This window comes from Dermacentor andersoni, chromosome 2 (assembly GCF_023375885.2).
Source record: "Dermacentor andersoni chromosome 2, qqDerAnde1_hic_scaffold, whole genome shotgun sequence".
In the NCBI taxonomy this organism is placed as follows: Eukaryota; Metazoa; Arthropoda; class Arachnida; order Ixodida; family Ixodidae; genus Dermacentor; species Dermacentor andersoni.
In genome coordinates this window covers 83,111,938-83,233,833 of record NC_092815.1, presented here as the reverse complement: position 1 = coordinate 83,233,833, position 121,896 = coordinate 83,111,938, and the positions used below count along the sequence as shown (strand labels likewise).

General features: G+C 47.8%; 2 protein-coding genes across 2 annotated transcripts; one reads left to right on the top strand and one right to left on the bottom strand.

Annotated features, from left to right (window-relative positions):
* Positions 1-641: 641 nt before the first annotated feature.
* On the bottom strand, positions 642-23,260 carry LOC126541762 (acetylcholinesterase-1-like). Its single transcript, XM_055076891.1, has 2 exons — positions 21,688-23,260; positions 642-1,129 (listed from the first exon to the last, which is right to left on the bottom strand). Exons 1-2 carry the CDS (start codon positions 23,214-23,216, stop codon positions 961-963), a joined length of 1,698 nt encoding a protein of 565 aa, XP_054932866.1. The 5' UTR covers positions 23,217-23,260; the 3' UTR covers positions 642-960.
* Positions 23,261-34,553: 11,293 nt separating this feature from the next.
* Positions 34,554-73,699, top strand: LOC126541765 (cathepsin B-like). The gene is made up of 7 exons (XM_050188697.3): positions 34,554-34,864; positions 36,548-36,757; positions 54,058-54,182; positions 67,623-67,855; positions 69,745-69,861; positions 70,625-70,753; positions 73,395-73,699. The coding sequence occupies exons 1-7, from the start codon at positions 34,712-34,714 to the stop codon at positions 73,469-73,471; spliced, it is 1,044 nt and encodes a 347-aa protein (XP_050044654.1). The 5' UTR covers positions 34,554-34,711; the 3' UTR covers positions 73,472-73,699.
* The last annotated feature ends 48,197 nt before the right edge of the window (positions 73,700-121,896 follow it).

Here is a 121,896-nt window from a genome sequence, read left to right as displayed (position 1 = left end):
ATCAGTGTGACGTCACGTATATAATTGCTCCCATTTTCTTCAAATTTGGGTCATTGTGACTCAACAAACGTCATTGAAACTTGCCAAGTTCAGCCTCTGGCTCCTGTAGAACACAATGTAGTCCATCTTTGGTGATAAAGAGTTAACTAGGCCCTATCTGATGGCGTGAAAATCCATGACGTCACATTGCGCTTTGGAGCGGGATGCCTTTTTTAAAACTCTATTCAGTAAGTGCTTGAACAAGTATCTCTATTCTGGGAATAAAATTAACTTCCCGTATCCTATAGCTATGTATCGCTCTAAACCGAATACACTAAGCAGCCTTTGGAGCTACCGTTACCGACTAACCTTGATTGCAATGAGTAGCGATACTGTGACATGAGGATCTGAGCTCAAAGTCGCCTTCGCGACCATTTGAGCAGAGCTCGGAATAATGACGGAAAGTTACTCCCCGTGTAAAAGTGTCATAAAAAAAGTCTGCTCTTTCTTTGTTGACTTTGCGTTGACTTCAATACGCATTCTGTTGAGTTACAGTAGAAAACAGCAGCATGCATGATTTTTGCAAGGGTCGCGTGGCGCAATAGTGTTACTGCATCTGAACCCCCACTGCCCGATTTCCAACACACAGTACACAGGTCAGCGACGGGCAGTGTTTGCAGCTTTATTCGAATAAATCAACATACAAAGGTGAGCCAGCTATGTGTACAGGCTGCTTTGACCGGAAAACGATCTCCCTGGAACTTAAGAAATTATGGCTGCAAAAGGGCCATTGAACCTTCCTAACAATGTTCATCCGGGAGGGAACAGCGCATCGCCACTGCAACGGAACGACCACACAGTTTCGATCGTCTGCAGAAAAAGGAAGGTGCAGACGGACCCGTGTGGCGTCCAATCTGCTCCGGGGGAATATTTTTTCAAGCCGCATCTGGTCACGACAGCAACCCCGAGGTCGTGTGGCTGTCAGGGAGTGCTGATGTTGAACAGCTCGTAGATTTTCCTGTACAGGTTGCAGCCGTCCTCATGGAATCCCCATTCGATGGTGCTGTTGCCCGCGCGCAGCATGACATGCGTCGGCTGCTCCTTGGTGAACACGGGCCAATCGATGTCGCCCTCGGGCAGCTGAGGCTTCCTGCGTCACACAATTCGAAAGGATAAGGAAAAAAAAAAAAGAGCGGAGATTGTGGGATAGAACGGGGAAATAACTGGGAGGCCCTCGTTTACGCAACTGTCTACCGCGGTTTCATGAACCCCGCAATGCTCAAACACGGTTACACATCAAAGAAAATTAGAACGAAATGTTCCTCTTTATTTCTGGCCACGGAGAGTACCTTTGTACAAAAAGAAAATAATAAATGTAACTTTAATCATAGCCTAATTAGTACAGCAACTAATTATTTCGTAACTGGCTTGCTGAACCACCCACAACTGCCAACTCTAATCTCCAGCGTATCAAAACGCGATATACCATATATAGGCCACGTGTTAGGTTTCCCGCGCTGAAATAAGCATACAGATATACATCAAAACAGCGCAGCGCACATGATACCCTGGGCATTACAGGGCTCAAGAAACACGACACGACATTTATGGATTGTCATTTTTCGGGAGGTAACTTGAAGAGCCCAACAGTGTGTGTATATATATATACATATATATATATACAATGTATCATCACGTCACGACGCATCCATGGCTCCTGAATACCGAAAGCGAAAGTGATTCGTAGAAACAACTTTTCCGGCAAATTATTTAGGGCTAATCACTTTCGGTATCGGTATCCAGGAGCCATGGATCCGTCGTGACGTGATGATACATATTGCCTCGTTCCGTTTCTGCTATCGCTGCAGCTGGCATGCGGGAGCGCAGCCAGGAGAAACCAGCGCAGCCCTCGTTATTTTTTAACGAGCACTTTCGTGATACGAAGCTCCAAAACCCCACGAGCTCCGCTAATTTCAATCCCCCGTGGAAAAAAAGCAACGACAACAACAACAACAACTCGGAGGGAGCACCATTCGACAAAGTTAGAGACTGGAGAAAGTTGGCCCAACAAGAAACGCCCGTGGTCGTGCCACGGTAAATTTTAATGTCTTCCACCGCCGCGCTCAGCGCTGTCGAAAAGACGACGGGTGCAGCAACGACGCGAAGCATTCCGCACTCGCACGCTGCAAGATGATTGAGCCATTTGAACAAATGATTGAACACACGACTGAGCATGCGATCGAACAGGTGGCTGAACAGATGATTAACAGATGACTGAGCAGTTGGAAGCGGCAAGATGAAATAACAAATCGACGTGTTGACCAGGAGTGGCGCTTTTACGCATGGTATATAAAATTAAGCAGAGACTTCTAGAGTATTGGAGGGAAAAGGAAAGCAGGGAAGAGATAGATACGGTCGGATCCGTTACAGGCATAAGTAGCGGTGCAAGGTAGATAGAGAAGTTTTGAGGACGAGAGAAAGGATTAAGAATATATATATATATATATATATATATATAATTCTAGAACGAAAAGCCTGTACGTCATACCTGAATGACTCAAGCAGGCTAGGTGACTACTTGTCATTGCCTCGTTTCAAAGGGCGTGCTAAGAAATCATCATCAGGAGAAAAATGTTTAAAAGAAAGTTTGGGAAAGCCCCCGAATAAGTACAGTCTTGGTCAAAAAACTTGAACCCGCTGTGAACGGCCGGGGAGCGGCTGCGCTCCGCTATCGCGGCGCTGCCGCCGCCGGCGCGCGCGGCTGCTCGCTTGCGCCGAGGATAAAGAGAACGAGGGCAGCATGTCTCTTACTCTCAAGCATCCTTTGATAACAGCGCTCGTGAAAAACTAGTGCATCGTTCGTTCTGCAGCTGCGAGGTCGTCTTGTGGTACGGCGCTCCGTGTGAGTAAATGCTAGTAAATGCTGAGGTGCCTAAGGTGCCTCGATGTCAGCGCCGTCTCCCGCCGCGCATCGAGGCACCCTAGTAAATGCGCTCGCCTGGGCAAAATTGACCGGCTTCCATGCAGCGCATTATACTATAAAAATGGTCCTAATCATCGAAATTACCCATTACAATTTTATTTTACACATTCAAAGGCGAGAGCCTTCGTATTATGCTTTTAGATAAACATTTCTAATGTGTTTCGGATTGCGATGAAAACAAAAGATAAAATATAAAATGACATCCCTCAGTGCTGTCTAGCGTTGTTCCAGGTTTTATTGTAATATGCGGGCCATTCAATAATCGTTCATTTAGAAAAGACCAGAAGCAGTAATTTCGACTACAAAGGCTCTCTACGGAAAGGGCCTGTAACCACCGTTACAATATTTCAAATACGTTGACCGCACTTCCCCACTAAGGAACGACCACAGAAGTGCGTTTGGCGTTGAAGTTCTTTAATTAAACCTACAATGAAATTATGAAAACTTCTCGGGACTAGAAGACGTTTGCCCTGCCTGAGTAGCCGATTGAGTTAGACCCAGTCCCTCGGCATTTTGGAAAATGCGCACTACCTCGCCTTTTTTTATATCTTCGTGCACAATGCCTCATTGTCATTAGGGTCCATTTTATGCACACATGAGTCCACTGTAAGTTCATCCAGTTTGCATTGGTCACTACGCGTTTGAATATTAGGATTATATATTATAGGCTATAGGATTCTCGCATAGTAAAAGCGTCACACCGGCGGTGCTGTCGCTGTCACGGGTTCACTGGAAGAAGTATCGTTCGTCTCTACGAGAAAGGGATTCACAGGCAGTTAAAAAAAATGGGTTGCACGTAGCGTCCTTTCAACCAGAGACCTTGGCTAGTTTACAGTCAAGCACATGGGCAGGCTGTAATTGTTCGGGGCAACCACAGACCAAGCCACACTCGATGCCTTGAAGGCATGCTCCTCCTGTGATTTCGTCGAGGGATGCAAGTGACACCCTGAAGCGTACGCTTTCTTGATTAATTTGCCACTTGTGACTTTCGTGATTAAAAATACGAGATGCTATTGTGGTGCATTAATATATCATTCAGCTGCGGAAGTCAGATCTTAGCTACGATCCTCGCAAAGTGCCCGTGTTCGAGCATGCGCAGGACTATTCATAGCGTTGTTCCTTTAATTTGGTCCAGAACAACATTAACTGATGATTACGATACTCGGAATTGCGAAATTTGAGCGTATCGCGTTTGACAGCGGCCGCCAGAGACCCCCGCCCGCTCATCCAGCACACGCTGCAAACGGCATGCTAGCCGGTACCGTCGCGTTCGCGCCGCGCTTGCCACACTAGTTTTTCACGAGCGCTGTTATCCAACGACGCTTATAAGAGTAAGAGACATGCTTCCCTCACCCTCTTTATCCTCGGCGCAAGCGAGCAGCGGCGCGCGCAGGCGGTGGCAGCGCCGCGATAGCGGAGCGCAGCTGCTCCCCGACCGTTCACAGCGGGTTCAAGTTTTTTGACCAAGACTGTACGTGTCTATTGAAACCAACAGGCTCCACTAAGCACGCTGAACCGAGTCCACCGAGCGCAGGGATACTTGTGTCGCACCTTCTTTTCGAGAAAGAAGAAGTCAACGGGATGGCTTCGCGCCTTGAGGAAGGGTTGTTACTGTTGTTGTTGCTTCAAAACATGGCTCGTACCCACTAGGGAAAGGAGGTTGCGAGACATAGTGTTCCGTTGTTGTTCCTTTTGTTCCTCCATATTTGGCTGTGTGTCACGACGGCACGATACTGTCCATTAGTCTATTTGCAGCTTCTAAAGGGATTCCACAGAAAAATTGAAGACGTTATCTTGGAGTGTTAAATATAAATTCAAAATTATTTCTGTTGACGCTCTCTCTCTCTAATTTTGAAGGAAACTCAAAGCAGAATTTGATAACTCCTATTTACGGTCTTTTCAGAGTCTATAAAGTAACTCACTATAATGATTTTAACCCGCCGCGGTTGCTCAGTGGCTATGGTGTTGGGCTGCTGAGCACGAGGTCGCGGGATCGAATCCCGGCCACGGCGGCCACATTTCGATGGGGGCGAAATGCGAAAACACCCGTGTACTTAGATTTAGGTGCACGTTAAAGAACCCCAGGTGGTCGAAATTTCCGGAGTCCTCCACTACGGCGTGCCTCATAATCAGAAAGTGGTTTTGGCACGTAAAACCCCATAATTTTTTTATAATGACTTTATGTAATTTGGAATTTCAGGCTCCCACAGTTGCCTGGTGGCCAAATAACTTCTGAAGATCAGTAGGAAATTTTGACAGACAGTAAAAGTAAGCACTACGTATAGTTCTTAAGAAAGAAGTTCAATATATTTTCAAAAGTACCACAACAATTTCTTTTTGTAAGGCGCGCATTCTGGGTTGTCTTTTTGGAGAAAGGAATTGTTGCAGAAATCACCCAAGGATGACTGTCAAAGTACGCGAATAGCTCCCCCATGCGGACAACAGGAATCAAATGCACATGCTAGTAATGCTTCCGATGTATACTGCTGACGTCGGTGAAGGTGTCTGATGGGCAGCACATGTTTTCATCGACGTGTTTTCATCATCGACATGTTTTAGCAGACGGCATGCGTGACAGCGGGATGAGGACGGTGTGACGGCGATGGAGACGATGACGGCGCCAGGACAGCCGCATGGCGGTCACGCAATGGCGACAGCGCGACGACGACGGCATGACAGCGGCTCTGTGTGATGACGTCACGATAACGGCCCTGCCGCCGCGTCTGGCATGTCGACGCCAACTTTGGCAGCAACGCATTGAAATATACACGTGTTTCCCAAACGTCACACTTTCCATGTGTCATTCCTTTAGTGCGATAAGCGTATGATAAGCGGCTTCTATACTAGTCGGATAAGATGTGCCACCACTACTTAAGTAATGAAGCAATTATAGGCAAAAAGAAGAAGACATGACTAGAAGATATATATATATATATATATATATATATATATATATATATTGTGTGTGTCAAGCAATATTTCGCATTTTAAACAAAAACCGAGTCCCTTTAGCCAGGAAAGCGCATGCACCTACACGTCTGGTTTTCTATGCAGCTATACATAGGAACATCGTAAGGCTGATCACGGGGATGCTAATCATACGAGTAGGAATCAACTTGCGATACTTCAGCAGCGGCTCCTTGCACGTATACGTGCCGCGCCATGCCGCAGTGGTGCGCCTTTGCGTTGCGCGATTCTTGAGGGAAGCGCTGAAAGGGGAACAAGGCGCAGGAAACAGTACTGCTAGCTCACTCAGAACCATGTGTATATGACTTTAGAGCAGCATAGACGATATATATACCTGCGGGGCGTATCCGCCCTGTGAGCCAATCAGAGACGACAAGATGGCAAATTTGACAATATGGCAGAATATTACAGCGTGAGGAATAGCGGGCAACTGCGCACGACAGCTGTGCACATTGCCGCTTCTGCGCAGCACACGCTACATGCTTTTCTTTTTCTTTTCTGCTTTTTCTTCTTTCTCTCTTTTTTCTTTTCTCTTTCTTTCTGGCCAGCGCACAGCATGACACGCCCACACCTCTTCTTCGCCGTTTCTCATTTCGACCTGTTTTCTGGTTCGTGCAACGACGTACCTAGCTCACTGCTTCAAAAGAAAAAAAAAGAAGAAGGCGGTACCAGGCGGTACGCTTGTCGAATGCTGACGCCGAGTTGGTAACGATTGACGCCCGTCTGCTCGTTCCGGCTCCACGATGACCCTTGAGGCTGACAAGTCAACAAGGGACGCGCTGCACTCCTGCACTCACAGCACTGGGCGAGGATGGTCGTAGTGGGTCTTCCTTGCAAGCTATCGCTGGGAGGGCACGCCGTATGCTGCTGCTCCTCCTCCTCTTCCTCATCGCAATATTAAACTGGCCACCACGCTAAGCCCACTCTGAGTAATTTAGCGAATGAATAAGTGGCCGCCAAAGCCATGCGCGCCTCGCGTAATTACCTAGTCCGGTCCGGTTATCGGTAAGTCCGAGAGGATTCGCGGGAAATTTCCGGGTCGGGCGATCGAGGTGCAGGGAATCCGAATGTTGTTCGGGGGAGCCGACTCTCTTCCGCGTTTCGGTGCGCGTGTCACTGTTTCGTTCGAATGGGCGTGGGACTCCTTGAATGCGTCGAGTTTGCCAGTCGCGGCTTGTGCACAGATGCGCCGGTGTATACCTGAGGCGTACACGAAATGCGTTGGTCGGACTTCCCTCCAACTTCGAAGATCCGAGGGTCTTCCTCCCTGTACGGTGGCTCAAATATTTCATGACGTTCGCCTCGACGCGCAGCGCTGTAGAGCGAGGGCTGCGCAAAGTCGGCGACGTTCAATTTTTGAAGATGCGAAGAAAGCGCCGCGGGTCCACGAGAGGCACGAATGTCAAGTGACGAATTCGTAACCAGCTCTTATGTTTTAAGGGCAATGAGAACCGTCACTGGTGAGTCGAGTTTCGGACGGCTATACTGGCCTGTGTTTTGCATCGGGCGTGTGAATAGCTGTGCGTTAAACTACACATGGGAGGGACGAGAGCTGTTGCCCTCGTATCCGTAGTAAAGCACCGCGTCGTAGCGCAATTCAAGCTGGCACGAGCCACTCAGATTTGTCCATGTATTATCTATACGCCCAACCTATAATACGCATGAACAGAAATTTGATCAAAAGATTAAGGTCTTAAGTACATAGATCGTGATACACAGCCTCTAGACTTACAAACTTTATGAACTTACAAACGTAACTCTCTACAATAATCTGCGGATTATAAACATTATAGAATTTTCGTATACACTGCCATAGGACCATATATATCCGTGTATTACATTATAAACTATATAGCGTGGTGAAATAAGTTTTTATAGGGATAAGTGTTCGCGATTGGGTGACATCTCGGCTTTAGATTGCTTGCCAGTGTGGCTGCCGCCATAGAAATGGATCGACAGTCGATATGTGCAGCCAGTCAACGGACTGCCTACGCGCATCTTATAGACATACTGTTTACGACATTTCGTCTAAAAGTTTACGGGAGTAGGTCCATCAAAATACAGGTATAGTCTACGTATTTGGATGCATAGTCTACGCGAGTGCCTACGCAACAAATTATGATCTATATTCGCAGCCAATAAAAATGGTGTATAGACTTTTCCGAACAAATGTCCATCGAATTTCAATGGACTGGGCAGAGTGCACGTGAGCTGACCAGTGATAAACACCGTTACGAACCGGGCAGTTTTGTATGTATATCCCGCTTGTGATTCGCTTACGCCCGCCTTCACCAAAGCTGGGCGGGTTTAGTGACAAAGAACGGGTTTGAGAAGTCTGCGAGAATACAGATCAAGAGAGAGAGTAAGAGAGAGAGAGAGAGAGAGTGAGAGAGAGAGAGATTGCGGATAGGAAGAGGGGCTATTTTTTGGAACACTTTAGGGAGCACGGTTCAGGGCCTTGGGAAAGGGGAAGGGGTCATAAAAAGGAAAGAATACAGAGAAGATCGTCGCGGTCACAACACCCATAGCTGACGGCGGCCGGCAGGAGGCGCATTTACATATTAGGCACTTTTATTAGACACCAGCCCCATGCCTTCCGAAAACCTAAGGAGGTGCTTGAAGGCCGAGCTGTGATATCGGCCGGGGAACAGATGTAGCGGCGCCGAGACCTGGCCCAGGCGTCGAGACAATGTGGAGAGAGAAGCCAGAAGCAAAGTAGGTGCTCACTCGTGTAGCCGCGCCGCATGCTGATCATGCCGGAAATTGGAGTCAGGTCCTTGCTGTATAGGAAGCTTTCGACACCGCGGCTTTCCTCCCCCTCCCCTCCCTCTCTCTATCTTACATTTCTATTACTTCTTTCCCGTCCCCAATAGTAGGGTAGCCAACCAGGTGCATTTCTGGTTAACATCCCTGCCTTCTCTCTTCATTTCCTCCTCCTCCTCTTCCTCCTCCTACAGCATTCTAATTTATACCTCTCTCTCTCGCAGCTGCATCAAACATGTCCCCCATAATCTGCCCACATACAACAAGAAATTAACTCGCTATGAAACTATCTCCATCGCATTACTTGGTTATTCAACTTATTCATACGCTCAGACGCTTTTAGCACATGCGTCACTTCTTGATCGGTTCATCGACTAAGTTAATGCGGTTCGTAGATTTTTTGGGCTTTTACGTCCCAAGGAAACACTTCGCAACGTAAGAGAGACGCCCTACTGGAGGGGCCTAGCTATTACTATCTCGAGACTTTCATTTCCCTTTTTTTTTTTACTCTGCCTCAGTATCTTAGTATACCAGTGTGTTTGCGTTGCCCATCCAACGGAACACGTCGCCATGGCGGAGAGTTGAATCATGCTCAGCAACCTAGCGCCGTATAGTCACTGAGTCATCACGGTCACGCTTTCCCCGCTACAATGTCACCGTTTACTCGCTGTAGCAAGATATATTAATTTCTTTGTACTGGTTTGTGAAACCCCTTTTCTGAAGTTTCCTGTGTGTCATATATGTGCCTCCAAGATGTGTAATCCTCCAAAATATTACTTGCGATATCAAGTTATACTCGGTGTTTCCAGTGGGTCGTATCATATCTGAAACTGAAACACCTCGAGTGTCATATGTCTAATCAAGCAAAAAAAAAAAAGAAAGAAACAGGAAAGAACCGGCGATTACGATACTGCCTAATGAGAATTTTGAGCGCAGCTGTGTAGGTATTTTGATTTAGCGATATATTGCGACAAGGTATTTCGATTCTGAACGACAGGGTCCTCTCGGCGGCGGCGCTGAGCTTCTGCTCGAGCAGCTCGTTTAGTATCCGCGGCAGACAAAACACTTCCACCGGTTGCGTCGCTCGTTGTTCGAAAGAAAGCGTAAACACGGAAACGCGTGGCTCGCGCGGAGGTGCGTAGTATCGGCGCCTTGCTCGCGCAAGCTGGAGTCCACTCGGAGCTACCATCGTGCGCGGACGTGAGGTTTGGAGCTCCTGCGTCTGCAGCAGACGCTACAGCGTCTCACGCGCTCTTCCTCGCCCTATTCCGAGCACGACAACGGACGCTTCCTGCGACCTTCCACGGCGACGTCAAGATCACCGATGCGGCAGGGACGCTCGCGGCGTCTCTGAGCCGTAGCGCTCGAGCTTAGCCTCAGCGTGGTCAGGATCGGCGTCCAGGGACTGCCGACCTTGTCCAACACCGCGAAAGCCCGTTGACCACGATCATGGATGTGGAAGCTACCAACGGCGACGATCCAGCAACAGAAGGATATCCAGAAGACCCGGCGGATGGATCATGGCTCACTGCTCGCGGCCGGCGGAGACGCCGCGCCGACGCTGTCTGACCCAGCAGCCCGCCGCCAAGAGACGCAGCATTCGAACCAAAGTGTACCACGACGACCACAGAGGCCCCCACCTCTGCCCATTGACGATCTTAAAGTCATCCTGCGCCCGAGAAACGGTCTCACATTCGGTGAGTGGCCTCGCCACACTCTGACTCGCGCCGTCGGCATCGAGGCGCGCCTCAAGGAACAAGAGGTCGACGAACTTCACCTACGTGTTCAACGTGCCCAAAACATCGCCCTCATCAGCACGCCAAGTGAAAGAATAGCGATCAGCCTTAACAAGATGACATCGCTTGCACTTGGCCCGCATCGCTACCCCATCTCAACATACATCGCCTCCCCCGATAATTCCTGCAAAGGAGTCATCACGGGTCCCGACACAGGGACTACATCAACTGAACATCAACTGAGCCACAGGAGATGAAAGCCCCCAAAATTATGCCAGTTGGCTCAGTGATTTACGCAATGATCTAAACAAAACGACTAGCCGCATAACCACGACGACAGAGACCCCCGAGGTTGACCCGCATCTCCTACATCTGTGGGACGCGCGCCGAGGTCTCACGAAGCGATGGAAGCGGCAAAAGTTCAATCGAAAATTGCGCTACAGAATATCCCAAATTACGAGAGCAGCCCAGGAATACGTAGACCAGCTAACCAGTGCTAACTGACAAACGTTTTGTGGTAAGCTAAGTGGTACACTGGGCACCGCGAGAACTTGGGCAATCCTTCGGTCGCTAATAAATCCGACAAACACGAAATCCCATAAAAGCCGGCGGCTTCAAATTTTCCTCCGCCAGTACGGAGGAGACGGAGACCAGCTCCTGAAGGACCTTGAACAAAGGTATTTCTCCCTTGGCTCTAAGCCAAGCTATCCGGTCTATAGAAAGTGACCTGCTAGGCACTGACATAATTGTCCAAGGAATCAAAGCCGCACTCGCAGACATTCATAGGAACACCGCACCCGGAGAGGACGGGATACGTTATACTCTACTGCGAAATCTCCCGGATGAGGACCTGGAAACGCTCTGTGCTATGTACAATCAGCACTGGCACGCCGGCACTCGTCCTCTAGAATGGCGACGTGCCGAGATCACTTTCTTGCTCAAGCCCGGAAAACCCCTGTCGATACAAAATTTACCGCCGATTTCCCTCACATCGTGCATCGGGAAGCTGCTTGAGTATGCAATCCTAAAACGGCTTCAACCTTTCTTGGAGATGCAAAATTTCTTCTCCCACACACAGTTTGGATTTCGCCCCCATTTGTCCGCTCACGATGTTCTTCTTCGGATAAAAGAGGAAGCGCTCGGAATTCCTGTATATGCCTCCACGGAACGACTACTTGCTCTCGGGGTACACAATACCATCGAGGAACACATCGAAGCACACAGAATGGCACAACTCGAGCGATTGAGACTGACCGCTACAGGCAGGCATTTGCTCTCACGGCTGGGCTACCCACAGCATTCACCCTCTACGCGAGAGCATGTCCCAGTCCCATCAAACATCCGAACCTTACTCACCATAGCGCCCATACCGCGCAATATGCATCCAGAGCATCATAATGGTCGCCGGGATGTACGTGTTAGATACCTTCGGAAACTCCTCAACGCCCAGCCGGAGGGCACCGTCTATTATACCGACGCTGCCCACTGTGCTCTTGCGACCAGAAACAAAGAAAGACAAGTGTCGGTGGTGGCGGACGATCAGGGTAATATCGTCACCTCGTGTAGCGTCCAAACCGAGGCTACGCTCACAGGGGAGACGTTGGCCATAGCACTCGCCTTCAACCACATCGTCGGTCACACGAAAAGATCAACAAAACACGACCACATCATCATTACAGACTCACAAGACGCATGTCGAGCCTACCTCAGGGGTCATATACCTCAGGAAGGCAATCGCGCTCTCACCAGCACACGTAAGCTCCCCTCCATTCCAGATCCCTCAATACCACGCATCAGGCTGATTTGGACAGCTGCTCATGCCTCACTGTCGGGCAATGATCGCGCTCATGCGGCTGCCCAAGAGCTAACCTGCCGGGCACCTGGCAGTGAGGCGAGCAACCCATATCAAGCCTCCCAGAATTTGCCGAACACGTACCGGGACACTCTAGACCTTTACAGACTAGGGCGCTTGCAATATCACCCTCCTCCCAAATCCTTCTCCCGGAATGAAGCCGTATCCCTGAGACGGCTTCAAACCAACTCATATCCGAACCTCCTCCTTCTCAACAAGCTCTCCCCAATCTTATATCCCACCACCTGCCCAGGGTGCGGTGCACCACCGACGACGTTCCACGTCACGATTGAGTGCCAAAAACCACCTAAGGATATCCCTGTTCTACAATCCCCCCAACCAACATATGCGCAGTGGGAGGCGATCCTGCGTTGCTCCGAGCCTCAGGTCTGGCTGGCCCTGATACGACGAGCACGAGCGGTAGCGACAGCCATTGGGGCCCTGGACTGAGGGCCCCAACCACATAAATCCTTTCACTTTATAATAACGTTTCTTCTCTCTCTCGCGCGCGCAAGCTCATCGATGTGCACATAAAGCGTCGTTTGATGAGCAAAAGCCCGCACGTCAACGGCCCCGTACGCAAGAAAGACCAGAAATTTCTATAGCAAGTCAAGCTCTCATTTGCAGATTTACGCGAAGGGCTTTTAGTATTCTTTTTTAACGAAGCGTAGAATTATTTGTAAATATTGGAAGAAGTAGTTTCGATCGTCATCTCACTATACAATTGCACTTCAAGTCCAGTTAACATAGGCCAGCTGAAAAACGCGACCCAGCTCGCAACGCTATCGAAGAATCTTAAAGAAAAAAAAGGCGACTGAAGAGTGCCTACTTGTCGAACGAATTCTCTCCTTGTCGAACGCACGCACGCACGCACGCACGCACGCACGCACGCACGCACGCACGCACGCACGCACGCACGCACGCACGCACGCACGCATTCTTGCTGTCGCTCACTTGCTCAACGGCATGTACAAACGCGAATGCGTTTACGCACGTACGCGCGCATAAGGACATGGACGTCAACGCTTTGTCTCTCGCACTAACGAGAAAACTTTGGCCCTGTTCCACGGGTTCCTGTTCGGCATCGCCAGCGTCGCCAGCAGCGTCAATAACATCAAACAGCGAGAACACGGGGATGAGGTGCTTCTGCGGCAGTCTGGGCTATACATCAGTGTCACCGGCCGCATTAAAGGCGGGGCCACCGCTTGATTCCCAAATAACGAGGATGAATAACGCATGCATTCGGCTCGTGCGGATCTCCGGAGCGCGGGGCACGACGATATGCTAAAACTGCCGCTGTCGGTCGTTAAAAACTCCGCTTTGGCGAACGAGCGAGTCCCGGATATTTCATGTTGATGGCGGTGGCCGGGCGATCAATCACACGCAGCCAGCACGACGGGGCACTGTGACTCGCCGTGGCAAAGTTTTGCATGCATTACTCTCTGTTCTTTTCGTTTCGGTATAGCCCGTCCGCACTTTTGCCGCACCGCGTTTAAATCCTTAGCCGCAGTCCGAACAACGGCCTAAGCCACATGGAACGAACCCTTCAACGCTGTACTGTGGAACCTTACGTTACGAGCATGTCCAAGCTGAATAAGGGGAAAGGGTGGCACTATCTGCCAGTGAAAACATTTGGATACACTGAGGCAGTTCGTTAAAGAGAAAGAGCACTTGACGTACAAAGCGTGACAAAGAGTAAGAGCTGCTGCCAAAGCAGATGACCTTGCGGCAGGGCTTTACGCGTGCTCTGTGTTTAACAGTAAAACTTCATTTGAACAAAATTTGAAGGTTAAGAGAATTCAAGAAATGCCATCAGAATAACTCATTCAAATGACCGCTCGAGGCATATTTTGGGATGTGGGTAATGAGTATGGCGATAAGGCTAAGTATATGACTATTATTGATTACCGGGATTGTGGCGGAGCAAAAGACGAGGGACGACAGAAGCGAGATAGGTTCTTCCGTCTACATGGCTTCTGTCGTCGCTCGTCTTTCGCTGCGCCACAATTTTGGTAATTAATCAGCAACTTGTTCTATTGCGATAGCAATCATATGGACAGTCCAGGCGCATTTTTGCCGTCGGCGTCGCCGTGATGTTTCCTATAAAATCCAAGGGCAATAACACCTTAGCCGTGCGTCATATGCTGTATGTGCGAGTGAAAGCGTGCTAGGGTAAGCCAACGATCGTGGCTTAAGCTCACGCGCGCAAGGGAGGAAAGCGGGGAGGAAGTGCGCCATCAAGGGAGTTAGGGTTGCTTTGTACTACAGAAGCAAGTGCGTACATGGCGTGGTCGTGCGCGGTCGCGCGGGCTTTATCTTGAAAGCGATCTGCTTTGGGAGCAGAGTCTAGGTGCGCCGACGGCTCATACCTTTGTGCTTGCAGTGTTCTCGCAGCTCAGCTTGCGTTGAAGCGATAGACAGCACGAAGGTCACTTCGCTTGCTGCTGCTGCCGCGTTCCTCACGCCAGCGTTTTGACAGCAAGTGTCCGCGGTCATGAGTGTGATGTATTCATGCTTGTAGGTGCGAGCTGACACCATGCTTGTTAATTTAGCTAGTAAGCGAGTGGTTACATGTTTATTCGGCCGATAAAACTACTATCCCTACTTATTATGGCTGTGTACTAATTTGCTATGGCAAGCAATGCTTCGCCTCTCGGGCGAAACTGCGACTTTTTATTTAACGCACTACGAAAGCTTCACGCGCGAAGCTTTATAGTCAGTTCTCCTTCACGCTATCCTGCAGCTTGACCCTGTCCTCGACGGACATCACCGCCTTGGGCCTGTGTCTCTGCCGCAATTTGAGGACCATGGCATCGCATATTGCAGCTACAAAAGGCCACAAAAGTGCTACTGTGATTTCTGAAGGCTACCGGACTTAGTGACTGTCTGTGACACAGAGCAGAAAACAGTTATTAGGTCGGCGATATCGACAGCGGACTTTCTCTTCTCCCCTGAATTTTCCCTCCCTATTTCGCTTCTCCCGATGCAGGGTAGCCAACCGGGCTCAGTCCTTGTTAACCTCCCTGCCTTTCATTGATACTTTTCGCTGTAATACTGAGCGACTCGCGATCCGCATGTCGTATTTAAAAAAAAAGAAGACCGAATATACACCAAAGCTGTGCGAATCCTGCAAGAAATGTCGAAACGCGTGCAAGTCCCCGAGACCTATGGACACCTGGTCACGAGTCACTGGGGCGAAACGAAGCGGCACACACCGCAGCCCGAAATCATGCAAACCGGGCGTTATGGCCACAGGGACTCCGAAGGGCAATGAGGTGCAAGACTATTGCCAAGAAATATACGGATATCCTGCAGCGATATAAATCGGAAAGGAGGGTACACCCTTTAACGCACCCCAAACTAACCAGAGAACAGAGAGTCGATCTGCAGTGTCTTCATCTTCGGCATTGTAATGAATAAAATGCCCCCAACCCGATTCCTACAAACCGTAGTCGGTCCTACGAGGCACCGAGCACCCGTCGTGGCATGGGGATGGGGTGTTCTAACTTTGCAGAATTGAGCAATCAAGAAAATGAAGACGGGAAAAGAAGAACCGAAGAGAGAAGCACATAAGAGGACGGCCAGGAATCGCGGGAGGCCATGGTCGCGGCTCAGGATTTGGAGGACCAGTGCAAGCTGGTGAACCAGGCCAGGGAAGCAGCAAGCGCCAATAGCTGGCTACCTGCACTGAGGAGGCCATCCACCTCAGGTGAAGAAAGAAGCAGTATTTCTTACTTGTTCAGATTATTAAACGTTTATTCTCTCCCTCTAAGGGAAAGACCTTATACATAAGTGTACTATCGGTGCAGAGGTATGCATATATGTATATATATATATATATATATATATATATATATATATATATATATATATATATATACTATTTGACGCAGGATCGCTCGAAGAACACGTGCGCAGTACGTTCGAAGAGTGCCAACGCCAGTCTTGCGCCGACGTTCAAAAGCAGTGGAAAGCTGTCATCCTCCTCCTTGGTGGACTTTATTCTCTATTTACATTTATAAGAAAAACTACGTTCCGGCCATCTTCAAGAAACACTTCTGCTGTGTCAACGCCTACGCACGCAATGTATTCACGAAAGGAACAAAAGAAAATAAGGAAACGAAGAGAACGGAACAGTAGCATATATCACGGGAATGAACACGGGTATGATGGCTATATCACTGCCTTGACAAGGAAGTTATTTATTACTCGTAATGGCTTGAAGACAAGTCGGGCATATTTCCGGGCAGTGCGGGGAAAAAAAATCCTTAATCAAGATGAGAGAGAGCCGTTAAGGTTTTACGTATTTCATCATTTCAAGATATTCTTGCTGACTCTCAGAGGAAACGATAACGGACCAGTGAACTAGCACCTTCATCAGAAAAAAATGAGGCGTGGCGTCAACTTTGGCAGAACGAACAGCTTCATTTTGCAAACTTCCGGCAGGTAAATCGGCCGTCTCATTCCGCTGCTCGTGACATATAATGTTGGCCGCCAGATTTCGCTTCTCGTGGAAAGCTGTACTTTCGCTCGACGCAGGTAGCAAGACGATAAACAAAACGAAAAAAAAAAAAACAAAGAAAGAGAAGAAGTAGCGGCAGAAGAAGTCCGAGCAGGGTGGATTTGGCTCGCGAAGGGGAATACATCAGCTACCATATTTCACACAGTGTTGACATTGGCAAGAAGGGGAGTATACATATTTATATATATTAACGGTGCATATAATATACCTGCGCGGGGCTTTGGGAGAAGGCGACGAATCACTGCAGCTATATATATTTTCTCGTTTACTGGTCCAAGGCACTTTCACGCGAGAGCGGTTCTCGGAATATTCCTACTTGCTTTCTATGACAGACGTCCCACACGTACCTCCTTTTCTTTCTCTTTTTTTGAGCAGGCAACGCGAAGCATAGTTGAGCGTGCAATCCAGGTAGGTCGAAACACGTTCGCGCAAGCACATAGTTCTACGCATACTAAGCATGCACGCCGGGACACCCGAAATAGAGAGCGCAGCGTGCGCACCTGTCTACATATTCGCCACGCTACATGTGGCTCAAGTGAAATGCTCGCCTTGCGAAGCTATTACCAGGGTCCTTCGATGCTTTTTTTTTCTCTGCAGCCAACGCAGATAGACTCTGCTGTCGTGCCCACAGTCGGTCTTTCGCGCCTTCTGCAACAGTGAGCCTCAAAGGGCAGTTACTTTGAGCCGACGCTTCATATCGGCTGCTGAAGAATTAGAAACCACCGTAGAGAGTAGTCGGCGACGCTAGGACAAATGAAGAAGCAAGATACAGCGGGTGGACTTCCCTATAGTGTCATAACAGGCTGATCGAGGCTAAATCACCGTCCCGTCGATTCCTCCATCTTGCCCATCCGATTCGCTGCTCGCAAAGAGCTGGGGGAGGGGGGAATTTATACCACACCGGGTTTGCTGTGTGCGTACTGAATGGGACAGGGCTTATAGATACTAGAGAGTTTTAGAATAGAAGCCCCAATAGTTTGGCGCCCCAAAGAGCTTTGCAGGTGTTAGCTTTGGGGCACGCAGGAGTGAAGAGATTTAGAATAGGGCTTTGCGATTGCGGATAGCGTCATGCGCTAGCAGCACCACTACGGCGTCAAAGAAAAGCTATTAGATATATTTAAATAAAATATAGCATTTTATGATAAGAAAAGTAAATTTGACTTTCGTGTATTCGCGTTTAATTACAATTTGGAAGTTATTCTGTAAGCAGCAAACAATTAATTGCGCTTAATTTTGAGTAACCAACTTCACGTGCCTTCACCAGCCAAGCTAAGCCGTGTTAGGCCTACGAGTAATAAAATCCACAATCGAATTCGGAAACAGCGGCGTCTAATGAATCAATCTTCATCACACACTAGTTGAGAGAAATCGATAACCGCAGTCACTTCTCCTATAGCTTGCGAACTTCACGCGTTGCCACGAATCGAACCCAGTTTCGTGCTAGGTTAGAGCAAGATACAGAACCAAAACAGAGCCACCATTTTGGCCCGAAAGGCGTGGCCGCTACGGCAAAGGAATAAAAAATCAGCAAGAAAGAGGAGTACCTACTGCGTCACTTCCTCCACACTTTTCTCCTAGCGCGCGGAGGGGGTAGGGCCTCTCCTCAGTTTCCTTCCTCCATGCATCATTCCCATGTAGGTTAAGGCAACGCTCATGAGAGCCTCCGTAGACACTAGCGCCACATTTCCCTCTAAGGTATTTATTTAGAAACTCTATGGGGCCCCCTTTTTAAAGCTATCTACTGTGGCAGGTGTTCACACGCTTGTTTCAAGTAGTGCCGTCTGCTACACGGGGCGGTGTGGGAAGCGGAGGAAGAGACAGAGGCGCATGCGTGCCTCGCAGCATGCGCACGAACAGGCGAATTGATTGGTTCAGTAAATGTTCTATTCGATGGGATAGGATTCTGGTCCAGTACGAGGTACGGGAAGGGGAAGAAAACGTGTCGGGAATGGAAGGCGCGATGCGAAGAGCAGGATATATGACCAGTATAATAGCCCATATTCCCTGGTTCGTCGGCATTTCGGCTAAGATCAAAGCAGGAGAAAATAAGCTGAAGACGGAATTATGCACTGTCGTTCTTGTTCCGAAGGTCTAGTCCGTCGCCTACGACGAAGCCTGCTTGCTTTGTTGAAGAGGCCCTTGCCTTTACAATAGGGTCTCTTCTTAGGTAGGAACACAACACATGCCTTGAAATCACACACGTTTATCACATATGGTGAACTGTGCCGTAAGAGCGAAATCCTGCCCTCTACTGCCGCATCAGTCCTCCGCATTTCGCCGACCATTGAGCGTAATATTGCTGCAAGGATCGTCAATAAACCTCCCGAAACCGTAATGCTCGCGTCGTGTCACTACTTTGAAAACACGTCGCAGGGGCAGCACACTTTGAAATTATGGAAGTAGGCTGAAGTTGCTGTGTGCAATACTTCAGCAATACATGGGCATCTTGCACATTTTTCTGCTCGTGCTTCGCTAAATTCCTTGCACTTCGCTATTTTAGCCGCCTGTACGAGCCAGCTGCAGAGCTAGAAAGCTAACACCGTTTCAAGTTCGAGATGGACAGTCAGTCACGTCGACGAGCAAAATAAGTGGCGGACGCCATCGCGATTTGCGACACTTCCTTTATCACTTTATCACTTTAGCCAGCCAGCCAGCCAACCAGCCAGCGATATTATATAGATTAGATAGATAGATAGATAGATAGATAGATAGATAGATAGATAGATAGATAGATAGATAGATAGATAACAGACAGACAGACAGACAGACAGACAGACAGACAGACAGACAGACAGACAGACAGACAGACAGACAGACAGACAGACAGACAGACAGACAGACAGACAGACAGACAGACAGACAGACAGACAGACAGACAGACAGACAGACAGACAGAGCCACCTTTACTTAGGGCGCACTGTACAAGTGATGAGGGGGTTGGATCTCAATAAATGTTCGCAAAGCTCTACTACGCTGTGATATAGTAATCAGTGTTGAATTAGTACAAATGAGCTCAGATAAGGTTTTTATTGAAAAGATTGCTATGTTTCAGACACAGCTAAGCGTCCTGACGTAGTTTCTTAGGTAACAGTTTGCATCAGAAGCTTAGAACGTGGACGAGAGTTGTTTTAATTATTTATCTACTTCTTCATCACTCGTAAAATAAACATTACTTGTGTTAAACGCCAATGATTTCAGGAAAACATAAGTAACTATACTTTTTTCTTTCACAAGTACGCTGACACTGAAGTTTTCAATGGTTATTATTTTCAAAATGTACTTGTTACAATGAAAATCATCGTTAGAAGCGACGTAAATGATCACCTATGCAATTAAGACTTCAACGTATGGAGAAACTCTCCAAGCTATGAGAGGTTGTGCAATTACCGTGTGTCTTCAACTAAACGTGTTCATCCACCTTTGCAAGAAAGAAAATCGGGAATTAACAATAAATAAAGATATTGTGACGCCCGTAATGAAGTGAAGAAAACTGAACGCAAAATCAGATGCACACCCGTGGGCAAAAGTGTACGGACCAGGGATTGCGCGATAAAAATAAATTTCTCATCTGTCTGTGAACGCAACTAGAAATTAAAGACTGCGGTTCAAACTTGGCATTACAAATTTTCTAGTGCACTCGTCAGTTTCCGATTATGCGGGTTAATTACGAAGAAATTCTGTTTTTTCGGCGACCCTGTGGTCCGTATACTTTTGCTCACGGGTGTACGTTAGGCTGATAACAAGCACATCTGCAAGAAAGGTATCTGTATAGCGCAAGAGAACAAAGAAAGAAAGGAAAACGAAGACAAGCGCTAACTAGTTAGCGCTTGTCTTCGTCTTCGTTTATTTTTGTGTCTGTTTTTATGCGCTATACAGATACCTTTGAATGATGACCGACCGACAAGGCCATATCGCCACCCTCGTCGATTTCACATCTGCAAGAACTTTGTGCAAGGCACTCAAGGCAAGAAAAGAAGGCGCGATGTACGTGCAATAACAACATTGGGAATAAATTCAACGAACAACGCCTGGATGCCTGCAATCATTTAGCAGTTGTGTTGAAAGTATAACATAAAGTATAATTCGCCTGGCCGGTGACGCGTGGCGCAATACCGCACAGAAGCTCATAGCACAGCTACTTAGGTCAAGCTTTCTCAGCTTTTCTTGTATGTAGTATGGTTTAACTAGGGCCAGTGCAACTTAACAATTCTATTTTAATGCTATTTCTTTGCTCGCGCTTCGTCAATTGTCCCCCTACGTTATCACCGGTATCGGCCAGTCGTGAATGGTGAATGATAACAAAAGAATGCAATCTAACTAAATGAATCTGTAGATTGAAACGGTCTAGGTTTCATTATCAGGACTTCGTCTCACTGATTAACCGTTGCCAGCCAGTGCGCGCATCTCAATTTTGTCACCACTTATAAGAGGTATGAAGATGAGAATTCCAGTTAAGCCTCACATTAAGTTTAGTTACAGGAAGCACGTGCACTCTTCACGAAATATTACAATCGTCTTTCTGTAAAAATAAGAAAAATGAGAAAAGAAAACAGTTGAGCGGTGAAACTTTAGTGGCATCCGATTACATCGGCTTCAGACGAAGACGTCAAAGTTATCGCACCTGCTGCACGTTTAGTGCATACGAATGACTGCACAGGACCTCGTCAATATAGCTATCCACACATCTCGCAAGCACTACTCTCGCCTTGCAGAGGTCCGGTGCGTGTCTCACAGAGTGTACATCCATGTCATGAATACGAAATCACTGTTTTGATGATCCGTCCGATCGCACGGAATTATTGTCATTTGGCCATATCCGCTGAGCTACACATTCTGTTCTCGTCCCGAACGTAAACGCTATTCTCCATATCACCGAGATACTTACCCAGTGTTGACGTACGCGCCGATGACTCGCATGCAGAGCAGGCTGAAAGCTCGGTCCTCGTCCGTGTGCCGGCCAGGGAATACGAACGGCAAGCCGAAGAAGTACTGCACGTCCTCGAAGTGCATAGAGCCCATGTATGGTGGGAAGCGGCCTTTCTTGGACCGGTGGTCCAGCATGTAGAAGTAGGCAGGGCGATTGGTCTTTGCGAACAGCTCCGCGTGGAACTTGGTCGGGCACAAGATGAGATAGTCGCCCACCATGTCCATTAGAGATCGGAAGACGCCTCGCCAGTCTTCGTCGCTGGTAACGTTCTTCTGATAGAACTCCCTGATCATCGTCTGGACGGGCTCGGGCAGGACTCCCAAGTAGTGCTTAAGGGCGAAGTCGAAAGCCTGCTTCCTGGTCAGCTCGGGCATCGTGGGACCGAAGAGGACGTGGTCCTTGAAGTACAGGAACAGGCTGCCTTCCTCTGTGACTCCCCCCGCGAGCAGGCTGTCCAGAGGAATGAACATGCTCTTCGACAGGCTCGTCAGGTCCGGCAACGGCAGATACTCGTCACCGAAGGCGGGACGGAAGGTGACGAGGTCGTCGGGAAACTGCGTCTGCTCGGCGTCGATTATGGCATCGACCGGCACCGAGCGCAGGCACCGGAGTACTTGGCCCGGGTGCGTCTTGGAAGAGGGCTTCTTGGAGTCCAGGCAACCCACGTGCCCGGCAATCCGGTCGGCGAACTCGTGACCCACTTTATTCATAGGTGGCAAAAGCCAGAAGTTGCTTCCGCTGGCCAGGATGGCCCTGTGGATGAGACCGGCGTTCTGCTGCGACAGGAGGAGGGAGCCGACGGCTATGCTACCGGCGCTCTCTCCCCACACCGTCACCCGTTTCGCGTCTCCGCGGAAGCGTGCGATGTTGTCCCTTATCCAGCGGAGGGCCAAGTTGTGGTCCCAGAGCGCGTAGTTGCCGGTCGACGTGCCCGGACCGGTGTAGAGATAGCCGAACGAGCCGAGCCTATAGTTGATCGTGACCACCACGATGTTGCCGGCCGCCGCCAGCTTCCTTCCGTCGAAGTCGGGATCGGAGGCCGTGCCAGCGCGGTAGCCACCGCCGTGAATCCACGCGATGACTCCGAGGGTGTCCTGGCCGTCACCCAGTGGATACCAGACGTTGAGGAAGAGACAGTCCTCACTGACTTTGTCGCGGGGCACGAGCCACGACACCGGAGGCAAGGAACCGTTGGCCTGGGCACAGGGGCTTCCAAATTCGAGGGCATCCGCAGTGTCCGGGTGCCACGCTCGAGCTGGCACGGACTTCCGAAAGCGAAGCGCTCCGACCGGAGGCTCCGCGTACCGTATGCCGAGGAACTGCGCCACGGAGGCGCCGTCCACGTCCAGGAGTCTGCCGCGCACATGGCCGTTGGTCGTCTTCACCGTGACGTATTTGGTTGTAGCGTCCTGGGCTGCATTCTGGTTCGTCGCGCACAACAGGATCGCGGCGAGCGGCAGGAGGCCGGGATGTCTGTTGCCGCACATCGCGGCTGTTTTGCCGAAACGCCTCTTCCAGGCTTTAAATCGGATTTCACTGGAGAGAACAGGGCAAAGGGAAACGAGTGTTATTAATGACGTGGTTCTAGCGAGAGCGACGAGGGAGCAAACGATGCGGAGAGTGTATACGGTGCGGCCTTGAAAAAGACAGATGAATAGGCACTAAGAACCTCCTCCTTGCAGCCAGCGTCCTACTCTCGCGCGGTGCGCTGAATGCCGTCTCGAATGAGTGAAGGAGAAACCACTGCGAGACATCCAGGAAAAATTAAGATTGAGTACTCTCCGCACGCTCTGCTGCGATGCGAGGCTCGGGGCAAAACACGAAAGCGACTAATTCAATTTTAATGCCAAAAATATAGGTCGTTTGTCAAGGTTGCCAGGCTCTCATCTGAATTTGTTTGACCGCGATAGTACCGAATTCGTTTTTCCTCCATTTCTTTCTCTACAAAACAGTAAAACTATAGCTGCACTTATCTGATGTGGGTGTGATTAGTTATTGTTTGATCAAATTGTTTTTCTTTTTCGCGGGATCTTTCTTAATGCAAGATTTAATATTTGGTTTCGTGCATTGCGTTTATGTTTCTTCTTACTCTATTTTTTTATGGGGGGGGGATAGCAAAGAGTAGGGGTGGAAGGACACGATTCGGCAACAGAACATGAATATCGAGGGCATGCCAAAGCTATCCACCTACCTCCAACAATGCACAACAGTCACTTGCCGCAATCACAAAGCCTTCGATGAGTCTCAGGAACATAAGCTTGAACAGCGATGTATAGGCCTGCTAAAATACTAAATGCATCGTTAAACCTTCCTGCGCTGCCACGGTTGTCGTTCTGCATAACTCTCAAATTCACAACGTCTGTCAATAATTATCATTTGATGAACCTCAAAATGCCATGTTTAAGTTACGTGGTCGCGAAAAAGCATGGCTGCGTCTGTGTACTTTGTGTGCCTCCTTTGTCTCCATCGGTTCCCGCGCTGTAGCCTTCTGATATGTTTAATCAACAAGCCCTATACTGATTACTCTGCTAAAAAAAGTGTTTTCTTTAAAACGAAGTGTGTTTAGCATTTTGCAGTTTTTGACACTGACTCAATACGTAGCATTAGCTGGGCTGGGCAAGCTTGCATGCGTGCGTTATGTGAAATTTTATGTCGGTTTATTTACTTATCTTCTCACCCTTTATCAGTGGCGCGTAGCAAATCAGATCGTGTATATGGTTTACCCTCCAGCCGCGCCTCTTTCACCGTTGCACGTCTAAGAACACGGCGAAAAAGACTGCGATCTGATTGTTCATTGCAAGGTTTGTTGCAGTGTCGCGGAGTAATACAGCCTATATGCCAGGTATACGCGGCAGGTTAACCTGCCGCCTAGATACTCTGGAACGCCGCCGCGCAGAGAGACCGTTAAGAAAGAAGAAGACAGAAGAGAAAACGACAGGACAAGCGCTGACCTATAGTTTCCTCTTCGGTGGTCGTCTTTCTAAACTTCCTCAAATTTGCTTTGCACATATAAAAACAATCACAGAGAAGAAGAGAGCTAGCTGGCAACTGCCACCAGGAGGGGTAAAACGCCTGCCGGCTCTAGAAGAGAAAAAGTACGTAGAGAAAGAATAAAAACTTTATTCAATATAAATAAAATAAGGCACGATGGTTGGAAATGAATAGTGCAAGAATAGCAGGAAAGATATTAAGAGGGAGAGTAAATTTTAAAAATATGTGGGAGGAAGTGAGCGTCTTCCTTGCGCTATCAAGGCAATCATGCATGCGTACAAACTCGGCCAAATTTCAATTCTTGTAAGAGAAACAGCTTTAGTATGTCAAAGCTTCCGGAATTCGGTGGTGCGCGCGCAGTAATCTCGGAGGTCACAATTATGTGAGCGCGTGCGACGGACGGGAGGTGGAGCGCAACCAACTGTGACTACGAATGATCAAAACGCGACAAACACAAGGTGCGTATCTTCGACACATTAGGCACAGTGTCAGCACGTCAATTTCACGCTTCACGATGTCGACGCCGTCGCCGACATAAGGTACGTGACCGACAGACAGACAGACAGACAGACAGACAGACAGACAGACAGACAGACAGACAGACAGACAGATAGATAGATAGATAGATAGATAGATAGATAGATAGATAGATAGATAGATAGATAGATAGATAGATAGATAGATAGATAGATAGATAGATAGTGGTCTTTCTGTTTCTTTATTCACCCAAGCTTAGATTTCTGCTAAGCTCCACCATGGCTTGTATACTGTAAGGCTGTCAATCGGTGCTTACAGTGGCATCCACAACGCAACCGGCATATTTCAGCCGATATTACAGCGTCGACATCACGCGACGTGTAACAAACGCGTCGAGAAGATACCAGAAATGTATTCCATGTGGTTGCCCAGCTCAAGCGGCAGCAGCAAGGGGCGCATTTCCTGCGTACTTTATCTTTGCCGCATCGGCGGCGTTCCTCTCAGGCAGCGAGATAACGACGTCATTGCCGAAATAAGTACCGAGTGGTTTTCTCATACAGTAAAACAGCGTGAAAAGGTCAGAAGAAGCCTACGACTAAGCGCGCTTGTTTCGTGTAGTGCATGTACATGTCACTTTTTATGCTTTTTCTTTAACGGAACGGCATGAAACTTGCCTAGCATGGTGGTATACCCATGTGAGTATCGTTTCCTTTTCTTTCAGGAGGGGGAGTGGGGTGGGGTGATACTGGCCATATTAAACACATTTTGAAATTGAGTCAACCAACGTAGTCATCGAGCAGCGTAATACGCACGTTGCTAAAGCGGGAGACATCACGCCTAAAGTACGTCCTTTTTGGCTGTATGTCGATTACCTTACGTGCCAATTGAAATATCAGAATACGCAATACGAAGGCAACCACATGAAACGTACTTGGGACATATCTTTCGCATGGGCGCTACATGGCGCCGGCGCGTCCATTTGGCCTAGCTGCAATCCATGGCGAAATAAATTTCATGTCATGTTTTCAACAAGGAAACATATGCACAAAGTAAGGATCCTTTGTGCGTATGCCCACAGGGACGTCTGCGCCAGCAGGCATCTGTTGTGTTGCGATACCACGGATCCAAGCACAAGGGGGCTGTACACTCCCATGTGTAGCCATGCGCGCATTGGCAGTGTCCGTGGAAAAGATGAATCCTAAGGGTTGAGCCGATGTCAGTTGTTTGAACCCTTAAGGCCCCTCGGCGAGTCTAACACACTGCTTTGGCCTCAATTTCACGTAGATGGCCACCGCGAACTGACCCGACTGGGTAGTCAGGTCGCCTTCGACCGGTTCGACCATTTGAGCGGTCTCCTTTTCCTATCCCTCTGTTTCATGTTTTTTCTCCCTTACCTTATTTATTTGTTCTCCTTTCTTCACTTCTGCCCTTTTGTCATCTTCGAGGAGGCTTGGGTTAACCTTGTGTAGTGTATCCAGCCTTTGGCATATTATATTGGGTTATAGTGGCAATGTACACCTGGGGGCGTATGTATCCCTTCATGTTAAGTCCTTCTTGTCTCTTCGTCGTCTAAGAATACAACTTTTTGTTTTGTTTCAGAAACTCCCTTTTCCTTGTGTAAAGTTGCGTTTATTTGTAACTCTGCCTTGGTAAGAGTCGTGAGTACTTCTATCATAGGGTGCTTGTCATGATCTTTCATCGTTTGGGAATATACCCGTATACCGTCTACGCACACGCTACGAAATTTGTCCCATGCAGTGGTTCTTCCAATACTTCATTCGTCATTTCTTTTACAACAGGCTTCTTTTTTTAGACGGAAAGGAAGCTTACTATACCAGTATACACCGAAGGCTGATCCAAGAGCAGGCTGATCAGGAGCAGGCTGATACAAGAGCAGTCGGCTGTTTCATTTCTTCTGTCTTAAATGTCATGTACAGACTTCGCTAAATGTTTACGAGCTACTTGCCCCCATCACCGTACATGTAATTCCGCTATGTGGTGCAGTTCCTGTGGGTCTCCAGTCACTCCAGACCTCTAGATGATAAACACGAGATCCGTTTTGACAGCAGCTCTTTTAAAGAAGCCTGTAGTCAGCACGGTGGTCGCAGGCAACGTGGTCCGTATTCTTTTAGCAAAAGCTGCACATTTCATATGGCTCTAATACAAAGCGGATAACCAGGGGCATACATTTTGAGCATGATCGCAACATGAGTACATATCACGGCGTTAAAGTTATGGTTGTGACGACGCCATGCATGCGCCGTCCATGCCGAAAGTATGCGTACGGTTCCAAATACATCGCACGTATTTTCCGCCTTCTACACTACAGCGTAACGCTGCTTGTACGGTGGAAAACACGCGTGTTTGTCTCCAACCCCCGCGCGAATGTGTAGACCGCTTGCCGCCGCGGTTGTTTACCACGCGAGGCCACATCTTGCAAGGAGATCTGCGCAAGAGCAACTCGCATAAACCCAAGGCTCGTGCGCTTGTAGGACGATCTAAAATAATAATAATAAATAAAGAGTCTTCAGCTTCAGATTGCCCGCTTTATTTACCTTTCTCTCTCCCTTTTCTTAATCATTTTTACCGTTTCCGTAGTCAAATTGCACCAAAAAAACGCCCTTGGCAATGCTTGGCCTTTTCGAAGGCGATATAGCGGCAGCCAGTTCTGAAACTTCGCGTACCAGCAGCAGCTCCGTAACACACAGCATATATAGCGAGCGGCGGAAACGGTTTTCAGGAGCACGTATTGCGATATCGCGCCATAAACTTCAGCGCTCACCTTGAGGTACACGTGTCCAGGTTCTGGCCTCACTGGGGAACCGGCATGCTAGAACGTGTGAGAGCATGCGCCTCTACAACACACTTGGGTATGGCCAGAGTTTGGCTGGACACATATACAGAGCTAAAGCGAACGTTGATGCAGGCGCGCGTCTGTTATCGTCCAAAATGTCGCACCGTTTTCGTGGCCTCCCTATCGGATGGTGTCATCGTATTTCAGCTGCACACTCAAACTGCCGCAGCGCCTGCTGATCAGCGCTGGTTCCCCATAGCACCTTGGTGGAAACTTTCCCTGTTTCTAACATGTCCTTCGTAAGCCTTGCCGTCGCCCATTTCCTGGCATACTTTTTTCGAGGACACATAGTGATGTAATAAGCCCTCTTTCACAACCTACAGGCACCGTATGCGGCGCCCGGTTGTTTGTTGATGCGTTACAGTAGGAGAATTGGTGCGAAAGGAGGATGTAATTGCTGTCGATACCAGCAGAGATTCTCAAGAGTGAGGAATTGGACGTGTTTGTAGTACATTCTTATGACTAAATCGAAAAGCCCACAACATCAGAGGAATATAATGCACATTGTGGTGTTATGTAGGGGGTTTCAGCGAACGCATTCAAAAATTTTTAAAGGTTGCCTGTGGCAGATGGTGGCCTACTTGAAGTGGCAGGCACTACTTGCACAAAAGTAGAAATGCCCAATCCATTAATTAACAAAAATGCACAAATTAAGTTTGTAACTATTAACCTTGTGACCCACATTGCAATTTAGAAATTCTAGCATTCGAACGAATTACTCGATTTTGCATTTCAATCTCTTGTGCAAGTAGCGTCCGCCGCTTCGAGTATATAGACCAGCTCATCAACTAGAATTGCGATGTCTGCCGCAGGCAACCTCTAAAGATTTTCGAAAGGGTTCGTCGTTGACGCGCGCGGGGCACTTATCAGCGCCGAGTCAATCTGCACTAAACACGCAAACGAGGCGGAGGAAACCGCGATAGCCTTGGCTCTTCAAGCCGCAAAAGGCCCCACGGCCATTTTCTCCGACCCGCGCACGGCGGTGAGGGCTTTCCCGTCCGCTCTAGTTTCTAAACACGCAGCCGGCATCGTTAACAGATCATTTCGTATTACGGGCGAAGAAACTGGAGGTCATAGCGTAGCGTGGTTCCCGGCCCACGTGAACGATATAACGAACCAAACTGGTTACAACCCTAATGAGCGGGCCAACTGCCTGGCGCGTAAATTCACGAACCGCGCCCGAGCTAACGGTCTGGATCTCCAACAGAATTGTGCCTTCAAAGATCCTCTTACCACTTATCAAGAGATTACGTCGCATTACAGCAAAGCAGGAGGAAATTCCCTCCCCTCAGCTCGAAACTGAACAGGGCTCAGGTCGTTACTTTCAGGCTCTTACAGACGAGATCATATCTCGCCCCCAGAGCGCCTAGTTGGATAGACCCCAACTTCCCGCAGTCGTGATCCAAATGCGGTCACGCATGCTGCTCCTTCGACCACATGCTCTGGCTGTGGCCGTACAACGCAGGCTCCGAACTTCAATACAAGTCTAAGTGGGACGCCTTGCTGTAGAGCTCGGAATTCACGCACCAACTACAGGGCGTCCAGAGGGCCCGCGACGTTGCAGAGAGTCATCATCTCCCGGTCCCGTCGTGGGCGCAGCCACCAACTTAATTAGGAAGCCTTCGGCTGCCCCAATTATGTTCCCCAGGCAGGCACGTACCCAAGGGGGGGCCCGGGGGGGCCCGGCCCCCCCCCCGAAATGAAGACGCATACCACCCCCCCCCCCCTCCCCGCCCACGCCACCACTTCTCACACACATTCCTAAAGCGCCCCCAAATCAATGTTGAATCTTGACAGCTCTTCGGCGGTCAACATTTTGCTTCCTTTTTCACTCATTTTGGATGGCGGTAGTTATCGGCATCTTTTGAGGTGTGAAGGCCAGTTTTCTCATCGGTTAGGTGCCCACGCGATTACCTCGAGATGCATTCAGTTGTCACCATCTTTTCGACGGTCACGCGCTTCGCTGTTGCTTCGTTAGCGCAACCTTCTTCGTTTAGACTGATCCAGGGACCAAGAAAGGGATTCGGTTCGTGATCAGCTGGTCTGTATGCATGTGGAACGAGTTGCGGCGAGAGAAAACGCCAATTGCGTTTAACATTTCCTTTTGCTTCATTATTTCCTCGAGTAACGGCTCGTAGCGACGCTGACAGATTCTCGGAACCATATACCGGCGATACGGTTTCGATAAGGTGAAAAATAGAATAATGCGAAACAGCGTCCATCATCAAACCCTGCAATAACCGTTAAATCCATAAGCAACACGAATGTCATCCGTTACATCGTCTGGTTTTTGTCTAATTTTAGAGCACGTTTCTCGCAATATTGCCCACTGGTAACAAGAGTCGCAAGGTGTTGAGAAATTAAGCGATCTATTAAGGAATCCATTGTCGGCAACCGAGGGGACAGCCAAACACGAAGAAAAAGCGAAAGTTAACAAATGTAACCTTTGTTTATGAAAATATTTATAGATCAACATCTTTTTATTTAAAGAAGAAGTAGAAAAAACGCCACCGCAAGTGGAGAACAATGCCGTGTGTTTTGAATGACGCTTCTACAGTTATCAGTCGAGCCAGCTGATGTAGCCACTCCTCTGCTGTGCTTATGTGTCTTTCTAAGCGTCCGCGGTGGGGCGCATGCAGTACGTCTAGAATCGCAGCGTCCTGCGCCCTACAAAGTTGTACTGGACTGGCAGCCACGCATCGTTACGTAACTTCCCAAATAACAATACGAGTCGTCTGCGGCACTTAACATAGTAGAGCATAAACATGGCATCCAAAACAACTGTGACGGTTCCGCAAATATATATTTATCTATAGTCCTTCCAGAGCTCATTCAAAAAACGCTACTATAGTCGGATATAAATTAAGTCTGCAGTGAAGCCCCGCCCACGCCCTCATAATCGCCAGCCACTGCTCCTCCGGGGGCTGCAAATAATTCGTACTTCAAACTTTTTCTGTTACCCAAATAAGGCGGCAACCACAAAAATAAAATTATTAGCGCGTAATTTTACACATTTTGCCTCGCCTATTATAGTGGAAAGGCCGAACCCTAATTCTTTATTGAAGTAACATGCTTGCTTTGCTGCAACTATTTATTGTCAAGTTTCACTTTAGTTGGCAGTGAAGTTTCTTAGTAAAATCGATTCAGCAGTGAAATTAACGGCACCGCAGACTTTTGAAGAGGGAAATGCTCGGACTCCATACACTTTGTCCATGTCTGTTGCATACCTCATTGCTTCCGCGATGAAAAGACTCTCCAAGAACAGCAGACGCTTCGGAGGTATCAAGTACGACGCCATTTGAAAAGGCCGCATGACGACGATTTTGTTTGCTTCTGTGATTGGCTGGCGAAGTAACACAACCCCGCGCGGTTTGTGTGTTGCCAACTGCTGCTTTTTTTTTAGTTGTAGTCTACTAACGTAATCTTTATTTTACACTTTGTCTTCTTTACTTATCCTTGGCAGTGTTCTTCCTGCGCTTCTTTCCTGCGCAAGTCTATTTGACGCAGTTTCTTCTTTGCCAAGTAAAGCAGAAGTGTATCGCACAGGGCGTACCTGTAAAATACACCTTGGGCACTATAACGTGAAACTATCCCAAACTTTTCTATTCGAAGGGCCGTATAACGTAACAGTATTCAAACATGTTTTTATTCCAATCTCCTGACGTCAAATTTGCGTAAGCGTCGACGCAAGCACCGGGCGATCACCCACAGGATTCTCTGAAAACACCAATCAAATGCTCTCCTCGTTTATAGGAGGTCACTTTTGTTTGCTTTAAGAACGAATAACGTTGCCTACACTGAGCGGCTTGTCTTATCTAATTGGTTGACAAAAGGCGAAGAGTACGCTCAAGGGGAGAGGGATTCAATCGGGCCGAGCCAGTGCACTGAAAATCGATAACCCGATGAAGAGGGTGGTACCGGCGTCTGCGATTGGTCCACTTTCCCTTACTAGCTTGCGGTGGCTCATCGAAAATCGCGGCGGCATGCAACGGAAGGTTAAGAATGTTGACCAATAGCGGAGGGCTGATTGCAGAAATGGAATAGAAAAGTTTAGAATAGTTTTACGTTATAGCGCCCCAATTTTGCAATCAGTCCACCGCGATTGGTCAAAAACTTTTTTGGGCCAGCCCCACTTCACCTGTCTGTCACGCGACGTCACGAAAACTGCAATAGCTCCCCATCTCATATGACGTGTACACACTGATTATGCATGATTTGATCGAACAAAACAAAAATAGTTATTTCTGTTTCGACGCCTTTTCGCGTTTAGCACTCGACTATTGGTCAAAAGGTTTCGGGCTGCACCCACTTCACCTGCCTCTCACGCGACGTCACAGAACCGCAAAAACTTACTGCGTCAAAGTGACGTGTACGCGATAAAGATGCAATAATATGCCGACCAAAAGTGACTTTTCTTCTGAATAGCCGCAGGCTGCTCCGTTGCGAAAGCAATAAAAGATGGCTGCCGCCGATCGCTCCGGCACTGGCTATAGCTCACCCGTGCCGGAGAGCGTGGGCTTATTTGCGTGTAATAAAACGTTTTACGAGGCCGTGTAACGTTTTCGAGAACTTTAGGCAGGTTTACGACCTCGTTCTGCGAACTCTTCTCTGCTGAAGACCGGTTTTAGCGTCATTCTTAAGCTTCCGTTGCATGCCGCCGCGATTGTCGACGAGCCACCGCAAGCGAAGTAAGAGAAAGCGGACCAATTGCAGACGTCGGCACCACTCTCTTCATCCGGTTATCGATATTCGGCCTCATCGAATCCCCCTCCACTTGAGCATGCTCCTCACCTCTTGTGAGCCAATTAGATAAGACAAGCCGCAGAGTGGAGGCAATATATGTTATTCGTTTTTTCAAGCAAACAAAATTGACCTCCTATCAACGAGGGGAGCATTTGATTGGTTTATTCAGACAACCCTGTGGCTGACCCTGCTATGCTTGCGTCGACGGTTACGCAAATGTGACGTCAGGAGATTGGAATAAAAACATGTTGGAATTGTTTTACATTATACCGCCCCTTATTTCATTTCTCTTTTTAGGTTTATGCGTTTTTATGTCGAACGGTGGACGTTATTCACATTTGTACTAGTAAGGTACGCCGCCCCCCCTTATTTGCATTGAAGTTACCTTGGGTTGGGCCCCCCCCGAAAAAACATCCTGCGTACGTGCCTGCAGAGGATACTGGGAAATTCGCAGGAATTAAAGGTTTAATTGGATGGCGAAATACAAACGCAACTAGGCAGATCGCTGGAAGAGGCCTTCGTCCTGTAGTGGGCATGGACAGGCCGATAGCGACGACGTGTGGCTTTTCCCGGTGATACTAGACATAGCGGCCTAGTATCGCCGGGAGTATCACATTGCTAGGCATAGCGGCCTAGCAATGTGAACAATGTTCACATTGTTTATGGGGTCCCTAATTTTACGCAAATCCTTTCTTCCAATCGCTTGGTATATTTCTACAGCGAATGTGCAGCGTATTTTGTACTAAATGCTTGTTTTCTATTTCCATTTCACCACCATATCACGCAGATAGAATGGACGCAAATGGATACACATGTAAATATTAGAATGGATGGCACAGTTAAAATGGGTACACATACAGGGTAAGACACGTGTCTTTTCTTCGTGTAGCCGGTTCTTACTGGTTTGTAGTTCACCGAAAAAAAATACAGAGGAAGTCAGATGCCAGTAAGGGCAGAGAGCAACAGCAGGAAATCAGTGGTTAGGACAAAGGTTAGCGTGTTATTGTAATTAAAGCAAGTGGTATAGATCTAGTGCGCTCTGTCTTTTTATTTCCTAAAGGAGAGAAGGAACCAGTTATACTGGGTTGGAGCCTGCGTTGCTGTTGCTTATATAGCGCTTTTTATTTCGGTACGTTCGCCTTTCGGTTTCTATTTCCCTATGGTTGCCGTGTAACACTGCCACTCGTGTGTGTATAGCAGACACGAGGTTCAACCTATTCCCAATGAAGAGGCGCAGCAAACTGTCAATCAATGGGCCGGGGCTGCTTGGTGGGAGTGCTGAAGGCTCTAACGAGAAATGTTGTTGACCGTTTATTCAACACTTATTTTTGACCCCGTGTAGTCACCGTCTATTGAGAGCAAGGTGTGTATCTCGAATTTCCCGTCTGTATACTGAAGTCTGAAGGTTCCACCGCGGTTTCGTGGTCAAGAAAAAAAAAACATTAATGAAGGCAAAACTTTTCTGTCACGAGAAGGCAAGAAACTAGTCCTAAATCCAAACGAAAAGCAGCATAGAAGTAGGCAAGACACACATGTCATGGCGGGTTATCTTTTTTCGTACACAACGCGATCTTTTTCAACCGAGTCTTTTCAACCGGCGCGGTACTATCGGCTCGTCTCCGGTTCCATACGCGATAGCCTCGCTCCCTTCCAATCTGTGGAGAGACTCACGTGACGACGATGTCTACTCGAGGGTCATGGGAGTCATCAGCGCAGACGAAACATGTCACGTGCTCCATACAGAGCCTCCCTTTCCCCCGACGCCGATTCTCCCGTCAAGCCGCTACATGGTCTCACGCGGCGGGCATAGCCTCACAGCAACCTCACTCAGCCGGACTCGCACCGTCGCTAACTCGGCGATAGGCTTGTCCCTTGCAGAAGGATAGCGCCTCGTGCAGTGAGGCCCACGGTGCAAAGATGAGCAAGTCAGTAACCGTTCACCTTCTCTTGACCGTCGCCCTCGGGGTGTCCGGCGATGTCTGGAGCAACCGCTACTTGATCTCCGGTGAGATAGACGCCTTTTCCGACAAGATGATCGAGTACATAAACTACCTCAACACCACCTGGAAGGTAAGACCCACTTAAAACAGCGCACCTAGATAGAGCGCACCTCATTAACGCCGCAATTGTTCTGAAAAGCCTCTAATATGTGTTCAGGGTTATCTCGTCTGCTTCGACGACTGATGGGACGCATCTGGAAGAAAGCTATTACAGTAAAGGCGGCCGCTGATTGGGCTTCGGCCCGTAATTATCGTGGAGCAGCAGTCCGCAGTAGTTGCACCATCGGTATGTGAGGACGCTTGTTAGCAGCGATGCAAGGAAGCAGTTTGATCCGAAATAACCTCTCGGCTTTGCGTGCTGCAGACGGCTACGTTGGTGATCACTACCAGATTTCGATAATCACCCGCAGCAGGGCAGTTGACCATTAAAGGAAACTGTTTTAAGAGCAGTTTCCGATAGCGGATAAAATTATTATTTGCATGAATAAAGAGCCATTACACTATGCGTATCTTCTCTTAAATGACAGGAAAAGTTCTTGAAGCAGTGGACGGAGGGGGCGGATTACCGCGTAACATTGTAAAAAGAAAATATTTACAGAAATCATGTTGTCAATAACAGTCCAATGAATCCAGGGAGCAAAACAAGCGAAAAACGAATGAAAAGAAAGCGTGACTAATGTATATCTCTGTAACGCATAGTACGTGCTTGCATATTAATGTGCAACACCACTTAAAGATAATCTATCAAAACAAAAACTTATGGGCCAGACCCCTGTTCGTACGTATATGTGATAGGACAGACCTAACCTGCACATCGACATGCACTGGTAAGGCATTCACATTTTTTTTCGTTTGCGCATGGAACGACATTCAAATGTTGTAAACATACGAGTATAGCGTATTCTTGGTTGTATGGTTGTTCAATTGGCTAGGCCTATGGTGGCTCTAGTGTACTCGTTCAGTGTTCCTAGACCTGTTGATGTTCTTCGCGCAGTACAGTTCGAACTTCTAAATCAATAAATAACGTTATTTTCTGGGAGAGCTCCATCCCTATACCAATTCTTGACTTTGATACAAATACATAATGCTGATTTCTTTAGAAACCCATCCATACAATCCTACATCATTCGAGTACGTAGGCTGCACTAGGTTTTGTCAAATTGTAAGTTTTTTGAGCGGACTTTAGAGTAACAAAGCATATTTATAAGCTCACTCGGTCTCCCGTCTCTCTTTCGCTGAAGGGAAGCTGTTGCTGCTGTTTCTGTTCAATATTATTGTTCAATGCTGCTCGTTTCGTAAAGAGGAGCCGATAGTTGGATTACTCGTCTGCCGTCTCTAATGCTGCCGCTAACAAGCTTTAGTGCACTAAAAGCGTATATAGTCCTTTAAAATATCTATTCATTCGTAACACTTGCGAAGCTTTCCTTAGGGCTCATGCCTTAAACCGCAAACACGAACACAGCGATTAGTGAACAGCGTCGGGGTCTGCTGACTGTCACCTCCCTTATGGACAGCTAAAATAATTATGAAACGCCAACTTTTGTGCGCAGTAACACGATACGATCTCCAGCATGCACGGCAAGCAAAACCAAACAAACAGTACCGTTCAGTCACCGCCTTTTTGAAAAGTTGCATTAGTATGCGATGGGTGACGTCTCGGTTACTTGCTCATGCGAGCGAACTTGGCGTTTACAACTAGCGCTCCCCCCCCCCCCCCCCGCCCCTCTGCCCTCCACCTTGTCTCGGGACGCAGGCCGGCCGCAACCCTGGCTTTGAAGATCTCCTATACGTGCGTAGCCTCCTCGGAGTGCCACCGGAGAACTCATTGTACCGACTGCCCGAGCAGGCGGTAGACATCAGCTCGCTTGGTCCCTTGCCCGAGAACTTCGACTCGCGAGAAAACTGGCCCGAGTGTCCCACCATCCGCGAGATTCGGGACCAGGGCTCGTGTGGATCCTGTTGGGTGAGTACATCCTCTGCCTCAGTCTGTACTTGGTTTCTCTCTTCCAAAGACCGGATAGACTTGCATATTACGAACACCCAGCTGGTTACACCGAGGACTTTCGAGTTTCGCCCGAAAGGCGAAGCATCGATTGGAATAGCAAATTGGAAGAGTAGTTTTATGTAGCAGTTTCGCCCGAAAGGTGAAGCATCGATTGGAATAGCAAATTGGGATAGTAGTTTTATCAGCCGTATAAACTCGTAAACATAGGCAGACTAACTAAACTAACAAGCATGGTGTCACGCACGCACAAGCAAAGATGAACAAATCTCACTCAATAGAGAGTTTTAGTTCTTGCGTACGCAAGCCGCTTGCGTCCCCTAAACTAAAACTCTCTAATCGCCGCGGGAACTCGCTATCAAAACGCTGGAGTGAGGAAGCCGCGGCAGCAGCAGCGAGCGAGTTGACGTGCTGCGTCTCGTATCAGTGCCAACTAAGCCGCAAAAACACAGGTCGCGGTCTGTCCCCATCGCAGGTGGCTTTCAGGATACAGCAGCCCGGGCGGGCGCTCGCGGTGTAGAACGCGCCCGTCCCCTTCCCCGGAGATTCGCGCGCGACGGAAGACGGCGCTTTTCCTTCCCGCTTTTCTCGCTTGCGTGCGCGAGATGTAGCCGCGATCTCCGGCTCATCCCCGCACGCTTTCACTCGCACATACAGCATACGGCGCGCGGCGACAACTTTATCGCTGTTGGACTTTATACGGAACCTCACGGCGACAGCGACGCAGACGGCAGAAATGCGCCTGGAGGGCTCATATACTTGCTATCGCAATAATACGATGTTTCGCGCGCTTACGTGCCCTTTCTTCATTCGACAATTAGTTAATGGGAGAGATGGTTAAGCATGACGGCTCTTACATCATGGAGGAAGGGCTAACCAACAATCGCCTTCATTCAGAAAAGATAGCATCGAACAGTAAAATCAGACAGACCACACAGGTTCCACGCTATTTTTGGTGTAAGAGTTCATAACCTCGTCAAAGATATCATTGACCGATAATGTCATTGCACATATTCCTCTTACTATAGGCGTTCTTGTCTGTGATATTACGCTGACTCCCCATCAGTTCCAATGGAGAGTTCGCATGCTTTAGATGCATGGTACCATTAGGAGTGGAGAAAAAAAAAAAAGAAAAGGTAAGACAGACGCATTACATTTCATCAGAGAGAAAGACATATGCTATGCGCCGACAAAAAAAAAAGTTATGGCATACGTTCGGCGTAGGACGAAAGTGCGACCATCGAGCCACGACTGAGTTAAAGAAATGCTAAAAAAAAAGAGACAGTCACAGTGGGCATGAAACGGTGCCATGGGCAACCGCGCTGAGCGCATAGTAGCATCAGGAACTGAAATAGGGTCGCTAATATTCTCGTTTGTCTTCATGCAGGGATCCTGGATTGGGTTGAGAGTTGAAACTGCAGAAAATTCGAAGTCACCACTTTTTTTTCGTTCTTGCAATACACAGACTCTCTTACAACGGCACGATGAAAGAATACTTTAAAACTTGTAAGCGAGAAGTTACATGTATACGTCCGTGTTTCCAGTGGTTTTTTTCCGCCTCGTAACCAAATGTGGCGGAACAGAAACAGGGCGCACTCGCGGGTTTCATAGCCTCATAGCCTCTGTCGTGTTGACCCGCGCACAAGTGTCCAGGTCATTGCTGCGTAGTATACAGACTGTGAATTGAAATGTATACACCGAAGCTCCTTAAGGCATTCGATATCAGTTCAGTCAATACGGGACTGGGCCATCGCCGACACATGGTAACGTCATCGCCAGCGATGGGAGAGATAAAAGAGTTTTCCACGTAAAGTATCAAGAAACATAGGACTGAAATGTTGGCAACCATGCTGTACGCTGAAATGAAGAAAGAAACAAAGAAAGAAAGGAAGAAATAAAAAGGTAAAGAAAAAAAAACGAAAGAAAAGTAATTTTGTGAGACTGAGTGCCTCGTTTCGCGACCTTGAGTTTGTAGAACCATACAGAAGAGCGTCTACGCGCGCATTCGCAATCATTCGACAGGCGCGGGGGCCGCTCTCGCACGATATCTTGCAGCACAGTTGGCCGCTGTTTTGTGAGATAAGTAAAAACCGTCTCGTGACTCAATGCTGCTTGCACGTTTACCCTGCAACCCAGTCAAGGCGTATGCTGAAAGCAGGACCAATGAGCAAGGACTTAAGAAGAGACACTAAGAGAGAACAACAAAGAGAAAGGCAAGGATGTTAGCCAAATCGCAATGTCCTGTTTGATGTCTGTGTAGGAGCAGAACAAGAAAGGATAAAAGAGAAAGGAAGAGAGAGAAAGAGCGATACACATGCGTGAAATCAAAAACACCCTATAGTGTGCAGTCGGTTCGTAAAGGTCGTTGTCCGAAGAAAGCACACTGTTTTCTGCGCTGACAATCGTCGATGCCGCTGTTTAATTTTCTGCGCACAAAATGGTGGTTTGCACATAGACAAAATGCTCTAAAGAGAACCATGGACCACTGCAATTTATTTCCTTGTTTCGATGCACCACCTCGAGTCAACAAGACCTTCGATTCCTCCATGGTGTGTGAGCCATATTCAATTAAACTTTACAATCCCAGGGCTTCAGAAAAAGTCGGACTTGCCAGCATCAGAACTCAAGCAACTTACTCTACTCCTCTTGTACGAGAAATGCAGTGACTGCACACACGTCTATACTGATGGATCAACTACATCAACCAATTCCGGTGGCGCTGTAGTTATACCAACAATGGGAATAAGCTAGCGGTTCAAGGCTTCCCATATCACTACGTCTACATGGGCAGAGCTCGCGGTTCGCCGCGACGCGCTTCATGTGATAAATGCTGAAAGTTCTCGAAAATGGGCAGTCTTCTGCGATTCAAGGCCGCCGGCCTTGTAATGTATGTGGTTGTTTCTCCGACATGGAACTCACGATCAGCTAACGTGTGAAATCGTGGAAGTTGTCCACCACTTGAGAGAAAAAGGCCATGATATCTTATTTCAATGGATACCAGGCCATTGCGGTATCATTGGAAATGATGACGCAGATAAGGCAACTTGGACGTCAAACAAAGACCGCTGCGTCCTCATTCCTCTCTCAAGGACCGATGCCGCGAGACAAGTTCGCATTCTAGCACGCACGATCTCCTTAGCAGAGCGGAATACCGCACATACAATTAAGGCGCACAAGACTGCACAAACTAAATCCGTCACTGTAACTCAGACAGTCACTGTAACTCAGACCTCCGGCCGGTCTGCACCGACGCGAAGCGTCTCTTCTGTGTCGGTTGGGGCTTGGAGTTGCCTTCACGAATGCCTACTCAGCACTAATTGGAATGGCTGATAGTTTTGAATGTGATGTTTGCGGATGCGAGGAGAACATTGACCACTTATTGTGCCACTGTCCTTAATTTCAAGCACATAGGCAATCATTCATACATGTTCAATACATTGAGGGAATCAGATGATCGTCCTCTGAGTGAACAGTACTAGAGCATCGTCCCCACCGATCATCGGCTCAGAAGGCAGTGAAGGCACTTTTGTGCTTTCTCAGGACGTCTGGTTTGCACGAGTGGCTTTGGCTCAATGACGGTCTGTGCACGCCTCTATACTCTCTCTCTTCCCCTTCTCTCTTCCCCCAGTGTAGGGTAGCCAATCAGACAGTTGACTGGTTAACATCTCTGCCTTCCTTATCTCTCTCTCTCTCTCTCTCTCGAGTCAATTACGGTGATAATTATGATGATGGTGATTATGAGTCGGGAGGAGGAGGAGGGGGAGGAGGGGAAGGAGGATACTATACCCTTCGTAACAGGCTGGCGCACTACTATGCCAAGAAGATGGACGGCTGCGCCACCTCTCTACTTAGGTGGCCACTGTACTTCAATGACTCGCTACGGAGCGAAAATTTTGTAATTACGTGCCCTCCTTAGACATCTACTCGAATGCACTCGAGGTAACACGCGTTTCCCAAGCAATTCCTTGCCGTAGGAATCGCCTAGGAGCGTAGTTGAAGCGAGTGTCACCTTCAGTCGAAGTTGGAGAAGGGAGTGGGTGGTGGCAAGGGTGCATGGGTGGGTGAGGGGAGGCGCAACTGTGCTGCGCTCCACCTGGTGATTCTCGAGTTGAGCCCACTTCTTATGAAAATAAGAGAGTCGAGTCAGTTTACGCAGGTAATCCTTTCTTTTTTTCGATGCACTATCGAGGCGTCGCTGGTTGAAAAAAAGAAAGAGGTCCTTAAGGGAAACAAGTTGCAGGCTAAACTTTCCTTTTCGGATTTCACGACCGTAAAACGGCACCGATGACGTCTGTGTGATGTTGCGAATGCGAGGTTTCGGGTGTCTGGGCGAACCGACCGACTGGACCATTACTTCTCCAATCACTCGCTTCACAATTCGTAGTTGCACTTGACTCACTATGGCGTGCATCTTATTCATTGCGATGAGGCTGTAGAGAAACAAGGAGACGGCTGGACGAAGCACAATGATATCCAGAAATAAACCACAATCACACTGTGTGAGCGCCTTTCGTAAACTTGATGTACCATCGTGTCACCTTCTTTTCGCGGAACTTGTCACTTACATAAGAAGCTGTCACATAAAAAAAAAGCAGGCAGTCTCCATGACACTTTAATCTACCCCATTCGTGCGAATAACACTTTTCGTTTTATTTTCTTCTTCGTAGCTTATAACCGAACCGGTTACCCCTTCGTTACCGGTTACCCCAATTCGAGCATGTTTGTATGTCTTAATAAAGGGTCTGAATAGCGCAAGAGCACGAGGAGGATACGGGAAATAACGCTCTGTCTTTCCCATTATTTCCACGCTTATGTGCTGTTCAGAACGATGACCCTTGTCTTGCACCACCTGACAAGAAAAATGAGAACGAAGAAGGTCTATCCTTAAAAAATGCATGCCGGCAAATGTTTCACCCGAGCATCATATCTTAACTTATGGGGGGTAAATAATGCCACAGGGTATACCTGCACTTGAAAAGGGGTGAACAAAGCGGCGTAACGGAGCAAAAGTACATGGGATATACCTCTACGGCAATGCAGGTCCAGTCTTACTACATCAGGTGATTGGTGGCTATTAGCAGGCATTGCTAAATGTCGCCACTCACTGGACAAACGGGTCTCTCTAACAAACTTCCTTATAGGAGGCGAAACAGCTCCGTTCTTGGAAGACAGTGTCCCTGTGGTAAGAAGTTCTCCGTGCTCGCGCACGAAGACGCTCTACATTCCAGCCCTACAAAGAGAGTCTTTCGTTCTTCGACGACTCCATCTTATGCCTGCAGATCTCCTAAATCTCATCACACCACGTAATCCTCTGCCATTCATTCTGTCAGTTTAACACACCACCGGTTATCTGTTCTCTGAATTACATGGTCTGCCCAAGTTCATTTCTTCATCCTAATTTCAACTAAGAAGATCAGTCACACCCGTTTGTCCTCTAAGACACGCCACTGTCCCCCTGTCTCCTGAAGGGACAATAAAAGAAAAATATTAAGTCGGGGTAGATTGACAGATATTACGCTTCGGACCAAGAAAGACGTACACTGACCAAATAAAACTTTAAAAGCAAGGCGTTTCGGTTTCCGTATGGAAGCCGAAACGTCTTGCTTTTGAAGTTTTATTTGGACGGTGAATCTTTCTTTGTCGTGTTTCATCCCGGCCAGACAGGCTTTCGTCGAACTCTCGATTACATATTACGTTTCTGTGACAACGAATATTCGTCATTTGTCGCGAGAATAGAGCTTTTGTAAGCGAGGAAATAACGAAAACGGAAAACCGGAGTGGCGCCACCTATTTTGAACCCTGGCACCTGTTACGTGACATCTGCACTGGCTGATTCGCAGAAGGTAGCCGAGAGGGAGGTCACATGGGGATTACGTCAAGTCTTCCGCTTTGACTAGGGCGATTCAAATACAGGAGCAGCAGCGGGACTTTTGGTGGCGATTTTCTGCGAAACAAAGTCATGTTTGGCACACAGAAAACGATATAGACTTCTAGACGCATTATCTATCGATACAACTCGGCTTAACATTTTTCTTTAGTGTCCCTTAAACGATGCTTTCCCTACGTTGACGAAACACTAAACGCGCTTTTTCTTGGGAGTCCTTTCGCACGCGATGTTTTGGTCATTTCGTACGGATGGTACCAAGAGCTCGAATGTCGCGTGCCCTGCGTCAAGTACGTAATCTGTCTTGAACGCTGCCCCGTTGAAAGTAGCCAGCGCAAAGTCATCAAAAGCAGTCGCGTGCGCGGTGCAGCCAGCATAATGACGTTGGCCTTCAACGCGGCGCGCGAGCGCGTTTTGCTCCCACTTATGCGTCCATCCACAAAGGTTACTCCGTTCGCGATGCATTATGCATAACCAAATGATCATTTCATTCCTTCCGACTCCACAAGGGCACCCAAGGGGCGTTGTATTCTTTGTCCTCTTTCTGAGTGTTTATAAGACGCCGTATTATCAGAACGACGTTTGCTTTTGACTTGATAGCTTCTGCCATTAACTTTCGTCTGTATAGCTTCGCAAAATGTTTCTACTTTGGGGCTATTTGGCGAACACTAAGTTCACGGAACAGGCCTCTGAGTAAAGCGACAGAGAACGATCTGTGTCTGCGGTGGCAGCTGAGCGAGAGCTTTCTCTACACGTCGTGGTCCCTTGCTCGCGTACGCGTATAGCAGTGTCTTCTCAATGTCTCCCTCTCATCTCTATTACTCACACTAGGATGGCAACCCGGATTCTACACTGTATAACTTTCATATATTGCGATCGTAAGCATAGAAAACGTGCAGGTCCCCATGAAAAAAGCACAAAAACAAAGATATGGGTAAATTAAGCGAGCCAATGGCGAAGCTCGACCAACAAAGCAGTGCATAAGATATCCGCTTTTCCCAATTGGCATTTTCAATGATTCCAATCAATCAATCAATCAATCAATCAATCAATCAATCAATCAATCAATCAATCAATCAATCAATCAATCAATCAATCAATCAATCAATCAATCAATCAATCAATCAATCAATCAATCAAAATAGTGTTTGGTGCAGCTATATGCACCAAACACTATATGCGTGTACTTCGACGCCCAACGTGTAAACAGTGTTCGGCGTCGAAGTACACGCTCGTTGTATCCGAGCGGAGCAAGACCTGTCGATGCAGTCGCACGCCGTGCCAACGAAGGCTAGGAAACGACCTTCTCCCTGCGCAACTCTCCTAATGTTTTATCCAAGCAATATCAATTGCCGTGCGCGGAATTATAGATAAGCAACGCGGTTGCGCGCGGCCCGCCGATCCGCGAACAACGTTTGTACCACGTGACGCCCGTCTCCACGGAAGAGCATTGTTGCGAATAACGAATGCAAAGAGGGCGGGGGGAGGGGGAACGGGGGGGGGGGAGGCTGAGGCTCATGTTGTTGGACCCGCGAATGAGAATGCTACATGGCCTGTATGGCCATGTAGTACTGCCGTGGGACAAATGGCGGGGTACTATCGCGTGGAGCGTCAGGTGCAGCACCTACGTAAATGGCGAGGCACGCTAGCACCCGTATCGCGCCACTGTGTACACGCTTGCATAATTCCTGGAAGGGTCGTTTCGCCGCTCACCGCATTACGGCTCGGTGAAAGGATCGAATCTGCGGGCGAATCGCGTTTTTCCTTCGTGCGGACCGATGAGTCGATCTCCGAGAACGATAGCAAAAGCGAGCTTTGGAAAAGAAGGACCGCTTCATACAGTTCTTTATTGACGTGGTTATAGAAGGAGATTAGCAAAGTGAACTGTTTGGAGAGTTGGCACATGTGCACATATAACAAGAAAACTAAGAGCTGTCACCATAAAAGTGCAACTGAAGGGTCTCGCGATAGCAAGTTCTCTTTCGCATACGGTGTTACTGACCTATGTGCCATTGATCGTCAATCGCAGATGCAGCTGCATGCTGTCGAACTGGCGCTAACAAGGCGCTCATAAGAAGTACTACAATTGCGCTAACATGGCTAACAAGGCTAACTAACATTGCTGTTCGCAGTAACTGTCTTGAGGAAATGAGAGTTACAGTAGTGGGATTTCTTAAGAGAAAATAAAAAAATAGGAAAAGAAGAGAAAAAGAAACTGAAAATGATTTCTTTCAAACTTCGCCTTCTGAACGGGCTAAGGATGTTCATGCAATTCGAATGCAAAATGACGCATGCACAAGAGAGAGAGAGAGAGAGAGAGAGAGAGAGAGAGAGCGGTTCAGACAAGAGTGAGAACTAATCTTATCCAAGACGTTAAAAGAAAAGGTCATCCGACCGAACATTGCAGGTCTTATAATCGTAACCCGTACCATGTCTTTTCTTCTTTTTTTCTTCTTTTAACAGCTTGGCTAACGTTAGCTTCGACACCCTATAGACTGGCGTTCTTTACGTAATCAGCTACGTCACGTTAAAGGCTTGTTTTAAATGCGTAAGCATTTCTATGGCTACCCAATGAGGACACCTGTCCGTCAGACCATCCGCCACGTAAGATCAATCGCCGTAAAGAAATTAATATATAAGACAGAACAAATTAGAATGGAGAAATTGGCAGTGGCTTAGCTCGGCTATGCCAGGATATACGTAGCCAAAGCAAAGGCACAACATGGTTAGCCTTGGTTAATCTTGATTGCAAGTCCAGGTTAGTCTGGTTGTCTAGCTATGTAGCGGCGTTTAGCCAGTCGTTCGGCGCGCTGTTCGTCTGTTTCCTGGGCGATTCGTTTCCTCTTCATCTCTTTCCGATGTCGATTCGAGGCCTCCTCCTGCTTATCAGAATTGTCGTCGTCCATACTGCCGCCTCAACTGTGGTTGCGGCGCACGCGAGCTCTCCTTTTCAGTCCTCCGTCATGTTATCAGGCATGCGACGCATCTGGCGAAGCGAGCGGAGGCGAGCGCTACGATGAGGAACGCTGTGTGAAGTCATGTGCCTCCTCGGAGCACGGCCACGGCGAAATCGCAAGTTCGCGGCCAGTAAAGCTTTCGCTTTAAAAACGCTGGCGGTGGTGAGTTTCAAACCTACGGACCCACGCTCAGAAGCCGAGGAGTGTCTTACCCTCTGGGCTAAACACCCACGCTTACAAGGGGTGAATATATCTGAGCCACATGAACGCGTTGTACCTTTGGTACAAAATAAACATCAAAGAGAACAGTTTCTATGAAGGCTTTGTTGAAAGATTTGATGATTCCACGTGGAATAAAAGCCATCTCTAGGACGACACGTAGAGTCGTCTTGGAGCATTGTAGACATCAGAAAAATTCCGAGTTTGCGAAAAGTTAATGCCAAACACGCCACATCCTTGATGCGTTACGCCGGTCGCGGCATACGCCTTCCGCCGGGGCGTTACTACACCGACCGAAATGCCACCAATCACTCAGGGCTCATGAGCTTCGCGTCACGCAACAATGACATATAAGCAGTTATTGAGTTGATAAGAATGATAAGGAGTGATGAGGGGTTATATGGGTCTTATCACGATCGATAAGGGCTCGACGTGGTTGGATAAGGTGCTAAAGAGCGATGAGGGTTTATATTGGTCGGATAAATTTTGATAAGGTTAATAAGCACTGATAAGGGTTGATAAAGGCGGGATCATGTCCGACAAGGTTGATAAGAGCAGATAAGAGTTGGATCATGTCCGATAAGATTGATAAGGAAAGATAAGGGTTCACAAGAATCATTGCGATAAGGTTGATTCCGACCGGAAAGGGTCTATAAGGGTTGGACACAGACCGATAAGGTTGATAAGGAGCGGATCTAGTCAGATAAGGTTGATAACGACCGATAACGATTGATAAGGGTTTATACTGGTCGGATCAAGTTTCATAACATTGATAATGACAGCGGGCTGCACTGAGATAAGCAAGCAGCACAATGCTTACGCCTATTTAGACAACTCCCAGGGGACGTCCTGTCAATTTTTTTATTGCGATAGCAATTACATGTATACGCCAGGCGCATTCTTGCCGTCGTCGTCGCCGTAGCCGTGATGCTCCGTACAAAGTAGAAGGACGATAACACAGTCGCCGCGCGCCGTATGCGTATGCGCGAGTGAAAGCGTGCGATGGAGGACGACAATCGCTGCACAGTCTCGCGTGCACGAGGGAGAAAAGCGGGGAGGATGCGCGCCGTCTTCCATTGCGCTCGAGCCACCGGGAGGGGGCGTCGTTGTACTTTGGCAGCAAGTGCGTATGCGCGTCCGCATGCGGCCGCGCTGACGGTATCTTGAACGCGATCTGCGTCGGAGGCAGAGTCTAGGTGCGCCGACGGCTCATCCCTTTGTGTGTGCTGTGTTCTCGCAACTCAGCTTGCGTTGAAGCGATAGATAGCACGAAGGTCACTCCGCTCGATGCTGCTGCCTCGATGCGCTTTTGAAGAAACAGGCATAACGGAATCACCTTCGGCTACAATTCTCCTCAAGTTTTCAATATACACTTATACCGTAATCGCGAAATTAAGAAAGTATAGTGGACTCTCGTTAAACGAAAACTCAAGGGACCACGTAGCTATGTTTCGATTATCAGGAGTTCCATTTACCGAGAGATTGAGCTCAATGGCACACTAGGTGCTCTTTTGAAAGATGCGTTATGGTCAACAGCAGAGAATAGCTATAGCAGGTATGATTTGTGGGGACGCCCGACTTTCACCCGTCCCTTGATATTGCCTTCTCCACATGGCGTTGAAACGTTCCAACAGGCAAAAACGACCGAAGCGATCGGAGAACGACAGATTGCACAAGCGTGCCAAGCGCGCTGCCGAAACGGATGAATAGCGACAAGCCCGACTTGGTGACGTTGCATACTAGCATCGCAAGGTCGAGGAACGTCTATCTTTGGCAACGGCTGCGACGGACATCTTCAAGCGGGACTTCATCGACAACCCGTTTGGCTTTGCGTGTTTTGTGCGTGACAAACTGTGGCACAAGAAGGACTTGGACTACGTCACGGCCCCCATGTACGCGACCTTGGCGTTGGCCTTTTCCGACGTCGTAGAATTCTCTTCGTTTAAGGTGTGCAGAACGTGTATGTCTTCGCTCGCCCAAAATAAAGTGCCTTTGTACTCCATGAGCAATGGGTATAAATATCCGCCCAAGCATTGAATAACTTTTTTATTGTGCATTGCCTCTATGCAAAACCAAGCAACCATAAGGCGGTTGTTCCGTTGAAGCGGTAATACCATTTAATCGATTTCCGTATGGCGAGATTCTCCAAATTCACAATTTCTTCCATGATGCACTTGTTGATTGTGCTTGATCGGGAATCGCCTCCACCCAAATGCATAAACCAATGTGGCAACAACTGTGCAAGGCGAACAGCGCAGGCGACGAGTCAAGCGATAAGAACAAGAGAGATGAGTTGAATGTAGAAAGAACTCTGACACCGATTCTACAGAACACATTCATTGTGTGCCACAGTACACTCATGGAATCAACGATATGCACTGTGTACTAGCCTCCGCTGCTTAGACACACACACACACACACACACACACACACACACACACACACACACACACACACACACACACACACACACACACACACACACACACACACATACACACACACACACACACACACACACACACACACACACACACACACTCTCTCCTCTCTCTCTCTCTCTCTCTCTCTCTCTCTCACGGTTGGCGTATAGCACCCCGTGCAAAAAGCATTCTCAACCACCATGTCTCATCGAAACGAAGTGTGACTTCCTAATTCGCCATGGTTGTCTCGAGTGGATGCCGGTCTGGAGGACGCCCCGCAGTGTTTACAGGCTTCTTTTTTGTATGTGCGACTTTAGAGGGACCCTTTCCTCGAACTGTCAAACGCTACAGGAGAACTTTCGCTAACCAACGTCACCTAGAAGAAAGGATCAAGCCACAACGAGCACTTACATGTCAGCTGGGACAATGGACCAGCAGCTTGGTATCTACGGAGGCGGGACGCCCTTTCATTGCAGCGGCTTGGTATATACGGAGGCTGGACGCTTTTTCCTTGCTGCAGGCTTGGTATCTACGGCGGCGGGACGTCCTTTCCGCGAACCAGCAACGCGCAAAAGAGAAGGATAAGAGTCTACAGTTCCGGACCCGCGGCTTGGTATCTACGGAAGCGGGACGCCAATCTACAGACCAGACTCTGCGCCTGTCCCGTGACGTCGACGGGAGCAATATCCCTCCCAAGATTTTAGAGAGCTTATTTAAGGGGCTCCGAAATGTACTTTTAGAACACTTCATTCTCTTCTCATCATCTTTCCCCAATCTTTGAATAAACTGTGCAGGTTTCGCACTAGAAATCGTCTCGCCCTTGCCTGGTCGCCATGGTCTACCGGATTCCTGGAGCCCGCCGACAAAAATTATGTGCAAGTTATCTGTGTATTATATAGAGCTTTGTGGGCAAATGCGCCTCTAATCATATTGCACTGTGCCGTTATTGCACTATCTGTGGGCAATGATTAACGCTTTGTCGATTCTTTTACGGAGGTCGCAGCCCACCCACGCGCACCTCCGATCAGCTATGCAGTCAACCGCGCAAGGCGTACAGCGCGTGTTGTTGTCGTTAAAGCGTTTACTAAAATAACCACAAAAAAGTTACCGGCGTACACGTGGCGCGGTTTACGGCGCCATAAACCGTAATTGGTCGTCCGTTGAACTGGGCGTCAGGCCTCGCTAAACCTGCGCAAGTGCTCTCCGCAAGTGCTCGATCGACTCGTTTACCGCCAATCAATAGAACGACGCGCGACGAGCAAGCCTGGTTGCATCGTGCGAATGGGCTCCGGAGAGCGTCCCGCGAACCACGGCGAAGAGCTCGCTGCCTCGCCCTTTGATCGATGGGGGGTTGTAATTACATAAGCCGCCGCGGTGCGCCGCGGCAGTTTGGCATGTCAGTTTGCAAGCTGTGGCGGCCGCGGGAAAGCTAAGAAAAATGCACATACAGAGCGGGAGTCAAGCACAGACAGACAGAGTGAGAGAGAGAGGAACGGACGGACGATGTATAACATGCATGGGTCGGTTTCTCCAGGCACATAACATGCTTAGCGCGGTAGTCGCGGGATCCTGGTCGATTCGAGAAACTTTCGTAGCTTTATCATTTTTTTTCCTCACTTTTATCGACCCGTTAGGCGGCGAAAACAGACAAGCGATCGAGGGCTGGCGGATTGTGGCATGGCGTGCCCAAACGAGAGTCGAGCAAAAGGGGACGAAGAAACGAAAGAAAAAGAAGCAAGAAACAAAAACACACCGAGGCCATCAGTTTGTAAGGAACGAACAGGCGGGTCGCGTATACACTTTCTTTTGCTGGAGTTGTAATCCGGGACACGGATGTTTAGTTCCCTGGCCCCAGCTCCCATGGAGACGTAATACAACTGCACTTAACGCATTGCGCGAGTAAGTGCGAGATCAGCTTGTGTTTCCGATGGAAAAGTTTCAGAGGATAAGTGGTGACCCGGGCTTGTTTGAATAAGAGTGGTCGACGAATGAATAAATCATGGACTAGCTGTTCGCCTCGGCGGGGCGAGTTGCATGGTGCGGCGCGATAGGCTCAGCGCAACATCGACGTACAGTAGGATCACACTTCCTAGGTACACTTTGTGGCGCAAAACACATTTCTTTAAAGGGGACAGAAGAAAGGAAGGAATGCAGCGAAGCGCCAATTACTGGCGCTTCACTGCATTCCTTCCTTTCTTCTGTCCCCTTTCAAGAAATGTATTTTGTGCCACAAAGTGTACCTAGGAAATCTAAGCAAGAACTTACCCGAGAAGAAGTCCTTTTAGGATTACACTATTCTGTCTTTTTTTATTCTTATAGAACACGGATATTAAAAGAAATGTTGGAATCAAATACCAAATATTTTTCTGAGAAACATAGGCAGGTGTGACAAAAGGGCGAAAAAGATGTCTATTTCCTTCAATGCTACTTGAAAATTCTTTCAAACATACAGAATGGGAAGAATCAGAATGGTAGTCACTGCGCTGTTTCCTTTGTTTACAGTGGCCACTTGAAACTAGCGGTGGAGCGATTGCATGGATCGTTTTCCATTGCTGACATGCTCAATAATTGTGTAGTAACGTATCCCGCATATACGACCACGATCAAATATTTGAAGAAATCGCATATCGAATTCTCTAATCGAACACTTTCCCACGGGACAGAGCTAGGTATCGAATATTATTAGAAATTTCCAATGATGGCACAGATTTAGCTAGAACGGTAATACGAGTGCGACAAAACGCGCTTCATGTCGTCGGCTTCACGTTTTCTTCTACGTCGCGCTGAAAGTAGCACGTACAAATAGTGATAGATTTTATTTTGCGGTGCGTTAAGGTTGTGCGCGGATAACAAATACGTTCACCACGTTAATCACGTATGCCATGACTTCACCGCTAGTAGGCAGCATTTACTTCGCAAAGACGATAATAGCTGACTACGCTCGAAAGCTGCAGAATGAGCTATGAAGGCCGCCGAGGTTTAGCTTTTCGGATTAATCTGAGCACCCCGAGGTTCTCTAGCGCGAGCCCAAATTTAACAGTTTTGGATCCAACGATTCCTGTAAGAATCACAATGCTTTCCGAGGTGCAAATGATCGAAAGAAGAGTCGAAGTGAAAACTAACGTGAAAACAAATGAAAGCAATTAATGATACTTCAAGCAACGCTCAGGATTACATAGTTTATCTGAACTTGGCGCCGCAGATCACTGACCCTTCCTGAGATTTCGAAAGTGTCCGCATGTCGCGGCATACTGTGATTAGGCGACTCGGCCACACCCTTGAAGCAGGAAACGTGACTCAAAAGACGTGCTAATAGCCTCCTAATAATTTGTGAACATAATTCGCGCCATTATATATGCGAATTTAGGGGCCTTATATGTATCAAGCTTCGATATATTATAAAAAAAATACAGTGGAAGTTTCTAAAGCCTATGGCGCAGAAACATAAAAATTACATGGGATTATACGTTTCATTTGATGAAAGCAAACATAATTGTACGTATCGCTGGTTAGTTAGTTGTATATCACCCATATACCCGCTTCACTGTATAGCTTCGCTTCATATAGATTCCAACGTGTTTGTTGAAACTGCGTAAGCTTTTCCTTTCCTTTTTATTTTACCGCCCAGATGCACAAAGTATACAATTCTGACGCTCGAAAAACAAAATGAACCAATAAGAACCAACTGGAGTGTTTCTTGCAGTGCGTGACAACTCTGTGCTCGTCCGAGTGACTGCCGAGTTATTTTTGCGCATGGTTGTTCGTGACTGCTCGCTATTTCTTTTCCTTCTTATCGGTTGTTCGTGCGCTCTTCGTGACACCTTCTCGCCGGATCGCGTGACTCTCGGCTCTTGCAGTGCGAGGGTACAAATTTCACTCAGGTTGGAAGGTGCTGTGTTCGGAAATATGGTGCCATGTCCCCGCTTGCTCCTACTCGATCACAAACAGTACGAACGTCATCCACTGGGACAGTCAACGTGCTGTATCGTAGCGTACGAGAACTGTAGGGAATGAAATTTGATGCGAGGAAAGAATTTACTGCCGCGAAAGTGGAGCCCGCATTATCTTTTTTAATATTTTTTTTTATATCTTAGAGGGCGCAAGTTGATGCTTATGCGGAGAAGATCAAAGTTTAAGACCAAGTTCACCCGCCTTTAGCTTATGCTTAGTGTTTTCACTGGCTAAAAAAGCCTCTTGTCTGAATCTTCCGGTGTGTCGTATGTACCTCCGAGATGTGTAATCACGCAAAATTTACACTTTCGATAGCAAATTTTACGTAGTTTTCGGATTAGGAGCAACCGAACATATGAGAAGAACGGAGGACTCGCACAGCGCTGACTTCCAACACTGCTTTATCTGAAAGAGCATGTCACATATAAACAGGCCAATATAAAAACCGCACTAAAAATAAAGAAAAAAAAAACGAAACTGATATACCGCGATGGACGCCCAGATATATACAGCAACTCTTTACTGCAGAGACAAGTGATGTGCAGTGTACTCTACCAGTTGGACAATCGTCCACTATCAGAACTCAAAGCTTCAGGTCAGTGCACCCAAAAAGCATCCGAGCTGAAGGCCTTACTCGCGTTATTAAGGTTCCTGCGGTCTACTGAGCTTCACGATCTACTTTAAGAACGCTGCCCCCTACCGCTCTTCAGTGTACGCGGTTTGTGTTCGTTTTTCTTTCTCTCTATCACCCCTTCCACTCTTTTTCTTTTTATCCCCATTAACCCTTCCCCGTCCAGGGTAGCCAAGTGGAACTACCTCAAGTTAACCTCCCTGCCTTTCAATGCATCCTTTTCCCTCTATCTCTGTTTACTGCAGAGTGCTAGTGACGTCGTACAAGCGCACGCCGCTAATTCTTCGACTAATCTCCCTTGCTCAGAGGATCTGTTCTTCTAGATGTGTAATCACGCAAGATTTTACTTGCGGTAGCAAGTTATACGTAGCGTTTTCATCGGTTAGGCAAGCCTATTCTCTGAATCTTCCTGTGTATCACATGTGCCTCCGAGATACGCAATAAAGCAATATTTTACTTGTGAATTAGAGTTTGGATTAGGTGGCGTGATCTTATCCGAAACCTTCTGAGTGTCATAAGTATAATCACGCAATAAAAAAAAAGAACACAACGAGAAAGGCAGTTGGGGACGCAAGGGTTTTTACCAAAATAGCGGAGGCAACAACCGTCATTCGCCATGTGCACGCTAGATAGCGCCATAATACCATGCCGCAGCAAAGTCAGATGTCGCACCGAGGCGTCTAGACTTTTGAGTTTTGTTAGCACAAGGTGCGCCAATGAGCACCCAAAGCAGTAATTGAGGAACAGGAGCACGTGCAGCCTATACCGTAAAAAAGTATTGGTCAGTCGGCCATGGTTGGCAACGAACAAGTTACTTTTTATTTTTTTTTTGTGTTTGTGATATGATATACGTCAACGATGACATGAACAAGTGAAACATGAACTTGACTAGCGCAAGTCATTTCAGTCCCAGTTTTGCGTCAAAAGCCACCAGAATTTCCATTTATTTTCTGGTGTCTACATCAACGGCAACAGCAAAGGGGGCTTGTTCGTTCAACAGCGATCCATGAGGGCGATATTTTTTTGCTCTAACTATAGAGGATAAAAACACGTGAGGAGGCAGACAAGTGCGACGCGTGCTTCCGTCTCTCTCTTCACGTATCTTCGTCCCAGTTCGAGCGAAAAATCCCGCCGTCATGGACGGACTGCAGTTGTCGACTCGCCCAAACCATGTACCCCGATCATTTGTTCAACAGGCTTTTGGGGCCGTGGAAGCCATGTCGGACCGGACCTGCATCCATTCTCCGGCTGGAGGACCTAAGGCGGTCGTCCACCTTTCCGCTGACGATTTGCTGTCATGCTGCAGAACCTGCGGGATGGGGTGAGTGGACAGGATCGAGTGTTTCGAGCTTTCCGCTGCCTTTTATTCAGAATCCCTTCGTTTGCCCCTTCGTCCTTCGTATGGCGGTATAGTGCCTGCCTCCGCATTCCCGCCGGCTCACACACACACACACACACACACACACACACACACACACACACACACACACACACACACATATATATATATATATATATATATATATATATATATATATATATATATATATATATATATATATATATATATATATATATATATATATAGTGCTACGGCACAATATGCGCGATCACGAAAGGCCAGCAGTGTGAAGACGACGACGACGATTAGAAGCTAGCGCGGGCTGTTGCCTCTTGGCCAAGCGCAGCGTATTTTCCTTGTAAATATATTTGTACATAGCTTTTCGTCTGCGTCTTCCTACGTAACATATCTGGTGGAGGTGGACGTTCCCTGTACCTCGTCACGGAGCTTCGCAGTGGACGGTACGTCGAGCCTTCCTTCATGGCTCCCGGCGGGCCAAGATGGGGAAGACGTCGATGACTGGATCAGCCTGTATGAACACGTCAGCCGCAATAACCGGTGGGACCCTACTATTATGCTCGCCAACGTAGTCTTTTACCTCGGTGGCACACCTCGAGTTTGGTATCGCACGCACGAAGATGAGCTCACCAGTTGGGATTCACTTAAGACACAGCTTCGAGACTTGTTCGGCAACCCCTACGGTCAACAACTTGCCGCGCAGAAGGCGCTTTCCGGCCGTGTGCAGACGTCAACAGAGCCCTATGTCACGTACATTCAGGACGTCTTGGCTCTGTGCCGCAAAGTTGACACCCACATGACTGAGTCAGACAAGGTTTCCCACATCCTCAAAGGCATTGCCGATGACGCCTTCAACTTGCTCGTTTGCAACAACGTAGCGACGGTGGATGCTGTTATAAGAGAGTGCCGCCGCCTGGAACTCGCCAAAAGCCGACGTATTGACCAGCAGTTTGCCCGTCTGCCCAACACCCCAGCGACATCTTCCTGTGCCGACGCTCCTCGTCCCAACAACACTGCCGATGTTACCAGGATCGTCCGGCGTGAGATCGAGGCCGCCTATCCGGCTGCCTTCGACTCCAGTCCCACCAACACATCTGCAGTCACGGTCTCACTGATCCAGGCAGTTGTCCGCCAGGAGTTTGAAAACATGGGTCTTCACACCATCTGCTCGGCCCATCGCCCTAATACCCGCCCGGCTTCTTCGATTTCGCCCCGTCCCGCATCTTCTTGCCCACCACGTTTCCGCAACCCATCTGAATGGCGCACTGCTGACGACAAGCCTATTTGTTTCCACTGCCATCGAATCGGGCACATTTCTCGGCACTGTCGTAGTCGCTGGAGTTCCCCGAGCCGGCCTACTTATACTGCCTACTCTCGCCCCTCAGGTGGCCTTTCTCGTCCCTATGCCGCACGCTCCGATAATGCCGCCACTGATTCTCCTGCAACGAACCGCCCCTATTCTCGTTCGCCTTCGCCCCAACGACGACAATCTCGCTCTCCCCAGCCCCGTCGCTCCTATTCGCCGACTCCCTTCGGACGCCACTCCCAGCCGGAAAACTAGACGATGCAGCGCCTCGAGGTGACGCTGCATTGCTCCCTACGCCGCCAAATCCTCTACTGACTTTGCCCACTCATCTGAACCTTCTTGACGTGCAAGTCGACGGTGTTTCTGTGTCTGCTCTCATAGACACTGGGGCGCATTTGTCCGTAATGAGCGCTGACCTTCGTAACCGGCTCAAGAAAATTATCACGCCCGCCACGACGCCTGTTGTCCGTGTCGCCGATGGCGGAACAGCCCCCGTAATTGGTATGTGTACCGCCCGCGTCTCCTTCGCCGATCGCTCAACAATCGTGCTATTCACAGTCATCGCCCACTGTCCCCACGACATCATCCTCGGCTTAGACTTCCTTTCCGCACATTCTGCTCTCATCGATTGTTCCGCCAGTACTCTCCGCCTTGACCTGCCTGTTCTGGATCCTGCTGAACCACACCCCAGTCGCCTCAGTTCCGCCGACTTCGTTCGCTTGCCACCTTCGGCACTGACCTACGTTGACCTAGTGTCATCCCCACCAGTCCCCGACGGTCACTACATCGCGGCTCCTATGCAAGACGTCCTCCTTACACATGGGATCACAGTACCCCATACAGTTTTATCTATTACGGCGAATTGCGTCTGCCTGCCAGTGGTCAACTTTGGCTTGACGACACAAGTGCTGCCACGTGGGATGTCTTTGGCCCAGCTTTGTTCATTCGAGGATCACTCAGTAGCATCCATTGCAGTAGACGACACTTCATCCGATACTCCTCTACCATCGCAGTCGGCAAATTGTACCATCGCTGACTTACGGAAAATGATTGCCCCCGACTTGCCCTCCGAGCACGCTCGTGAACTCTACCGCGTTCTGTTTTCCTACCACGATATTTTTGACTTTAACGATCGTCCTTTAGCCCAAACTACAGCTGTCAAACATCGCATTAATACCGGCGATGCCCCTCCTATTCATCGCCGCCCGTATCGAGTGTCACCAGCTGAGCGTCAAGTTATTCACGCAGAAGTTCGCAAAATGCTTGCCAAGAACATTATTGAACCATCATATAGTCCATGGGCGTCACCTGTAGTACTGGTCAAAAAGAAGGATGGCTCATGGCGCTTTTGCGTGGATTATCGGCACCTTAACAGGGTTACCAAAAAGGACGTGTATCCCCTACCTCGGATTGATGACGCCCTTGACTGCCTCCACGGTGCTCGCTATTTCTCTTCTATTGACCTTCGCTCCGGCTACTGGCAGATTGCCGTGGACGATCTCGACCGCGAGAAGACTGCTTTTGTCACACCCGACGGTCTTTATCAATTCAAAGTGATGCCGTTCGGTCTATGTAACGCCCCTGCCACTTTTGAACGTATGATGGACTCCCTTCTTCACGGTTTCAAATGGTCCACGTGCCTGTGCTACTTGGACGACGTTATCGTATTCTCCCCAACGTTCGCTACGCACCTCGAGCGCCTCTCAGCAGTCCTGGACGTTTTTCGGCGAGCCGGTCTGCAACTCAACGCATCGAAGTGCCAATTCGGCCGTCGCCAGATTACCGTCCTTGGACATCTCGTTGACGCGAACGGAGTGCAACCGGACCCAGGCAAGATCCATGCTGTTACGCTCTTCCCTGTTCCGAAGTGTGTCAAGGATGTGCGCAGCTTCATCGGCCTTTGTTCGTACTTCCGCCGTTTCGTGAGAAATTTCGCCGCCATAGCACGACCACTAACCGACCTTTTGAAAAAAGACGCTCCTTTCCAGTGGGGCGATAACGAGGCCTCTGCATTCTCTCATCTAATCGACATTCTCACAACGCCTCCCGTTTTGGCCCATTTCGATCCTTCTGCGCCTACCGAAGTCCGTACTGATGCCAGCGGTCACGGAATTGGAGCAGTACTGGCACAACGCCAGCGTGGCCACGACCGTGTTATCGCTTACGCCAGCAGGCTCCTCTCACCCGCGGAGCGCAACTATTCCATCACTGAGCGTGAGTGTCTGGCCCTAGTTTGGGCGGTTGCGAAATTCCGCCCATACTTATATGGCCGATCCTTTTCCGTTGTCACAGACCATCACGCGCTTTGCTGGTTATGCTCACTGAAAGATCCTACAGGAAGACTTGGTCGCTGGGCCTTACGCCTCCAAGAATATTCGTATACTGTCACCTATAAATCTGGCCGACTACACAAGGACGCTGACTGCCTGTCTCGCTACCCGGTCGACGAGCCTGACGACGCCGACAGTAGTAGCGCCAACGGCATTTTCTCTGTCTCTGCCTTCGGTAACATCGCCGATGAGCAGTACCGAGACCTATCGCTGCGAGCACTTATCGAGCGTCTGCGCTCTACACCTACCGACGCATCCGTTCGCCGATATGTCCTCCAGGGTGGCATTCTGTATCGAAGGAACTTCCTCCCTGACGGCTCTGACCTTCTTCTTGTCGTGCCAAAACAGCTACGACAGACTGTGCTCTTTGAGATGCATGACGCACCCACTTCAGGACATCTTGGGGTAACCCGCACGTACGACCGCGTCCGCCGCCGCTTCTATTGGCCTGGTCTCGCTCGCTCCGTTCGACGCTATGTTGCTGCCTGTGATCCCTGCCAGCGTCGGAAGACACCTCAGGTGCTACCTGCCGGTCATCTCCAGCCGATCACCGTCCCTGTGGAACCGTTCTTTCGTGTTGGATTAGACCTGCTCGGTCCCTTTCCCACGTCATCTTCTGGGAACAAATGGGTAGCCGTCGCGACTGATTACGCCACCCGATACGCTATCACTCGGGCTCTCCCTACCAGCTGCGCCACTGACGTCGCGGACTTTCTCTTGCGTGACATTATCTTGCTTCATGGCGCCCCGCGACAGCTGCTGACTGACCGTGGTCGAAACTTCCTCTCGAAAGTTATCGCTGACATTGTGCGTTCCTGCTCCATTCAACACAAACTGACTACTTCATACCATCCTCAAACCAATGGCCTGACAGAGCGGTTAAACCGTACTCTTACCGATATGCTGGCCAAGTACGTTTCCAAGGACCACCACGACTGGGACATTGCCCTTCCTTACGTAACATTTGCGTACAATTCTTCCCGGCACGACACCGCCGGATTTTCTCCCTTTTATCTACTGTACGGTCGCGAACCTACCTTGCCCCTAGACACGGCACTTCCTCCTGCTGCGGTCTCAACAAGCGAGTATGCGCGCGACGCCATCGCCCTCGCTGACCATGCACGCCAGCTTGCCCGTGCTCGACTGACGGCCTCACAGACCACTCAGCAGTGTCAGTACAACGCCCGCCATCGTGACGTACAGTTTTCACCTGGTGCGCTCGTGCTCCTGTGGTCGCCCTCTCGTCACGTCGGACTTTCAGAGAAGCTCCTTTCGCGATACACAGGGCCCTACCGCGTGCTGCGCCAGGTGACGCCTGTGACTTACGAAATTGCTCCTGTGGCCTCAACCTCGTCCTCTCCTGTGGCATCTAGTGATGTCGTACACGTCAGTAGGCTCAAGGCCTACTACACTGCTTCCGAGTCCGATCTTTAGTCGCTCCGGGACGGCGCTTTTGCAGCCGGGGGTAGTGCTACGGCACAATATGCGCGATCACGAAAGGCCAGCAGTGTGAAGACGACGACGACGATTAGAAGCTAGCGCGGGCTGTTGCCTCTTGGCCAAGCGCAGCGTATTTTCCTTGTAAATATATTTGTACATAGCTTTTCGTCTGCGTCTTCCTACGTAACAATATATATGTATATATATATTCCTCTAGCCAGCACTGGGGGAAGAGGAAGCTTACAGAAAACCAACACTCATGGCTTGGTAACCCGAAGTGTGCGGCGTAAACTGCAGCCCAGGTTACCTAAACGAGTATGGTTCCTGGAGATTCACACACTGTTTGTCATTGCGTTAGCCGCCGTTAAACACATTGTGGTAATCGGTCGAAACGGGGAGGTATACAGTATAGCCGGCGCAATAGACAGACAACCAACAGAACAAAGTGTCCATTGATTCGTTTTCACCACCTGTTTTTCTATCGCGTGCACCGTTCATACCTCGTCATAGCAATCATTATCACCACCACCACCATCACCACCACCACCATCGTCGTCGTCGTCATTGTCGAGACACGTAACGCGATACGAATGCAGCGTACAGCTAGCGACGTAGTACACCGAACGCCTGTTCTGGAGTTCTGTTCTGGAGTTCTGTTCTGGAGATGTTCAGGTGATATGTACTTGATTGGTAGGCAGACCATTGCACAAGACTGCTCTGTGAGTCAAAAATAGCTCGTTTCGACAGACCTGACAACCTAATCTTAAACCTCAACTAAGAAATGGCCTGATAGCGAGATTGCTTGAGCAACTTAGAGAGGGCCTCAGCTTTCGAGAAAAAGAAAACTACTTTGATGGGTACATTCTTATCGCCACTTAAAGGACAATACCGTCAAGTTCTTTTGAAGAAGCCGAAATGGAGAAGGCGGTAGTCGCTCCTGCCTTGAAGGAACATTTGCAACATAGAATGAACAAAGAGATGACGAAACTCTTCGCTTGTCTCGTCGCAGATGTAAACTTTCAGATGGCTCGCAAGAGATCCGTTGTACGCTCGCATCGCCGTCTGTCGGACGGCAGAATTTAAATCCAGAGCTCCATTGATCGACGCCGCTGTGGTGATAGGCGGTCGGAGAGCGCAATGCGCAACACCCTGTGTAATGCGCACAGACTAAAGGCGCTCGCAAATGTGATAGCAGCTGGCTCCTTGGAATGCAAATCGCACTTGAATTCTAAGTATTCTTTTTTTCTTTCTCTCACTCGCTCTCTCTACGGAATTACAGTACCTTGACGCATTGTATTAGGGTACCAGCAGACGGTGTCAGTTAGCATTGGAGTTGTGCATGCATGAACAATTTTTTCTTAAGATGATAAGAGGATGATAATGCTGTCGAGGCAAACCGCGTTCGCTGACGCGCTCGAACTTATAATGCGTACTCAGCGGGCTAGCTAAAGTTAAATGAGAATGAACGTGCATGTTCTACGACCAAACTGGAACGCAGCGTCGCATCCGGCATGAAGTTTTTGATTGCGCAAAGGACGGAGAAACGACAAATTTAAATTTTGAAAGCCGACGTCCTGAAACACGCTGCTGTTAGCACTCCAATCAAGACAAAGGTTCGCCGGAAGATGGGGCCTCGATGTGGTCTGCAGTGGCCGAATGAAGGAAGCCTCAAGTTGGAGCTGATGTTTCAAGATGGGGTGCTTGCCTTCGTCTGGGCGAGAAATAGGTTCCCTGACGAAGACAACTTCTGTTGTCGAAACAGTGGCTTCAGACTGAGCTACACTTGTGTATACTTTTGAGATATTCGTTTTAAATACAGGCGCTGCGATAATGACGGTTAAGTGACACGGGCAAGAAGGAAAGACAATGACGGTGCACTATACCTTCCTTGTGTTTGAAAGAGTTGACCAGCTCGCCCTCGCCACACTACACCGGCCTTCCTGACATCCCTGGTCCAAACCAGGTCAAACTTGTCTCTCGTATGCGTCTCCTCTTACGAACTTACCGAGAGCACAAAAGAATCTTTCCAAGATCTGTGCCAAACCTAACAAAAGCCAGGGTTAATTAATAAATTAAGTTAAGCGCAGGCAAACACCTTACCGACACCACCATTCTGCACAATGCGCATACGGCGCAAGATACCCTGATGCGCCATACACAATATGGAGCCCATCGCTCGCAACCCTCCCACAGCACTTGGACGAAATTCGCCAGCGAGGCTCTGGACTAAGGGCTTCTGTAAACACAGCCACTTTATTAAATGAAGTTTACTCTCTTTCGCTCTCTCTGTCTTGTGCGCGTCACTAAAGCGCTATTGTCCATTGTCCCATTGAGCTGCAGTTGCTCTGACAAAAAACTAGTTTCCTTGTCGAAACATTGGCCCCAGCCTGAGATTTCCCTTGTTCGCGCACTTTTGACGATTGCCGATAGAAGAATTTTACGGTGCGTATTTGTCCTTAAAAAGGGTGGATGCCTCCAGCTAAGTCTGCCATTTCAAAGCATGTCCAAAGCTCGGTAATTAAACATTAATTAGCTACTTAGTAACGCAATCTTCGCATTCTTTCTCTCGCGAACCCTGTCCGTATGTCAGCGAAATACAATTGCAAATGACCCCTCCGATCTCCTCTGGCTGTCCCGTTATATGACGTCGTTATCATCATCATCAACAAGTTAACGACTATGGTAGGAGAAAGACCTTTTCGAGAGACCTTCAATTATACCCGTTTCTTGTCAAACCAGTAAGAGAGGGCTCCTTAATATGCATGCAACGTTGTTATCTAATCACATTATACAATCCTCTACCACGCTCAACTGCGATTCAAAATATGGTACAGACATCGGTTCAAAAAAAGAAGAAATAGCCGTAACAGAGACTGATTTCTGCTGGCACGTTATCGCATAGGTGTTTCCAGGATCTCTTGCTCTGCATAAATAGCGACTGCAGTGTGTATGCACTTAGGAGACGAGACAGAGCGAGGGCGAGGCGCTTCATCGAGGAACAAAGTCATCGACGGGAACCATCTGGCTAAGCACTATCGGATGACCCGACCCATTAGCCGGTGCCGTTCCTAGCTGTGCAATTAGAGCACTCGATATTTTGCGAATGCTAACAGAAACTCTGAACGCGCATACTGCACGTGTTGGTAGTCCATGTATTAGCATTTGTTGTATGCTATTCTGGGCGTGCGCGCCTCACATCTTGTTGATGTTCATTTTAACACAAGGAACGTAGCCACGAGAGGGACTTGTCACATATGGGGGACTGAATTGACAAAAAAAAATGCCAAAACTTGCAAGACAGAGAAGAAAACAAAACATCGAAAAGGAAAATAATTAATGTCGAATTACAACACAAATTGGTAAAGAGAAATAAGGAAAAGAACACTTGACAAAGAAAAGAAATGATATCGCAGCAGGAACGGCGTCCCTATTAACGTTATCCAGCGTCAGTGAATTTGCGAAGTGCAGCGCGAATTGCCCCGCGACTGCGATCGGTCAAAGCTTACAGCTTTAAATGATAATAATCTTTTAACCTTCCTCGTAAGCGCGTGTTGACGAAAAGGGAGTTGAAGAAAGATGTCCCCGCGATGAGGTGGAACGGCGGCAAGCAAGTCGTCCATCGTTTAGTTCTTCAATACAAAAGAAGAAAATTTCGGAGCTAAAGAGGTCGAACCTTTAAAGATTAAAAGGAAAGAAGGAACAATTAAAGAAAGAGACAGAAAAGAAAGTTCGGCAACACGTTACACGAAGCCGAAAGCCTGCTGCACACTTAGTAATGCATTAAGCTATGCAATCGGAGGGCCAGACCTGGCAAGACATAACGAGCCGCAGTGTGAAGTACACGTGTGGCGCACTAGGTCGACCTCCTCAACGACACATGCGAGCACCTAATGCAGTACCGCAAGGTGCAGCATGCTTGTCGCCAGTAAGTGTTACAAATGTGCAACACAAGCCGAACACAGTTACGTTGTATACTCTATGCAGGGGAAAGCAGCACTAGCGGTCGAACCCCTTGCTCCCGTCGCTTCGCACGTCGCACCTCATTTCTCGCTTGGCGAAGATCTGAGGCCGTAGCGTACTTCCGAGGCCTACCGTGCAATCCGTTAGGTCCAGGCGAGTGTCCCCCATTGCCGTCTTTCACGCTTCGCAGTCGACTGTCGCCACAACCGTCGCCGCGTGACGTAAGCGACGCAACACCTATTTGTCTGTCTGGGCGCGCCGCTCGTTCTTCTCTCCAGCCGCCGCTCGCTCGGAAAAGGTCATGTGTTTCATTTTTTTTTACCACCCACTGTACACTGCCTTTCTTCAAGGCCATCGCGCAACGAGCCACTCGGGGCGTTCGCCTTAAGAAGATAAGGACGAAAAAACAGTGAAAGGTGGTCAACGACACTTCACATTGAGGGAATATGCAGTGATCCGGCTTTCCATAGAAAAAGTAAGTTCTCGGAAGTCGACTGAACAGGGCGTACGATCCATAGTACTTTAACGGTAAAATCTGTCTGAAGCGAGCGTTCGTCAGAAAGGCTAATGGGGGAAGACGGAAAATATGTTCACGCATAGGTGACGTGGCTTGAGAATCTGCACATCAATTCCAGTTAAGATTTCCTTCTCATGTCCAGATATCCCCACGAGGTTCTTGAAGAGCAGCTCTAGAGGTATTTGCCTTTTATATTTTACTACAAAAGCAATTTTATTGCGAAAGCAATTACATGGACACTCCAGGCGCATTTCTGCCGTTGCCGTCGCCGTGACGTTCCGTATAAAGCCCAACGGCACTAAAATCGTCACCGCCCGCCGTATACCGTATGTGCGAGCGAAAGCGTGCGAGGGTGAGCCGGTAATCGCGGCTCAATCTTGCGCACTGAAAGTAGGAAAGAAAGGAGGAAGCGCGCTGCCTTCCGTCGAGCGCAAGGCTTCGGGGGGAGGGTAGAGAGAGGGGCGCGTTCTACTCCGGGCGGCTGGGCGGCCGCGCGCGCCCGGCCGTGCTGCTGTATCTTGAAAGCCATCTGCGACGGGCACAGAGTCTACTGCGCTGTGTTTTCACGGCTTAGTTCGCGTTGATGCGAGCGGCAACACGTATGTCACGTTAGTGACAACTCTGCATGCCTCCGTCACGAATGATAACTTCTTCGACGGCAAAGAATTCCGCGTTCCACGGAGCTGTCTAGGTTGCACCGCCAGAGACGAGTACGGCTGACAATGAGTTCTCGAGCCTAACGTCACCAAGATCATCACGGACTCGCAAGCTGCATACAAGAACTACAGATCTGGCTGGGTGTCCCTTGCGGCACTAAATATCCTCGGAAAAGTTGCGCCTCCTAAACAAAAAGTCGAACTAGTTTGGGTCCCGGCTCACTCCTCAGTTGAGGGCAACGAATATACTCATCAACAGGCTCGAGCGCTAAACTCCCGGGCCACCGAGGAGAAGGCAAGGGGATGGCAACCCATCACCAGTTACATAGATATAGTCAAATATTACAGGGACGGTAGGAAGACATTCCCGCACCCCCACCACTCCTTGACCAGAGCCGAACAAACAATTAATATACAGGCAAATCCAGGCAGGATCCTTTCCCCACCCCTGCCTCCAGAACAAAATATACACAGAAAGATACAAGGATACATGTCCTCACTGCAATACACTAGGTACCCTTCGGCGCGTCATAGGAGAGTGCAATTTTCCCAAAGACCACCCCCCACCTATACCCATAACTAACCCCCCTTCTATACCCACCCTTTACGAGCGATGGGAGATCATGCTATCCAGCCCCGCCCTGCAAGACCAGCTCCGACTGTTCCACAGGGGCCAGGCGGCCCTGGAAGCATATGGAGCCCGTGAAGAGGGAGCCACTCCATCAGACGCTTAACGCGTTCCATTTCATAATGGACCAGTTAAATTGTTCCTCTTTCTCTTTCGAGTCTTGTTCAATGAAGAACTTATCATCATACACTTCTTGGCCTAAATAAATATTTTCTTTCCTTCTGATTTATACTCCCGAAATGTGCGCTTCATCCATGGGTAATACACATTGCAATGTGGTGCTTGCAAACGAATTTGTGACTACTTTCATTGTTTCTATGGCCACTCAGCAGCCGCAGCTTCTGTTGTAACCTGATTTGGTTAAGAAATGAAACAGTCCTAATTTATTTTATTTTTTTACCATGTCTTGAGTGCGAATCTTCTCGGTTTGTCTGTGCCACCTGTAACGCGCATGATAGTTCAGGCTGAAATATAATTGGCTTAAAAGCTTATTGCACTATATGAATGGAGCAGTGTAGAAGTGTTCACTGTGAAACAGCGTTACACCCACATGCGTGATTACCATAAGTTTGCCCTTGCTCGAGAACTGGAAACATTAGTTTGAACCTCACTCAAATACAGCTGAAATCTAGATGCTGTAAGGAAGTCGAAGTTCTTCCCAGATACTAAAACGTCTGAGCCTTCATGTGTTAGTAGTACAGATCATTCGTCATATTTTTTGGTACACTTTTTAGCTCACAGCACACGTACAAGTGCGTAAGCGCGCCGTCAGTACTTCAAAGCGAACAGCGCGCCGTCCTGTCATCCCTGCTGTGTCCTATCTTTCAGTCGGTTAGCCCTGTTTAACGACAAAGTGGTTCTTGGCGTGCACAGGCGAATTTCTGTTCGATGACGACGACGACGATGATGATGAAGATTTATTGGCATTCCCTTTGAAATGGGTCGGTTAAAAATAGCCACCTAGCCTGCTTGACCTAATCCGACAAGAGAGAGAGAGAGAGAGAGAGAGAGAGAGAGAAATTTGTTTACAGAAAAGCAGAGAAGTCGGCCTGAGCTATAACTTGCTCTGGCCTGCTACTCTACACTGGGGAAAAGGGACGGGGACAATATATACATGCTTATCAATTTAGCATCTGGCCTACATGTATACCTTTCTTCCTTAAAACCTCTTTATCTGTATCTCGATATTGGTAGCAATCCAGACAGCACCACCTGGCCTCAGTGAAGACGACGCGGCAGAAGCAGATGTTGTTGCGCGCTCTTTCAAAAGTGTTCCTTAAAAAAAAACCACTAGAACAAAAATAACCCGCAGGTCCTCATGCTACACTTAAACGACTGTAATGCTTTATCATCGGCGCCTCCCTAGTATCACTTCATAGATGGACAATCACCAAATGATACGGAGTTTCGAGTATCTATGCTCGTCCGGCAACCTCCTCCTGATTATGATAATGATGACCTCTAACGTAATCAGCTTGGAATCGGAGTGGCGACAAATAGTCGTCTCGCCTGTCTACTTATGTTTCGCCGTATCGTAATGTAGCGCTCTGCATATCACTGCTTTATTTCGCAAAGTTACCTACGCGTGTGACGGTCCCACCCCTATCTCTTCCTTCCTTTAGAGCGCAGCTCTTAGGCGCAGCTCTTAAACGCCCGTTCCTGCGGCGAGCGTCGGCGTCCTACCTAGTAACCGAGAGAACGAGCAGAGCGAAAGATGAGAGGGAACGCAGAGGGCGACGGGGGGTGGAAAAAGCGGCCAGAGCGAGGAGAGCGTGAGAGGAAAGCGGAGGTGGAGGGTATGGGGACAACCTGAGAAGAAAAGCGTAGTGCCGCGCACGAAGAACTTTGCGGCGACGATGACTACGAGATGGCGCCATTGTAGCACGCGTCGTCTGTATGGGAAGAAAGCGCTGCATGAGCAGATATTATCTGCGGCGGCTGCTGTGAGTCACGCCCACGCATGTCACCCTCGCGCTTCGTATCGCAATCTCTCGACTAACGAGGCAGTCACGCCCCACTTAGCCCCGTTTGAAAGATGCCGCATGAGACAGATGGTCGGCGCCAGCCAATATATCACTAAATGAAGGCGCGTATAGAGTTTCGCTTTGGGGAGTATCGTAATCGTGGTGAATTTTTTTGTTTCTCACCGATACTCTGAGCATGTGCTTGCTTATCTCGACTGCTCACGAGTTAACGCTTCTACCAGCTTCGAACCTCGGCGCTTCTGCATTAAAAGAAAGAAAACCTTTACGAGGACATTGCGCAATCACACCAATATCCGGCCACCCAGGTCTTTTACACTGCCTCGGCGATAGGCCCGTCTCATAACGCGTCGACGCCTTGGACTTTGGACTCGTCTAATGATGTGTGCGGTTGCAGACTGGTTGAAAATTGAGCTTCTTAGCATACATTGAAAATTTTGGAGGACCTCTAAACAACGGCATTAATCCGATTTAATGCTGGCGCATTAAATCATAATGGCAATTAAGAGTGCACGAACCCTGTAGGATTTTGTTACAGAAAATCCCTCACTAACAGGAATGTGCTGTGGAACGACGACGCAGGTGCAATGGCGGTTTCCCTGGTTCCGCCTGGAGCTTCTGGGTGCACAAGGGCATCGTCACAGGCGGCAACTACGACTCGGACGACGGCTGCATGCCGTACCCAATCAAGGCATGCGACCACCACGTCAACGGCACCCTGGGACCCTGCGACAAGAAGATCCCGCCCACGCCACGCTGCGTGCACATGTGCCGAAAGGGTTACGACGTCAGCTACAGTAAGGACAAGCACTACGGTGAGCAATTGCAATTCTTTGCAATTCGAATAGATGCACACGAAGTGATGCTGCAGAACTGGCGAGGGTGTATGCACTTCGATGTGCTTGAGTGCTTGAAACGCGCCAGTTTCCTTGCGACACCTATAGGACGCGTTGATGCATGTACAGCCTACTTCACTTTCGTAATTCAATCTTGACTAATCTGTCTTAAACTTAGATTGGTCGTATATGCGGTAAATTAATGTAACACTAAATAACTGATATCAACTAAATAAGTAACGACTCGCTAGGCCTACACTTGAAAGGCCCGTGTCCACATTAAGGAAAACCCCTTCCCTGAAGGTACTTGCAATAGCAAGTACAATTAAGCGAATCCCGATGCTGGACATAATATTAGCGACAGGCACCGGCCAAATGAACGAAAATCTTCGCGAAATGGGCCCCTTAACTGTAAGTATTGCTGTTAGACGGAAGTTCAGATGTTTTTATTACTCATTCGTGTTACCAGCGTAAGATAAATAAGGAACAAAAAGGAGACATATCTACCACACACGTTGGTGGAGTGACAAAAATGATGCACGGACATCGCAGCGCTTGTGGTGTCTGTCTCATCTTGGTGTCTAGCTTTGTTTTGCGCTGACAACAGTAATCAAGAAAGACCTCGGCAGTATTCGCTAAACTCTCCTATGCTATAATTTTTCGTAGGGAAAATTATAGCCAATTTTGTTGCTGGACGTATGATTAGCAAAGGCGGAAGATCAAAGGCATAGAATGCTCACGAATGAAAAAAAAATGTAACTCTGGACTCTGGTCTGACTACATACAGGTTTAATATTTATTTATTTATTACACCCTCAGGGCCAAGTGATATTACGGAGGGGAGTGGTTACAGTCAGTATGAAGAGCAACACACAAACAAAAAAGAGAAACAAGCAGTATGCTGTAAAACGGCTTTGTAATGCGATGCCAGCTAAGCAATTCTTGTTTTCATTGTCAACTATGGCGGCAATGTGTACAGCAACGTGATTACACTCTTCGAATGTTCGTGGTAAAAATGAATGTAAGAGAGCATTAGTTTTTCATGATGGAATACTAACCTTGTGACAATGGTCTAGCCGAGAAGACACATAATGGCTAGATCAGTTGATCGCGCGGAGAATAATGATAAAAGATGCGATGAAAAAACACAGATGGACAACTTTACGGTGGCGTGTTAATAACGGTAGGTTGGTGCTAGATTTCATGCTGATCAGCTACTGATCTTGCTTTGAACAGGCGTGATCTAGCCAATCCTAAGCGTATACTTCATCGCAGCTGCAAAGCGTCGAGTTGCAATGTGTTCCAACTATAGAGACGTTTGACCATTCGCGAAACGCTCTCATGCACGGTGCATGTGGATGATGACTGCGCAGTTATTCGTGTTTGAATTACCGTCTGTACAACGGTAATCCAAACAGCTACAGAAAGAGACAGAAAGAGAGAGCTGTGTGGATCAGAAAGCAAACGGGTATAGACGATATTCTAATAGACATTAAGAGAAAAAAAAATGGCCCTGGGCATGTCATGTAATGCGCGGATTAGATAACCGTTGGACCATTAGGGTGACAGAATGGGTACGAAGAGAAGGGAAGCGCAGTAGAGGACGGCAGATGACTAGGTGGTGCGACGAAATTAGGAAATTTGCGGGTGCTAGTTGAAATCGATTGGCGCAGGACAGAGGTAATTGGAAATCGGAGGGAGAGGCCTTCGTCCTGCAGTGTACATAAAATAGGCTGATGATGATGATGGTGTAAAGACGGTGTACGTTGTACCGACATGTGCAGGAGGACTAAACAAAAGGGTCGGCCCAGATGGCAGCACTAATAAGAAATGTTTTTTTTTTCGTTTGTTTGCGTGCACGCGAACAGGCAACAGTTCTTACTCAGTGCCGTCGGTGCCAAAGCTGATCCAAGCAGAAATCATGACCAACGGTCCGGTAGAGGCGGACTTCACTGTCTACGCTGACTTCGTCCACTACAAATCTGGTACGTATACGCTTGATCGGCACACACGGGCCTCGAAGTAATGCCAGCCTTTGCCATATTGAGATGAGCATAGATTAAGAATGGGTGGTGGTTGCCAAAATATCTCTGGACATAACATTATAACCGGAAGCCGCCATTCCACACTGAAGAGCGGAGGGGCTCAGCAATGCAAACATCACTTTAGATGCTGACAGATGATCTTTATAAACTCCTACTGTCCATGGGCAACCTATATACGTGATACTGACAGAAAAAAAATATTATTGGCTTCTACTCAGTGCAATTAAAATTCACACTAGGTCGTGCGGATTTATGGACTACGCAGATATGTTTATTTGTGGGCTTCACTTAGAGTAAACTGTTTTACACAATGTTCAGAGTTTATGTAGGCTTACAAAGAAAAAAAAAAGAAAATGTCCACAGGGATAAAAAGAAGACTACGTCACCACAGGCTTCGCAGAGCGGCATCCAAAGTATTTAGGAATGCGGTGCAGTTCCTTTGCTGCTAACCGCAGAAGTGCGACAGAGACCAGTACCTGTGACTGCAGAGTGACGTCACGATTTTTTGCGTATCCTAGCGTGCGCATGCAACGGAAGAAAGGTCTCCTTTCCGTGCTATAAATCCCTACAGCCTTGCTCAGTCTTGTGTTCTTTTAAGTTTGTTTTCGACGGGCAATGTTCGCAAGGACCGCGGTGGTGTCGGCGCAGAACCACGCCGACGTACGCGCGCGACGCGGACTTTTACGCTTTCGCGGCCGCGCAGGCGTGTACCAGAGGCACACGGACCAGGCCTTAGGCGGCCACGCCATCCGGCTGCTGGGCTGGGGCGTCGAGGACGGCGTCCCCTATTGGATGGCCGCCAACTCGTGGAACACGGAGTGGGGAGACAAAGGTCAGTGACCCGATCCGACGCATTACATAACGTGCCTGCTTTTCCTGCCGGCGCGTATATATACGTCGGTCCCGCGGAGACGTGAAGGGATTAGAGCGAGGCGTAAATCCTTTGCATAATCCCTTGCCGCCCTTAATCCTCGAGTCCAGTTAACATGTGTGCAGCGCACTGAGGACGAGATGCGCGCAAGAAAAAAAAAAAAAAAAAAAAGAAAGAGAAACACGCGCGTGACACGCAAGAGCGCGCACGACACGCGCAAGCGGTCACGAGGAACGTAGCTCCCTTGTGTGTCGTTGTATATATGTCTTCCTGTACTATCCTCGTCTTGTTAACTAGAGCCAAGTGTCAACTATCTGATGCCAAGATTTCATTCTTCGATCAGTTACGCATCTCACGCACGTTTGAATTCTAAGCAGTGCGTGTCAGATGACAAATGACGCAAGAGTCTGGAATTATGCCGACGCCAGAGTTCAGCGTATACCATGATGTTTATTATTCATCTCTAGTTGATAGTTCACCACCAGGTATCAGCCTCGCTTGAAGTTAAACATGGTATGATTCGCTGCATGCTGATTAGGCATGCTATAGGTTATCCGCCATCTAACAGTTTCCCAAGCGCGCCATTACACGTGCTGAAGTGACAGTGTGTCGATTTGACAAAACAGAACAAGAACAAACAAACAAACAAACAAACAAACAAACAAACAAACAAACAAACAAACAAACAAACAAACAAACAAACAAACAAAATCCAGATGCATCTGTGGCCCAAACTTAACAGAACTGCTTTTGCCTGATGACCTTCCAATCACCAGAACAACGGTGTCAGGACTGTTAAGCAAAAGTCGAAATTCAAAAGGCGCAGTCATTCGTTGGCGTTACTGTAATGACGCTGGTTCTTCCACGCTTTCTCATCGCGCTCGCCGGGACGCTTTGTCAAGGTCAAGCGTTCTCATTTCATCACGTTGGCGTTTGTTGTGAGCGTAGACCACGTGTTGTTTTTATAGCTGCGTTTGTAACGTAAATACATGCGTATTTTTTTTCGTGACGGCCAATAAACTGCGATGCCAAAATCGCCTTGGATGCGCGTTCGGCTCTCGGTAGTAGGTTCAGAAAGGCACTGTAGGTCAACGACCCGCTGTCGACACCGGAAGAAGGGAAAGAAAGAAAATGACAGTGCCATTTGCTGCATAATCCACACAGTTAGCGAACGCCCGCCGCGTTGCAGGTGCGGAGTTTAGCCAGCGTCCTCTCGGACACGTCATGCGTGCGTGTCATTACGTACATGAGGCACTCAACAAAAGTGTTAAAGTTTACTAGTTAATTATGCAGGCATAATGCTTAAGAAGAGGGAAGGAAAAAGGCTGAATTCGCCCTAACCATTACGTTACAACGGTCGCTTATTATTCGTTTGAAAGCGAAAGCGATGATGTCGTTATGCGGCCAAGAGCGTGACCTCAGCAGATAGATACCTAGCCGAGTAAGATTCCAGGAGATAGAGTTGAAGAACAGTTATTACAAAGGGGTACACGAAACTGTGGCTATATGCCGCTGTGCCACATTTGCAAGAGCCAAGGAGTATAGCCTACGCCGTACCTGTGCGCCAACAACAACAACAACAACAACAACAACAACAACAACAACAACAACAACAACAACAACAACAACAACAACAACAACAACAACAACAACAACAACAACAACAACAGTTACATGCTACTAAAGCCGAGCCCATATGAGAGGCTGCACTGCCAGGCACTCGGAAGTATCTTACAACTCCCTAAGTGCGCCAGTGAGACACAACATATGATAGATATGTCCACAGTGTGCAGTTGGCTAGAACTTGGGCGCAACTACCAGCGTTCTCCAATGTGCTGCGCGAGATTCTAACTTTCTCAGGATCGCACAAATGCACACATATCACACAGACGCACAGGCCCCCCAAAGATATATGTGCAACATGATACTCTTTTGCAAACAAAAATTATAAGTATCCCTTTAATTTTAATTGCACAGTCAACAATTACAGTCGAGTAAAAAATAACACCGACAATTTGACAACGTTGCGGATTAAACACAGCCAATTTATTTGTGTCTCAAAGCTCATACTAGATCTCTCCATCGCTGTACAAACAACGAGGCCGTCGTTTCAAACGGAACTCTTGTCCTTGGACCATTTCTGTTGAGTTTACCAAGTTCAGTAAAAAAAGAAAGGAAAGAAAAGGAAAGAAAACCGGATGAAACTCAAGCACCGGAGAGTGCGTTCTTAAACTTCGCGCACTATTACGAATAGAAATGGTTAAGAAAGAGAAGGTACAAAAGTGAGGCGGGTTGCACGTACATTCACGCATTTGTATTTTACGTCTGTAGTTAACGCTAACGGTGTGTAACAGGCGATTCCAGTGATGCCGTTTACAAAATGAGACAATCTTTTTTCCCAAGCTTCACTAAACTAAAGACAGGTGACTGTGAGCTCGATCAGCTGTAACTACATGCTACGCTAAAGCGTGAGACTGCACAGTATGCAGTTTAGGCCAGAATCAACCGACGCAGCATATCTTCTCTTACCGCTCAAATACATTAATATCAAGGACGTGAGCCTGTTCTCAGATGACTGACGTGTGTGTTTTATTGATCGCAGGCTTCTTCAAGATCCTGCGCGGATCGGACGAGTGCGGAATCGAAAACGACGTCGTTGCTGGCCTCCCTAGATACTAACGTTCCTCACTGGCATTTTCTTAGCCAACGAGCGCAGCGCAAGGTGCTCGTTATCGATACGCATCTGTCGCGTCTGCTCACACACAGACCCATTCATTTTTTTACCCTTCTAGTGATATAGGATAAGGCAGGTTAATATTTGTGAGTAGTGTCGCCAATAATACTCGCGAAATAGTGTCTTGCTGCATACTATGCTTCGCGTAATAAAATTGATGGAGTTTTACGTCACCATGGCTGCACGGTGGGCTGCGAAGGGCGCCGTATAGAGGACTCCGGGTAGACTTTTGAGCATCTGGTGTCCTTTATCACGCATCCTAAGGTAAGTAAGCATGCGTTTTCGTGAGCCGCGCTCATCAAAACGTCTGCTAAGGGAGTCGAACCGCGACCTCGCTCGCTCGGCAGCAAAAAGTCGTAGTCGTGCGCCATTCCTCCGGATATGTGGCAGTTAATGAAGTCGAAGATACCGACACTTCCCGTTCATGTGGAAGCTGGGGATGGCAACGTGAATGCGCGCAGACTTCACGAATGAAAGTTAGCTTTTTTTCTCGCCACCAGTGCGTTCAACAGCTAGGTATATAATCGCCATGTCAGATAGCCATGCTTTTCATAATAATAATAATAATAATAATAATAATAATAATAATAATAATAATAATAATAATAATAATAATAATAATAATAATAATAATAATAATAATAATAATAATAAACAGCATATTTTTATGCCCACTGCAGGTCAAAGACATCTCACAGCGATAACAATTACCACCGTCCTGCGCTAGCTGATTGCAGTTTGCGCCGGAAAATTGCTGAATTTCATCACCCCACCTAATTTTCGGCCGTGGATCTACTGCGCTCTGCTTTCCTAGGCACCCGTGTCCCTATTATTCCTACATTATTACGTGGGAAAGCGCGGAAGCATGTGTTCGCTCAGTGAGGATATCGTTCGAATGACTTGGGCTGGAGAGCAAATCGAGTCGTCGTCGTTGTTTCTTTTATCACCTGTAGCCCCATAAGGACGTGTGCATATATAGTATTTATCTTTTTCTCGGCATATCCTCACACCATCAGACATCTCCTCGCTCTCTACAATCAACCCGAAACGACAATTGCCGCGAACACTGTCGGAGTGAGTTCGAATCAACGCCCAAGATAACAAGGAGAGAAGTGCAGCCCTCCCGAGAAGGCAAAGACGAGCACGCTTACAAACAAAGAAAGAAGGAAAGACGCGCACACAAGAAACAGTAACGGGAGAGCAAATCAATCGACGTGATGTTCCAGAACACATAAGCCTCGCGACGCCTCGCCCTTATACTGTTCGGTAAACAAAAGGACAGGGAGGAAAAACACACGAAACAAACTCGCTTCCGCTGCGGACGAATGTATACGATGGCGGGTGAGGCTGTTACGGTTGATGGGGGGAAAGCTCGCGGTGCTGTTTTTTCTCTTGCTTCCGCCCCATCACTGCTCCGAGGGAGGCTGCTTTTCTTACGCTACACACACTGCGCTGGGATGAACCGACGGTTGTCTCTCTTTCTGTGTGTGTCTATGGAAAGCAGCGCGCACTGAAGCCTCGCGTCGCGATAGTGGCGATCTAGTCGTTGCCCGCGTTGCGGTCTCCGTCTCGCGTCGGGTTCGTGCAGCCGCGCGCAGGGCCCGGGATGACATTAGGCGGACACTAAGCCCGCCCAGATTGTCCGAGGACGTGGCGCGCTCACCATGGTGCTGCCGAGAAGGCAGCCTATCTCCTCCTCCCTCCTCTCCTTCACACACGTAGTTCGACTCTGCGTGCGAACTGACTTTGCTCGCCCTCGTGGCGTCTCTCCTCTCTTCTTTATTTATTTGTTTATTCTGTATTGTTAGATGACGCTTAAGAAGATGCTCGTGCTTGTAGGGGGCACCGGCCACTCATCTTGTCAAAGAAAACAGACAAAGACAAGCTAGAAACGAAGAAAAAGCTGCGAACGGAATGAAGCGGGAAAGTGCAGTCAAACCAGTCCCAATGCTCACAAATGCTCTACTGTTCATTCACCTTATTGCCGGCTCGGACCATGGCCCTCCCCGCCCGATCTAGGAGACTATGCTCGAAACCATGCAGTTTCCTACGGAAAACACCAGAGGGAACGGTCTACGCCACCTAAAGCTAGGGTAAAGGCTAAACCCCATGAGCGCGATTTTGTGCGCGACAGCGACGAGCGACGGCTTCGAGCGACGGATCGGGCCGTCGCGTGAACAGATCGCTTGGTCTTGTCGCGCGATCGCTCGGTTCTGCAAATCTAGAATTCGTCGCTCGTCGCCCGGAAGTGCTATGAGTGACTAGCCAATAGCGCGAAGCCGGAGCTGGATGTACATAACTCAAGTACTTCCGATTGTCGCACGGAACGAGCAAACGATTCAATTTTTATATGTGCAAGGATAAGAACCTACTGCAAGACTTTCAGAAATAATTTATGCTGCTTTTTACAGTAAAACACATCAACTCAAGTTAATAAAGCACGCGTCACGCTAGTTTCGGCGCCTATAATGCTGCCCTCATATCGGCAACACTGGGGAGACGTCGCTTGAAGTCGTCGCTCGCATGGAGTACAACTTGTAGGCGACGAGCGGACGCGACAGCCATCTCCATCGCGTCGCTTGTCGCTGTCGCGTGCAAGATCGCTTGCATGGGGTTTATACTTAAAGATGGAACGGGTTTTATTCGAATTCGAAGGTATCTATCCGCCTCCTGTCGGTTAGGCTCTACTGTAGTCCACGAAGCCCATGGGCTCAGTGATAGCAAGGGGAACGTAAACGTGCCCGCAACAGAGATTAGTGAAAGGTGGTTGGAGGTTTGGTGACAGAAAAGTATGGAGAACACAAAAACGCAAGCTTACAAAAACGAAGTTCCCTATAATGGCTAGGAAAGATTGATGCTAGTAATCTCTTTTCTGCAAAATATAATCAGCCCGGTAAGACATGTATTCGCTTATAGACTTCATCCTCGCAGATTCAAATGGCTTTGTTACTTTGCAAATTGATCTTCAACGAAACATCACATTATAAACGTAACAATTCGGAATGATTACGCATGCGCATGTATATAACTGCCTAATTGCCGAGCTGTGTTTAGAAAACTATCAGCGTTTGTAAATTTGGAAACATAAAGTGCAGCGAATTACGTCCCGAGAACGTTTGATACCACAAGCACAAATATCAGACAGATCCATGTACTATACTCTCCATTTCCATGGTACATAGCTGAACCCGCCGCGGTTGCTTAATGGCTTTGGTGTTGGGCTGCTAAGCACGAGGTCACGGGATTGAATCCGTGCCACGGCGGCTGCATTTAGATGGGGGCGAAATGCGAAAACACCCGTGTATATAGGTGCACGTTAAAGTACCCCAGGTGGTCCAAATTTCCGGAGTCCCCCACTACGGCATCCCTCATAATCACATTGTGGTTTTGGCACGTGAAACCCCATAACTTAATGGTACATAGCTGCATGATCGCAGCGCCAGAGTTCGCTCTTGTAAATTGTGAAGGAAATTCTATAAGTCAGACTATAGGCTCCGAAATTGCACCGCCACACCTTGTGCCCCATTGCAACCTCGGAGGTCATACTCGGACGTGGCTCAAACCTCGTTGTGGCTAAGATCGACCGCTCGGAGCGCGGCATTCGTGCAGCGTAGGAGGAGCTAATAAGGAATGTATGATGAAACAAATCGCTGATATATACGGCCTCTCGAGATACTAAAGCGAAGTACCTCATTGGCTTCGTACGTATTATAAACACCAAATCAGCACAGAAGTGTAAGCCGAGCACTATATATTGTAAGGAAGATGACGAACGTGCGCGCAGTCAGCAGCATCGGCAGCATCGAGCGCGCAGCAGAAGCTCGAGCTCGGGGACTGTGCTCGGTGCATCGCAGAACCGACGGTCGCTGCGAACCCGAATAAACCTCCTTTATAAGTGGTGGAGCCGTGCGGGGTAACGTTCCACTCTACCATCCTGGAACTCCGTTCTCGGACGCTACCCTCCGCCATGCCGGACGCCGACCAGCAGACCCTTCCATCGCCACCCGTCCCTTGCGCTGGCACCGTTCGCCAGCGGGAGCCTCCCATCTTCAGCGGAACCGACGACAACGACGTTGAAGAGTGGCTGTCGTCCTACGAACGGGTGAGCGTTCACAACAAATGGAATGACTCGGACAAGCTGGCTTACGTCTCATTCTACCTCGCGGGCGTGGCCAGTCTCTGGTTCAGAAATCATGAAAGGGATATCCGAACGTGGTCGGCGCTCAAGACGTCCATTACCGAAGTATTTGACCGACCCGCCGTCAGGAAACTCCGAGCCGAGCAGCGTTTGCGTACACGCGCACAGGACACGGGTGAGACATTCACCAGCTATATAGAAGACGTTCTCAATTTGTGCAGGCGCGTGAACGCTGCCATGACGGAAGAGGAAAAGATCAAGCACGTCATGAAGGGAATCGACGATGACGCGTTCCAAATGCTTCTGGCCAAGGACCCGCGCACTGTTGGCGACGTCATCAGCTTGTGCCAGAGCTATGATGAATTGCGTAAGCAGCGAGCTCTGACAAGGCGACATCCCACACCAAATGCGGCATCACTCTGCAGCCTTACCACCGGCCCAGAACAAGCCTCCCTGATAACGCAAATCAAGGATTTCGTCCGCGAAGAAGTCGCACGACAGCTATCTCTGGTGTCCGTCACTCAGGAGTCTGCCAGCACTTTGCCGTCTCACATCCGTAACGTGATCCATGAAGAGGTCGCGGGAGCGCTGCCGGCTGTTCACCAGCAGGATGTCGTGACTACACCAGTCACTTATGCTACGGTTGCTGCAATGGCCCCACGCAGTGTGCCCGTGCGTCGCTTCCAGCAGCCTGTGCACCACACTCCCCCTCCCGTCCCCTGGACCACCACTGCCGTCGCTAAACCGTGGCGTACGCCGGACAATCGCCCTATATGCTTCGCATGTAGGTGTCCCGGTCATGTAGCAAGGTTCTGCCGCCGCCGATCGCAGGCGTTCGACGACGATCGCCGAGCGCCCTATGTGCAGCCTGATGCAAATGCGCCTTACGAACCCTTCGGCCCATCACCAGCTCGCTCCCCGACTGATCGCCGTCCTCGCTTCGAACGCCTCCGGTCACCCTCCCCACGTCGTCGATCGCTTTCCCCTATGCGTCGACGACCCGTCTCTAACGAAGAGGGAAACTAGACGACGCAGTTCCTGAGGCAAGAACTGCGCAAGTGTCGACATGCCGAAGTCCTCATCCTTTACCTGCCAATGTAATTGATGTGTTTATCGAAGATGTCGCTACAGTCGCCTTAGTCGATACCGGTGCCGCTATTTCAGTTATGGATGCCAGGTTTTGCCGTTCGCTTCGTAAAGTGACGACATCTCTGTCTGGATTGTCGCTCCGAACGGCGAGTGCTCAACCCATTCGCCCTACCGCTGCTTGTACTGCCCGTGTGATCATACAGGACGTTTTGTACACGATTGAATTCATAGTTCTTTCATCGTGCTCCCACGCCGTTATTCTAGGATGGGATTTTCTCTCACGCCACAATGCCATCATCAATTGCGCTCGGGCTGAGATTGAATTTTTCCACCTTGGTGACCTGGCCTCGGTCGACACTCATCCTGCCGCTAAAATTGTCGCGACAGAAGACATCTGTATCCCCCCGTGCTCGTCAGCATTCGTACCAGTCTTCTGTAGTACCATATCCGATGGGACGGTCTTCTTCATGCCCTCTCATCACTTTGTTACCCGAAAAGCGCTTCCTTTGCCCTTTGCAGCTCTTGGCCTTGCCGCCGGTGTGAGCACGATGCCCATTTACAATCATCTTTCATCGCCGCTATCACTGCTCCGCCGCGAATGCCTTGGTTACGTCGAGTCGGTCGATTCCACACGAATTGTCTCCGTCCTCGACGAAGTGTCTTCTTCTGCTGCCCATGAACTGAGTGCACTCTCCGTACCAGACTCAACATCGACTGGTGTGTTCAGCCCATTCATCGCCGAAGATCTGACGCCTTCGCAGCGATCTCAACTTGTCGCAATCCTTCAGCACTTCCGCCTTTCTTTCGACGTTGCGCAAACCTCCCTTGGCCGTGCATCGACAGTCAAGCATTATATCGACACTGGCACTCACTCACCCCTGCGACAAAGACCATATCGCGTGTCCGCTACGGAACGTCGCGTCATTGCAGACCAGGTCGATGACATGCTCCGTCGAGGCGTCATTCAACCTTCCCAAAGCCCATGGGCCTCTCCCGTGGTCCTCGTCACAAAGAAAGACGGTTCCATCCGCTTCTGTGTTGACTTTCGACGGTTGAACAAGATCACGCTGAAGGACGTCTACCCATTACCACGCATCGATGATGCTCTGGACTGTTTGCAGGGAGCCGAGTTCTTTTCTTCGCTGGATTTGCGGTCAGGCTACTGGCAGGTTCCGATGGCAGAGGCCGATCGCCCGAAAACTGCCTTTGTAATTACACCAGACGGCTTATATGAATTCACCGGCATGCCTTTCGGACTTTGCAACGCGCCTGCTACGTTCGAAAGAATGATGGATAATGTGCTACGTGGCCTCAAATGGAAGATATGTCTTTGCTATCTTGACGACATTGTAGTGTTCGCCCCTGATTTCCCAACCCACCTGCTCCGCCTCCAGCACGTACTCACTTGCTTGACCAACGCCGGGTTGCAACTTAACTTGAAGAAGTGTCGATTTGCTGTTCGTCAGCTAACAATTTTAGGCCATGTCGTGTCAAAGGAGGGCATTCGCCCGGATCCCGAGAAGCTGCGTTCCCAAAACCTGCTACTATGAAAGAGCTACGCAGTTTTATGGGCCTCTGCTCTTACTTCCGGCGATTCGTTCGAAACTTTGCATCAATTATATCGCCTCTCACGCAGCTCCTTGGTGGCGCCCGAGATATCTCATCATGGTCTCCAGAGTGTCTTCGGGCCAAGTGCTTCGGCGCCTTCACAACCTTGCGCCGTCTTCTCACAACGCCACCCATTCTTCGCCATTTTGACCCACAAGCGCCAACCGAAATTCATACCGATGCAAGCGGTGTAGGCCTTGGCGCTGTGTTGGCACAGCCTCAACCTGGCCACCCAGAATACGTCGTCGCATACGCGAGTCGCACGTTAACCAAGGCGGAGACCAATTACAGCGTTACCGAAAAGTAGTGTTTGGCCATTGTGTGGGCGCTTGGCAAGTTTCGCCCATTATTATACGGCCGATCTTTGACGTAGTGACCGACCACCACGCACTATGTTGGCTGTCGACGCTCAAAGATCCATCGGGCCGCCTTGCCCGCTGGGCATTGCGAATCCAAGAATACGACATCCGCGTGGTGTACCGTTCCGGGCGAAAGCACTCCGACGCTGACGCGCTATCCCGATCACCGCTTCCCCCGAAGGCCAGTCACGACTCCCCCTGCGAGTGCACGTTATCCTCTCTGGACGTTGACACTATCGCTGCTGCACAACGTAATGATCCCTGGACTGCATCTCTGCTCGACCTTCTCTCGGATACGTCGAAAGTTCCAGCGTCACGCACGCTTCGGCGCCAAGTGCCTCATTTTGCGATTCGCGACCAACTACTATATCGACGCAACTATGCCCCAGAGGGACGCACCTGGTTACTCGTCATTCCGCGAATCTTGCGATCAGAGCTCTGCTCCTCGTTCCACGTCGACCCTCAGTGTGGCCATGCGGGAGTCTTCAAGACCTACGAAAGACTTCGACACCGCTATTACTGGCGCGGAATGTATAATTTCGTTCGAAAGTTCGTCCGCTCTTGTCATGAGTGCCAACGCCGGAAACCGCCACCGCACAACTCCGCCGGTAAACTCCAGCCTTTACAATGCCCATCCCGACCCTTTGAACGCGTGGGCATAGATTTCTACGGGCCGCTTCCGTTGACTCCTGCCGGCAACAGGTGGATAATCGTTGCGGTAGACCACTTAACCCGTGATTCGGAGACTGCTGCTCTACCAAATGCTACAGCGCAGGAGGTCGCCAGTTTCCTACTTCGCCGATTCCTCCTTCGTCATGGAGGTCCACGTGAACTTTTAAGCGATAGAGGCCGCGCCTTCTTATCTGAAGTCATCGAACAACTGCTTGCTGAATGCGCTATTGTTCATCGTAAATGCACTGCTTATCACCCACAGACTAACGGTACCACGGAACGCTTTAATCGAACTCTTGGTGACATGCTCGCCATGTATGTCTCACCTGATCACTCTAATTGGGACCTAGTTCTTCCGTTTGTCACCTACGCCTACAACACCGCGACTCAGGCCACTACCGCATTCTCACCCGTTTACCTTCTTTACGGCCGTCATCCTTCGCACACCATCGACACCATTCTGCCCTACCGGCCGGACCCATATGAATGCCTGCCGATCTCGGAAGCCGCCAGACAAGCAGAGGAATGTCGGCAGCTTGCCCGTCGATTCACCTCGGACGACCAGCACCGCCAAAAAGCCGTTCACGATGCCCAGAACTCGACTCCCACTTTTCTCCCGGGCGCTCTCGTCTGGTTGTTAGTGCCACACCGCACGCCTGGGCTCGCTTCAAAGCTCCTTCCGAAGTACGACGGTCCATACCGCGTTCTCGAGAGAATATCAACCGTTAATTACCTGGTTGAGCCGCTAACGCCGCCGTCCGACATGCGACGTCGTAACCGCGAAGTCGTTCACGTTCAGCGTCTCAAGCCGTATCACAATTCTACCGTCCTTCCAGAAAACTAAGTCGCCAGGATGGCTCCTTTATTTCCGCTGGGCCATTGTAAGGAAGATGACGAACGTGCGCGCGGTCAGCAGCATCGGCAGCATCGAGCGCGCAGCAGAAGCTCGAGCTCGGGGACTGTGCTCGGTGCATCGTAGAACCGGCGGTCGCTGCGAACCCGAATAAACCTCCTTTATAGTATATTCGCCGAAGACATGATCACGAACGGATCTATACGTGAAGAATTCATATAAAAAGAGGTAACCGAAAATTGGTTACTGCAAACATGTTTCTAGCGCACACAGGATGTATTTTATTACATAAAAATTAATATCGTACTTGTGTTAGATAAGCGGGTAAAGCGTTAGGGCAGTGGCCATATGAAGCCTCGCCCCTCGTTTATCGGCTTGGGCTTAGGCTAAGTCGACAGTGTACAGAATACCGTAATCGAATTCGGCTCGGACACAGAGCGCACTTTCCAAACATTCAAGTAAAAAAAAAAGAAAGAAAAAGCAAGAGTGAAAGAAAAAGAGGAGGAAAGACTAGGAGGTCGACCATGTTGCACCTGATCTGACATGCTGGGGCAGTGGCAAGTGTAAGACAAATGAGAAGACTACGAAAAGGAAATGAAATATTAAGAAACCATCGACGATTATTGCCACTGTAAGCGACTAACCGAGTGATTCTAGAAAGCTATTCGTTGCAATAAATGAATGATGCGCTTGAAGGCCGCATATTCGTTGCAGATGCTTAGGTAGCGCGTGTTGTTCCGTCGCGTTATTCTGCGGAGAACAGGCCCGTTAACTAGCACATCTTTAGCGGTAGCACAGGTGGGCGACAACAGGTGCGTCTCACCAGAGCCACAGTAAATATACGGGTTCGACGGCGAACGCGCTCCGCAACTCGGTTGCCGGAGAACACGCGCCCTTTGCATCGGCGCCTTTGCATCGGCGGCGAAGGCCGGGCCACCGACCACACAGAAAGAGCCAAATAAAGCCATCCACTTTGGGAAGTGATGCATGCACACGCACAACAGCCAGGCAAGAGCAATCACTGTGCATCCATTCGAAGGCTGTCGCAGAGCCCAGTCGTGTAAAAAAAAAAACGGCCGTGGCTTAGCTTGGTTAAGCCTGGTGATTGCGAAGCAATAGTGTCCGTAGCGCCCCTGGTGAGAGGAGCGGGAGTTAGGCCGCCGTTGGTGGCTACCGCCTCGCCTCGCGATGGCGTGAGATGGGGCCCCGTTTTTACACAGCTGGTGTGACGTCACTCTAGGTCTCGTGGTGTGACGTCACGCAGCGAGGTCACGCTAAAGGTCAATGGTGCCTACCACCGCCTCGCCACGGAACGGGCTGAAGTGCGACCTAATTAGTATTGCTTCGCAATAAAAAAAAAATGAAATGCAGCAGGGCTCCGGTTGCTTTTTGTGCGGATGACAGTGGAGTCTACTGCCCAACTACGTTTTCTTCTGTAAGGCGCTCTGTCGCCGAGTTGGTTTCAAGCAGCACGCAGTCACTGTCTTTGGTCATCAAGAGAAGGACAGTGGCAATATTGCTGCTGCTGGCCAATGGAGGCGCATTGTTACAGAGCTGATGGCAGTCTATTTCAATCGGAAATTTTTGTCCCGATACTGGCTCGCACAACGGAAGTGCTCGTTCTTCCAAGCACGTTGTTTGTCACTTGAGTCCTACGTTTTTTGATGGGTATAATATAAGGAGACGTTGACGCACATTAAGGCGCCGGCTAATCCTTAGCTCTTGAATGGGTCTAGCCTACAACATGCAGGTTTCTAGATTACATATCAAATAACCTCCTCATACAAGCACCAGAACTTGTCAAGCAACGTTTTAACATTAACACTATGACGTAAGAAATACGTGGTGCACACAGTATACAAGGTGAATAACTCAACAGCACTCTAGAAGAAAGTCTCAGAAATACAAATGGTACTGTAGCCTAACAATACAGTCTCTAGTCAGCGGGTGGTGCATATATCGTGTAAATGAATTATCACATATAGTCAGAACAAAACGGTCAACATAACATAATCCACAAACACAGACACATATACAGCGACATTGAAATAAAAGGAACATTAAAAGCGTCAATAATGGCCAACAATGCCGCTGTCTTCGAGAAAAAGCTTTTAATGCTTTTAAAGCGCTCTTTTGCAAGAACGTTGTTGGTCAAAGACCCAGAAGTTTCTTTAAACTTAATGGTCTGCGGTCTAATGTCATAAGGGTTGATTTAAGTCGGCGTATAGGTGTGTTGTGATCTGGGCAATCTAGAAGGAGGTGATGTATATCTTCGTCTACAAATCCACAATCACATTCGGGGGTTTCCGTACGGCCAATTCTATGTAAGAAACGTTTTGTGTAGGCAGTGCCTAGCCTTAGTCGATGAATAAGGGTTTCCATATTACCGTCTAATAACAATGAAAATTTGAATTCAGTAAACGGATCAATATGATAAAAATCCGAGCTTTTTGAATTTTGGTCAAACTACGTATTTCTACATATTTTGGAAGACGTTGTCCTTATATAATGCAGCGTAATTCTTTCTTTGATATTGGTAGCGGAACCACATCATCTTTGAAGTGCGCTTGTCGGCTGCTTAATCGACTGCTGTGTTGTGTTAGGGTTGACGCCTGACACCACGTGTTGAAAGAAATTTCAACCGACCATCTCACCCTGCCTCGTCGAAATGACGCGTGACTTCGCCTGCTATTGTGGGCGTCCTGATCCACGTGCAGAAATAACTTTCTCTCACCGGACCTTTTACCAGGCCTCGTCGAAATGAAGCGTGACATTCTAATTCGCCATGGCCGTTTCGAGTGTGCCTGTCTGCCGGAAGCCCCGCAGTGTACAGCCTCTTTTGTGTGTGTGTATGTGCGAGTTTAGAGAGGCCCTTTCCTCGAATTGAACCATGAAGGGAACTACCACGAACCCGCAAAGCGCAGAAGAGGCGGACAGGCCTCTACAATTCCGGGAGGCGGGACGACTTCTTCCTTTCAGCAGGCTCGGTATAACCAGAGGAGGAGGGGCCCTCTTTCTGTGGCTGTTACGTGACATCGACAGAAGCAAGATCCCGCCCACGATTGTAGAAAGCCTATTTAAGGGGCTCCGAAATGCACTTATGATCACTTCATGCTCTTCTCATTTTGTTTCATCAACCTCTGAATAAACCGTGCAAGTTTCGCACTAGAAATCGTCTCGCCCTTGCTTGGTCGCCATGGTCTACCGGATGCCGGCAGCCCGCCGACAACGCCACGCTACCCAATAAGTAACGTCGGTCGAGCTTTTATAGGCAGGCCCCGCTACTTCTCGGCAGCAGTACGCTACGCTACCCTGGAGTACGCAACAGTTGCCAGGAATGTTGCAATGTCCTATCAATATGGGTCCTGTTATTAGATGCGGTGAAATAAAAGCGCTTTCTTCCATAAAGCACGAAAGAAAAAAGAAAGAAAGGAAGAAAGACAGCGACGAAGAAACATGAAGCGGTCTGCGCTGGATGCATGAAAGAAGATGAAGTGGGCCATGCAGGGGAGAAGCGAGGAAGAAGAAGTTGGAATAAAATGGCGGACGACACCCGTCTCCCTGGGATTATGTCTTTTCTACTTCCGTTCTAGTTAGGAACGCTACGGTTTGTCGCAGCCGACAGGATTGGGAGCTATCCTTAATCGATGAAATTACATGTCGTTCCTTTCGAGCTTGCAGATAAAACAGTGGTTCGTAGAGCCCCCTATAATATGTCGATAGATAAAAAGGTGTGGCTGAAACAAGGAGTTGCAAGAAATGTTGGACGCTGGTATCATCCGGCCTTCTGTATCCCCATTTGCTTCTCCTATAACTATTGCACCAAAAGAAGACGGGTCATTCCGCCTCTGCACAGACTACCGGGCTCTCAATCGTCAAACTGAATTGATGTCTTATCCAATGCCGAGAATCGACGAAATCATTGACGAAACTGGTGGTTGCCATTGTTTCTCACAAATAGATCTCTGCAAGGGATTTTGGCAGATTCCACTAAGTGTAGAAACGAAAAAGCACACCGCGTTTATAACCCCCATTTGACTTGTTTGAGTACAACTGCCTACCATTTGGTTGGAAAAACTCCCCTGCGTGGTTTCAAAAGATTATGACCGGCATTCTAAGATCTTACCTGAACCCATCTTGCAATGTGTACATCGACGACATCATCATCTACTCAAAGACAAAGGAAGAACACCGTAGTCATCTTTCAAAAGTTCTTCATACTCTCAGTCTTACCCAATTCAAAGTCAACTTTAAGAAAAGCGCGTTCTTTCAAGATACGGTGGTATTTATTGGCAGGGTGTTTGATGGACACTCTAAAAGCACAAAGCAAGAATCGGTAGAGAGAATCTCCAAGCTGGTAAAGCCTTATGACGTACACTCCCTACGCGTTTTTCTTGGCCTAGCAGGGCACTTCAGGGCGTTTATCAAAGACTATCCACTGCGAAAAAGGTGCCTCACACGTTTAACTCAGAAAGACGTGCCTTTTAATTTTATCACTTAGGTTACAGCGCCCATACTTCCTGCAGATCATGACCTATAGGCCTCCTAGTGAAGTTGAACTCACTGAAGTAAGGAAAACTGTCGAAGAACAGGATATCTACAAGCGCCGCATGAAGAGAAATTTTGATAAAAGTCACAATGGCGAGATACCGGAGATACAACTTGGAGACTATGTCCTTGTAAGGAAAGGAGCTGTACCTTCAAATTATGAATCTTGCGGACCATTTCAAGTGATTAAGACTGCGACCCAGCATGGAATATTGAAGAACGTCTGGTACACTGGAGCGTCAGGTCGAACGGAGTGCGCCTCTATTGGAAACATATTCAAATATTACTCCAGGAGGTGTAATATAAAGAAGTCCGGAAAAGTGAAGCGGTCTGCGCTGGATGCATGAAAGAAGATGAAGTGGGCCAGAGGAGAAGCGAGGAAGAAGAAGTTAGAATAAGATGGCTGACGACACCCGTCTCACTGCGATTGTCTTTTCTACTTCCGTTCTAGTTAGGAACGCTACAAAACAAACAAAAGCTTTTTGGTGAAAGCTACGCAGGAGGTTGTGTATCACAACTATACGAGACGCATAGGAGTTGCAGTTGAGGAACTCGTTTGTTTTCTGCTTTTATACTACAACATTGCAATAATGCTAATGGAGATTTACGCTATCATTACAAAGAGATTGCAGTGCTACCGATAAAATGGGCTTGAGGGCATAAAACAACGTTTTGTTAAAATGTAACTAGAACGCCAATGTATTTCTCCCCAAAGTTCAGGAATTAATCTCTCGAAACTGGTGTCATCCGGAGAATTCGTTCCAAGTGGACCTGCCTTGAGAAATTCATGGCTAGAAATTGTAAATTGCAATATGGGCCATTAGGTAATTAGTTAAAAAGTTAATTCGTGAAATTTTATTAATTATTCAATTATGTATTTCAATTTGTTGTGCACGTAGTGTCCGCCGCTTCGAATAGACCAGCTCGTGAACTAGAATTGTGCTATCTGCCGCAGGCAGCCTTCAAGAATTTTTGAAAGGGTTCGCTAAAACACCTTGTATACGGCAGGCATTGCCACATACTTAGTGGGCGCTTACCACTGTCGTTAAAGAAGAAAGGTGTACAATCACTGCATTTTACCGGTGCTAACACATGGCGTAGAAACTTGGAGGTTGACAAAGAGGCTCGAGAACAAGTCAAGGACCGCGCAAAGAGCGATAAAACGAAAAATGTTAGGCTTAATTTAATAGACAGGAAGAGAGCGGTGGGAATCAGAGAGCAAACGGGGGATAGCCGATATTCTAATTGACATTCAAAGAAAAAAATGGAGCTGGACAGGCCATGTAATGCGTATGATGGATAACCGGTGGGCCATTAGAGTTACAGAATTTATGCCTGCAGGAGAAGGGTAGCGCAGTCGAGGACGGCAGAACACTTGCTGGGGTGACGAAATTAGGAAATTCACAGGCGCAAGTTGGAATCGGTTGGCGCAGGACAGGGGTAATTGGAGATCACAGGGGGAGACCTCCGTCCTGCAGTGGACATAAAGAAATAGGCGGCAGCTACTGCTGCTGATGATGATGAAGCTGCAGCTGCCGGGAAGCGTGAGAAGCAGTCGCAGTGCTTTTAATGCTATCGTGGTCGGCTCTTGAAGGCGAGGCTTAAGGGTCCTCCCAAAATTTTAGTTTTCTTATATAGGCCCAATACCACTTTTCTGTTCCTTTGGAGTAGGCAGAAATATGCGTCACACAGGTGCCTCTTATGCGAGTTTAACCTGCAGCAACTAGGCGATCGACACTGCAGTTCTAAGACCTATGCAGACCAGAATGGGCGGCAACAGCAAAGTCCGAAGTGAGGTTATGGGTCTATGATAACAATGCTAGACGTTATCACAGCATAGCCAGCAACCGTCAGATACGGCAACACCTCCCGGGCCAGGGCAGTAACATTGGAGGTCACGGCGCTAGCCTCAGGATGGATGGATGGATGGATGGATGGATGGATGGATGGATGGATGGATGGATGGATGGATGGATGGATGGATGGATGGATGGATGGATGGATGGATGGATGGATGGATGGATGGATGGATGGATGGATGGATGGATGGATGGATGGATGGATGGATGGATGGATGGATGGATGGATGGATGGATGGATGGATGGATGGATGGATGGATGGATGGATGGATGGATGGATGGATGGATGGATGGATGGATGGATGGATGGATGGATGGATGGATGGATGGATGGATGGATGGATGGATGGATGGATGGATGGATGGATGGATGGATGGATGGATGGATGGATGGATGGATGGATGGATGGATGGATGGATGGATGGATGGATGGATGGATGGATGGATGGATGGATGGATGGATGGATGGATGGATGGATGGATGGATGGATGGATGGATGGATGGATGGATGGATGGATGGATGGATGGATGGATGGATGGATGGATGGATGGATGGATGGATGGATGGATGGATGGATGGATGGATGGATGGATGGATGGATGGATGGATGGATGGATGGATGGATGGATGGATGGATGGATGGATGGATGGATGGATGGATGGATGGATGGATGGATGGATGGATGGATGGATGGATGGATGGATGGATGGATGGATGGATGGATGGATGGATGGATGGATGGATGGATGGATGGATGGATGGATGGATGGATGGATGGATGGATGGATGGATGGATGGATGGATGGATGGATGGATGGATGGATGGATGGATGGATGGATGGATGGATGGATGGATGGATGGATGGATGGATGGATGGATGGATGGATGGATGGATGGATGGATGGATGGATGGATGGATGGATGGATGGATGGATGGATGGATGGATGGATGGATGGATGGATGGATGGATGGATGGATGGATGGATGGATGGATGGATGGATGGATGGATGGATGGATGGATGGATGGATGGATGGATGGATGGATGGATGGATGGATGGATGGATGGATGGATGGATGGATGGATGGATGGATGGATGGATGGATGGATGGATGGATGGATGGATGGATGGATGGATGGATGGATGGATGGATGGATGGATGGATGGATGGATGGATGGATGGATGGATGGATGGATGGATGGATGGATGGATGGATGGATGGATGGATGGATGGATGGATGGATGGATGGATGGATGGATGGATGGATGGATGGATGGATGGATGGATGGATGGATGGATGGATGGATGGATGGATGGATGGATGGATGGATGGATGGATGGATGGATGGATGGATGGATGGATGGATGGATGGATGGATGGATGGATGGATGGATGGATGGATGGATGGATGGATGGATGGATGGATGGATGGATGGATGGATGGATGGATGGATGGATGGATGGATGGATGGATGGATGGATGGATGGATGATGGATGGATGGATGGATGGATGGATGGATGGATGGATGGATGGATGGATGGATGGATGGATGGATGGATGGATGGATGGATGGATGGATGGATGGATGGATGGATGGATGGATGGATGGATGGATGGATGGATGGATGGATGGATGGATGGATGGATGGATGGATGGATGGATGGATGGATGGATGGATGGATGGATGGATGGATGGATGGATGGATGGATGGATGGATGGATGGATGGATGGATGGATGGATGGATGGATGGATGGATGGATGGATGGATGGATGGATGGATGGATGGATGGATGGATGGATGGATGGATGGATGGATGGATGGATGGATGGATGGATGGATGGATGGATGGATGGATGGATGGATGGATGGATGGATGGATGGATGGATGGATGGATGGATGGATGGATGGATGGATGGATGGATGGATGGATGGATGGATGGATGGATGGATGGATGGATGGATGGATGGATGGATGGATGGATGGATGGATGGATGGATGGATGGATGGATGGATGGATGGATGGATGGATGGATGGATGGATGGATGGATGGATGGATGGATGCTGAAGCGCCCACTTTTAACATCACTACTGCTAACTTCCGTGTAACACACGTCATGAAACGGAAAATTCACAGGGCCGTGCAAGTTCTCAGACATTGGCCCAGACTTCTCTTCCTTTTCGGTAAGAGAAGGAGCGTACGTATTTGGCGAAGAAGTACTACAGATGAGTGGGACGGACGGGTGGTGACCACAGAGGCAGCAAGGAGCAACAAGGAGCAGCAAGCAGAACGAGCGACACGAAGAAAAAGTGGAATATCTGGGAAAGAAAGAAAGAAAGAGAGAGAGAGAAGAAAGAAAGAAAGAAAGAAAGAAAGAAAGAAAGAAAGAAAGAAAGAAAGAAATAAAGAAAGAAAGAAAGAAAGTGAAAATGATCATACGTGTGTACTGCGGGGGCACTGTCCTTCACGCCACAGGACGCGCGTCGCCGAGCTCGGCTGAGATGTCCCGCGCTAGATCGCGGAAGGAGTCCGGACTCGGAGCTCGCTAGCTGGCTGTATTGAGCCTCCGCGCGCGCGTTGTCCACGTCTGTGCGTGTGTGTATAGAGGTCAAGCCGATGGGCCCAGCTTTCATTCTTCCTGGCAGGTCATTACGCGTCTTCTGTCCGGGAAGACCAGGCCGCTGAGCGCTACGGTGCTTCTCCTTTCACCGCTACTGCTCCCCCAAACCTCGGCTACACTATCACGTCGCGCGTCCGCTCGCCTCACTAGAGCCTTCGTCGCCGCGTCTGTTGTGCTGCTGCTGCTGGGTTCACCGGGTCGTCTTTTGTCCCATTGCGGCGGTGACGCGCGATCGAACTGACGGACGACGTCCGCGTGCTTCGCTGCCTCGGGAATTAGATCTTTGCTCGACTGCTCTTGCGTCGCGAAGAAACAACAAGCTCGCTGAGATGGCTTGTCCACACCGCGCGCGCGCGAACCTCCACCCTTGCTTCCCTCCGGTTCTAGTTCTAGCGCCACACAACGCTGTGCGCGCGAATTTTCGGACTGCGAAAGATAAATGATTGATTGATTGACTGATTAACTGATCGCTCCATCGGTCTCTTGAAGTGGTTTAATCTCCCAATGCAAAGCAAAGACTTTGAGAAACGTCGTATGTCGGGGGGTCCAGGTTAATTTCAACTACCTGCATTTTTTTTAGCATGCTCACGGTTGGAAACCAGGCACATGATCGTTGATCTCACTGATCTTTATTTGAAAAGAGAGATAGAGATAACGAAAGGTGGGGATATTAACCATGGTTGTGCCTAGGTGGTGACCTTACACGTGGGAAAGGGGAAAGGGAGATGAGAATGAAGGAGGAGGATCAGTGTACTCGCAGACGCATATAGTTGCAAGCACTCGTGTAGTTCAGTTGCCTTCCAGAAGCTCATTAGCGCTTGCGGAAAACCGCAAGGTGGAGAAAAGTAATTGCGCGTTTCCGTAGAACTATTACGTCAATCTCTTGCCTTTGCTTCAAGTTGTTGAAAAATTCGAGTTCGCCCTGCCATCTGCTAGCCGCATGGTTAGCTCAGATGGTAGAGCGGCTGCCCGGAAAGGCGGTGGTCCCGGCATCGAGTCCCGGACCAGGACGAATTTTTCTTCAACTGCGAGGCTTTTATTTCGAGAAACCTGTATGGGTTTCCTTCGTAGCAATTGCTACGAATGGGTGGATGTCGCATTTTCCCTTAACTAATTACTTCTCTCCGCGGGTTTCCGTAGAACTATTACGCCAAATGCCTACGTGTTACGCATAGGTGTGTTTGACTGTTGAGGTGACGAAGAAAGTATAGGTCATGTTCTGTGCCAGTGACCGCAGCACAGTGTATGGAAACAACCACTCTCATCGTGATCAACCAGTTGGACAACCGGATCCTCAAATCATCGCATCAGAAGGCCGTGGATGCAAGCGCTACTGCGCTTCATGCAATCCAATGGACATGTGGACGCTTCTAATGGGAACGCCCTTCCTGTTATTTTTCGTTATTTCTCTCTTTTGCTCTCTCTGCGCTCTTTCCAGCCCATATTTCTCCCCACACCAGTGCAGGGTAGCAAACCGGAAACTTGCATTTGGTTAACCTTCCTGCCTTTCCTTACTCTCTCTGTCTGTGCTTATCTTTCGCGCACACTAGAGTTCTTAGGCCAAGGTCTCAGAACGTTTACTTGCGAGAATGGTCTGTCCTCTATGCGGCAAATTACTAGTACGCAGTGTACATCGTTGTCTATCACAGGATGGAGAGTGACACATGATGTGTTAGGTAATTCTGTAGTATCCGCAAGAATGACATGCGGCGGTGTTGGCCATTACGATGCGGAATGAATAAATGTTCACAAATGCGACGCCCATGCCATATGGTGACACACTTTAGTCGTTTCACCGCGGTGGAGTTCGGGTGGCAGATGATGCCACAAGTCAGGCTCCAGTGAATGCGACGGGCAGTCGGCGAAACTCGGTTCGCTTTGTCGTCGAAGTTCGATAAAACGCGCAAGTTGCGGCCGTGTCAGTGTATAATGTTGTTACGCTGTAGTGATGGCGGAGAACACAGTATCAAAATAAGTGAGTGGCGAAACTAACTTTCCATTTGGCGAACCTGTGCCAGGAAAAAAAGTTACACTCAAAGGACTGAGATAGCGGCGAGCACAGTCGGCGATCGTCGAAAATTTGACCTGCGGGTCAAACGCGTCGGCTATTTATACATGACTCGCTGGTGCTGGCGTTAAGTTCGAAAATGTACAACACCAACACCATCTGAACACACAAGGTTCGGACGACGACATAGACACACACACAATCGGCGACAACAGTCGAGAATGTTCCGATACACGCAGCCGCGTCTTACGCTGAGCGATAACTAACAGTTCTTAGCAGGTGAAGGAGCGGTCACCGGAAAAAAAGATAAACCATGTATACATGTACACATGCGAGATAGTTAACAAGCAGTAGACACGAAAAGCACAACGCTAAGTTGGTCGGCCAGGCGGCGTATCGCGCATCTCCTGTTCCGTCGTCTGCGCTGCTCATCACGTTGAACGTAAATCAAGCAGCCCTGCATAGAAATCTCGTGGAGGGAGTTACGTCACGTAGGCCGAGTTACCACTCATGAGCCATAATGTAACCGCAAGGACGTCGTTCTGTTCATTAACTTAATAAAACAAGGTTTCGCGAAACTACAGAAGGTGTAAAAAAGTGGTTTGACGTTAGAAAATGTCGCCAGCCACCCGAGGCTATTGAAATGGCACAAAACGATGCACACTGGTATCTTCGAAAAACAAACTTCACAGTTTATGGAAATTTCGTGCCACTACGGGTATCGTAATTGGGGCTGCTGTCCATTAGTTTCTCACTTTATAAACACCGGAGTTGTTTATGAAGGAGTCTAAAAATTTACGAAAAGCACCCGGCTTCAAAGAATGCTCGTACGTTTGTTAAAAAGAACAAATTCCGGGAGATTTTACGTGCCGAAACCTCGGTCTGATTATGAAGCTCGCTGTAGTTGGGTTAATTTTGACCAACCGGAGTTTTCAATGCGCCCCTAAATTTAAGTACATCAGGGCTTTTTGCCTTTCTCACGCATGAAAACGTGGCCGTCGCAGCCAGGGATCGAACCCGCGACCTCGTGCTTAGCAGTGCAACGCCATAGCCGCTAAGCCATTCACTCACTCACTCACTCACTCACTCACTCACTCACTCACTCACTCACTCACTCACTCACTCACTCACTCACTCACTCACTCACTCACTCACTCACTCACTCACTCACTCACTCACTCACTCACTCACTCACTCACTCACTCACTCACTCACTCACTCACAAATCAAATGATTAGCAGAGAAGAGAGTGACGTATTATTACGGCGGAAACAGAGCGCTGAAAGGTGCCGAAGGTAAGAAAACGGGAAGATTTGCGAAATATTCCGCAATCATCTAAATTTATCCACCGTGCTTCTACTAATTAGGAAGGCGCATGTGTTGAGCCATTTCGGAATTGTGCGTTTTATCATCGACTCTCGAATAACCCGCATCCCTTGGGCGCTGCGGCTTTGACTGTGCGAGTATACGACTTCAGGAAGTTTTAATAAGATACACGACACCGGGTTATGTTTTTCGAGGAAGGGATTTGTTCGAAGCAAGGGCTTTAACGGCTGCTGGCACATGACGACATCGCGCCCAGAAGCTGCTGGCCTGTCTAGAGATATTATCGCGCTGTGGTGCGCTTCTTTCAAGAATAATGTCACGCCGTTCAGGTCACCGTTATACAGAGCAAGAAAAGAAGGAGAAGAAAGAAAAAGATTTCTGCGACCAGAACACGGTTGGACAAAATTCACAAGCGCACTTACTTACGTTACACGGCTACAAGGTAAACGGCGTTTCACCCGGCGTGTGTGGATGCACGGAACTGAAAACATCGAGCGGACACGTGCGCCAATCGTCTTTCCCGCGTGGCCATTCGACCTCATACATTTCCGGAGTGCGCAAAAAAAAAAAAAAAAGAAAGGCCATAGCAGCCCAGAGTTCAGACTCGACATTTCCCTCACGTCCTGCTTGCGAAAAGTACGGTATTTCGTTTCGTTTTTATTCCCGGCTACGAAGTTGGTAAGCAAAGCGTAATCTCGACACACTTTACCGGAGTGGCGAAACTTTCAAAGAGCAAAGAAGAGAAGTTGACTTGTACGCGAGGTGATTTATTAAATCAACCTTGCTATACATAACGGAGCCTGTGTTAAGTTGGGCGTAATGATAATTAAAACGCCGGTTGAACCATTGACAGGCTAATGTATCACCTTCGGCCGTACCATGCAGTTAGGATGCCTCCCCTTCCTTATGCTAGCTTTCGATCATTATTTTTTTTAGCGATGACATTCAGATATTAAACGTCGCTGTGTTTTACATTGTCATTCACACACTGCAGAGCTAAATTTATGCACTTGGCGGTCAGAATGCAGTAGAGGTACGATGAGTAAAGGTAATCGTATGTTTAGTCCAGTACGAAAAAAACGAAGGCCTGGATTAGAACAGGGGTGTCGGCTCATTCTGATGGCAACGTATGTTTCACTAAGACCTGTAGTTGTCAAGGCACTTCGGATTTAGGTAACATTCAGTATTAGTCTGGAATATAAAAAAATTCGGAAATTCGGAAAATTCAAAATTTTGATCGACAGACCAAAATTTTGAATTCCAGCTATGTTATCGCACCTACACAGTGCTGCATTAAACTAGAAGCGCCATTGTTCAGCTGAGCAGGAATTCACGTTTGTCGTTGAGACCATGTTCCACGAATTTGCGCATCCAATTGTACGTATACCCATGAATTGAGCTAGAAGACTAAGGGAATCCCAAGTACTTTAGCTTTTTTGAATAACTAACAACCATTTAAAACCGCCAGTAAGCCACAGGAATGCATAGGAATAATTATCTGCCTTTTCCTGAGATGTAAATGCCGAAAATATAAAGAAAATACAAATAAACGGAAAGACAACTATAGTCGCCGGCGGAAGCTAAACCCACAAACTTCTCATGACGCATGCAATATGCTCTACCAACTCAACTACTGCGGCCGCTGTACCCTTGTCCCACTTCTCGGGTGTTTGTGCATCGGCATTAAACCCAGCGCTCGGAGTGTTAGCTATAGCGCCACTCACGGCCATCCTTGGAGGCGGATGTTGTGGGTTCGGTTTCCACCGTCTTCTCGTTTATTTTTTATTGCGATAGCAATTATATGGACACTTCAGGCGCATTTCTGCCGTCGCCGTGATGTTTCGTATAAAATCCAAGGGCGATAAAATCGTCCCCGCGCACCGTATGTTGTATGTGCGAGTAAAAGCGTGCGAGCGTGAGCCTATACGACGGCCGCTCGATTACGTGCGCGCAAGGGAGGAAAGCGGGGAGGAAGCACGCCGTATTCGGTCGCACGCAAGGCACCGTGGGTAAGGGAGGCGCGTGCTACTTGGGCGGCTGCTGCGTATGGCGCGGCCGTGCGGGCCCTATCTTGCCCTATCTTGAACGCGATCTGCGATGGGGGCGGAGTTTAGGCGTCTAGGCGCACCGAGGGCCGATAGCTTCGTGTGCCCCGTGGTCTGGTAGCTTATTCCACGTTGAAGCGAGAAGCAGCACGAAGGCAAGTTCGCTCGCTCCTGCTGCCGCGCTTCCTCACTCCAGCGTTTTAACAGCGAGTTTCCGCAGTCGAGTGAGATAATGTTCGTGTTTGCTTGTGCGTGCGTGACACCATGCTTGTTAATTTAGTTAGTAAGCGAATGTTTACAAGTTTAAACAGCCGATAAAACTACTATCCTTACTTCGTACAGCTGTCTACTAATTTGCTATTGCAAACGATGCTTCGCCTTTCGTGCGATACTGACTATTTTTTCTTCAATTTCTTTTATCATTTCTGAACGTCATAATAGATATAAAAGAACACACATAGTTAAAGCTTCCTATGCTTTTCTCTGAATCGTATGTCTGCAAACATGTAAGGCACAGGTACAATTGCGTAGAAAAGCTTGTACTTAGTCGCGTGTCTGCGTGAATTGGAACATCCGCAAGATAACGAGGACCTTCGATCCTTCCGGCATGGCGTACGCGTCACGCAACGGCTCTGCAGCTTGTACAGGGATGTTTCATATTCGGCTTCGCAAAACGAAGCGCAAGAACATGGAAATGGCGTGACACGACCTATACTAACATTAATTTGCGCTGGCGCTAACACGGGTGCTTAGGCACAGCGGACAAACCAAATCGTCCTTGCGTCACCCGAGCACGGTATCGTGGGTTGTGCGCCACTGTACTGAATGAAATACACGACCATCAAGTACGTACAACATAAGAGAGCAAAATGGAGGTGGCGTTCCTGTGTAGCACACAATTAGCGCGCAGTGTGATCACGAAATGAATGATGCGTCGTTTATTCTTCCGCTCACCACTCACGGCGTCGCGCTTTCTCCCATGGCGTGCGACCAAAAAGTGGGGGGGAGGGGGGGGGGGGGCGGGAGTAGGTAGTATTTGGTGCTTATCGCGGGAACGACCAGGCACGCAGTTCAGCTCGGTGGAGGCGAGGATCGTGTCAGAGGTTTGAGTTGTGCTAGAAGGGCGCACAGGAACTGGACTCTTTGGCCACTTTGCTTGTCTCGATTGCTCGGTGTCACGCCAGATGGTCGCTCCTATACAAGACCGGCATACGATACCTCAGCTGCGATCCACCGCTCAGTCGTGACATCGTCCCATCTGAAGCCCAGCGATGGCGCTAGGGATCTGCTCGAGTGATATGCCTCGTCACGGTATATGCTGTACGGCCGTTCGATCTGCGTGCACACGTTTTCTGGACACCTTCTCACGTATCCTTGCTATCCGCGGTCTGTTTCCTAAGCGACAAGCGTCACGGAACTTGCACGATCGCAGTTGCTGTTCTTTTTTTACTACTTGGTGAACTTTTGTTTTACTTTCTTATGTCGGCTTCCAATGTTGGCCGTCTCACTTGTCTGGGAGCGTGGTTGTGAGTTCTTTATCGGTCCATGTTTTGTTTTTGTTCCATAAGCGGCAGCTGCTGGTAGCTGCCATCTGTTATACCTTCGCTCATCGAAACTGCGGTGTAGAAGGTGTGGTTTTTCATGATACACTGTTGCTATGAATTACGGCTTGCTGTAGGTAGGCAGAGCTACACTATTTCTACCCCACCCAACCAAACAACTAACCAACCAACCAACAACAACAACAAAAAAAGTGTCAACTTCGTTCGCTATACACTCGTTTAGCCAGTGTAGATAAAAAAAATAACCCTATCAGGGGGTTCATGCTTCCCCCTCCACCTATAACGAGATTACTAAACCCCACTCTCTCAACCATAGAATCTACTTCGTTCCTCATCCGCGGCTCAATAGAGCTCAAGCGCTAACGCTTAGTCTACTACAAACGAATACGCATCCTAGTCCGTCACTCTTACATAAATCCATCCGGATACTTATACCGATGGTACTTGCCGCAATTGTGTAGATATAGCCACGTTATAACACATGCTCTGGCGGTGTGCCCGGACACGCTCTATCACCGATAACAGATCGGCCAGATGGGAGGCGGTTCTCCGCAGCCCTCTTCTGGCTGATTAACTCTCGACTGTCCAGTAGGCCCACGATATGGCCGAGAGGCTTGGCCTTCCGGTTCCCACGTAGGAGCGGCCGGCTTAGTGATGACTCACGATCTGCAGAACCTAGATGAAGTTTCACCATGCCATACCATGTCAGTGAGTTCGGCTTTCGTATTTTTCTATAAGCTCTTGCTAGAATTGTTGCAGTTTTGTTTGTTTGCTCATACTCTCGGTGCTCGACTCTCATGCTCTCACATCTCACATTTAGGGTGCTAATGTTATTACAGGGGGTATAATTGACACACACACACACACACACACACACACACATACACACACACACACACACACACACACACACACACACACACACACACACACACACACACACACACACACACACACACACACACACACACACACACACACACACACACACACGCACGCACACACACACACACACACATACACGCACACGCACACGCACGCACACGCACACGCACGCACGCGCGCACGCACGCACGCTAGTGCCGCATCAGGTGTTCCCTTTCGCCCGCTCTGCTCCGTCGAGGCGCGCTCGTGACGTGGCGTCGCAGCCAATGGGAATTTAGATTCCGTTTCGCTGCTACAGACGCCGGCTATTTCTCCCGATGGGCCATTTGATGCTTTCGCATCAATAAGCATGAACCACCTAGCCCAGCAACAGTTAGTAATATAGGTTCAGTGGCTATGACGTTCTGCTGCTGATCCCGAGGTTGATGGGTATGAAATGCAAAAAACGTTCGTGTACTTACATTTAGGTGCACGTTAAAGAACCCCAGGTGGTCAAAGCTATTCCGGAGCCCTCCACTACAGTGCCTATGGTGGCCCCGGGATTGCTTTGGACTCCCGTTCACGTCCCTCTAATCAACCCATCACTGTACCCGCATGCGCGAAGTGCTTATATACGTATTACTCCGTATTACTGGTAGCCCCGCATGCACGCCATCTGGAGCAAATCAAGTGTTGCCGGCGCGCACTTGCTCGTAGTGTCGTAAAGGTGAGCGGTATTGAAACATACCCTGAAACGTCCTTGTGCTTTGCCAAAAAAGAAGTATGGCGTTCTGAACCAGAAAAAGAAGAGAAAAAATAAGAACGACCTTGGATCCTCGGCGAATTAAACAAGCTGCTTGAGCGCACCCGCTATTGCGGTTTCATGTCACAGACGTGCGGGTACACGAAATATTAGTTTTGAGTGTCATGTTTCTTTCCTTTTATTTATACATTTTAAAGTTTTGCACACGCAGTGCACTGCAGCGTCTGCGCAACATTGTCTCTTGAGGTGTCATATCGCAATTACGCAAGTTTGTGCACTCTGGGACGACATTTCGTGAATTGCATATGGCAGGGTGGGGGGGAGGTTAAGAAGGTTGTGTATAATGGCGTCATAGTTGTCGCTCAACTATGACATTGAGTTTCGGCCGGGGAACGCTGTAGTACACCCGTCGATAGCCACACATAGGCCGCAAAAGCAATTGTGCTGTGTGTTTGTATGTGCTTGTGTGCATGTGTGTGTATGCGTGCTCGCGCGCGTACACGTCACATCATTGTTCATTCACTTTTGTTTCCGAGCGTCACGATATTAAATATCAACATTTCGCGAAATCGTTATAAGTTAGCATACCCGCCGTGGTTGCTCAGTGGCTATGGTGTTGGGCTGCTGAGCACGAGGTCGCGGGATCGAATCCCGGCCATGGCGGCCGCATTTCGATGGAGGCGAAATGCGAAAACACCCGTGTACTTAGATTTAGGTGCACGTTAAAGATCCCCAGGTGGTTGAAATTTCCGGAGTCCTCCACTACGGCGTGCCTCATAATCAGAAAGTGGTTTTGGCACTTAAAACCCCATAATTTACTTTTTAGTTATAAGTTAGCATATTAGCTGTAATAAATCATAAATAATAATGGAGCAATTAAAATCAAATGTGCGAAGCGATATTGTTTAGTAAACTGAAGGATGCCATTTGTCATGTAAGCGAAGTCGGCCTTTTCGGTTAATTCATTTCAAGAAACGGAAATGCTGCACCTCCTACACAGACGATGTTTTAGATTTCTTTGGGATACAAACAACGCTAAAAAAGAAATCTGAAGAATTAGGATGGCACGTTCTTTTCAGAAAGGTCAGCATTACGTTCTTGTTTCGAATGTTCTGTGCTTGCATTGGCGCGAAAGATAAACGAAAGAAAGAGAGAATTGGAGAGATAAAAACTTTTCGTTCTCATAGCGTGGGCCAGCTACTCTGATATAGTAAAATCAATATGCACAACGCAGGGACATCGGCAGCGCCGCTGAGGCAAATAACCTGAAGTAGCAAAACAAAACTGGTGATGATAAAGGGTCCAAATTCTTGTATACATAATTTCCGAAAACAAGAAAATAATCTTGCTTAAAACGGAGCTTTCAGAGCTCTAAGAAGTTTATCTTTAGCACCGTGCCGGTGAACGCCTGTCTTTCGTTATTCGTTTTTCAGCGGGAGATTATGAAACAATGTGCAACAATTTTTCAAGATACGCAAGAGGAACATCGTAAATCTGAGTATTTACGTACTTTCACAACTCACAAGTGATTTTTAATCCCTTTTGTAGTGCTAGTTTTGTTCATTTCTTCCGGCTCCGCCGCTGCTCTGGCGTCATGCCTCCCTCCACATCAGAAGCGTTTGTCAGGACAAAGAAAACAAGCTCGCTTTTTTTTTAAAGAAACAGTATTATGAACACAATTCAAGGATCACTCCCTCGCAACTTAATTTATTGACTCTTTCTTTGTGCACTCATTAGATACTGTCGCGGTTCGATTGAAATTGAACATGTAATACAAGAGCTCTGCATTCTTTCAGTGACATTTCTTCGTTTTATCTGAAAACGTGGAAGCTCTGTTAACGCTGCCACATGCGTGGCTATGGAGGCTACGGCGCATGCCGCCTACAATTCAGGCGCATTCACAGCCATTCCTTGGAGTTTTGCGCTGAGCGCGTGGCTCAATTCTCTCTAGCCGAAGAAAGAGAGAGAGAGAGAAAGAGGAAATTTTTTTTGAGGAAATGTAGCGAGGCTGGCCTGAGTTAAAAAGTCCTCTATAGGACTACTATGGATCCATTCAAAGGGAAGGGGAAAATACACGAGCACCAGGAGTGACGACGATGACGGGCAGTGGGGACGTGAGTGCTACAGACTTCTTTGTGGAGGGCCCCCACTAAGCCGGTAATCTAGACCTGTGTTGCACACGAACGGTTCACTTCGTTAATGTCTGACCAAGGGCCCAGAAAGACGTCTTCGCTATACGGCCTAGTGGCCATTCGTAGTACCAAAGAGACCAACGTCTGCCGCTCAGACGCGTAATGGTGACATATGCCACAAGCATATGCGCTCCACTGTCTCGGGTACGTTGAAATAAAGAAGTGACGCTTTGGCGAATCCGTGCGTACCATGTACTCGACACCATATGTCATATACCATGTCATATACCATATGTCATATACCATGTACTCGACACCATATGTCAAACTCGCAGCCACGGACTTAGCCAAATTAAACACCATGATCCGGCGAAGCACAAAGGCAGCCTTGGGCGTTCCGGACCACGCGGCCACCGCAAGGCTAGAGGCCTTAGGCATGCATAACACGATCGAGGAGCTCTTAGACGCTCACCACACAGCCCAAGTCCGTCGTCTCTCGCTAACCCCGGCTGGCCGCACAGTCCTCCGGAAGCTCAGTCTCGAGGCTATCCCCGAGGTTACAGAGTACGTGACGATTCCGCGAAAGGTCAGGGGGCATATTTATGCCCCACCTCTACCCCGCAACATGGACCCCGAGTTCCATCAGGGCCGTCGGCAGGCCCGTAGTGAAGCCATTTGGCGACGCTACGGCTCGCAAGATGGAGTGGTCTACACAGACGCAGCCAGACACCCTCGCGGCGACCTCATGACCGCGGTGGTAGCGGATCACAACGGAGGACTATTAGAACATACAACAATCACGGCTGGCCGAGTGGTGGAAGAGGAGGAAACCGCGATTGCCATGGCCATGCATGCGGAAGCGAATACCGTCATCAGCGACAGCAAGCAGGCCATCGGCAATTTCGTCCGTGGTAGAATTTCCAAACAGGCGTACCATGTCCTCACACGACGCCCCCTAAGCGGCTTGAAAACCCTCGTGTGGACCCCCGCTCACGCGGCTGTGCCCGGCAACGCGTCGGCTCACAGTCTGGCTCGAGATCTCGCGCGCCAAGCCTCGTCCGCGGATGCGGACGGCGTGAATGAGGAGGAGAGACACGAGGAACCCTGCCAGACTTATTATGAAATAGCCCATCGGTATCGCTTGAGGCGTCGCGCGCTCCCACCACCGGCCAAGCAACTCGACAAAACGCAAGCGGTCACGTTTCGGCGACTTCAGACAAACACATACCCACACCTAAAATACATTAACAAAATCACAGGGGGCAGGCAAAGCGGCAAATGTAGGCTCTGTTCAGAAACAGGAACACTCACACACATAATGTGGGAATGCACCTCGCTCCCGTTCTCTCATCCCCCCGTCAGCAGCGAGACTGACTGGACAGCCTGGCTCAGTTTCGGGGACGTCGACCGACAACTTGAACTGGTGGACTGGGCGGAAAAGGCCAAGCAGGCCCAGGGCCTTACTTGAGCCCTAACCCTCAGCCACGTCCCTCTTTACCCTTCCCCCTTTCAATAAAGTTTATCACCACCACCGTGCGTAGGATGCGATGCACACGTCATTTGCACAGGCAGCTCTCGTGGCTACGTCGGATGTAACGGTGCATCCGGTGAGCCACCGAGCCTATAGAGACCCGGTGAAAGTATATACGTGGCAAAACGTGTTGACCAAGCGACTCTCTCATAGCCAGTGACGGTGGTCGATGGTTCATATCACAAGCGATAGCAACATCTAAGGGGCATTCATCTAAGAAAATATCGGAGCACTGCTTTGGATTTGTAATAAGCGTTTATGATGAAATACTTATGTATGGATTTGCCTATCCTGATTGAAGTCATGGTACCTGCAGCTTCACCTGCAGGCCTAGGAACTAATGTGGCAGAAGTTTTGTTGAAGTTCGTGTTGATAAGCAAGACGGATTACACGTGTCGCACTCTTGCTTATCATGTCCAGTCATGTGACCGCCTTCTGTTTCGTTATAAAGCTCGTAACACCAAGCAATAAAGCATTCTTTGGTCTGCCACTACCCGCCGGCTAGGGTCAGTCATTTCAATATTTTAAGACACAGATGAAGTTGCGTCTTATTTCTTTTGCGCATTACCCTAATCTTGTTCCGTGTCTTTGACACTTATACAACCAATTTTGTTCAACCCATACCAGCTAACCCAACTTTCAGTCCCGCTAAATTATTTTGATCCATGAAATGTCAGAACTACTCATCGTTCAATTTATTATCCTTAATTAAGGTTTTTTGCGTAGTTATAATACTAGCAGGCACTCACTCGCATCTGACCCTTGCGGATGCGATGAGATCATTAAACACTTACATCTCTAATCGTGCGGCGATGTCCAGCAGCTCTCACAGCCCGCATGGCGTTAAACCTAATGGTCTCTTTAAAGGTCTCAGATGTTAAGACCCTTAAATCGAACATTTCCATGATGCTCCCCCTATCGCTTTTTTATTTGTCTACCGCGCTAACACTTCTTTCTCAGGCGTGGGATAACAGAAATGGTGTGCGCCGTATGGACGAACTTTTCCAGCTTTCCTGTGTGTTCCATCTCTCTCTACTTAGGTCACGTGGTTCAAGATAGCTCCCGCTTCAGATTCACGCCTCTCGGTTGGTCTTCCCTTTGAATGCTATTTAACGAAGTGTTGCTCGCATATCTTTATTTTTTTAAAGCGAACAGCTTTCTGTGGCGCTTTGCCCATTTCCGTAGTGGTCGGTGTCGGTCGGTCGGTCGGTCGGTTGGTTGGTTGGCTGGTTGTTGTTACTCAGACTTTCACCACCTATACGAAGGCGCTGATGCGAAGAGCACGTGCTCTCGTGTAGGCGAGTTTCAGGGTGCGTTCTTCGCCCAACTCCAGCTTATACGGCTATTTAAAACGCACGCCGCTGTGCTGTTGCGCGGGAGCTTTGATGCGTCTGAAGGTATGGGTGCAGTGGCAGAGCTCTCGATCTACACTATACGGCCACATATGTGCCGCTTAAGGGCTGTCATCTCCACGGAATTACTCAATGAAATTAAACGACAAACGTTACGCAAATATCCTCACTGCAACACATTTACGCTGTGAAGCCCGGCGTCATTCCTTTCATAAAGCGAGAATCCTTCGGCTGTTCGATTACATTGACAATCATCGTCGATGGTCTCGGCACAATTTAGTTCTGCATACCGTTCCTTATCAATGCGGTATTTCTTCTTTTTCTTTCTTGGAGAACTCCTGCCGCCACTCCCGCGGATACACTAAAGAAAAATGTGCTCCTGTTACTATAGCGTGCGAAGGGTGCTTGCGACCCTGAGTGACGCTATGTCGATCGCCCGAATGCGGGCATTGTTTTTCATCGTAGTTCCCGCCGTAGCAGACCTTGTAAATTTCACTTTTTACGCCTCGTTCTTTTCTAAGTCGGCCAGGCGAAGCTCAAGACCTAGCTCGTTATTTACCGTATTTTGATGTCATTGATGTGTCTCTGAATTCGCTGTGTAGTTGAAATAAATTCAAGGCGCGCGCGCGTGTGTGCGTGCGTGCGTGTGTGTGTGTGTGTGTGTGTGTGTGTGTGTGTGTGTGTGTGTGTGTGTGTGTGTGTGTGTGTGTGTGTGTGTGTGTGCGTGCGTGCGTGCGCGTGCGTGTGTGTGTGTGTGTGTGTGTGCGTGTGCGTGCGTGTGCGTGTGCGTGCGCGTGCGTGTGCGTGCGTGTGCGTGCGTGTGCGTGTGTGTGTGTGTGAACATCGGGCTTCTCGGTTTCCTCCCGTTTGGTTCATTACATTACGAGGGTCCCAAATGCGCCAACATTGATTCCTTCAGGTAGCATGTGGGAGTTTATTGACCATTTGCCGGCGCCCAAATAGATCACGTAATAGCAACGCCTGCGGCAGGAAGGATGTTCTACATCCGCTGGCAAGGTTTGTGAGTGATGGCGCTGGCTAACACTCCCAGGGTTAATTATAGTAGTAAAAAACATAAATACCCCCAGAAAGTTTATGGGTAAACGGCACCGTGGTAGCTCATTTGCTAAGAGCATTGCGTGCATAATGGGAAGACGTGGGTTCGTATCCCACCCGCGGCTAGATATATTTTGATCCCCTTTCTTTTCCACGAATTTATGATTTCTTTAATTCAATTTGTAAGTACAAGCAATTTCCCCTGTGTTGTCCTTAGTATCTTTCTTTGTTGGCTTCTTATGATATGACTAATAAAAATCGGGCCTCTCGGTTCCATTTCTTCTCGTTCATTATACATATAACTTTCTTTGAGTTCTTATTGTTTCCACCCAAAGTTCGGAACACTAACGCGTTACTCTCACTTAGTAGTTCACCTGTTCTTTTCGCGGCATCATACTCAACGAAGCAGTTGCGAAAGTTCTAGCTTAATTATGCTAACTTCTCTTCGCAAAAGAAGAGCCAGTGCAACGTTATCACGACGTGGCGATCAGTAAAAGCCTGAAAGCTTTTACCTCAAGCAGCCTCGCTTCTTAAGATTTTGCCTGCAGGTCAGGGACGAAGTCGTGGAGTCTCTCTTGGTAACCGCGCCGTGCCGCAAGGTGTTCTAGGTTTCTGCAAAAGTCCGTGAAAGAAGATGCTGTTGTAAGACTTCAAAACTTCAGGAGCCACGGGCGCCGGATTCTTTTTGTCTTCGCTCCTCCTTAAACTCTTCAAGCTTATTCCTTCAAGCGTGGTATGTAATTAGGACGACGCGCAGCTTTGTCGTTCCGGGCAACGAATCTCTCGAGCCAAGCGAAAGCAGCCTTGATGCCATTTCAGCAGGCTTTAGTTTTTCCATTCTTTTTTAGGTTGCTACCCCCTGCAACATTTATGCGCAAAAGGAAATTGAAGCTCGTGTTGGTCACTTTGTATTTAGTGCTTGCCACGTTGCACAGTACTGAAATGTGAATCAAGCTGGTTTCTTTTGCGTTTGACCGAAGACATTCTACCGCACACATGAACGTTCGCGATAATGTGCGCCAGGTGCACGTGAATAAAGCAAAAGGCTTTGTTTCGTGCATTAGTCAATGCACACTGCCCTCGACGCACCGCGTCACTGGCGCTTGCGCAAGCTGGCTGCACGATAACGTTCGGTTGATTACACGGTGGTGCTATCTAGCAGAATGTTACGCATACACCCATATTGCACCAAAAGTCTGTCGACCTCTTGTCACGATCAACAAAGTATTTGTGTTTATGAACGATCGTGATTAGCTTAACATACCTTTCCCGGCGCACTTTCGAATGTACGGTCGAGAGAGAGAGAAAGAGAAAGAGAGAGAGAGAGAGAGAGAGATTTTATAGGTGTTTGCTGTAGGTGGGGTTAGCCTTGAAGTCGCGGTAAGCCAGTCTGAATGTTTAAGTTGGGGCCAGCAATTGCTTCTCCTCAGCGTCCCTTTCCTTTACTGAAAAACGTGTTACAATGTGTCCATCGGTTCAGTGCAGCGTGAAATACGAGAAGACGCGAGACCTGCATTTTCGCTATCCTGGCTCATTTGAAGTAGCTCTGTCTGCTTCCCAACGTATGCATGTGGAAACCGTCTTCTTCTTAAGTTGTTAAAAAAGGTCATCCTTTCGACACTGAAACGCCGGCAGGACCAAATGAATTGTTCAGCTTCACCAATATATTTGCGTTCTTCGCATAACACGAAAGAAGCTAGCTCGATCTTTCACCCAATGTGTAGCGTATAGGCCCGATCCTGTTCGTATTCTGTGAATGTACGAGCTTCATTATGATGTGCCTTCAATGCTCAGCGCGGCAGCCAACGTAACGAAAAGTCTTACGAAGTGCCGCTCGAGGTTTGCGTTCTAATATCACTCTCGTGGCGCACCTTCTGCACTTGCTGACGCGAAGCATTCGAGATCGCCATTCAGGGGATATCCTCCTGTATTTGTATTAACGTCAACAAAAGCGGCAACAAAATGCTCTTGCAACAGAAGCGCCTGTCAAGGTCACCAACCGTCAGAGCACCGATCAGAACCCAGTCTACGAACGGGAGAGAGCGAAATATAAGAAAGCCATTCTTTAATAAAAAGCATAAAAATATTCGCCTAGCGATTTGTCTCGCTATATAGCATGCCACTTCCCATAAAAAGGCGTGACGTATGATATTACACTTGCACAAGCAGCCTCCGTTGCTTCTTCGGAGCAACACAGCAGCCATACAGTTTCTCTAGCTTTCATTTTTTTAAGTAGTCGTGGCGTGTTTCGCAAACGTGTTTCTGGTGTTACGCCGCAGCACTATAGGTGCTTCTGAGATGTGGCCCGGCATTTCAGATACGACGCACGTTTTCGTGGCTGTGTTGCTGTTGTGAAATCGAGTCAAGAAAATTCCTGTGGCCCGCGCCATTTCTTAGTGCAGCACAAGCGACCGTCCAACGCGCAGCGAACTTCGGCTGGTCACGTATCTGCGTCCACCATGGTGGCTTACCCGCTGTTGCGTTACGCTGCTCAGCGCGAGGGGTCGCGGGGTCATTCTCGGCCATGGTAGCCGCATTCAAATGGATACGGTGGTGCACTGAGATTTGGACACTCCTTAAACGACTCCAGGGAACCAAAATTAACAGCCTAGTACTTTGGCCGACTTGGTGGATTTTGAAATAAGGAAACGAGCGTCTAACAAAACAGGCTAAATGAAGGCGTAAACAAGCACAAGCTCGCGCTGCGTTAACTTCAGAGAACGCTACTGCGATCGCATGTTCGTTCTTTCTTCATTTGTGCTTTCTGCTACCTTTCTCATCATCCAAAATAATTCAAGACCCTCCAGTATAGCATCCAGCATAGCCAATGTATACCTTAAAGACGGTGAAATCAATCAATCAATCAATCAATCAATCAATCAATCAATCAATCAATCAATCAATCAATCAATCAATCAATCAATCAATCAATCAATCAATCAATCAATCAATCAATCAATCAATCAATCAATCAATCAATCAATCAATTCAAAAAGCCGTTCAGTAGAGTGGAGATATAGTCTTAAGATGATGAAATCAAACAATCAATTCAAAAAGCAGTCCAGAATAGCCAAGGCGTAGTTTACAGACAGCGGAATCAATAAATCAGTCACTCAATCACAAATTCAACTGGTTGATCAATTCATCTACCACCACCAATCGTCCGATAGAACGACGAAACAACATACCCATGGCTGTACTCCTGTTGCAAGCTGCCATCATTAGCTAACGTAAGAAATATCTGTGTCGCCCTTTGTGGGACCCTTAGTCCAGTGGTGCGTTTCGTGCTGGAGAACCTACAAGACGAGGAAGCAAGTTACCACAGTTATTGATTAACAGTGTGCACTAACGAACTGAGTGAAAAGGACAGAGACATGTTGATATATAAACCCAGGAATGAACCAATGAAATTGTCTCTTTCAGAGGACTTGTGCCAACTTTGCCTAATGTTTCCTAGCCGTCACCTAGACGAGAAGATTCCCGGCGACAGATCCTTGGTAATTAGTTTTATGAAGCCTTTTTGACTTGCATGTTCTTTTGCTGCCGCAACTCCTTTTGCCTTTTTTCTAGGTAGGCGTCACTTCTTTACGTGTATTCACTCTTAGTTATATACTTTTTCAGTGAAGGATATTCCATCACTTACGCTCGGAACACGAAAAATACAAGACCTTGTGCAAACATGCTCTCGCGTGCAGTACTCCCAAAGCGCCATTATTCTCGAACGATGTCATCGTGGGCGATACCCACGAATTACGCCCATTTAGTAAAAGCTTTACATGGTTTTTCTCCAGGGCCTTTTCCAGGGTAACCTCAAGGGTGAGGGGGGCCAGCACCCAGGGTTCCCTTGGATCTGCCAGTGAATATTTCAGTGCTTCAATTTATCGTGTTTCACTTTGTTGCATGGTCACATTGGGGTTTTCTGTCTGCCCATCAGCTGTTGATGTCATTCACCTTCTTTAACAATTTAGTTCGTCAACACGTCATTCCGCTGATGACATCGATTTCGCCATCGAGTGGGTACCCTTACGCAAACGCTGCAGGCTTGTTTGTCCATCTCTTTGCCGGTGTCCAGCACACACACGGATGTCGCCATACTTTTTGCTTGCTCAGAAGCAGCGCGGTTAGCATAACGCGCCAGTTGTCACGCGACGGCTTTTAATAACGTGCTTGGTTCAGTGACACTTAATAAGGCTTATTGAAAAGTTCAGCGTGCCGGTACCTCGCCAGACTCCTTTGGCAGTCGCTGCATTGTTCTTGCCATCAGTGCGTAAAAAAAGATAGCACGGGCCACGTTTCATGTTCCTGCTGGGGGACGAATTAGGGCATCCGAATTTATGCGCATATAACCCAGAAGGATCGAAGAGTGGCGACCGAAGCACGTGGTGTTCCTGCTATGCGGTCGGACTATGCAGTACTTTCGAAACTGTGACCGTTCTCGCGAAAAAAAAGAAAAAGAAACTGGCAGCATTTGCCTGTTTTTGCGCGTCAGCCACGAATGTTTGCTTCTCAGTTGTGTTCGCGAGTTTCGAGAAGAACGTATGGTGTCATTTTCAGTGACGTTGGCGATGAAGCGTTCATGCACGACCACAATCACGAGTATTTAACTGCAGAAGCATGACGGAGCTGGCAAAGTGCCAGCCATTCATTGTAATGAGTGCGCAAGCAGACAAAAGATAAGGAAGGACAATACGATGCACGCAGCTTACAATGGAGTATCTAACGTCGTGCCTCGAAAGTACTTCATTTTCTTGCAACCACACCAGGTGCTGGTTAAATGAAAATAGTACGCATTATCCTCTCTTATAAGACGGCAAGAACAAATAAGAATTAAGGCTGGTAAGGCTTGCATTGTCATTGTGATTCAACTACGCAGAGCTAAACACGGTGTTATTGTGAGACAGTCTGTCTTGGCATGCGAGCGCACTAACCAAAAACAGCTGAAAGGGTTTTAAAAAGTGAGCGAGAGATAAGGTAATTTAATTCACGGGACAGCGTTTACTCAACGTCTGGCGAGTGACAGGACAACGCAAACTTTGTACTCATGCTCACAGCAAAAAAAAAAAGAGATCGCAAGCGCCACAGGGACGGAAGAAAGGCCGACGTCACGAGAGCTTACTCACTATAGTTCTTTACACGGATGCTACACAGAATACACACAGTCGTGATGTACAGCTCAAAAGTAACAGAAAGAAAAGTTCGTGTGGAAGTTTAACATTGATAAACTAACAGTTCTGGAAACCCGACAGCTGTTCTTCAAGACAGAAAACTCGACCTATCTAAACGACATTTATGGCAGCTTAACACAGGAAAAGCACCACATGCGTTAGCCAGATATCAATTTATTGCTTGCACTGACGTCGGTTTTAACGTCACTGCTTTTAGTAACACCTCTTGGCATGCTAGCACCAATTGGTTATAAAAAGCCCAACCAGCACTTTCAGTTAAAATCACTCAAACTTACGAGTCGTTCACTCCAAGCCCCCCTCCCCCAACTTTTTTCTTCTTCCAGCGTTTCGACCATGTTCTCTGCGCCGCCTCTTTTGTCAGGCCCAACATCCTTATTCATCTTTAGCCACGTTGGTATCGCGGGTAATGAGAAAGCAGATAAATGTGCATTAATGGCGGCTGATGAAAGTCTAACGGCAAGGAGGATACCGTTGAAGGACTGCGTACGGGTTAATCACGTGGCGTTCATTTCGAAGTGGCTAAAGGAATGGGACTCTAGAGTAACTAACAAACTTCAAATAATCCCTCCCATACCCGAACAATGGAAGGCATGTTACCACCAGGAACGTCTTATGGAATTATTCTTATATCCCATTCGCATTGGGCAAACATACCTTACTTACGATTTAACGCGATTAGCATTCTTCGGAAACTTCACCCACTTTGCCGCCTCTGTCTGTCTTTCGGTGTTCAACCCCTTTCACGCCAACTTGGGTCACTGGGTAGTCTGTGATCTAATGGAAGGAGCATCGGACTGCCGTGCTGGGTTCTAAACCAACCGTTGGACCAAGTTGGACCACGACGTGTATGACACTGGGCATGTGACGTTCTTCAATGGACTCATCTGACGCCAACTTGGGTCACTGGGTATGTGCGACTGAGTATGTGCCTCTATTCAATGACGAACCTTCCCACCCACTGGTGCTGGGCGGAATCTAACCGGTGTCATATATGTTCAGGCACACGCTACGCACAGATTTTGCGGCGGCGGCGCTAGATGGCGCAGCGTGTCCAGAGGGAAGCGCGAGAGAGGAGCCCGGCTGCTCTCATGACGCGTTTTGACGGTGGCAGCACGGTGTGTCGCTACATTGCTCCAACGCTAATCGCATTAACGTCGAGAGTCATCCTGAGATTGTTTTGTTGAGAAATAAAGAAAACCCTGTATGCAGTCGATGCCAGTGACTTCTTGCATGTGTGGAGGTTAGAAAAATTATGGTGCCCGATTCTTGCGCAGCGCACCAGGAACGCGCCGTGCTAGGAATTCCGGACTGGGGCCTTAGTTCCTATGAGATAAATAAATGTTATTTGTCCCTTGTTTTTCTCCTACCATGAGCTACACTTTAATGATGTGCCCGACAGTGGAGGAGAAAAGGCAGGAATACTTGTCTTCATCGAAACTTCCTCCCTCTTTGATCTTCACAGAGAACACACTTGTATCTCCTGACGATGTTTTTGAGTTTGCGGAGGCATCAAATTTTTTGAATAAAACGTCAAATGGTGATTTTTGTTTCTTCAAAAACTTCTGTCTAAACTGTGTAATTCTACCTAGTGGTTGGCGCACCAGAGCCTAAGTCGCCTATGCACCATGAAACCTTATATAGCTAATCAACTCGTTCACCTTGCGAGTTCAACATGCCGCGAGGCCTCCGTAGGCGAGACTGAGCACACATTCACCGCATCAGGATCAACGTGGCTTGCACCAACTGCTTTAAATGCAAACTTCGGTTGTTCGACTCCCTATGTGTTAAGTATGCAATGTTCATGAGGACTTGCAGCGTGTTGTGACTACGGTCTTTATTCATTGGACAGACAATATCTGAAAGCTGCGTTGCATTTGTACCGCGACTCTTGCTCGAAAATGTGGGATGTTCTTTGTTTGCGGAGAAACATTGCTGACAGTGAAAGCTCTTGCGATGTTTTTGAGAACTACGTGCCTATAGAACGACTGAAAGTTCAGCAAGTTAGTATGAATTTCGTGCAAAGAACCGACTGGTGTTCCGTAAAGCATACTAACAAGTTCGCAGAATGCCGTGTGAGCGTAGATTATCCGATATAGAGTTCCTTTTAGCTGCAGTCGCTGTTATGTATAGGGCAGACTAATTTGCATCAATCGCAGAATAACTGAGCATAAACATTCCTTGATCTGTGGGACACCGTCTAACTGTCCAACCTTCCTCAAGATTGTCCCGATTGCAAGTGTACTCGAAAATTTGCATATGTTATATTTATTTTCAGACATAACGAAGTCGTGCGCCTTATGGTCGAGGCATGGCGTTTCTATAATAGTGGTAGCACGTGCATAAGCCAACCCTCAATTATTTCGCATAAAGACGAATCGCCATGAATAAACAGTTTGTCTATCCCGAGTGCCCACTCGTGTCCTTTATTTACGGTTTGGCGCTGCCTTCCCTTGAGCATGCGCACACAGTTTTGCATCTGCCTCCTTTTCCACCACTGTGCGACCTTTCATTTGATAGTCGGCGTCTGTGTTGTCCTTTCGTATCTACTTGTGTCCTTGTTAACACCTCAGCCTTTCTGCAAGGTGCCTTAAAAATACTTTCTGTGCAGGTTGAGTGTGCGTGCATGCCTGTAGATGCGTGCGTTTAGATGATCACTGCCTATATTATATTTTTCGCCCAACACCTGCAGTAGTATGCCACGTGGTCTGCGCTGCACCCGGAAGAAGAACGAGGGTCCGTATCTACAAATCTTCTCTTATACCTGACTCAGAGGTTGCTCATTGACCATCGATCGGGCGCCCGCCGTTGATGATGGCGGTCCACGCGATAACGAGATGTTTGCTGGGGCGACTGGGGTCACTCGCGAATGGCTTTACGTACGAGAAGTTTGGAAATACCGGCAACCCATGTAGGTTAAAAACACCTTTTAAACAAGTTATTGAACTTCACAGAGCACTCTACGTTAGACACCTTAGAAGAAGAGTCGTAGAAGGGAGGAACGACGATAGAGGCTTTTGTATTCAATTGCACCCGCTTTTTGTCTCGAATAAAGCACTTAATACTCAAATTTCCGGTCTTGGTACCTGTCTGCGCAAAAAAAGAAAAGAGCCTAGGTTAGTTGAAAAGCTCCGCAATACTAGGACGTCACAGTTTGCAGAGCGACGAAGTTTGACCTAAAAAAGGAAGCCACGATATTTTCTCTATGGAGTACTAGAATGTCAGATGTGCTCATAAGTTCTTAGTAAGGTTAGTTACGGTCGAGTTAACAGTTTTATAACGACGAAGCAGCGATTTCTACAAAAATCTTGAAGGCTTTATAAAACGCTCAGATTCACAGTGTTCGAACAGCGGATGGATGTCGCTAGAACCAACGTTTCGCAGTGTCCCGTAGGTGGCACTGCGTCATTTCGCTCGTGACATATATTATAATATAAGCTTTCGCCACCGAGCCTATTTGAAGGTGACAGGAGGAACCTTCAAAACGAGTCATCGAGCATTGAAAGCATGCATCCTTTAACACAACAACGGCCTTCTGAGTCTAAATAATGATTTACACAAAAACCTATCTGAAAAAAAAAAACAGAAAGGATGTAAGGAGATTTCAAATTTAAAGGTCATCTCAAATGCCATACTGTGGTCCCATCGGGCAGATAGGTGCTTGGATGTTGTCCTACTGAACGACAGAAACAAATAAATGTCACTATTTTACACACAACAGACAAAAATGAGCATGACCATGTTGTCTTGTATGTGTCTTTCTTTCCTTTGTGTGCGTCTTATTTGCGGCCAATGTCTATTTCAGCAAATCCCAACTAAGCCAAGAAGCCGTTCTCTTAAAAAAGTAAACCTGCTGCACCAACATTACCTTAGTCAAACTATTTTTACTAAATGGTCTTCAAATGGTGGTCCACACTGTGAAAGAATGCTGCTGTCGCAGTGAATGAGTTCGGAGCTGAAGGAATGGACGAGGTCCGTTGTCTTTTCTCCTTCCTCTTTCAGATGGAGATGGGGAGAATCTAGTTAAAGCGAAAGCATGTTTCTTTTTTTTAACCCTTCCTGTTACTAAGTTTCGCTAGCCTTTTGGTTATTACTAGTAATAATTGTGGCTTCGAGAATCTCGAGACATATGTGGGACGGAACTCTTACTGCTTCCTTTTATTCGGGACGCACATGACGTGTTTTCTAGAAGCATCGTCCACGATTGTTGGGTGCCTCGATGAGCGACGACAGCCGCGTCGTGTTAACGGTGACCGCCATTTTCTTGCACCGGCTGGTTGCGGGGCGCGACTCGATATAAGGTTGCTGCTGCTCGCTGCGTGTGGTTGCATTGCATGTCATGTTTGATATTCTTTCCTTTTCGTTGCATGCATAAAAAGTGAATGTGAACATTCAGTGGTGCAACCATTTCTTCGAAATGACTATCGTTCTCGCAGATTTTTCTTTTTTTTGTGTTAAGTTGTGACTCTGCCATGTTTTCTGCTTTTTCCCGATTTACATCCCCCTACGACAATGCCTCAGGGCGAACGAAGGTAAGCAAATGAATAAGTAAATTAGCGACATCATTGTGAGCATCATTCTTTTCTAAGATGGGTGACCACGACGACGACCGGCAACAGTCGTGCAACTCGCTCGCCGTCGTCGTCGCACCGTTCCCACAACACCGTCCTAACCGCTGTTATTGCAGGCAGCAACAAGGTCGCTCTTGCATGTCCATAGACCAGTCGGATAAATGCGGACATAGCGGAAGGTTGGTGCAGCAGCCAAATGACGAAAATAACTGCCACGGATGTACGCATGTGCTGCGTTCTGACGTCGAATTATCGTCGAATTATCATCGAATGACGTCGAATTATCGACCAATTTCCATTACTAGCACATGCTGCGAACTCTTCGAACATATTATATACTTGAACCTTGTCGCCTTTCTTGAATCTAACTCCTTTTTCTCACCAGCTCAACATGGCTTCCGGAAATCATTTTCGTGTGAAACGCAGCTCATATCATTTACTCATAAACTACACCGCATTCTTGGTTGTTCTTCGTTAGCTGACTGTATTTACTTAGATTTTTCTAAATCATTCGGTAAGGTCTCCCACATACTTCTCTTTCATAAACTTAGTCAACTTAATATTGATAGTAGTCTTTATTTGTGGATGAAAGATTTCCTTTCAAGTCGTTCCCAATTTGTTGTAGCCAACAAACTCTCCTCTAACCAATGTCCTGTTCAATCTGGAGTCCCACAAGGATCCGTAGTAGGCCCCCTTCTATTTCTCGTTTTCAATAACGACCTTCCCTCATTAGTTTCTTCTAATAGTCATCTTTTCGCTGACGACTGCGTTATTTTCCGTGAAATAGTTACTGATAACGATACTAACATTCTCCAGTCAGATTTAAATTCTATATCTAACTGGTGCAATACTTGGCTAATGGAATTAAATATTAACAAGTGTAAAGTGATGGGTATCTCTCGCGCATCCAGTCGTCCTGTTCCATATTACCTAAACAACTCTCCCTTAGCCGCGGTTTCCTCCTATAAGTATTTAGGCATTCATATCACTTCTAATCTAAGTTGGTCTCTTCATATTGAGAAGATAATTAACAACGCTAACCGCATGTTAGGTTACTTACGTCGTAACTTTTCTGCAGCCCCTTCGTCTGTAAAGCTCTTATTATATAAAACATTCATTCGATCTAAATTAGAATACGCCACTCCAGTCTGGGATACAAGCATTAACAATTTGGTTGCGTCACTAGAAATGGTGTAGAATCGCTCTACTCGCTTCATCAGTTCCTGTTATAACCGCACTGCTAGTATAACTTCTATGAAATCTGATTTATCTCTTCCATCTCTAGCATCCCGCCGAAAAAATTTTCGCTTGAACTTTTTCCATCGGCTTTACTATCACCCTACCCTCCGTGACGAATTCATTCTTCAGCCACATTATATATCTAACCGTGTTGACCATCGCTTTAAGGTTGGTATAGAACCATGTCATACTAAAACCTTTCTTTACTCTTTTTTACCTCGAACTTCACAAGATTGGAATCACCTTTCTTTCGACATTGTTTCCATTAATGATAATACCAGATTTGAATATGCCTTAGCTAGCATTGTATAATTAGGATTTACCTTACCATGCTTTGTGATATTATGTTTATTATGTTCATTATTACTTTGTTATTATTATGTTACTATGCACTGTGTTTATTCTCTACCCACTCCCCTCTGTAATGCTTCGGCCCTGAGGGTAAATAAATAAATAAATAAATAAACAACGTCACTATTACGGTTTGACGGGTACTTGTTAATAAGTTTAAAAAGAAAGACATGACGGCTAGCTGTGTCACTCGTATATCAGGAATAAAACCATAAAAAGCTCATGCGCAAGAAAGTGCAGTTATTAAATGATTTTATGTACGAATACATTATGAACAAGACGATTATAAACAGCATATTTATGTGCAGGCATAATTCAACTTGCCGTTATTATGTCTAAATTTCTCACTGTTTACGTATCTACAACAAAGTTCGTACTAATTAAAGTGTCTATAAGAAATTTTAACGCCAGCACGAGTTTTGCGTCTGTGACCGCTGATGAAAGTGAATGCGCAGCCGCAGCCTTGCGTGACTGGCTATCAGCAGCTTGCTTATTGCTTCCTTGTTCCTTGTGGACATTGCTGCATGCGACGTCCGCGGCGTGGAAAAGAACATCGAACATTTACTGCGCCATTGTCACCGATTTCAGTCGGAAAGACAAATATTATCTATCGCATTGCGACGATTGTATGGTCGGCCGTTGTCTGTGCAGGTGCTAGTCGAAGGCCGTCCCCGTCGCTCGTCGGCCCACAAAGCTGTGAAGGCACTTCTGTCTTTATTGAGGGCGACCGGCCTATGTGAACGCATTTGACTCGCTCAGGCCCTCCGCGTGCGTGCGCGAGCTCACCGCGGCTTTCCTCCCCCTCCGCTTCCTCTCTCTACATTTTCTTTATGTTCCCTCTCTCCCGTCCCCCAGAGTAGGGTAGCCAACCAGACGCATTTCTGGTTAACATCCCTTCTTTCACTCTTCATTTCCTCCTCATCCTCCCTTCTGCTTGTGGTCTACGCACGTGTTCAGGCACGGTTGGTCTACTTTCTCAAGGTGTTAATAATAATAATAATAATAATAATAATAATAATAATAATAATAATAATAATAATAATAATAATAATAATAATAATAATAATAATGTTTATTTCTCATCAAGAAAGATGGAGGAGGCTGCAGGTAAAAGCTGCACGAACAAACGGCAGCTTGACAGGGACCCGCAGCCCCATCTACAAGGCGGCAGTCAAAAAGGTTACAGGAAAGAACATCGAAAACATACATAGGCACCGAAATGGACACTAGGAATGAGAACAAAAATCGTGCAATGAGAAAGACTGGATACATTATACATAGTGTTGCCATATTGCAGCATTACTTATTTTTAAAATGTCAGTGGTACTTTTGTTGTAGTTATTCAGGAGAGTGGGCAGGGTGAAGGACAGTTTTTCTGTGGAGTAGTTGGCCCGAGAGGTTATAACATTCCATTTTTCTTTGTGACGGGTAATGTCTACGGAAATGTTCTCTTTCAGTGATAAGCCGCGTAGAAACGTTCTATTTTCAATTACTTCGCGTTTGAAGGCTAGTGTTAGCCTTTAGTCATAAATATTTTTTACTGGTATAATGTCTGTTTTCTGAAAAAAAAAAAACTGTGTGTATGGCTGTTATATGGGAAGTCATAAAGCAGTCTGACAAACTTTTTCTGGAGGACAAGATGTATCTGTAAGTTAGTTTGAGTAGTTGTGCCCCAAACCAATAAACAGCAATTTAGATGAGAGTAAAAAAAAGCGAATTATAAAGAAGTTTGACCTTGAATGGCAGATATGTTCTTAGGCGAGAAAAGACGCCAACTACACGAGTTAACTTTGTCAAAACAGTGTCAGTGTTGTTATCCCAAAGCATATTATTGGAAAAAGTTACGCCAAGGATTTTGATGTGATTAGTCATTTCTAGTGGTTCGCCCCCATACGTTATGTTTACTGGAGCGTTGAACTGCTTCGATTTCGGGCTAAATATAACAGCTTTTGTTTTATTAACATTTATTTTCAGCTGGTTTGCTATTGACCATTTTTTCAGGTTTATAAGGAAGGAGTTTGCTGCCCTTATCAGTTGATTACAATCGAGAGCTGTTATAAAAATACTGGCGTCATCCGCATATAAAATATATTTTGGTTTTGTACAGATATTTGTAAGGTCGTTGATGTAAATATTAAAGAGCAGTGGACCCAGAATGCCCCCTTGGGGAACACCTCTAATAATAGATTTTAAGTCAGATTGATATGATTCAATTTCTACAAGCTGTTGCTGGTGACCAAGGCATGACTAAATTAGTTACAGGAAATGTACGCGGATTCCATATATTTCAAGTTTTTTAAGTAGTGTACAGTGATGAATACAGTCAAAGGCTTTAGAGAAATCCACGTAAATACCCAGTACTAACATTTTCAAGGTGTGATAAAGTAAATTCTTTCTGTTCAAGTAACGCCATTTCCGTAGATTTGTTTTTGCTGAATCGAAACTGTGCAGGTGAGATTAAATTGTGTTTATCAAGGAAGCTGGACATTCGCATGTGGATAACTTTTTCTAATCCCTTAGAGAATATGGGTAGTACAGAAGTTGGTCGGTAATTACCCATGTCATTCGCATCACCCTTTTTGAACAGTACAGTCACTTTTGCAATTTGCATTCTTTTCGGAAATTAGGCGCTCGACAAGCAGATGTTAAAAATGTAAGTTATATAGGGACACAGAATGTCAAGAACATATTTAAGTGGACGAATTTGCATAAGTTCTGCGTCACAGCTTGGATTATTCTTAAGAGAGGAAAAAATTGACATCACCTCGGATCCGGTTACTGGACTGAGAAAAGCGCAACATTGGTTGTGAGCAGGCATGAAGTCGATGAACTCATTAAGTACTCCACAATCAGAATACTGAAGGAAGTGATCATTAAAGGAATTGGCAAGTGCATTGCCACTTACTTCCCCCCCATCCAATGACAATTTCCATATACCTGGTGTCGATTTTCTAGGCCTCATAAAGGTATTTAGTTTTTTCCACAGTTGATCACTTCTGTATAAACAACTCTCGAATTCAGAGTAAAGGTAACGAGATCTGCTCGTTTTAATCTCTTTGTTTAGCTCATTTCGATATGTTTTATATTTCTTGAGAAGCTCCGGATCTTTTGTTTTAACAAAACTATGGTAAAGCGAGTTCTTGTAGTTAATTTTACTGTGCAGTTCGGTTGTAATCCAGGGCTTACGAATATTTCTATCCAGGGTAAACGTTTTCATCGGGAAATGTTTCTTATATATCTTTGTTATTTCATTTATAAACCTGTTGTATGCGTCATCAGCATTTTCTATTTCCAGAAGCCATTTAAAGTCAGACTGCAGTAATTCGTTTCTAAAACTGTCTAGACCAGCCTTCGTAATGGGTTGACAGACAACGCGCTGTCGCATTTTACGGGCTTCCATATTTTGTTTCTGTATCATGAGAATTATCGGGAGGTGATCACTAAGGTCGGATAATACAACTGCCGTCGTGATGTTCATTTTGTCAATGTTTGTTATGAAAAGGTCAAGTAATGTTTCACAGTCTTTTGTTACTCTTGTGGGTAATGTAATTGTATTCTCACACCCATTTGAAGTAATGAGCGTTTCCATCGCTTTTTGCAGATTAGCATTTGCCAGCATATCAATATTAATATCACCGCCCGAAATCACATAGTAACCATTGGTAGAAATGAAATCCAGGAATTGCTCGTAAAAAGTGAAAGAAGTTCGGAGCATCTCCCTCAGGAGGCCGATAGCAAACAGAAAATACGTGTTTGTTCACACGGGCTGAGAGTATTTCAAAGTCATTACAAACAACGCAAAAGGAATCAAGCAGTTCACAATTGACACCCGGCTTTATCAGCAACATAACACCACCACCACGACGCGTGGATTCATTTAACGAAAACGACTGATAAGAGGAGAACGTGTAGTTGTTTTGGCCGTCTTTACATCAAGTTTCCGTCAACATGACGACATCAAACAAAAAGGAAAAGCTAGAGATAAAAGTGTCAACTTCGGTTCGCTTGTTACACAGTGAACGGGTGCTTAAGTGAAGACATTTGAGGGAAGTTTTGTTATATCTTGCTACAACTGTGCTTACCTCATCAGGAAGAAGGTAACTGCGATTAGCCATGGCAAACATCAAAAATAACTTTCAGACACATGACATAGACGTAATAGGGAGAATTATGTAGTAAGATCACGTGGACTGCGCACTACAATCACTGAATCACCATTGGCTTTCCGCATCAAAATTTTACCATTTCTGTGCCAGACGTACAGGTGCGCATTTTGCTTCGCCCAGTTTTTTGTTTGTTGTAGCAAGTGACGGTTATGGTTTGTCAAGTTTTCTAGAATGGAAGCGCTACATTTCTCTCCTTCAGTTTATGCATTTTTTTCAAACCACAGATCCCTCAGTGCTTGCCTTGCGTATCTGACAATAATTCCGGGAATTTTATCTAGTTTGGACGGCGATCTGTGAATGGCATCAATATCTGTATCTTCAAGCCTGGACAAACCGATCACATCGGCCACAGCATTCACTTTGCTTAACAGATCTTCATCAGTGGATACCTGAATTCCGTGAAATTAAAGGTTTAGCCTTCTGCCTCGCCACTCAAGGTCGTTAATTTCACTTCGTA

Excerpts from the sequence above, each read along its gene's own strand:
- LOC126541762 (XM_055076891.1), bottom strand. The coding sequence starts at position 23,216 with ATGTGCGGCAACAGACATCCCGGCCTCCTGCCGCTCGCCGCGATCCTG. Across the intron at positions 1,130-21,687 it reads GGCGCGTACGTCAACACTGG|GAAGCCTCAGCTGCCCGAGG; the intron begins GTAAGTATCTCG and ends TGTGTGACGCAG.
- LOC126541765 (XM_050188697.3), top strand. The coding sequence starts at position 34,712 with ATGAGCAAGTCAGTAACCGTTCACCTTCTCTTGACCGTCGCCCTCGGG. Across the intron at positions 34,865-36,547 it reads ACCTCAACACCACCTGGAAG|GCCGGCCGCAACCCTGGCTT; the intron begins GTAAGACCCACT and ends CTCGGGACGCAG. Across the intron at positions 54,183-67,622 it reads TGCAGAACCTGCGGGATGGG|GTGCAATGGCGGTTTCCCTG; the intron begins GTGAGTGGACAG and ends ACGACGACGCAG.